Source organism: Lepisma saccharinum, chromosome 4 (assembly GCF_977018435.1).
Source record: "Lepisma saccharinum chromosome 4, izLepSacc3.1, whole genome shotgun sequence".
Classification (NCBI taxonomy): domain Eukaryota; kingdom Metazoa; phylum Arthropoda; class Insecta; order Zygentoma; family Lepismatidae; genus Lepisma; species Lepisma saccharinum.
Window position 1 is genome coordinate 47,857,619 of NC_139232.1, and position 144,179 is coordinate 48,001,797.

General features: G+C 38.2%; 2 protein-coding genes across 2 annotated transcripts; one reads left to right on the forward strand and one right to left on the reverse strand.

Annotated features, from left to right (window-relative positions):
• Window positions 1-13,958: 13,958 nt before the first annotated feature.
• LOC145987145 (ribosome biogenesis protein WDR12 homolog) lies at window positions 13,959-59,240 on the reverse strand. The gene is made up of 9 exons (XM_083121645.1): window positions 59,025-59,240; window positions 49,147-49,232; window positions 40,329-40,542; window positions 37,978-38,118; window positions 37,155-37,330; window positions 26,159-26,235; window positions 25,332-25,578; window positions 23,353-23,485; window positions 13,959-14,211 (listed from the first exon to the last, which is right to left on the reverse strand). The coding sequence occupies exons 1-9, from the start codon at window positions 59,090-59,092 to the stop codon at window positions 14,073-14,075; spliced, it is 1,281 nt and encodes a 426-aa protein (XP_082977771.1). The 5' UTR covers window positions 59,093-59,240; the 3' UTR covers window positions 13,959-14,072.
• A 43,057-nt stretch (window positions 59,241-102,297) lies between these two features.
• LOC145986921 (protein GVQW3-like) lies at window positions 102,298-102,807 on the forward strand. Its single transcript, XM_083121387.1, has one exon. The coding sequence runs from the start codon at window positions 102,298-102,300 to the stop codon at window positions 102,805-102,807; it is 510 nt and encodes a 169-aa protein (XP_082977513.1).
• Window positions 102,808-144,179: the final 41,372 nt, after the last annotated feature.

Below are 144,179 nucleotides of genomic sequence, written 5' to 3' on the forward strand. Positions count from 1 at the left end.
ATCTAAATAAATCAATCTCGTGTCAATTATTCCTTAAAGATGCAAATCTTGCATATTTGTATTAATTTAGGGGTCAAACAGCTAGCTCGTAATTTTTACCGATTTTCTTGGTATTCTGGATCACTGTGCACTGTGCAACATGCCTCAAGTTGCGATCAAATCTGAGACACTTTTGAGAGTTGCCTCAAATTGGGATCAAATCTGAGACACTTTGAGAGAATATGTTTTTGTTTATTCTTCATTCACTTTATTCCTCATCAGTTCAGTTTATGTCAATGGGAGGAACTGTAATAACAGCATACATAATAACTATTCCAGCCCTGGACCCCTATTTTTGCCAAACTATACTCTAATTTCTAGAAAATGGAAGTCAGCTTCGTTTGTTTCAAGTACGATATAGTGTTTATAATAAAATAGTGCAAGTGTATCTTAGAATTATTCTCGGTGAAATTCGCCCCTCCCAGCTGTGACTACAGTAACACTGTGTGTATGAGGCTCCGTCTGCTAAAGGTTAACCATATTCTGTTACTTAAAAAATTAATTAAGAGTAATATACACAACTTTAATAGGTAGCCTGTCCAATGAGGGAAGTGTTTTCTCATATTTCTATCTTTTTTAAAATAAGGTACCCAGCTATCATGTAAGGTAATGTCCAAGATTTGATTATCAGAATACTAGTTGTTCTTTTGAAATAAAAATGTGTTTTTTCAAAATGTTAGCATCTACACCTTGGCCAGCTTGCAGACCAATGCACGGGTCCCCAGAACTACCGTGAAAGTGATATTTTCACGGTTAATCCATTTCACAGTTGTTCCTTTAACGCTTATTCCTTCGTGGTTTATCCATTTGCGATTAATCCATTTCGTGGTTGTTCCTTTTGCTCTTATTCCATTTTGTGCTTATTCCTTCACATTTATTCCATTTTGCGGTTAAACTTTTCGTGCTTGTTCCTTTGCGTTTATTCCGTTTCGCTCTTATTCCTTTCGCGTTCAATCCTGTGTTACGTTTCGTGCTTTCATGCTCAGTCCGTTTCGTGGTTATTCCACCGCCCCCAATGCACACCTGTTGCTTTAGTCTGTCATGTATGCACAAACTGGAGAGATGATGTGTTCCACTTGTGTCTGAAAGCAACCTTAGAGCTCCAAATTACAAGTAACAATTTTTGTATTTACTTTGTGCTTATTTGTCAATTTCATCAACATAAGACATGCATTTTCTCCATATCGGGTATACTGAATCTTGCGTATATGTTACAAATGGTGCTCAAAGTGGAAATTCCTGACTGAGAAGGGGATGCTTGTAGGTATCAACAGGGGTGTCCACGGGCAAGTTTGCGGACGCAGGTTGCATCCACCCAAATTTTGATGGGAGATTTTTTCATTTAATTTTTTGTGATGGAAATTTGACTGAATAAATATTTCAACATTTACGCAGAAGTTGTAACATATAATAATCACTTCGTATACTGCAAATATACTGCTAATGGACAGGTAATAAGTATTATTTGGAGGGGGGAGGACAGTGCCCAGTTCATATTAACTTTTAAATTGTCAGGTGAATTCTTGTGGGGAGATTAAGCATTATTTTTGGGGGGAAACTATGAAACTCTTGACTATCAACGTTAGGTCTTAGACTAGGGGGAGATTGAGCATTACGTTACTCTTGGGGTAGAGGATATCCAGATGAAGATATCAATGTTAGGTGTTAGTTCTTAGATTGGCATATAATTTCCATACTAAGAGTGGGATCGAAGTTTGAGGGGGAGGGGGCAATATTTAGCTATTTGGTATAAAATTCGTATGATGATCATTATTTAGGCTATCATTTTTCTACTCTGGATTATTCGCTAAGCGGGGTGGTGGTGGGTGTCATAACCATCCACCTTTGTTCCTTCACTCCTAAAACTTCACTACTTTTTCATGTATACATTGTTAAGTAAAATATACCAGCGATTACTAAACAAGAAGTCCACGTCGCATTTCTGCCACTTTAGGATAATGAGGATGAGATGGTTAGACACAGCATTAGCTATGGGGGAGGGCAAGAGTACGCCACAAGCGCCAAGGCAAAGGGTGCTGAAGGAGCAAAGAAAAAAAAATTGGAAGGAGCAAAGAAAATATTGACACCTTTTTAAATTGTGTTATTGCCAGTTTCGCAATCGATACCCTAAATTTTGTTTTGCTCGCTTTGTTTGCATTACTGCTCACAGTGCACAATGGTGGATTGAAGGAAGGGGGCATAGATAGAGCATACAGGAAAGTGATCTTTCCTGAAAACCTGTGTGATTTTCATGGTTCACATTTTATATATATAAACGAAAAGGGTGCATCACTAAGAAATGGGATTGAAAAGTGGTACAATATCAAGTAAATGGCAAGACACCACTTTTCCATCCCATTTCTTAGTGATGCACCCTTTTCCTTGTTGGTGCCCATAAGCAAATTGAGAAAAAGTTGGGAAATACTAAATATCATGGCATCCTGTGAGTGTTGTCGCCAAATTAAATTAATATTTTTGTAAATGTGCAAACAAATAGATGTAAAAATTTCCCTGTTCTCCTCACAGTTATCCATTTTTCGCATTTTCATAACAGGATTCTGAAGGATTATATTATAGCTGCATTACGATTTGAGTTGAGTTTTGTTATTTAACGTCGCTTTACTTCCACTTTGGGCTGATCACGACGATGAGAAGAGTGATGATATGATGAAATTGATGAAGGGACACTCGCAAAGGAGACCCATGCTCAGCTTGAAATTCAAACCCATGATCCCTGGCATCGTAGTGTGCTGTGCTAACCACTTGGCCATGAAGGTCGGCTGCTGCATTACTAGACCCGATGAATATTCTTGACGTTGATTAATAACATCATTTTCAAAAATGTAATCCTTAGTGTTTGTATACTACTATTACACGAGGGTTGTTTGAATATTTTAGTAAATTTTCAGGAGATGATGCTGCAGTTCATTAGGTGAATAGATCACTTTATCAACAGCCCAAAAAGTGCTTCTTCAACAGGTAAACAGGCAGTCTCACAAATCGAAAACAGCAATGGCAAAATTACAGGAATTTGCTTCGAATTTATTCCCCAGCTGATAAAGGTGATGAATACCATGATATTAAAGAAATTATCCCCCACCCATTACAGGACTTACTTTTGTGATTTCTTCCTGCAGGTGCAGCATTTTAACAATGTCCATGTTCTATTAGAAATACTACAGTATTTTCTATTCCCTGTGCTGCAATAATTGTACTAAATATACTACATAGCAACATATTGTAAATAACCTGATACCACATGAAAATAAACAATGTAAAATGTGCATTTCTAACTTGTCCTAGGAAGTGAATTTTGCACTTGATATACAGGGTATCTACAAAATAACTCTGGGGTTTTAAACAATCATAGTAGACAAACGGTATTAGATAACTCGGGTTAGTTAATTACTTTGAAATCAGTAGCTCATCAAGTTTTATTCACGCCATTTGGAGTTTATTCCAACAAAGGTTCGCAACGTTGAGCAGCATTGACCTTGAAGTGACCAAGCCGAGCTGAACCCAGTCAGTGCAGTGCAATGGCGATGCCACAACAGAAGGCACAGTGTGTGATGTGGCTTGTAGAAACTGGATCTGTTATTACTGGACAGTGGAACTTTCGACACAATATGATGGTGTTTAGCCTTCAGACAAAACCATTTGTCAATGGCTTAAGGCGTTCAAAAGAAACTGGAAGTGTGGATTTGAAGGAAAGGACCTACAGAAGGTTGTTTGCTTCATATCCGACCATTTTTGACGGGTACTCACCTTAAGAGATACCACACTGCCACCACCGATCATGTTCTATTGGACCCCCAGCATTGTGGACTATCGCCCGGCATCGCAGTTTCCATTGCAGCAAGCTCCGGTGCAGGACAGGCATGGGAATTCTGTCCCACTCCTCCCTGCAAGCTTTCCATAGATCATCCAGGGTGTGCGGGCGGCGATGTTGAAGACGTCGTTTCAACAGTCCAAATGCGCAAAAATCCATTGGACTGGCATCTGGGCTTTTCACAGGAATGTCTTCAAATGGATTGACATGAATTCCTAATTCCTCTGCCATTTCCTGATAAAAACTTGGTGGTATGACTCGAAGCCTTGTCCATATGGATCATCACCTGGTTTGTGTCCATTCACTCTCCGATAGATAGGTGTCAGAAAGGAGTCTTGGAAGTATCTGGCATTCACCTTGTCCACCTTGCGTATCATCAACTTACCCGCATATCTGAATCCAGTCACATCCATAAAGCCACGAGGGAAACTTTCCCTGCACTGACGAACAAAGTTGCTGTGCCCCTTGCCGTCAATGTCACGGTATGTGATCGCCCGAATGTGACCACCAGCAGTGAGATGGACATATGATTTATCCATTGTGACAACATTCTTCCCCATTGTGACAACATTCTTCCATTTGGAACCCACCAGGTACTTTTCACACAGTTTCCTGCAGTTCTTCTTACGTTCGGCAATGTGACACGGTAGAAGGTGGTGTACACGGGCCTTCTGCACACACTTCAACCTGAGGTGCTTGCGAATTGTTTTGTTCACAGTTGACGGTGCGAGGTGAAATCTGTGGGCCATATCACGTTGAGTTGGGGGATTTTCTTGGCACGTCAATCGACGGATCCCCCGTAGCACTACAGGTGACACTTTGCTTGCAGCCCTTCTCCTGGTGGTTTTTGTGGGTGAATGTTTCGCAAGGAGATCCTGTTGTGTGTAACGGGCCACAATAGCTTTCGCAGTAGTCACCCCGAGTGTTAACCCATTTTCCCAACACTGTTTCACAATGCGTACGTATGAAAACTTAGCATGGAAAAGGGCCATTATGTAACCCTCCCAATACCGGTTGATTTTCGGCGCCATTTGATAACATTCACTACCAACACTCACGCACCTACAAGGTCAGACACAACACTGCTCCCGCCAGCAGACCCATAGTTCCAGAATGATATGCCAGGTGGCAGCACTGGATCAACAATGGTCGGATATAAAGTGAACAACCTCTGTATTCCATGGCCTCCAAGAAGTCTGGACCTTACTCCCTTATACTAGAAAATTCAAGATGTCAACCATCTAAGGAAAAAAAATATCGCATCTGCGGCAATCATCACCCCAGACATGCTGGCCAGGATGTGGCAGATTATAGTTTGGTTGTGTGCCGTGCTACAAACGGGGCACACATTGGAATTTACTAGATTGTAAACAAAACTTGATAACATTACCTTCAAAAATATGTATTTACTTTTTCCCGAGTTTCAGTTTTTAATAAAATATTTAGCTTCAAAACCCAGGAGTTCTTTTATAGATACCCTGTACAATCCAGAAAATGTTGACTATGAAATACTCGAAGCATAGGAGGAGAATTTGTTGCAGGAGGCACCAAATTATATTTTCACTGTCTATGAATCAGTCATAGGAACAAACCAGTTTTGGTTAAAACTACTGCAGCATGAATATTTGATGTGGCACACTGATGTACGCGAGGGAGGAGGGAGCTGATGACGTTCTTAAAAGGAAGGTAAAAAAATTATATTTAAGAAATATTTTATACTGTATCCTGCCTCTTCTAAGATTGCAGCCCCCCATCAAAAAAAAAAAAAAAAGGTATGCCAGTGGTGTGCCCAGTTAGATCATCAAGTTGTGGGCTTTTTAACATTTATTCTCCATCCAAAAACACCATTTATTTGATTACATGTATGAGGGGCAGTCAAATGAAAACCGAACACCCACCATAAAACACATTCCTCGCAAAAGTTGGCAACACTGTTGTTACGTATCGATGCTGACATCTGTAGGGTAGGAGAAATGGATAGTGAAAACGCACAGGTCCACACAGTTGCTTCGTCATTGCTCAGGAGGTGAGCGTAGTGAAAAGTGTGTTCATCCAGCATTGGAAATGGAGGCAAGGAAAAGAGCATAGAGGTGTGGTTCGTTTCTTGGTGGCTGAGGGTGCTGGAACACGAGAAATTCATCGTCGCATGTCTGCAGTATATGGCGAACACTGCATGTCCCTGACAAGTGTGCACGAGTGGCAGAAGAGATTCTGCGAAGGACGCACATCACTGCAAGACGATCCGCACCCGGGAAAGGCCCATCGAGCCATTACGCCTGATGTAATTGCAAACATTGATGGTCTGATCCGGGAAGACCGACGAATCGCAGAGGAAGAAATTAGTTTTCAGGTTGACATTAGTCATGGCTCTGTGCATGCCATTATCAAAGATCACCTGCAGTTCCAAAAAAATTGCAGGCAGTGGGTTCCGCATCAACTGACGGAGGGATAAAAGATTGACAGAATGAATGCATGTCTGAGTCATTTGCAGCTGTGCCATGAGGAAAAGTATGCGTTTCTGTCACGTATCGTCACAGGGGACGAAACGTGGTGCCACCATTTTGAGCCCGAGAGCAAACGGCAAAGCCAACAATATGCCGAATTTGCATAAATTTCATATAGTCTGAATCTCTGGTTCATTCCGCATACAACGGTATATCACTCATCTCTCTAGGGCAATAAGTCACCGATCTACACTCATTTAATTGAAACTCTGCATTTTGCTCAAAATAGGCTCGGGACAGAGAGGTTTACATGTGAAAATGGCCTTGGGACTCAAAAGTTTAAGATAAAGGTTAGTAATAGTAGGAAGTAAATATGTGTTAGTGTTTAACATTAATATTATTTATGAACACAGATACAAAATTACATAAGTGTGTAATTTTGTGGGTAATATTTTGTTAGGATAAGTTTTATTGTGTGTCGTGTGCATTAGTGTTGATGAGTGAGATGAGGAATAGACATTAACACGATTCTATGAATGTTAAGCAGGATCTATGTTCTAGTATGTTATGTTTGAGATAGTGAGAATATTGTTGGCTTTGAGATGTAAGTATTAATACTAGGAAGGGATATGAAAGAACGAGTGGTGCTTGATGCAAGGAGACTTGCGGGAGACCAGCAAGAATTGGTCGGACTGGGATGAACATCGGTACGATGGTTGGTACCCGGGACATCATCAGGAAGGAAAGAGGTAGGGAGGGATTTCCTGGGAAGTATCGGGCACTTTAGTACGTTCGGTAGTGGAAATATGGAGAATTGTCAGGAATCAGTGAGAGAAGTTTGCAGTGTGTTTAGTAACGAGAATAAAGAAGGGGGTGGAAGATTACAGTTTAAGAAAGAAACAAAAAAGAAAAATCTGGGTTAAATTCGGTTGGTTCCTGGGTTGAGTCCTTGCAGTGTTATCCTTTGCCTTTCTCCGGGGAGGCGTAACTTTTTTTATTTCTGGCATATCACTGTCTTGTGTATTAGTGTCTCCTTCTTGATGTTCCTGTGGTAGGTTCTGCTTCATTATCCTCTTGGTGATCTTAGTCCGGAGGAGGGATGTCCTGTTGTTGTTTTGAGTTTGTCGAAGGTGGATTCTTGGTGATCTTCTGGGGGGTATATTACATTCCGGAGGTAGGGGTTGAATGGGGAGGTGAGTGATGCCGGATTTGAAGAGGGAAAGTTCCTTTTTTCGACACCAGGTTTGTTAATTCGTTTAGTAATGTAAAGTGCTCGGAATTTCTTATTAACTGGTACGTGTTGAAGTTTGGTAGCTTTTGTCTTAAATCTTCGATTTGTTTGTTCGATGTGTGGCAAAAGAAGGCTTTATGTTCCGGTGTGTCCATATCAGTTTTACATTTCAGGCATTTATCAGTCTGTCTGAGGTTGTGCTTATTTAGGTGTTGACCATAGGGACAATGTCCCATTAGGAAATGTATGAGACCTCTCGTGGGGTGGAAATGGTCCATCGATAGTCGCTTTTTTATGTTTGGAAGGAAGCTGATGAATGGACACTTGCAAACATCCATGCCCATGACAGGATTCGATCCTGGGACCTTTGGCGTCATAGTGTGATGTGTTAAACACTCCACCACAGGGGCCGGCTCACAAGGTTTTGTGATTGTGAAGGTAGATGACGTACGAGACACTATTTTCAGAATTAATGATGTCAAAAATTTTTAAAAAAAAATCATTCCAGGGCTATACAAGTATTAAAAGCATATGCTTCCTTCTTCTCTATGTTGTTCAAGTAAATAAATTGTAGATTCTCATCTCTGAATGTTAAAATAAATATACTTAATCTACTCCATAGAACACTTGCTGCAAAGGCTGGACCCTCCGATGTGTCGTGTTTGTAACGTTGTTTTAAGTGTTCGCCATATTCTTATTGAATGTGCTGACTTTGATACCCTCAGATAGACTTTTAATTTTCCCAGCTGTTTGTCATCCCTGTTGGGTGATGACAGCAGTGTTTTATGAAATGTTTTCAGATTTTTGCGAAGAGCTAGTCTCTTCCACTGTCTGTGAGGAAGCTTTTAATACATTCTGAATTTTTAATGTGTTGTGCAGGTCTTTTTACAATCTTTCACTTTTAATTTTTCTCAAGGGACTTTTTACATCCCCTATTTTAACTTTTTCAGACAGAATTTTAGATAAGGAGATACTTCCCGTACACAGAGAAGGGTGCAAAATGGCCTTAAGTGTTGACGCACCCAAAACTTTTAATTCAATCAATCTATGAATCTCCTGCATAGAAAATCAACGTAAATTGTCGAACAGGGAAATAATGCATACCTTTCTTTGGTGCCATGAGACAGTTTTGTCTTGAGAAATTAACTTTCGTTGTTTTCAAAAGAGGCATGCACATGTTTGACACACTGGTGTCTTTTTGACCGGATATTTGCATGCAAACTTAATAATACGGTGAATAGCATTTGCAGTGCAGGGAGCTGCTATGCTGGTTTGTAGCAGCTGGCAATCAGCATTGTTTTCCAGCTTCTCATCAAGTAGTTTAAACCTTCTACTGCTGGATGGTCAATATTTCGATCATGCCTATATTTCAGTTTGGGACAGATGGTTGATATATTGACCAGCAGCGCACGGCAGCAATTAACGTACCATTTCGTGAAAACTACACATGATATTTCAGTTCTGTCTTTTTGTTCATTAGTATTCCTCTAAAGCAGAAGCTATCTAGGCTCTGCGAAGCCTTGGCTCAGAAGAGGAGAAAAATCGATCGGAAAATGTGCATGAAATTGTTCATTTTAATAAGATGATGATGGCATTTCAGGAGTTGGCACACTTTTTCTTACAAGTTGTTACACTAATTCCTTACGAGTTGGCAATCTTGCCCACTTTCTTTGAATGCGGAAGAAGTCCCGTGAGTTTAGCATGGCAGTCATCTAGCATGAATTCCATCATTGTTGCGAACCCCCCTGTTCCCAGTGTGGAATCTTCACAGGAACGGGGGAATTTAAGAGTGAGGGAAAGGGGTTGCTTGTGACAAGAGAAATTCCCTCTCTGGCCAAGCACACCACTTGCAGACAATTAGAACAAAAGGGAGAGGCAGCTAACCTCATCAAACAACCAGAGTAGATCCGGGGGTGAGGTGAAGTTGGGGAGTTTGTTGGCTGTCCGTTTATGGTTTATGCTTATGACCGCACCTAAAAATAACAGCAATTTACTCGGCTTACATATGAGGATAAGTTTCAAATCGTTGTTGAATTTTATTTTTTAGTCCACTTTGTACACAGAGAGAGGACTGGACCTATAGTTTAATGTAGGATCCGAACCACCTGCCTCCACCGGGTATCGAACCAGAGACACCTTTGTTTCATGGCGATGTTGCCACTATGCCAACGAGGAGGGCCCAAGCTTCAAATCGTGAAGATATGTAGGTCTGACACTCGAAAAGCTATATACAAGGCAAGAAGTTTGTTATATATTTTATTCTCGCGTCTAGTCCTACATAAATATTTCAAAATCCCTAAACCCTCCCTCCCCACAATGAAATTTTTTGTCCATTCGAACATTGTGATATAGTGAGATAGCCCATATTCTGTACCCAGTATATGCCACTGATCTAAAGTATTACAGTACATACTCAAATTACAAAACAATATATCCATTCACATTGTATCTAAAGATATCACTTTGGCGGTTACGCGGAGATAGGTAATTAACACTGATAAACTTACTATTCATTTTTCAGCATAAGTTTTTTCCAGCGATGGATTTCGCCACTCGTCTGGTGGCTTCGTCAGGCGTGGTTCCTTCTTCTTCCGCTTGCGCTTGTGGCGGCGCTAGCCCTTTCACGTCTTGCCATTCTCGTGCGGGTGTAGAGTGGCCGCACCTCGGGCTTTTGGTGCTGCACGAGGCGGTTCCAGATCTTGTCGTCTGCTTTCGCGGAGTGGTGTTTGTTCGTGTGGTGCGCAGGCAGGCTTTTTTGCGAACGTTTGGGGTCTCTACTTGGTTTCTTGTTGCAGGGGAGGAGCAGGTTGGGTGGGTGCTTGCTGCTGGAGAAGAGCAGATTGGGTGGGTGTGCATATTCCTGATGGCGTGAATCCAGTTTTATTGAGGGCCCCGGTATTGGTGTTGAGGTTGGCAGGCATGGTCACTATTGCATACGTTTCTTTTGAAAACCTTTCCAGTGCGGATTTTGCTTGCATGATTATTTTTGAAGAGCCTATGCTGTTGTTTTCATCTATGAGGTGGCAAGAAAGGCCTGTTCTCCTCCTCTTCCTAAGTCTGTGGTCAGCATCATGCTCCTTTCATCAAGCTGGTGCTTTGTCATCCCTACATACTTGCCTCCACATGCGCAGGTGACCATGTAGATGCCACTTCTTCCATTAGGGTCGGTGCAATAACGTTTGGAATGGGTTAGGTGGGAGGCTATGGAAGGAGGGGGGTGGTCTGCTATCTTGAAACTGTGTCTGGAAAGAACTTTTTGGATTTTTTTGGTTAAATCAGGATGTCAGGGGAGGCCGATCCATTTCCTTTCCATCTTTTCTCATTTTTCTTCTTTTGGTAGTGTAAAGGAGTTGGAGGAGTTCCTGTCAGATGTATCCATTGCTGATGCCAATGGAGAGGATATGCTCAAATTCAGTATGTAGGTCTTCGGGTTCCGAGGTGAGGTTGATGGCCCTTTGGAAGAAGTTGATCCAGATGTTGTTTTTTTGTCATGCAGTGACCAGAAAGTTTGTGGATTTATTGCATTCCGGAGTTGGGTTTTCTGAATATATTAGTCTTGAATTTGCCATTTTTCCTGCTTATGGAGAAATCTAGGTAGTTTAGTGTATTGTCTTTTTCTTCCCCTGGTATGAAGTGAATGCTTGGGTGAGCCGAATTAAGCAATCGTACAGCTGCTTGTAATTGCTCAGGGTTTTTGTATAGGAGGATGGAGTCGTCAGCATACTGCCTGTAGCCAATTCCGGAGAGGATGGGTGAGGACAAGACGTTGGATTCTATTGCATTCATTACTATGTTGGAGAGGATAGCGGATAGAGGGTTTCCCATGGCTAGGCCTTCCTCTTCATATAAGAATTGGCCTTCAAACTGAAGGGCAGAGGTTTCCAGGCAAACTTCCAGGAGGGAAATGATTAGTTCAGTTTCATATGGGCTTGGGGTTAGATAATAGCCACTTCCTGGTTTCACTTACAGCAAGACTTCTTGGTATGGACGGGTACATTTCCTGGATATCTACGCTGGCCATTTTTATGCTGTCAGCTCCCACGTATCCAATGACCATTTCCTTTATTTCCTCGCTGTTTCAGACACAGTACTTCAGACGGTGGCTGTGTTCACTGATCTTCCGCTGTAGCCATTTTGCAAGTCTGTTTCCTGGATGTTTGAAGCTGGCGACTATTATATGGAGGGGGGTTCCAGGTTTGTGGGTTTTTGGGATGCCACAGACTGCAGGGATATCTGGGTCCTGAACTTTTAGGTTCTTCCTCTCCTCCTCTGTGAAAAAGGGGGATGAGTCGAGGGCTGTTTTGATTTTTTCGCGTATTTTGTTCAGGGGGGAGGGGTCAAGTGGTCTGTAACCTTCAGAGTTGAGTTTTTCTTTCATTTTCGCTGAGTAAGTTACCTTAGTCATTATTACGTATTGGTTTCCTTTGTCTGTCTGCATGCATGCACCTGAGATTGTTGGAGGAGAGCCATTTTTTGAATTTCCTAAGTTTGCTGCTAAGTTTGGAGTGTAATTGAAGCATCCCACGGGGAGTCGGGGGCACACAGGTGCTCTTTAAGGATGGAAGCACACAATTTTCTTATGTTATGTCCCTCTTCTGGCATTTTTGCAAGGAAGGCGGCTTTTTCCACAGAAGCTATGATGTCCGGCACTGGGAGTTTCTTTTCCTGTAGCGCAAACTTGAAGAAGCCCCCGCCTGGGCACCACACGAACAAACACTGCTCCGCGAAAGCAGACAAGATCTGGAACTGCCTTGTGCAGCGCCAAAACCCCGAGGCGCGGCAACGGAAGGAAGCTCTACATCCGCACGAGAATGGCAAAAAGTGAAAGGGCTGCGTCAACTAGCACTGCCACAAGCGCAAGTGGAAGAAGAAAGAAACTTGCCAGCTGCAGCAAGACAGTTCACGCCTGACGAGTGGCAAAATCGGTCACTGGAAAAAAAACTTACGTGGAAAAATGAATAGTAAGTTCATCAGAGTTAATATATCCATTGTTACTATTATTAAGAAGCGCCATTGGTTTCCCTTTTTTTACTATGGGATAAATTAAAGATAAAGGGCTATAACTTCTCAACTACTGGATCTTTTTTAAAAATTTAAATTCTACGTGTAAGAATGAGTAAAGAACAAAATTTTAAGGAACGTCCAATTAAGGGTCCATGGGGAAAGCGGGGCAAAGGCCCAAAGTTTGAATTTTTTTGTAATTATGCAAAATTTTCCAACACCGTAATTTCCTTTTTTTATTTCGAAAGTTGCGGCATTACATATACTCATAAGAGTGGTTTTTGGTTATGCTTCCCTCCAATTTGTCCATCCAGCTTCCATAGGGCCGATGCTAGAAGCAAAATTCCGAAAATTGTTCTGTAAGCTGGCATCACTGCTGCTTTATACAATGTTATCTTTTTAGCCAAGAAGTATCAGTCTGATTTCAAGTAAACTTTGCTTGGTTGTAGGAATGTACCACTGCTGTGTTTTTCATTCACTTGAATCAGGAGGGCGGCATTTTTTTAAAAGAAACTTCAATTTTCTTCTTTTAACACTAATTATTGGGAAATACAATGTATAAATTTTAACTCTGCTAAAAGCCCAGACTTGAAGAAAGAAAACAAAACCAATTTCATCTCTCTATGACATTAGTTCTCAATCTATGATTTTTTTTTACACTTCCTGACAACAAGTTTGAAAAGTGAGTGCTTGAAAATAATATATCTTTAACGAGAGAACACGTGCACGAGGATCCACCTGATAAAGGTTAAACAATTCCATTTGAGACATCTTTTGAGGTTAGCCATACTTTCTCAAGGCTGATCTCTTCCATAGTGCTAAATTCATATTGTACGCGTAGTAGTATACAAAATCGACATATTTTAATAACTCCCATATTTAGAGTATGTGCATGTAAGGTTTAAGACAATATGGTTAGCAATGCTAACATGAAACATAAACATGTGCTGAATATCCATGTTCAATTTCACTGCTACACACCTTGACTTGCACTAAGGTTTCCATGTTACTTGTTTTCAGATTTCAGTTGGGAAATTTAAAGTTACAAATTTACCTGCTCAGTGATTGTAACAGATTGAGTTTGTAACTGTTATTGCGTTATTTTGTGTATACATTAAAAGTTAGATAATTGATATGTTGCAAGTAGACAAGTTGCAAGTGGAATAAAACCTGCCTGAAGGGAACTATTTCCTATGTGTATGTTCAAGTTTCGACACGTGAAACTTTGCTGCAAACTTAACCAGTCCTGGGGTTTAGTGTTTTATGGGAAGCAAAATTTTGAAGTCTCACCAAACGCAGTGGTAAGAAAAAGATAATTTACACCCAATTATCACCGTAATGTATCTTCAATTATGTTGAAAATCAATGGTTATGAATAAGGGATGCTGGAAGATGAAGAAACAAGACATGGACATTCTTTTCTATTAATTATTGAATTTTATTTTACAACAATGTAATTTTTTTTACATACATATATATATCATGATGGAATGAGATCTTGCATGGAATTCCAAATGAGACTTTTTTATCACTTCATTTCACTCCTGTTTTTAAAGATAAGCAACCTGTTGTCAGCTCCACCTGATAGGATCTGCTCTGGATTGGACCAATCACAACACAGGACTTTGTCGTCGTGTCCTTTCATATCATACAATGAGGCTTTTGGGCTGAAAACAGGAGAAACAAATACCATAGTACATTTCATTTTCTTAAAAGTTATGGTCATGTGATACATGATATGCAATGAGCATTAACATTGCCACATCCCATCTATTCAAAGTATCATGATTGATGACAAACTTGGATCTTCCGCTACTTGCTCTAATGGAAACAATTCCCTTCATAGAAAATTCAATTTAGTACAGTGGAACCATGATGTTGCATTCCCAGATTTTATATTTTCCTGCATTATACATTCATTCTAGACAGTCCCAACACAGCAAACCGTTATAAAATTTTCCTCGATTTTATTTAAGTTTTTTCAGCTTGGTCCCCTGAAATTAACCAGTGTTTTGCTTACATTTTACCTTCTTTCATCACTATGTTCTGAAATAGTTTACTTGAATTTTGTAATGATGATTATTTGTGAATAATCATAGTCTTGAACCATACCCAGCTCTTATGAGCACCAACATAAATAACAAACCGAGCAAATCTAATATCATTAAAACAATTAGCATTAGGACAAGAATCCTAGTAGCTAAAGAGACTTAATTTTTCATTACTACAACCCCATTACTAACTTTCTACTTTAGATCGGGACAATTTTTTTTTAAATTTTTGTGGCAAGGCATTATACGAGGCGCATCCAGAAAGTAAGTTTCCCTATTTTTTTCCCGTGAAAGTAAACAAATGAGCCGTGTAAATTGCTAAGACGTATCAATCATATGCCAGGCGAACAGATCCTGCCCGGTGCCGGTAGCGAGGCAGCAGTGGTCCGAAGTGGAAGCTCATATTCCTTCTCCCGCCGCATGCCAGTAGCGAGGCAGCAGTGGTCCGAAATGGAAGCTCGTATTCCTTCTCCCGCCGCATGCGAGGTTCGGTCGGTGATAAAGTTCCTAAATGCACAAAGCATTGCGCCAATTGACATTCATCGTCAGCTTTGTGAGGTCTATGGGCCGAACATTATGAGTAAGCAGATGGTGCGTCGCTGGTGTCAGCAGTTTTCGGAAGATCGTCAAAGTGTCCATGATGAAGAGCGCAGTGGACGTCCGTCCCTCATCACTGATGATCTGGTTGAGCTGGTGCGGCAGCGCATCGTAGAGAACCGTCGCTTCACGATTACGGAGTTGAGTAGCCTTTTTCCGCAGATATCGCGATCTGTGTTGCATGAGATTGTCACGCAGCGCCTGCTGTTCAAAAAATTGTGTGCCAGGTGGGTGCCGAAAAACCTGACACCCGAACACAAAATGAAACATTCAGGAGCAGCACTGACATTCCTGCAACGGTACCATGACAGGATCGTCACGGGCGATGAGACGTGGATTTCGCACTTCACCCCGGAAACCAAGCAGCAGTCAATGCATTGGCGACATAGTGGATCTCCGGTCAAGAAGAAATTCAAACAGACGCTGTCGGTACAGAAAGTGATGTGCACTGTGTTTTGGGACAGGAAGAGCATTTTGCTCATTGACTTCCTCCCCAGAGGTGAAACAGTGAACGCTGACCATTACTGTGAACACTAAGGAAATTGCGACGTGCCATTCAAAACAAGAGGCGTGGCATGCTTACTGCAGGTGGTGTGCTCCTCCATGACAATGCTCGTCCACATACGGATCGGCGCACAGCAGCAGTTTTGACGGAATTTGGCTGGGAGTTGTTTGATCATCCACCTTACAGTCCTGATCTGGATCCCAGCGATTTTCACGTTTTCTTGCACCTCAAGAAATTCCTCTCCTCCAGTGAGCGTTTTGGCAACGATGAAGAGCTGAAGATGTCTGTCACACGCTGGTTCCATTCACAGGCGGCAGAGTTCTACGACAGTGGGATCCAAAAGTTGATACCACGATACGACAAGTGTCTCAATTCTGGTGGTTGCTATGTTGAAAAATAGTTGAACCTTTGCTGTACCTGTTGCCAATAAATGGTTTCCTGAAACTGTGTTGTTTTTTGTTTTAAAAAATAGGGAAACTTACTTTCTGGATGCGCCTCGTAATTTCATATTGGGTTATATTGTCTTGCTAAGAGTGTCAATTTAACCCTTAGATACCGGGGCCGATTTCCCCAGTTTTGCCTTAATGCCAGGAGCATTTTCAAGAGGAAAATTTGGAATTCGTCAAGATCCGAATAATATTTTTTATCCTGGAAGCTATGATCGCTATTGGTGAGCCCAACTTAAGAGTTCAGTATGGAGCTTATGGCAACAGTGTTGCCACATGGTGCACAGTAGAAGAAAGCTCCAGCGCACATCGAGCGTCTGTTGTAGTACACCCCGCAACAAATGTTAGTGGTCAACGGAGCTGTTCACTGCCAAACTTTTCTGCTAGAGGCGCCAGCCCTGTTGTGTCCCTAAATAATTACGTTCGTCATCTGGTTGCCCTAAGATTTACATTGGAGCACGATAGGATGGCTATTCAAACGTTATTTTCAACGAAGGTAAGAATTTCTCGTGTAAATCGATAACAAAAATGTGTTTAGCAAATCTTTAGGATTATGTAGCAAGTCATAAGTTTCTGAAAATTACATTCTCCTGAACCTAAGAATTAATATATTAAAGCGCAACGACAGGGTAGCTCAGATGGGCTAAATATAGTATATTTATGCACAAAGAGCACTAAACTTGACGTAATTTTGGTCGTCCCTAGCTGTCATGGGTCTATATTTAAAAAAAAAATAAGATTTTTACACTACACTTTTATGTTTCCTCTTGTTGTGACTTGCGAGTATGTGAAATTAAAAGACGGGAGTAGGAATCTGAGAAACTACCCAAATTACAGAGAAAATGTATTAGGTGGAAAAGCACATAATATTTATTATTATACACTATGCTCTATCTGATAACTTAATATTAGCATATGTTTTCTTTGTATTAAGCAGACATTTCACCCTCGTATTTTCGTCCTTTTAAAATTATAATTCCTATAAATAAGAAAGCCCTAGAGGTTGCGAGATATGAAAGAGAATGTAACATATTTTTTGTAATAACTATTCTTTTCGATAAATGTGTATGTATAAAATAGAGACTAACTAACTACAGTCAACTCTCGATTCAACGACCTTTCACAGTTCCCGGGAAAAGGGTCGTTATTTCGAAGGGGTCGTTATTGGAATTTGCACCAATTTTCAGCTTAAAGGGTGCTCAAACGGACACAAAGATGCCTAGGAGATGGTAACAACATTTATCCTGGTAGTTATACAACCTGTTATGCACAGGATGCGTGTTGTGAAAAGGAAAATAGAACATGAAAAAGTTTTCACAAAAGAGAATTTAAATTAATGTTACTTTGTTTCAATTGTGCACAGTCGTTGCTTTCCCAGGAAATTCTTACAATTCTAGTTCATGAGAAACCCGTTTGCACTGAGACCAATGGAAAGGAAAACAATCTCTCGCTTATTGCAAGTGAAACTCGAAGAATCTTGACACCAGTCAGACTGGTGCCAGCAAAAGTCGGGAGATAATCGGGCAGAATGAATGTTGGATTTTATATGGGTCTACTGGAGCATTGTTTGTTACAAGATTAACTGGTAAGATTAGATCTCTCGGGAGAAACAACACAACCTCTCTAGGTACCAGACAAAAAAAAATAAAGGCAGGGCTGTAATTTTCGTTCTGGTTCGGATGTGTAAAATACATCGTAAAAAAAAGTCACTTTTCTTTGCTTCAACCAACTTCATTCACCCTTCCCCCTTCCCCATTCAAGGGAGCAGTCCAAACCCCTTCCTTGACTTGCATTGTAATCCAGCGTGAAAAAGGAAACTCGCAACTTGCGTTCTGTTTTCACCCAATGCGTATTCTATGACACGTCAGTGGCAGTCGATAATCATTTGGGTTTGGAATTGAATTTAACTTTAAACTGTATATTTAGTCCCGATTAGCCCATCAGCATAAAATGAACTGAAAACAAGCTTTATGAAACTGCGCATTTTCACATATCAAAATGGTAGATCGTTATTTACTCTCACGTTAATGGACGATCTAATGTTGTATTTAGGAGTATTCTTGATGTCAAACACCCACCCCTCCAAACCTTTTCCCCTTGAATAATGTCTTTTTAATCGGTCTCAGCGACCATTCCTATATTGAACACTCTTTTTTTTTCCTCCACATGAATGGTTCTGAAGAAAAGTGGATGCAAATTAAATTTACATTTGCTTATCAGAAGGCGCAGAACATAGAGAAAAGTCCCAGCATTTTAAAGATAACGCAACTGTCGAAGACGGAAGTTTTAACAGCACTGTAAAGAAGAAAGAAATGACCCTTGCTTTACGTTTTACCATGCAACAGACAATAATATGGGCAATATTTCCTATGCAGACAACAGCATTAAAAAAATCCATATTGTAATCCAGCGTGAAAAAGGAAACTCGCAACTTGCGTTCTGTTTTCACCCAATGCGTATTCTATGACACGTCAGTGGCAGTCGATAATCATTTGGGTTTGGAATTGAATTTAACTTTAAACTGTATATTTAGTCCTGATTAGCCCATCAGCATAAAATGAACTGAAAACAAGCTTTATGAAACTGCGCATTTTCACATATCAAAATGGTAGATCGTTATTTACTCTCACGTTAATGGACGATCTAATGTTGTATTTAGGAGTATTCTTGATGTCAAACACCCACCCCTCCAAACCTTTTCCCCTTGAATAATGTCTTTTTAATCGGTCTCAGCGACCATTCCTATATTGAACACTCTTTTTTTTTCCTCCACATGAATGGTTCTGAAGAAAAGTGGATGCAAATTAAATTTACATTTGCTTATCAGAAGGCGCAGAACATAGAGAAAAGTCCCAGCATTTTAAAGATAACGCAACTGTCGAAGACGGAAGTTTTAACAGCACTGTAAAGAAGAAAGAAATGACCCTTGCTTTACGTTTTACCATGCAACAGACAATAATATGGGCAATATTTCCTATGCAGACAACAGCATTAAAAAAAAAAAAAATATCAACATTGCCGTGCACACCAGTGGCGGAGAATGAGCTGGGGAAAGGGTCACTTTTTTTTACTTGTTCTATGGTTTTTGTTCGTTTTCAAGAATATATCCAGAACTGGTTGCCCCATTTTAGACTTCAAAGGAAAGGAAGACTTTTCCACCCTCGCCTGTAATCAGCCCGCATCAGCAAAAAAATCGTGGCCGAAACAATCTGCATTCCCCCCCCCCCCCCCTTTACGTTTGCTGACAGGAAAAGAGGGAGAAGTCAGTCAGCCAATGGAACACTTTTTTGGCAGATATTACGACATCGACACAATTAGGAAAACGTATGAAGTGGGAAACGGGAGTTATGATGCACGTAAGATCGAAGTAAACTTTTGTGGAAACCTGGATGACAACGCATTAAGCGGGTTGACGATCTTTAGTTCACCTATGTGGTTTTGATTATCTCTTGACAGTTTCGCTTTTTTATGAAGTGTTGCAGGGAACAAAGAACACGTTTTGAATGAAAGTGGTTACCGGAAGTTGTCGGCTACAAGGCCAAGAGTTGCTCACTCACGGGAACCTGCTGAACTGTAGGTCAGAGCTGGTCAGATGGGCCAGACTTGCAGGTGCCACGGATCTGTATTTTCGAACATTCCTGCGATCTTATCTCTCAAGGTGGTGTATTTGTCGATGAAAGAGCTTGACCTGCCATACACATTGGCAAAGACTGCAAGTCCAGCAGTCATTTCGGGCTGCTCCCACCCTCCCCCGCGAGTTTTCAGCAGCTCTTAGGACAAGGAAACAAGTCAAGTCGATTTAAAATAACATCCAAGCACATTCGATCTTCTCTTCTCGCGTATCCAAGAGCAAGCGTGGCAAAAGAAGCCTGGCGCGTTGAGTAGTGGCAGTCTGGTGCGGGTTAACATTGGTGCACTTGAGGGAGGGGAGGGCAGAGGTCAAGTGCTATTGGATATAACTCAAGCATGGTGTGGTGGTGTCTATTTTTAGTTCAGACCTAATTGTGAGCGGTAGAGCGCTCGTAAAGGGAATGAGTGGAGGAAAAACAACGCATTTTCGGCCGATTTCCTTCAATTTTTCAACTTTTTTTTCCCAAATTTTTCACGGTTCCCGGGAAAAGGGTCGTTACTTCGAGAGGGTCGTTATACCCGGGGTCGTAGAATCGAGAGTTGACTGTAACTCCCTAGCCTTCTTAAGCCCGAAGGTTCATGGCTGCAGCAACACAGGCCTTCCATCTTTCCCTATCTTGAGCAAGTTCTATATACTCTCTTCCATCCCTACCGATTTCCCTTAGGTCTATCTCAACGTTGTCCCCCCATCTTCGTCTTGGCATTCCTACAGGTCTCTTACCATCAGGTTTCCCAACAAGAATCCTGTAAACTCCTCTTTCCTCTCCCATTCGTGCCACATGGCCTGCCCACCTAAGTCTTCTTGATTTAATTATTCTAATAATATCTGGACATGAATACAAATTATGTAGTTCTAAATTATGTAACCTTCTCCACTCATCTGTCTCCTCATCCCTTTTAGGTCCGAAGATTTTCCTAAGGATCTTATTTTCAAATACTCTCAATTTATGTTCCTCTTTCAATGTAAGGGACCAAGTTTCACATCCATATAATACTACAGGCAAAATTACGGTTTTGTATATTTTAACTTTTAGTTTCTTAGATATTAAACGAGAAGACAAAATTTTATGAAGAGAGAAAGTAACCTTCATTTCCTGAATTAAGCCTCCTTTTTATTTCCTCTTTAATATAATTTTCATTTGTTAATATTACTCCTAAGTATTTGAATTTGGAAACTGGTTCAAACGAGTTGTTATCAATAATTAGATTTTGATTATTACCTAACACTTGGTTTCGGCCTGTAAGCATATATTTAGTTTTCTCTTTGTTAAAATAGAGAACCATAGGTATTAATAACAACTAGCTATAAAAAAAAGTACAGTCGTGTGGAAATATTATGTATTATTCTTTACCAGATTCACAAGAATAAAGCACTTAAATTGTGAAATTAAAGTGACGTAAACAAGTGCTGTGCAAATTTTAAGGCTTTTTTTTAGTTCCGATATCTTTTCTGTTGTTGACGCTCATCTTATTAAAATTCTTAGTTTCACAGCACTGATGTTCAGACATAATTTCCGATGTTAAGATGAAATTAAACTTGTAATTTAATGTAATAGCAGCACGTTCAGCATCAAATTCCCCATGTATTTAAATGGGAGAAGAATTGCCCATCAAAAGCATGGGGTCACAACAGGGGTGCTGCCACCTACAATAGTTTGCTTTGACCAAGAACATACAAGAATGCATGACTTGGTGGGAAGCTGTTCATTCTTGCAGCTGTTGGTCCAGAATAATGATGGTCCGTGGAGGAAGATTTGAAAATAACTGTTTCCGAATATACTTTTCATACGTCTTGCTCTCTATTTTATCACATGCGTCGGCAGTGTTTTTCTTTCCTTTATGCACAGAAAGGCAAATCGGGACTGGACCTACAGTTTAAAGTGGGATCTGAACAACTACGTCTCTCCAACGGGTATCAAACCCGGGACCCCTTGATTACGGGGTTACAACATTACCACTGCGCCATTGAGGAGGCCTCTTTCACATTTTTCGGTGCACTGTCTCATTTGAAACGGAACAGTGTTCACTATAATACCGGCATACACCAAAGCAAATCTCCCCCTCCCCCCCGGGTCTTCGCATTTTAATAAAGGGATTAGGGTTCCATACCCAGTGGAGGCACATAGTGGTTCGTATCTCACATAAAACCGTAGGTCCAGTCCCAATTAACATATCTGTGCAGAAAAGTGGATTTAAAACTCAATTAATTAATTACTAGAGGTGTGAAGTAGATGAAGTTCTGTTGTATTTGTGTGAACAATGATTACAGAAAGAAAGAGACAAGACTTTGGAAATATTCAATCTAAAATGCTCTCGCTTTGTGTCCATCAGTTAACGTTATTTGCCTTGCAAGCAACAAGTCCCGGATTAAATTGACTTAGGTATCTCATAAATCTATTCCCTATTTATGCATTTGCATCCAACTTTACTATCTGGAAAAGAACTGCTCGATCATTTTATGTTCTTTTAATATAATGCTATAAATACTTTTTATAATAGTTAGTCATCCTTTGGGTAGATCAAGTGAACCGGGGGTCTTCCTGAAGATCCGCCAATGAATACAATATGCCTCTTTTCAGAGAAAAATTCCCCAAAACTAGAAAGCGCACACACAAATAATAAATTTCTTGACCTGGCCCCAAGATGGAAGCCTATTCACGAACTTTTGCCTGGCCATTCCCCACCCCTTCCCTCTTCCCAACATGTGTTTGCAGCAAATGGCAACAGGGGGAAGGCTGTTATTTTTAACTCCCCAAATCACGGTTAACATAAGAAAGAAAAGGATATTTTTTGAATGTTCTGAATTGTAAAAGAAGGTATAGACCATCAAAACCTTACATTTCCTCTCCTTTTTGCATATTTATTATTTTCTCTTCAAATGTTAACGACTTGTTTCTGACAGAAACACACTTGTTTGGGGGTGGGGATCTCAAAAGTAAAAGCCCATAACAGCCCATACTGAACTCTTTAACTTGGGCTTCTCTATAGAGTCACAGATGATACCTTGTTTTGTTCAGTCAAGATTAGGCTATGAACCTACGGTTCAAAATCCTTTACCAAACAGAAAGTAAATATTTTTTTCTTCTTATGAAATTTGAATTTCATTGAGTCCCCATCTAAGCAACGCCAGGATGTGAGAGTTCAAAAGCATTCCTTCATATTGATATTGCCCGATGTGTGTTCCATTCTCGTGGCAAGAATTGAACACTTGCTGCTGATACTTTCAGAGAAAAAAAATATTCTATTATAAATACAATGTTATTTTTTGTTTGGTGGGAAATTAAAAATTCCATTTTTTTATCGGATACTATGAAAGCTATGTCTAATTTTCTTCACATAGGCAACACCCAGCACGTGATCGTTCAGAATGGTACCTGCAGATTTCCTGATATGTGTTCCATTCTCGTGGCAAGAATTGGGCACTTGCTGCTGGTAGTTTCACAGAAAAAATATATTCTGACAACGTCCGTGCTTGTTTTCGGAAGGAAATTTAAAATTTCCTCCACGTTTAAAAAAAAAATGTTCATATCTCAGAAACTGTGTTTGCTAGTTACAAATTATACCTGTTTAATCTCTTACCTTCTGGTATCCCACAGCTTCACATCTTCATCGTATGAGCCAGAGATAAAAGTATTTCCATTTGTTGTAGACCACTGTACGGTTTGGACCCACTCTTTATGGGATGAAAAACTTGACTTCACCAGGGAACCCTCTGGGAAATAAAAATATACCCGTCTAAGTAATCAATTGTGAATACTTGCCCCCAAAATTAAATTGCACTGCATACAGGTGTAGCTGCTTTCTACCCAACAACAAAAACTCTTGTTCTAAATAAACCAATAAATAACTATAGAAAAATAATAAGCACAAGCAAAAACAAATTTAGAAAATTCTACAATATAGTCCATGAATCAAGTGGAACCTTAAAAATTATTTCAATCCGACATATTGTCACCTTCTTTATAGTATATACACAACAGGTGTTTCAGCAATAATTGAGGAGTTACAAAAATTTATTGAAAGTAAACTGTTGAACTTACGTTAATGAAACCAGTCCAGAACGATCGAGGAATACAAACAGTTTGTGCGTGTATGTTTTGTTAAGCTGAGACTTCACATTCCTGCCACTAGGTGACAGCATCTTTGGTCCCCAAGATCACCGGACCTTACACCGTGCGACTGCTTTTTTGTGGGGTTTTATCAAACACATGGTATTCGTCCCACCGATGCCACGTGATATAGTAGATTTAAGAGAGTGTATAATCGCAGCGATAAGACACTATTGACAGGCCCATGTTGATGCAAATGTGGCAAGAACTAGACTATTGTGTCGATGTGTTGTGTCACCTGTGGTAGCTCAATTGTTAGGGCGTCTGACTACCATGCGAGAGACCCGGGTTCAATCCCCAGCGGGGGAGAACCGGGATTTTTTTCCAACTGTTCAAACGGCTCCGGCACCCAGCCAGCATCTTATAAAGTGGGTACCTGGAGGAATCTCTAGGGGGTAAAGGTGACCAGGGCTGTGGTGCTGATCACATCACCCCCACCTTCGGCCGTGATCAAGAAAGTATGGGGCCCTAACTCCACACTCCCTATATGCCTTCATGGCGTGGGGCAAAGCACAGGGAAGCACTTTACCTTTTTTTTACTACAAAAAATAAACATATCCCTTCTAATAGGAAATTTATATTAAGTTTATTCCTGTATAAATGGGGCAATTTTTTGCTTCTCAAATATTTACAGTAGGATTAATCAATATTCCGTGAATTGCATAACTCTCAGGATAATTCTGACTTCAGAAAGTGTAAATAAACTCTAAATTGTGTGTTTAAGAGTCTATTTTACATTTTGCAGTTCATTTCACATTATTTCGTGACAAAACAGTGTGGGGAAAATGCACCTCATACCTTTCAGAAACAAGAAAAATTAATAGCCCAGTAAATAAAGGGTTGTGAGCTCAAATAATTTATATAAAGCTAAAAATTTCAGGATTTCTTTTTCAAGTTACTTGGAATAACTTACTAAAAGTCGCGGAGAATCGCATGTGTGCGTTATCCTCAAAATGCCGGATAAAGATGGCGGCCAGTCGATATGAGTACAGTTTGGAATTTTGGTCATAGTTCGGAAATGATAAGTCGTAGTTCACTTGTGTAAAATTATTTGAACTCTATAAAAACACCTACTTTAACTATAAGTGTAACAATTTTGGATCCAAACACTTTTAAAGAATTTACATCCATTTAAACCTGAAAAATGTAGGAATTTTGGCTCGACCTTATTTATAGCCCTTTATTTACTGCGCTATAACATTACAATGTGTTATTTCACATTTAGTGTTTTCGTCAAAAACGAAATATGCATGTCTCTAATTATCACTTTATAAGTATTTAGAAGAACAGTAACAAAATGAAACTACTGAAGCACGTTACGCACAATTGAGCAATAAACTAATCTGACAATACTAACCACAACATTTTGGTATCTACTAACTTCTCCTATCCCTAGTAAATGCCAATGCCAACCTACTTGTGCATAATGGAAAGAAAATGCATATTAACCTGCAGAACGAGGATCATAAAGTCTAATGAGTCGATCGGCAGATGCTGTTACAACAGTCCTATTGATGGAAGACCAGGACATATCAAAGAAAGATTTGTTCCCCACAATCTCAGTTTTAATTCCTCCAATATCTCCATCCCAAAGCTTCAAAGTATGATCCCACGAGGACGTTAACAACTCCTTAGGATCAGTCCACGTTACAGCTGATATTGCTTCCTTGTGACCTTTCAAAGTCAAATGGGGAACCTGAAAGAGAGCGATAGTAACATATTTATTTGATACAAACAGGAAGGGCAAATATAAATGAACCGATTCTGGATTTTGTTTTAAATATGGGGCTGTGGTAACAAAGATACTGATTGTACTTTTTTCACGGTCTCCAAAATGTGAAAAAAAACAACAAAAAAACATACAAGGTTACAAAATATATATATTCTTAGAACATATGAATGTGAGAGATTGTTAATTTATTGATAATTGACCCAATCCAATACTTTAATAAGAAGCCTGCAATTTTGGGTAAAATCCTACCTTTTTGTTATTTTTCATAGATATATGGGTCCCAGGTTAGATTCCTGGTGGAGGCACATAGTGGTTTGGATCCCACTTTAAACTGTAGGTCCAGTCCCTATTAGCCTTACTGTGTGTAAAGTGGACTTGAAGCACAGACTCAAAATCAATCATTCATTTTAATAGATATGAAGGTATGAATCATGTACATTAATTAAAAACAATGAGCTATTCATGGAATTCTGCTTTATTAAAATATTGGTTATTGGTACCAGTATAAATAAAAAAAAAAACAACTTATATGTAGCCTACTTACTCGAATTTGAGATTTTCCAAAGGCAGTTTTCAATTTCTTCCCTGTTGATTGTGCATCACCAGTCTCGGAGTCTGTTGCTGTAAATTATATTTCAGATTAATAGATGATGTAGAATAAAACTGGATATCATGTTAAGAAATAAGTACAGTAAAATCATGATTGTATGTTTTTCACGGGTCTGTGGCTAAAGAACTTACAATGTTGAAAAATGTGAAAATGGAGTTTCAGGCAGTCACGGACACTTCTGGGTTGTAAAAGTTCTATTGAAAGTCAATGGTAGTTTTACAACCCAGAACTGTATGTGACTCTACAAGTACGTACATAGGGAATGTTCCATGAAGCTAAAATGAGCACTTTTAAAATAAAAGATGCATAATCCTTGAAACTTTCCTGGCAGCAAATTATAAATAGTTTTTTCGGAATATCAGCCAGGTAATTTACGGATAGGCTTCTAAGAGTTAACGTCACTCTCATCTTCAGGGATTGAAGTTAGCTCTCAAAAGCCCAAGCGGAATTCACCTGGCTGAGATCCGAGGAAACCTCTTTATTATTAAAATATGCATGTTGTTGCCTTCCTGCCAAAATAACAGACAGTACGGATGGGCTCTGTTAGCCAAACCAACTACTATTGTTGAGAAAACTTTCAGCACCTGACCTCTGCACAAACTGGATTCATTTAAATCACTTTAAATAAATAATTTACAGAATAATGTACACTTCGCAACATCTTATTTGACCGCCCCGAAAGAATTCTAAGTCCCGAAATCGTAAACTTAGCAACATTGCACTTCAGCTCCAGGTGAGAGTAGCAAACTTTGAGTAGGTCCTTCCACTAGACGAAAAACTCTGCGGTGATAGGTTTTCAATTTAACACTCTCCATGAACTTAAAAACTATATACCGCTATTATAATACACAATCAAACAGAAATAATAAATTGGAAAAAGAACCTTGAAGGATATTTACGATTCTGCTTGCTCGACTTGAAATTTGGGGGGTTTGAAACACTGAATAGAGTTTTTCTCCACCTGGAGGAAATTGCCATCAAGTTTGTGCAGAAAGAAGCAAATTTGTGAGGAGTCAGGGTAGCTACGATTTTTTGATTATGAAATTCCCTGACTTTTCCAGGTTTTCCAGACCAGAAATGAAATTTTTCCAGACATATTTGTCGTCATGATTTTTGCTTTTGAATCTCATGTTTTTCAATTAAATATGCAGGCACGTTAATTATTATGAAAATGAATATACACAGTTATTAGCTGAAAATTTACGAAGTGATTAATATAATGCTATTCAATGAAAAAATAAATAACTATTGTACTTCCCCATTTTCACTAAGTCATTACAATTAAGGTGGTGTAAAAAATCAATAAAAAATGTGGCATATATCAAAGCTTTACAATGTAACTTGTATACAAGCTCAATTATATCAATACAAATTAGAAACAACAGAAAATTAGGTCATGTACCTTTAGAAAATGTGCAATAAGTTTAATTATTATATTTTTTAATTTATTGAAAATAGTACATATTTCGGAAATTCAGAACGTGAATGGGGCCGGTGACCAACCATACACCTAAAAGAAATATATATGCAGGCCATACTTTGGAATCAAATATCTCCATTATTTGAGTTTTCCACATGCTGGAACCAATTTTATATTACGGGAAAACATCGAAATCTGTCTATTAAAAGGTAACAGTTCCGAATGTTTTTTTTCAAAGTTTCCTAGCAGGAAGACTAATTATCATAGAATTTTGGCAATCATTGTGACACGAAATTTGAACCTTCCTTAAAATAATGAGCACTATTTGGATTCGAAAAAAGTTATTTATGTTGAAAAAGAACAACTTCAAAATGACCTTACGCAATCATACATGTTTCCCATGGAAAAGGTATTCTCCGGTTGACAAGCGACAGTAAATATCGTAAACTAATGGGATTGAATGTAGAAATAAATCGGAACCTTAGTACAGGGTCTTTATTTTAATTCTAAGACAACCAAACCTGACATTCCTAACCTAACCACAAAAGTGTATTTGACAAAATCTTAAGTAATCGCTAAAACTCTGCAGTATGTGTTAACAGACATAAATCAAAATCAAACCATGTAAAAGTTACATTTGTAGCATGATGAAATCGTAATAAAACAAAAGGAACTTGGGCCCATTTTCACCACAATTTCATTCTACAGGCAAAAAATACGTAAAATTACTATCGGCATCAAACCAACATTCCTAACCTAACAACGATGTGTGACCAGCGTACGTTTAATTCCTCTATTTCGCACCAGGTTTTAAAAAATAAATTCGTTCTACATGCACAAAACACGTGCATATTCGAATAATGACGTCACTAATACTGCATAAAATCACTAATTTCTCGGGTGTAACACATCTCTGCAATGTAAAAACTACGACAACGAGCAAATGAACTAGTTGATCAGGTTCTTTCTGAATGGGTCACAAACGAAGGACTCATATTCACAGAACGGGTTCATGGGGGGAACGAAATACTGAGTTAGGGACGGCGCCAGGGGTGAGCACGGGTGGGCAAGCGCCCACCCAAAAATTCCTGTGCCCACTCGATTGCCCACCCAATCAAATTCAATAAGTACATATACTTGGAGATATATGAATAATTCTATAAATAAGAGTATTCTGGTGTTCATAACATGTATATTTTACTTGTGAATATTATCTATGCTAGAAATAGTCGCATATTATCAACCCATAAAAAGCCAATTTTATCATTAAAAAGTGAAAGTAAATACTAGAGCTATTGAAACAAAAACTATAATCAAATGAATACTTCCATGATTAAAAGCAGTTAGTAGGCTTAGGAGGCTCAAAATTATGCAGGGTATTATCAAGATTAGATCAGTATTTAGGTTGAAGTTGAGGAATGCAGCTCCGGGCCTCCACATACGTATATAAATCCCGGCCTGGGTATGGTTAAAATAATCTCTAAATAAACAAATAAAATCATCATCTTAGCGTTACTTCCTCCGGCAACACAATACATTATTTTGACTTTTTAATTATTATTATTATTAGAATAATTTAATCAAGAAGACTTAGATGGGCAGGCCATGTGACATGAATGGCAGAGGAAAAAATAGTTTACAGGATTCTTGTTGGGAAACCTGATGGTAAGAGACCAGTAAGAAGGCCAAGACCAGGATGGAGGGATGACATTGAGATGGACCTAAAAGAAATCGGCAAGGATCGAAAAGATTGGATTGATCTTGCCCCGAATAGGGACAGATGGAAGGCTGTTGCTGAAGCCATAAACCTTCGGGTTTAAGTATGCTCGAGAGTAAAATATAGTTTTAGTTAGCTCGGCATTAAAATTCCAGAAGTATCCCTTTTTTTATTTCATTACAATTTTTTATACTTGTTATCTTCAAATATCAATATATTATGTGAAATATCAACTTTATATTCATTCTACTAATAAGAAGGAATCACAATAATCACTACAATACTGCAGTGAATAAATTTTAATAAACCAGTTATGTATGGAAAAAGCTACAGAATTGTTCAGTTGCTAATGAGTGGCTTATCCTATTTAGAAATCCTCGTTCCACACAAATTTTGCCATATGAATGAGCCGAAAATGTCAACAGAATCTGTAGATGCAGCTGAAGTAAAGAAATAAAAAGTTAGGTCACGAAGTATCCAGAAGACGATTTTCTTAGTTTGTTTTTAAATCCACTTTTATGCTCAGATAGGCTAATTGGGACTAAACCTACAGTTTAACGTGGAACCAATGTGCATTGTGCTTCCACCAGAGGAGGGGGGAGTCGAACACAGGACCTCTTCATTATAATGTGACAGCGTTATGCCTTTGGGGAAAAATATACATAAAGAACTCGCACCAAACGTGGCATTTTATCACCACAGAAGATGTGTCCATTTTAGGAGGGTGATTGCCTGAGACAAATATTTGAGACTTTCGGAAAACAACATCATGGTTCACGGAATTAGCTGCCTTGATCCACTAATGAAACGTTGTGCAATTGAAACTACCATCTCAACTTTCTAAGAGGTATGAACTAATGCAACTCCATTTTTGGAAGAGTAAGTTGTGGTTGATTTGTTATATTTAGTCATTTTTCTGCTAATTTTGATAATGACGATGATAAGGTTCAATGGTGATTATTAGATTTAAAGTTAGGAAGGGGCGAAAACAAACAGAAGCTGACACTCAAAATACAAACCCTCATAAATTATTACTTTGACAGTGGTTCCAAGCGCCAGGGACTCGTTGCCTGAAAGAATCAAGTTTCCAGGGTGTGCTGCACAGGATAGAGTTTGACATTCTAGTGTGTTCGAAATGGTCACGCCATGCAACCCAAATCATTATGAAAAATAGATGAATTATTACTGGCACGGTGATCAACTTCGATGAATTCCATGTGTCCTAAATCATTTTGTTACTTCAAAAAATATGTTCATGTAACCAACCATACGTGTATTGCTTCTCCCGCATTAGTAACATGACAGTTCAGAAAATGAATAGCAACTTAGCTAATAATCTCTTCAATTCTGAATAGATTTTTCGATCTTACTTGTTTGTGACTGATATTCTGTCAAAATAGCCTTTCATTAGCCTAGGAATACTTCATGGGCAATTAACAAAGAATTTGATTTCCGTGTGTGTTTCAAATCATTCCTAATAAGACATTCATTGTAATCATTCAGTGGCGGGTGATTAGGAGGACCGGGAAGTGGAGGATGCAGTTTCCCCGCCACATTTTGCCACTTTTTGCCCTCGTAATACGGCCTCTTTATGCTAAGCTCTTTCTACCAAGAAAAAGTGTATTGTCCTTGCCCCTCAAATGTTGGCACCCAATCGCTGCTACTACAAACATTCAGATAGATTTCTCAGTTGTACAAACCTTGTAACCTAGGAAAGTGACCCCCAAGGAGTAAGAAAACTCTTTCAGTTAAAAACTCATAGGATGAAAATACTATGCTCAGGAACATGCATTTAAATTACGAGAAACTTCACGATTGTCTACCATCGCACTTTCTATCAGTCGCCGAATACATAAAATCAAGTATATGTCTTGTATTTGCAACACAAGCTTACACCTAATTCACATTTATTTCACTGTATTAACATGCATGAAAAAATGTGATTAGAATGTATGGATGGGGTATGGCTGCGCATGGGTAAACTCTTCCTTGAAATAATTGTGTCCATCAGAGACAAAGCGAAAGGTAATGGAACAACATGCGAGAATAGATTAGAAAGAATAAAGAGGAAAACAAGAAAAGGAAAGGGAAAAGAAGTAAGAGGAAAATCAGGAGTGGAAGAGAGAGGGGAATACATACGTCTTACATACACATATATACTATATATGGTCTTACATTTATACTGCCCACCCTAATCCATCAATAAGGAGCTTCTGCCCACCCGGTCGAAAATTTCTGGCGCCGCCCCTGTACTGAGTCCCTTTGTTTTTACTCGGCGTCCGCACCCGTCCAGTGTGACGTCGACCACAGCCACTTTTCCTTAAGAAATTCTGAGGATGGCTGGTGCGTAGGTTTCGTCTTGAGTAGCTTGTTCTCTAAGGAAAAATCTCACGCCTCTCCAAATTCCGGTCTTGAACAGGTTCACAAGAACAAGTCGCAAAATGAATGGATCCAAGATCCGAGAGTGAATAAATATAGAATCGAAATGCGAAGGAAACACAATTTTGTACGTAACAGACTAGAAGTTATAATGACGAGAGGAACAAGTTTCTGAACTGAATCTTTTGGGGGAACTGGAATCACAACAACTGAATTCGGAACTGGAAATGAACCGTTCGTTCATTTTGTAACTGGTTCTCCTGCAACTCCAAAATGCTCGTAAATTCCAGAAAATATGCAAAATTCCCTGACTATTCCCTGACTTTTCCCTGACCAACCAAATTCCCTGACTTTTCCCTGTTTTCCAGGTTTTCCAGTCGCGTAGCAACCCTGGGAGTTTATGCGACATTTTATTTACAATACCTTGCATAATATCGAACAGTTCTCATATATTTTACACGACTTGTTGAGAAAATGTGCTTGAAACACAGGAAGGTGGGAGTCTTCATAAACGTCAACATGTTTTTAAGGGTATTAAGTCATGAATTTAACGTAGAGCAGTTGGTTAGGTGCTGCTGACCTTATTTTTCATCAAGCATGAAAGGTCGCGGGTTCAAATCCCACCCTCTCCTCTTTCTTTCTTTTCTTTTTTTTTGTTTGCTGAATAGATACCGTTGATATTAGAATATTTAAAAAATGAATCCGATGCACACTTGAGGGAAGTCCCTTCTGCGCATATTTCCCCTTAGAAGTTGGAGATTTCCAGTATTTAAAGTTAAAACTTTTCTTTTTAGTTATTGTTCATATGTTGTGTTAACACACACATCATGATTAATTCACAAATCACATATATGTATTCAGGATGCAAAATGTAATGTTATTTAAGTTATGTCGTTTGCTGCGGGACGGCGTAGGTTCGAATCTGTCTCTGCTCGGAATTTATTCGGCCTACGTATAGGACGGTGGCAACCAACCATCGTGAGGAAATTGGGGATCTTCGAATGAGTAAGCGTAATCCGGTCCTGGAAACCTACTATAACGGCTGGGGATACGTCGGACTGACCCCCCGACTATTCCAATACTGGTTGCAGATCTCCATGCTTAGAGGTGACGAAGGAAAGAATGGGAGGGAGACCGGCAGTCGGTAGGTATGCCTAGGCCCTTCAGGGCTGTTGCGCAAAGGATTATTATTATTGTTTGTTCTTCACTGACACTTAAAATATTGATTATTTGATTTTGATATACTAAAAAAGATATACAGTTATGTTAAGTAGTGATGTAGTGCAGTACTGTAATGAATGAGAGCGTTTAATGAGTTCAAATTCCTAAGATTGGTATGTCCGTTCCTTCATAATGACTTTTGTCAATCCCTTCACCACCATCTTACCATGCGTCTAAAACTAATAGTAAATTGCTAATTAACAAAAATAAATTGTTATTGCGACGAAGGCCGATTCGATAAGAAACTACTAATATGTATTTATATAGTGAGTGACAAACAGAAAATTCAAAACCTCATAATGATCGTTAATTCCTCACTGCTTTGTATCTAAAATGTTTGTCTTCTTTGAACAGAAAGTACGAGTATGAGATATAACAAACTTTCCCCACTAACTTTGCAATATTCGAAACCACCATTACATACTTAGCTCTACGTAACTTGATTCTGCGCATTCCACGTGGCACGTGACTTCCTCCTATCATCGAAATAAGTTTCTCTTACTATTTCTTTTCCTCTCGTGAAATACAGAGACCAATGTTAACTTCTTAGCACGGTGGATACACTAAACACCCAACGATATACTCCTGAAAAAATCCTGCCTAGGTAGAGAATCGAACCTACGACCTCTCTTGTAAGAATCAAGCACGCTACCTCTTCTCCAGGTAGCTCATGTTAAAATTTGTTACCAGTTTGAAGAAACCAATTCACACATAATGTCTGATCTATAATTTCCTCATGGAAATTTTCATGAGGAAATGAATTCAGATAAAATCCAGAAACGCTGAAAGGGAAAAATGATGAACATGTCTATTGGCGTATTGTCATATTTTGTAAATTGTGTAAAAATTCCGTGTTTTGAACAAGCAATCGTTTAGTTACGAAGTATTTTGTTGTTTGTTTAAAGTAGGAACAGGAGGGCCAAAAGGAGTCATTTGAACCAGACCCCGTTTGACAAGAAACTTCAGCTTTTTTCCAAAGACTTTATGAAAAGAGAGAGGAACGTATGAAATATAAAATATGTGTGAAATTAAAACAATGGAAACCTTGAAAGATAATACTAACGAACTTCAAACTATGAAAAACATATTTTCGTGGTGGAAAACTCCAAGTCAATTTCGAAATATGAACTTGATGTTTATCTTTATTATGAAGTGGAGATATGGGACAATATGATCCCTCAACAAGAAAATTTTAAGTCAGCTACCTCCAACTTTTTCAATGGTCATAATTACTAATTAGGGTCCGGAAGTTGATGAAAAATCAACTTTTATTCTGACCCTTAAAAACAATGCTAAACCTAATATCAAGACAGTTTCCCTTCAGTTAGAGCCGAAAAACACTTTCTATTTTACATTTTTTTCATTTTTCGGCCATTTTTGGCTTTTAGTTTATTTGTCAGTATTTTAACAGTTTTTGTTGAATTTTTACTTATTTTTGAGGTTTATTTTTCTCCTCCCATGTTGTTTCGTGCATTTTAAATGCATTTACTAGTAAAACTTTCATATTTAGATTTCTTGACATGGTTCTTTTAACAAATTCACCATGAATCGAAAATACGGCAATGGAAAAGCATAATATTAATCTTAACTGAAATGTTTGGCAACGGATTAAAATACTTTGTGTGAAGATCTACTTTGAGGTTCTTTTTCTGGACACTATTAACGCTTTAATCTGTAGTTTTAAAGTAAAATTAGTCACAATATTAAATGCAATTACACTCTGGTATACGCGAAGCAGAACTGTATTTTCGGATGCTGGCCGACTACAGTATCATAGAAGGCCAACTCTGAAAGGAGATGAATTGGTTGATTTGGTGTTTGAAGTCAACTTTATGCATAGTTAGGCTAATCGGGACTGGACCTACAGTTTAAAGCGGCTTTGGACGAGAATGCTTATCTAAGTTTCTTGGATATTTCCGTTGATATTTATGCGATTTATGTCCAGCATTTCTGGATGCAGAAAGTTGACATGTAAGTTCTTAATATGTGTTAACTTATAACAGCTGAATGAAAGGAAAAGTATTTCCTAAAATCCTGCCAATCACTGAAAGATTAAAAACATTAGTAGAAGCATTACTTGAGGCATGCACAGTGGCGACGATTATGGAGTGTGGAAGGGCAGATGACCCAGCACTATGCTAAACATTATCTTCCAAGGGAAAGAAACTGTCCTTGCCCCCCACCCCCCACCTTGCCCCATCAGTTTTGAAACCCAATCGCTGCCACTGAATATGCATCGCATAAATATTTACAGTAATATCATATAATATTATATTACGTTACTAGAACACTTCGTACTTGGTAAATAAAAAGGAAAGAGTGGGATTTGAACCTATGATGTTTCGATCTTGCCGAAAACAGTAAAAACGAAAGTGCTGTCATCTAACCAACTACTCCAGGAGATTGCTAACAGAAAGCTCAGTAAAACATGTTAATCTCAGTTGAAGCAACATTGTGCCGGAGTTTCGAAACATTTTTCGCCAAGAACCAAGGAAAAGACACACTTTGCAGAATTGTTTGGTGTTGTGCAAGGTATCTTTACTAAACATTTTGCATATAATCATCATAAATTTGCCTTCTTGCATTCAAATCTGACAACAATTCTTTCTAGGTGGATGAGAACCTGTTCAGTGTTTCACAATGCACATACATTTTCCTATTTTCAAATTCAGAACGAAGAATCTTGAAATATTTTCAACATTCATATTTCTACTTAACATTTTTTTTTTTCTACTGATATATTTTATTACTGCTTTATGGTATCTTTACTTTATGGAATGTGAAAGAATGAAAAAATATGGCGAGCATTTTCATTCAGGAAGAAGAAATGTTGCAAAGTTGGCTACTCTTAGTTGGCTCTGAAGCGCTATGCTGGCAAATTTCGGAATTCCGGACATTGAAATTTTTCAGGGAGGTCAAATAAGATGTTGCGAAGTGTACATAAGGATTTTGTAGATGTAAGAATCACTTTGTTGAAAGTGCATTAATCTTGAATCATTCAATGGTGTTTATTGGGTTCTAAGAAAGGAAAAGAAAGGAAACAAAATGCACTGATGGGGTGAAGCTGATACGAAAGAAAATGTAATGTTTAAACTGTACACACACTTAAGTTAATCTTCATTTAAAATTCAATAATTTCAATAGCCAAAAATAACAAACATTTTGTGTAGAATAATATACAAAATACTACTGTAATCATGTTAAACTGTAAATTGTGTTATCATCATTAAACTGTAAATAAACATGGCAGCTGTTATTTTGTTCAAAATCCAGCTTCAGTTACACACAACAAACATTTCCATAGTAGGTTCATATACATATTATCAGAGAGAAAAATGTATATTTACATATAATTTTTTATTTGGTTTAATCAAACTGTTCCAATATTTTACTGGGTCATTTACAAGAAAAAGTCTTTCCATAAAAAAAAATATATGTATGGTGTCAAAAACCATACAAGGAATTTTAACAGTTGGTTTCTAAAAGAAATTAAAAAATCGATTGAAATAAAAAATCATCAAAAATATATTTTTTTTAAAAAAAAGCATGATTTTTGTCCACCTACCTCTGCATGTTTCCCCCTTACTGGCACAGTTCAACTCAAAACACAATATAAACGCATCCAACATGGCGTGTTTATGGCGGTCCGTACTGTTGTGTTATTGTTTGTAGTGCATGTAGGAAATTTTCAGCATGGAAGAGCCTTACTTTTGGATGCAAGGTGGATATGTAAAAACAAATAGAAAAAGTGCCGTGGAAAGAGCACCAGAGCATTCTTGCTTGCTTCAGTGGTGAAGCAGATGACAGTGTACCACAGAGTGGTAGGAAGCCAACAAAATTATGCCTATGCATAATTTCCAAATTTTCATCTAACACTGGCATGATTGTAAGTTTTTTTAGGGGGGTTAGGGGGTAAAATTAAGATAATCCAAGTGCAACACAAGAAGAGAAAAGAGAAATAAATAAATTTTCATAACTATTGAGAATTTGGTAAAAACTAAGGATCAACCTGCGACCATGACACCTAGTGCAAATTTTTAAATATTTTCCAGCAATCTAAGATAAGTGATTATGATTCTTGCTTTGCAACTAAAAGCCTATGATTCACAGTTTCTGTACAACACAGTGGCTTTAAATGAATACAAACACTTTACAAATCCAATGAACAAACATGAAAAAAATCAATAACTCACATGATGACCATAACTTGAGCAGAGCATCCCAACCACCTGTAGCCATCATGGATTCTGCAGTGTTCACGCCAACACATTCCAAGCTCCTTTCATGTCCTCTACATATGTGTATACATTCCACCGCATTTGTCCTCTTATTCCACTCCCAAAGCATTGCTGTCTGGTCCTGTGAAACACTGCAGTAAAGATATAAAGAAAAAAAAATCTACATTAATAATATATATCAGGAAATATTATTTGTAGTTTAAGATTGCCTTTCTTCAACTTTTATCTGATCACAATGGAGGTGAATAATAAAACTGAAGGAGAGACTCACATGACAGAAATATTCTGGAGAACAAATCATGATAAACACGAGAATACAATTTTTTGGCGTGACACATTCAACTGAAACTTTAGTGGTTTGTATTATTAATAATAAAAAATCTGCTGAACATTCAGAGAGCTTTAAAAGTCACACTTTATGAAACTTTGTACATTCGTGTTTTTTGGTACTCTTTTATTACTAAATGCCATACATCTCTACATAAAAATAATGACCGCTCACAGTAACAAAAAAAATGTTGACACTCGTTACCTTTTTTCCTTTTTGTACGTGGCTGAGAATGGTGCTAATAGGAAAAGCTAGAAAAGTGTGAATATCCTAGATGGTTATAGACAGCAATCTGATGAATTGTGTGTATAAATTATACTATTTCACTTAAAAGATTAATATTTTTTTGTGATTAATTTCTGTATCAATATTTCAGACTTTGAAGAGGAGACAAGACTTCTTTTATTCATAAAATTAGCAATCCACAATGGGAATAAACTGAAACATTACCTTACAAATGAGGAAATAGGGTCTCCCAATTCAACCCATGCTATGTCCTTTACTGGCCCGGTGTGTCCTGGAATGGTCAAGAGATGATTGCCTTTGTTCGTCCATATGTGGATGGTATTGTCGTAACACCCTGTCAAAATCCTGAAAAACAAATAAACCTACAATTATTACAAGTATGTGTACACACATGAACACAGAACCAAACAAAAGAAAATGCTAACTGACAATATTAAAAATCCAGAACTATTTAAAAAATGTGAACATAAATTTATTTGCTGTGCTTTGTTTATCAATCATATCATAACATTCAGAAATGAAGTATACAATAGTAATAGAAAACCACAAGAAAGAATCAAGAAATATTTCTAAAATACATACCAACTGTGAAAGTTTTATGTAACATGGGCAGTAGACCTCCACATCAACTCCACTGGTTGCATGGAAGTTATCTAAATGATAATCTAGTTCCATCCATGTTTGCTGCAAAATGTCAGGTATTACCTGTTGAAGGACTTCAGCAATGCATGGACAAGGGTCCATTGTTGACACCACCTTTATCTTATATATGGTGTCCTTCATGAAGCCCCCCCCCCAAAAAAAAAAGAAAACACATGGGATAATATCAGGGGAACGGACTGGCCATTCAATCAGAATGCAGCATCCAAACCAATGTCCATGAATATGCTGATTTAAACAAGCTCTAACCTGTTGGTAAATGATGTTGGAAACTTCTGATTCATGGAATTTCAAATTGTTGAAACATGATTAGACATGTTATTCCTGCAAAGGTCTGCCACTGGTCTTACACTTTAACACACTTCGTGTCTTTCTAAACATCTTAACTCACTAACAGATGCTCCCTTGTGTCAGTGGCGGTCTCATGTGTAACCTTCTTTAGTTGCACTTGAGTTAGAAATTTTGCCACTCCAAACCACAAGACACACACTCTGCTTTTTTACTGTGGAGACACCATTTCTGTTAACAGTACAACTAGCACCACCACTTGAGTTTTGAACTAGCGCAATGTTGCCAGTATACAAAGAAACTTCCACAGTTACCAACTATTTTCCCATGAGAGGCAATTTCCTATATATATTGCCACTTTTTATTATTACTAATCCAAAGTTGTATACTTTATTTGTGTACACCCTGTTCAGTGGTCAAGCATGTTGTGACTGACTTTCAATTTTACTACTGAAATTCTCAGGTTTAAATCCTGGCGTGGGGATGGGTGAGCATCCCTTCATCTAACGAACACTCATCTTCATCATTGTCATTTACCAAAAGATGCAGAATACATACAGGGTGTCCGAATTGAAACACTCTAATTTCAACACTCTGTAACTCCACATGTCCTAAAGTTTTTGTGAGCAAAGTGGTAATTAGTACATCTTGAACACTTGGTACATTTTGTAGTATATATATTTATATTTAGTACATTTTTACATGCGCCCCACGAGTCGCACGGAGGATGTCCAGCCAATACTTGATTTCCCACCAGGTTGCCTGTAGCATGTGTGGTTGTCCCATGAAATCCTATCACGAAGCGGTACCAGAGTTGTCACTTTGGTTGAATACACCATGTCCTTGACACGACCCCACAGAATTAAAATCAAGTGGGGTAATGTCAGGTGCATGTAGAAATGTACCAAATGTACTAATTACTACTTTCCTCACAGAAACATTAGGACTAAAGATATTGATTAATGCACAATTCATTTGGATGCATCAAATAAATGTAGAGTTACAGACAGTTAAAATTAGGGCATTTGAATTCAGACACCCTGTATATTGGTGTCTTTTCACCTCAAGCAGCAATGGTAAATGTTGCTGGTTACCTCCTTCAGTAGCCGCTTACACTGCCACTTCACCTACACTCCTTGTTATTACTTCAATCAATAATTTATTCAGGGTTAAAATGCAACATTTTAAAACCATTACAGGTATATTTTGTGAAATGTATTAATATAAAGTACAGTCATCATTGACAGACATGTTCTGGCCTTATGGATATCTATATATGAATGAATATACAAATACTTTTGTTAATACACATGAAAGACTGTAACAAGATTAAATAACTGCAATAGGATAATATGGGCATTTTGTAAATATTTTAAAAGAGTAAATTGATAAACCATTTCTATGATCTTCACAAAAATTGCAGTTATTCTGAGAACAGCAGCGTGGGACAGTTTATTCAATTAATTTCACTGTGTGAGTATGCAGTCGCAATAATAGAAATGCAGAGGCTTCAATACAGTTATATACTCCTTAACAGCTCAGGAAAAATGACAGAAAATGAAAATCTTAAATTTCTGCTCGTGGAAGAAAGGCAATAAGAGACTTACCAAGAACCCTTTGATGCTACTGCAGCCACCCAGTCATCATGCATAAGACAGTTTTCAGGTTCTGGTGATGGATGCTTCTCCACATACTCAATATCAACAACAGTTTCACATGATATTCCCTTTTCTTTCAGGTGTCTTGCGAGTGATACACGGAGGAATTCTCCGGATATCAAGAAATCAAATTCCACTTCCTCCCATTCATCTTGGAAGCTTTCTGTAAATAAAATACAGCACAAAATAATTTTATTTAAAAAACAGCAGAATTTATCAATAATGTGCAATTTCATTCAGGAGCTGTCTATGACTACGAAATAAATTGAAAATCAACCTTGTGCAACCACAATAAGGTAATAAATTCTAATATAAAGACAGAATGCATGCATAATTCCATATTTATCATGATGAAACATTTGAGTGTCAGGTACAAAAGTATTTTTGGTTGTTGTTGTTTCGTTGTTCCTAATAAATTTATATGTTAACATGCATAACCCCAAAAGTTTGTTCCTTCCAAGGAGTATGACCACAAAATGAACAGATTAAATTTGTTTGGACTAAGATAAAGTAACTGGTTCAGACAATAGAAACCTTTAAAATCTGTATATCGTTACATTATAATCCAGCAGATGAGGTGGATACACCCTGTATACCTGCATATACAGGGTGTTTCAGTGAACTTGAATCAAACTGACAGGATGGATTGACCCTGGTCAACAAACATTCCATTAAAAAGTTATAAGTCAAAACTAGTTAACAATGAACTCAGTTGCCATATTCTTGTGAGCCTGCAATGTGTTGGCAGTTTTCAAGGTACACAGACCTGCACCACTCCTTGCATTCCCTCCTGGAAAGAATCCTTTCTGCCAGTGATATCGTCAGAACAACTATGTTAGAGCATGCGACAAAGTTTCTTGGAATGCTGTAATGATTGCATACACTGGGGGCTGCCATTTTGAACACCTACAGTAACGTTTTTATTGTAGAGTGCTATGACAAACTGTAATAATGCCCATATTAAATCTAAAGTCCGCACGTTTATTATGTCCCCATCGGGAACCCTTTCATGAAACTTAACACTGGCAACAATAGCTAACAATAGCCAAACTGCTCCCGATAAGCACGTGCACTCAGACGTTGTTGCCACATTTTCTTTACATCTCTTGTAGTTGCAAGGTGCCTCGTTATTTTTGCGCCATAACCACGTGTGGAGTTGATTTTTTTAACTACTTGTGTTGTGTTATGGTGCTGTTTTGTTGCTTTGTTATAGTGTTGTGCTTTTAGTATTTTTCTTAGACTATGCATAATGCAAGTTATCCTCATGGCTGCTAGTGAAAATCCCAAGTATGAAGACAAAACTGCAGGATATTATTTCCTTCATGGAGAGCAGAGGTGCCCATCCCCCTCAAAGCCAATGGCGCATTCCCCCCCAAATCATATCATGTGCCACCCCCCCCAAAAAAAAATCATCTGCGGCCTCAAACCATATCTTAATCCCCACAAAGTATTTAATTACGGCAGCGTGTCTACTGAAAGTAACTTTTTTCTTAGCTTTACAGAACACTATACTTGACCTGCCCTCCTCTCTAAACAGGGGTGCCCATCACTCAAGACCACCCCTAAAATAGTTCATCAGAATCCCCCCCCCCAAAATAGTTTGGATGAATGTGTAATAGTTGATGTCTATTTGAATGAAATACCATGTTACATTGTCCATATTTTTTGATTGTTCGAAAAACTTAAAGCTAGCACATTGATTGGTTAAATGTAGTAAATTAAAATATGCATATAAATAGTATTTTTGAGTGGGTTTATAAAACTCAATTTGAGTATTTAACACAAATTGTTACACAACTTAAGATAAAGATAGAATAATTCAACCTTGGCAAACCAAATAATATGCTCCAGCCGTATGACAGATTCAATTTGTTTCACGAGACACTACAGAACCCTAGCTAGAAATTCTTAACCTCAGGGCGATAATAATATAACAGGGTTCCCCACCCTCCATTTTCCTGGGGTAAATATAATTATTTTAGTAACAAATCATAATCCATAACAATAATTACTTGGATTTTATCTTCAGGGCAAAATTAAAATTTTCCTGTGACAAGTTAGAAATGCGGATCGATATATTTTTGTCCCAAATGATGCACCTGCTTTAAAATTAAGCAGTATACCAACACTAAGCATTATATTTTAAGAAGTGATGTTATTAATGAATATCGAGAATATTGCTTATGTCTTGTAATGCAGCTATAGAATAAAACTTTACATTCACCTCAGTAAAGCGCCAAACACGCATTCTCGCAACACATGATTGCGAGTGAAGCAAGCAAGAAAATGTTACATCCATTTCTTTGCAGGCTTTCAAGAATATTAATTTAATGGGGTGTCAATACTTTCTTAAGATCCCGAGATATTTAGTCTTTTCCAGCTTCTCTTTTGGCACGTTTGGGGTCGAAAACGTGTAGATACAATATCGCTAAATACAGTCTCCAAAATTTAATGTTCGAACTCTCTCTCCAGTACAGAAATCTCTCGACAATCTAAGATTTAACACTTAATCAAGAGCTTCCTATTTCCTCCTTTAAATGTATACTCAATCCTACCACCAAAATTTCCATGCTAATTTTAGACAGCATTGCCTCCTCCAAAAAATAATTCTCAGTCTCCACACCAGAATTTAGTAATACACAAGAATTAGATACCTCCCTCAATTTAATGTTCAATCCCCCTCTAACTAAAATACCAGCCATAATGTTAAGACTTAGAGTTGGATACTGCTTAACCAACCCACATTTAATTCAGAACCCCCCCCCCCCAACCCTCGGGTCAATTAAGGCCTAATATGTAAGAGTTGGATATTTCTCTCCCCTCCCCCTTCGCCTACCCTTAAACACTTCCTTTTTAATCTTTATCTGTATTTCTTTTCTCTTACCATATTCTTTAATTTTGTTTCTCTTTCTTTTTCTTTACCATTTCCTTCTGCTTTTCCTCTTCTTCAATTTGGCAACATCGCTTTCCTACTCCAGTTTCTTTGCTTCTACTTCAAGAGAAAACCGCCCGCTTGGGTGTTTCTTTTAACAAAGAGTACCGCTCCCTTTGTTAACCGCTGGGGATATAATGAACGCGCGGACTTTACAAGCAGCATCTTTCAGTTGTCTTATTCCAATGCCATAGGAAGCCCCAACAAGTATTGGTGTATAACTTTTTATTTATTTGGAATGATTTTATAGAACATAAGGACAAAAATAATATCATAATACAACAAAAATAATAACATAGAAAAATTACATGTGGTTAAGAGACTTGCATACTTTTAGTTAACTTTCTTCTAAAACGGTCCAGATTTTCAAAAATGTCTATTTGGCTTCCTAGATTATTATATTCACTGGGCAGTCTATGGAACAGAGCGCTGGATGAGGCACAATCTCGGCTTCTGAGAAGCAAAAAGTTGAGTGCTTCTTGTTGAGCGGGCAGGCACACGAAAGTGAATTTCCTGAAGAAGGCGGTCACTTCTGATTCTGCCATTCACTATTTTATGTAGAAATATATGGTCAGCCAGTCTATGTCTCTCAAAGGAGTTTGGATATTTAACATTTGCAGGAGGATGGACTTTTGCAAATTTGAGGGGCATGCCATAGACCAGATCGGAGAACAGTATTCAATTTTAGGTGACACAAAAGATTTGTAAAAGGTGCTGAGGGCAGTCAAGTTGTTTATTTCCGTGAAACGATAGAGAAGACCCAGCATACGCATTGAACCCCTTGTGACTGTAGAGATGTGCTCAGTAAAGGAAAGTTTCTCGTCAAATATGATGCCCAGGTCCTTTTGTGTGGCAACTCTTTGAACACAATTATTTTTTATGAAATATTTAGTATTGTGTGTTTTTTTCTTTAAGAAGAAGGTCATCATGGTACATTTTTGAGGGTCGAGTTTTAAGTTCCATAATTCACACCACTTTATTAGAGAATCTAAATTCTCTTGCAGAAGTATCATGTCACTGAAATTGGAGATTTTACTATATAGTTCGCAATCGTCAGCGAACAAGAGAAGGTTTTTGCATGAATCGGAAAGATATTCTGGAAGATCATCAAGGTACAGGATGAAGAGAAGAGGTCCAAGAACACTGCCTTGAGGTACACCAGAAGATACAGCTTGATAAGAAGAAGACATTCCGGAAAGAACAACTTTTTGTTGTCTGTTTTGGAAGTAGTGCTTGAGCAGAGAAAGTTTCCATGAATATTGAAACGGTGGGATAGTTTATGAAGCAGGAAATTGTGGTTTATAGAGTCAAAAGCTTTCGAAAAATCCAGATATACAGGGAGGTTATTTCAGTCGTTCACCGCCAGAGTGACGGCCGTTCCGCGGACTCTTCATGCAACAGGTCCCGGCAAATTGCGTTCAGGATGTCCGTAACAGAAACCGCTTGTTTTGTAATGTTTCCACTTTTCACAATTACAGTTACAATTACAATTGAAATAAGCACGTACCTTGTCGCACGGATGCAGGAAAAGGTGTCCTCCCAAATACAAATATTTCCGGCACCTTATTTCTGACATCTAATCTTAGATTAGACATCGCTACTTTATCCTCAGTTGACAGAAAGGGAAGACAGCATCCCGGCGCATAAAGCAAACCGAAAGCGTAAAATGATATTTAAAAGTAATAATAATGATGATCACTAACCTCCTGTGTTATAAGAGATGTTGAAAATGACTTCCTTCAACAGCAATACAACACGTTTCTTAGGTTCAAGAGATCCTGTCTATCGTAATCCCTGACCACTTTTCTGCAAGAATTCGTTTTCACGTAATTATCGTACATAAAAACTCTATGTTCAAGACTATATTTGTTTAACGACATAAGTAATGAATGAATAACAATTAACACACAATAAAGCACTGGCCACGAGTAAGCACATTACAATAACACAGTATAAGCAACACGCGTACTGATAAATGAACAGAATTGAACATGAACGAACACTGACGTCTGGTACCCGGCAGTGTTGCTAACCATTTTTCGGCAATGTCCCTACAGACGTAGTCAAAATGTCCCTACAACTGACCAAATGTCCCTACGCCAAGTAAAGTGACTAAAAAAAAAAACACCTCATGAGCATGCAAACAGAAGATAAAATATACACATTTACTTACCAAATCTTTCTGCTCGGTGCTTCCACAATTAATGAAGGAGCGAATTTACAATACAGGACCTCTCCCCGATTTTTTGTAATATTTCGCATACTCACTAATTGAGGCCTCCTAATCACGAATTTGAAGTTAAAATTTGGGGGGTCACGTGTAGAAATTGCAAAATAAGTGACATTGAGTGGTCCGCGATCGGCACGATTGCTTATTATTTACCGGAAGATTTTGTGTTTCCAATACTTAAAAAACGAAATATACATTCCTGATATTACTACGACCCCAAATTTTAACTATGTTTGCCTATCCTAACCTAACCTAACCGTACCTGAATGGTTCGTGGGGCTATCCGTCAATGGTTTGTTGGGCTACCCGTGCATGTTTTTTCGAGCCCAAATTTTAACTATGTTTGCCTAACCTAACTTAACCTAAACTTACCGAGAATGGTCAGTGGGGCTATTCCTGAATGGTTTTGCGGTAATTGTGATTACGAACCGATAAAAAATATTATTTTCGTAGCACTTTAACGGCAAACGTTCATCATCGAAGACGCCATTTTCGTATCCTGCAATTTTATGATTGATGTACTGTTGCCAAATTTACCTGTAATCAAATCAGTTCTTCTACATCGTGATTGTCGCTGTCACATGTAAGCACGTTCTTTGGGCAATATACTGAAATCCATAAGTTTATTAATTAGCCCACAGCCATCCTCCTGCACACTCCACCTAACAATCTGTACAACATTAACAACTTTTTTACTGTTCTCTTCCGCCATTCTTACACGATCCATGCTCTCCAAGTATGAAATCAACAGTGTGGCAACGCTGTAGACAGCGTAACTAATTTTAATTTGTTCATATCAACAAATATGGCTACCATACTTGTATACGGAGAATCATTGCGAGAATTGAAAAGCTTATTTTACAACTTCTACACGTTAATGAACATTTTTTTCCCCCTCACCCCAACATGTTAACTTGAGATAAATAATCACGAATAATTATTTCGTGAGTATAAGACGTAGCATAGAAATTACAGAAGGGTCCGGTATTGTAAATTCTTGCCTTAATGAATAATAGGGGTGTGCTGGACAGAATTTTTTGGGTCGGGACGGGATCGGGACGGTAATTTTTTTAAATCCCGACATTCGGGACTGAAAAATTTGCAATTTCCCGACCAAGTCGGAAAATTTTCTGGACGGGAAATGTTCGAAATTTCCCGAAGCACTGGAAATCTCGAATTTTACAAGTCATTTTCACTTTAAGTGATCGTTTTTGCATTTCTAGAATAAAAACTTACAACTTTCGATAAGTTCCAGAAACTTACAAGGCAGAAAACGTCGAGAATTAACGACTTTTTAAAGTAAAGAATCCAGCACACCCCTAATGAATAACGTTGAGTCGTTTACTGTTGATTATGTTATTTGAAGTCATACATGCTGCTGCTGTGAAGAGATAGATGTTGGTTGGTGATGCTGTATTTCCTGCATTCTTTAACAATTTTGGTCCCATTTTATTTCCCTTTTTTGTTTTTGTATCACTTAACATTGAAAATATTCTTTCCGTTTCCGCGTTAGAATGCGGCAATGTTAGCACTATTTTCGCGAGAGTGGAAATGTTTTCAAAAAGGAACTTGCCTTGAAAGTTTTTGGTAACCGATAACATGTTCCAAAATTCTGATGGAGATCTGTTAGTTAGTTCTTTTTTCTCCTCCTCGCTAAAGTATCCAGATAAACTAATTCATAAAATGTAATTTACCAAGATTGAAAAAAGTACCTACGTTTTCCCTCATTTGGCAAAATCTGTCCCTACGTTCCTACGCGGGCGAAATTTAGTGAAAAGTCCCTATGCGTAGGGACATGTCCCTACGGTTGGCATCACTGCCGACACGTGCTATGAAGCGCCCTCTCGCGGCTGACAACTCACCCAACCCCCGATAAGCTGCAGGCGCTGTCGCGACAACTGAGAATAAAGTAGCGATGACTAATCTAAGATTAGATGTCAGAAATATTTGTATTTGGGAGGACACCTTTTCCTGCATCCGTGCGACAAGGTACGTGCTTATTTCAATTGTAATTGTAACTGTAATTGTGAAAAGTGGAAACATTACAAAACAAGCGGTTTCTGTTACGGACTTCCTGAACGCAATTTGCCGGGACCTGTTGCATGAAGAGTCCGCGGAACGGCCGTCACTCTGGCGGTGAACGACTGAAATAACCTCCCTGTATTACATCCAGTTGAGAGTTTTCAGATATAGAGTTCATAGCGTCCGATAATAAAATGCTTAAGTTGGTTAATCAGGGGTTGCCTGGTAAGAAGCCATGCTGTGCTGTATTTATATATGGAGAGGTAAATTGTAGAGTCGGTCCTTTATTGTCTTTTCACAGGCGATAGAAAGTGGTGAAAGAAGGGAAATAGGCCTATAAGAAGAAACAGCACACTTGTCTCCAGATATATATAATGGTACCACGTTAGCATTTTTCCATGAATATGGAAATGTACCCTCATTGAAGCATCTGTTTAATAAAATAGAGAAGGGAATAGCGAGAGAAGCAGCTTTTTTTTTTAGGAAAATAGAAGGGATTTCATCAGGACCATTGGTGCGATTTTGAGGCATTGAAGATAGGATGTATTGCACTTCTTGAGACGTGGAGAGAGACGTTAGTGTGTGACAGCAAACTCGACGGAGGTTGGGAAGGGATGAAGCCGGTGTATTCGAGGTTGTATTTATGGAGAGAAAAAGAGTTAAAAACATTAGCTTTTTTAATGACATGTTTCCAGACCAGGGTTTCTTATCTCATATTGGTACTTGGGTCAGTCTCCATTCAACCTGCTAGTTTGAGTTTGATTCAAAGTCATGGAAACACCCTGTATATCTGCAGGTGGAACTTTCATGCCACCCATGCTCCTATTTCCTCGTAAGATAATGAAAGCAGAATTAACAGATGGGGTACCCTCCAAAATACTTTTGCTTGCAACTCCAGTGGTTGGATGAGACTTAAGTGTCCAAAACATGGTTTCAACATGTAAAGGCATCAATGGATGACCCAGCATTCTTGATTAAGGTTGGACACCTGATCCATATATATATATATATATATATATATATATATATATATATAAATAATAACCTTTAGCGTTATTGAGACTGTCAGGGAAAATGTTGTTATCATAATGTGTCTACCCCCACACTGTACATACAAGCTCCAACCCCTGGAGTGTCAATCATGTTTAAACTGAGTGCATATTTTATTATGACTTTGCTCTTCAAAAATTGTTGAATAGTTCTTACGATCCTGACATCTTTACTGATGCCAATTTTGTGGTGCAGAAACTAGTTCAAGCTGAAAAGTTACACAAATAAATAAGCCTATAAATCTATCTAATTGCAAGCAGAGTGGTACATTATCTCCTGAAAAGAGGACATAACATAAAAATCACCTCTTGGCTGGAAAACTGTTATCACTCAATACAAAATTCATTAATGCCCAGGAGATAAGAAATTTCTCAATTGCAATAACTTATGATACAAATTAGCTTAGAGCAATAGTATAATAATTAAATACATCTTGAAGCTTTCTTGATGGGTGATGATGAATGATGAACTTGGGCTATTGCCCAGGGAATTCTGGAAAGGTTTTGAAAGTTTGGAAACTTACTATCACCTACCTTTCAACAGCTCATTAACCAACTGATTCAGGTCATTAATAAGAATCCTTGCTGGTACAGAGTATGGGGTTGATGCCACAGCATATCTAGCAAGAAAAATATGAAAATTTTGTTATACAGAAAACTTTGAATCTTGTAAAAATTATGCTTTAAAATATTTTCACTTTAATTGTATTTTCTGGGGTTAAAAAATTTCTGTAGGAACAATATATAAAAATAAGAAAAAGTGTGCAAATACGTATGGAAATCAAACTGAACCTCCATAACTTAGTTACAAAAACTTTTGATCAAAAAAGTAACACCCACTTGCAGAAGAAAGTGTAGAAATAGTAATGACAACAGAATCTGCCTAAACATTTTTGTACAATATTATTTCATACGAAAAAAAAAACACACATGGTCCGAATATGTAAAGCTAAACTGGATAATGGTTCTGAATGTAATGAATGATCTCTGCAATTTTTATTGGGGCATTAGTAACATTGTAGAATTTGGGAAATGATTGCTGGAAGCAAGTTCAAAAACTTCCGATAACAATTACCACAGTTTAAAATTTCACGAAGTAACAGGAGAAAATCTGATTTCAAAAATAGCCTATGCAGGCATCTAAGTTTCGCAGCTAGCATCTATTCCTCTTCTACAGTTGTCTTGAATATGAATTGTTTGATTTTGTTGCTGGAACTGGTATCATGTTGAATGCTTATATAATAAATGAACTAACTAAATAGCTGTGTACACAAGATCATTACATAACACTTAAAACAAACTACATATTCTTCACAAAGATTCATATGGAACCTGCAACAAACTGGATCAGTGTGCTGCCCACAGACCATGATTCAGGTATTCTTCTTTTTTCTCTACCCCTTATGTCATTACAGCATCGGGGATGCCTCCGCCCACTTTTTCCATTCTCCTGTGTTCTTGGCAATCTTCTTATTTCTTGGAATATCTTCCTAATTCTTCTTTCTTTATCGTCATATGTTTTCCTTGGTCTGCCCGTGGGGCTTCTTCCTTCTGGTCATTCCTCCAAGAAATGTTAGGGTTTCCTTCCCTCCTCCATTATGGTTACATGACCAAACCATTTCATCTGTCTTTTGATAAGATGGTTATCATATATGCTTAATCCAGCTCTTTTGTTTCTTACTCTGTCTCGTCTTGTTTTTCCTACTATCTTTGGTAGCATTTCATTTCTATAATTATCTTACTAAGTTCCTTTCCTTTCATTGGTCAGCTTTCACTTCCATACAGTAGTATTGGTTCTATTACTGATTTACATATTTGTAGTTAGGCCCTCGTCCTATTTCTATTTTTCCAAATATTGTCTGGCTCAATTGATATATGAATTATTTGCTTTTCAGACATGATTCGAAACTTCTGGCTCTATTTTCCCATTTTGATGAGGTATTGTTTCAAGGTATTCATAGCTTGGGACCTGTCAAGTTATTTTTCAGTACAGTTAATTTTTAGGTTTCCTACCTTAGTCTTTTCTGTTCGTCGTTTGCCTATTTTTATCACTTCATCCAATCCTGTTGTAAAGAGTAATGGGCTAAAACGGTCCCCTTGTTTTCCCCTATCCATTATAAAGGCTTGTCATGTTTTACCATTCAGTCGAACGACTCCTACTTTCTCATACATTGACTTTACTGCTCTGAATACTCTTAGTGGAACATTCCTCCTTTTTAGTAGTTCCCATATTACCTTCCGTGGTATCATGTCGAAAGCAACTTTCAAATCGAGGAATGACAGGTTTGCTTCTTTTCCTCTGCTCAAAAATCTGTCCAATATGGTCCAAATTGAGTATATGTGGTCTTGTTGTTGGTCTTCCTGGGTGGAATGCCACACGTTCCTCTTCAAAGCCCGAAGTCTTGTTCTAGGCAAACTTGCAATATTTCCAATATACTTGAATATATCTTTATTACTACCGAAGAGAGGCTTATAGCTCTATAGTTTCCACAGTCTGTAATATTTTCCTTTGTCCACATTTTTTGAAATAATGTGGTTAATTCCACCTTCAGCACATTCCTCGATATTTTATATACTCTGGTTACAGGCCCATATCCAGGATTATTTTGATGGAGGAGCCAGATCCGAAAATGTTTTATCGTCCCCTCTCATATATATATATATATATATATATATATATATATATATAAATATGTATTCAACTCACCTCATCCCAACAATCAGCCACCTTACTTATTGTTTACATTCAATTCTCAGAAGTATTCGAATAGTTCTGTGTTTTCTTTTGAACAGCCATGATAATGATAATCCTATGTTCAGAAAATAATATATTCATAAATTAAATTATACACATTAGCAGCGATTGAGTGCCAAAACTGGGCAGTGAGGGGGAGCAAGGGCAAATACTTTCTCTTAGTAGACAAGACTTTGCACAGTGCAGGGGCAAAGTGAAAAAAAAAGTGGTGGGCACAACTGCCCATGCCCCCCTAATCGCTGCTACTGCTAGCAGCCTCGCATCATCGGTTGTAGAACTAAAACTACACAATATTGCAGACTGCAGACTTCTGGAGTGAGCTTGTCTACACCACACATTCATTTAAAATTGAAATTTTACAAATTTGAAAACTTGATGTTATTTTCGTAGCTTTTTATAAGTTCAAATTTAAATATTTAATAGTTCGAAAGGGGGGGGGGGGGCATGTCTGGTCCCCTGGGTACGGACCTGTCTGGGTATATTTCATCCCATCCTGCTGCTTTTCCAATTCTCATTCGTTTAATCAATTCTTTTACTTCTGCTTGTATTATATTTCCTTCCATCTCATCTTCCCCTACATACACTTCACTAACTTGGTTGAATTCTCTTCTTTCATCTTTTCTAAACTTTTGTGCTGCCTCCAAACATCTAGAACCTTTCCTGATTCTGTTTTCAATTCATTATTCTTATTCCGTACACTCCAAATTCCCTTACCATATTAACTTCTAATGTTCGTGATCCCCATCCAGAATTTCTTCTTATCTTGCCGGAAATATTCCTCTACTTCATTTCCAAATTCTGCCCAAGATGCTTCTTTGACAATATGATTAGCTTCATTCCTCTTCTTTTTGTTCATATTTCAGTGGAGTAGATGTTTCCAGGCATTTCTTCTGTTCATTTACTGCATTCTTTACTTTCTCATTACACCATGAAAATTTTGTTTCAAATACTTTAAAAATGATATATACATCCCTGATATTGCTATGACCCCAAATTTTAACTATGCTTGCCTAACCTAATCTTACCATGAATGGTTCGTGGGGCTATCCGTGAATGGTGTGTGCACCCGTGCATGGTTTTACGACCTCAAATTTTAACTATGTTTGCCTAACCTAACCTTACCGGAATGGTCAGTGGTGCTATCTGTCAAAGGTTTTCCGGTAATTGAGACAAGGAACCGATAAGAAATCTTACTTTCGTAGCACTTTAACGGCCAACGTTACTCATCGAAGATGCCATTTTCGTATCCTGCAATTTTACGATCCATGCACTGTTGCCAAACTTACCTGTAATCAAATCAGTTCGCATTCCACATCCTCTTCTACATCGTGATTGTTACTTTCACTTTCGTAGTCTTCCTCCTCGACCCATTTCTCTGTGGGATCATTTTGGGCAAAACACCGAAATCCATAAGTTTCTTAATTAGTCCACTGCCACCTCCTCCACACTCCACCTAATGATCTGTGCAACATTCACAATTTTTTTACTGCTCCCTTCTGCCATTCTAACACGATCCGTGCTCCATTCCACCATTCTAACACGATCCGTGCTCCCCAAGTATGAAATCAACACTGTGGCAATGCTGTAGACATGGTAACTGATTCCGAACGTCAATTGTCCATATCAACAAGTAGTTCCCATACTTCTATACGGAGAATCATTGTGAGAATTGAAGCAGTTTTTTTGCAATTTCTACACGTGACCGTCAAATGTTAACTGCAGATTCGTGATTAGGAGGCCAAAATTAGTGAGTATACAGAATTTCAAACAAATTGGAGATACTTCCGGTATTGTAAATTTATACCAAAAGTTGGCTTTTTGAAGGGGAAAAAAATGGAAATTTTGGATTTTTACTAATTACAGATAACCTATTTCACTTGAAGTATCAGTTAAGAGTTTTAAAGGGTCTTGAAGTCATATTTTGGAACTACCTAAATAATTTTACCTCCAAGAGACACACATTCGCTATTTCTGCTAGTTACTAATTTGTTTTTGCCATATGCGAGTTTGTGTACTACCTAACCAATGGCAAATGATAACGGTTCCGATTGTTTTATGATTTCTCCTAGCACAAAGACTAATTATCGTAGAATTTTGGAAATCATTGTCACCGGAAATTTGAACCTTCCTTAAAGTAATGAGCACTGTTTGGACTCGAAAAAAGTTATGTTGAAAAAAACAACTTAATAATTACCTTACGCACTTCTCATGGACAAGATATTCAAGATGGACAAGCGACAGTAAATATCGTAGAAGCGTGGGAATGAATGTAGAAGTAAATTGGAAGCTTAGTAGAATGCATTTAGGGACTTTATTTTAATGCTAAGGGAACCAAACCTAACCTGCCTAACCTAACCACGAAAGCATATATTGAACAAAACATTAATTTTGATTTGATTTAGTTTATTTTACTTCGCGTTTTGTGCCTCTTGGCTAATTTGCGAAGATGGAGATGAGTGATGAAAGGATGAAATTGATGAATTGACATTCACAAACAACCAAGCCCGAGTGGGATTCGAACCCGGGACCCTTGGCGTTGCAGCACGATGTGCTAACCACTCGGCCACAGGGTCTGGCAAACAACACCTTAAGTAATCGCTAAAACTCTGCAGTATGTGTTAACAGACGTATATCGAAATTGAACCATGTAAAAATTGCATTCGTAGCATGATGAAATCGCAATAAAACAAAAGGAACTTGGGCCAAAAAATGGGAAACAAAGAGAAGATCCAAAATTCTGTAGGGCTGATTGAATTAGGTTATTTTACATCACTTCTCTGCCAAGTCTAATCATGATGGTGTGATGAAATTGATGAAGGACATACACATAAACAACACCCAACCCAGCCTGGGATTTAAATCTGGAACCCCTGGCATCATAGCATGTCTTGCTAACCACTCTGCCATAGTGGTAAATGCTGTTGGAATAGGTACTAGAGTTAAACATGCAATTGTAGAGTTGCAGTATTATGGTCCAACGGGAGAATTTACAATACCGGACCCCTCCCAGATTTCTGTAATATTTCACATATAGGGACATTTTTTCAAGATCTCCGAAAAGAATGGATTATTTGATTGAATATGCTCAAAAAAAAAGATTGGTAGTGTCCCACCTACAAGATGGTATTTTCATCATCTCACAGTCAATACAGTTTATGAACAAAAATATAATTTGCTGAAATTTTGAACATTTTAAGAGACATCGAAATAAGAGCGAAAAAATCCTCTGTGGAAGCTACTGGGTTTGTGCGAACACTGAAAGATCCTCAGTTCATTTACTGGGTTACGTTCTACACAAAATCATGCTATATGTTGCAACATTTTTTTTCATTCTATTCAAAAGAGACATCGATGCTGTTAAAATGAGTGAGTTTGCCTAATGTTTTGTTAGTGCGATAGGCAATGTGTGAAAACTGTACGAAAATAATGAAACCTCTTCAAATGGGCCCCTGAAGAAATGAAAGTGCTTTGAACATGACAACAATAGGTTGGCAGCTCTGGTAGTTTCTGATACAATTGTGGGTATGAAATTACAATACTGGAAGTACCTAGAATTGCTTTAAAATTTGGCATACTCACTAATTTTGCCCTCGCAGTCACAAATCTGCAGTTAAAAATTGGCGGTCAGGTCTAGAAATTGCAAAATAACCTTCCCAATTACCGCTATGAATCTCAATACACTAACATGGAAACCATGTTTTCTGATATGAAGACGTCTTCCTTTTCGCATAATGTTGCTCAAGTGTTGTGCAATAAGTGAGACCCTTTTCATGGAGCGTTGATTTGCATGTGAGAAAATGGCATCTTGCGTAAATTTGGAAAACACGTTTACCCCACGAACCATTCACAGTAAGGTTAGGTTAGGCAAGCATAATTAAAATTAAGGTTCATCATAAACATAGTTTTGAAACGCTAATCATTGCAAAAAAATTGTTGTTTTCTTCATAAATCAAGGGTGTTTACTCTGTTCATGGATCCACTTTTTTCGACTTATTTTGCAATTTCTAGACGTCACCGCCAAATTTTAACTGCAGATTCGTGATTACGAGGTCAAAATTAGTGAGTATGCCAAATTTGAAAGCAATTGAAGGTACTTCCAGTATTGCAAATTCGCTCCCAATTATGCACAGTATTAAAGGTTTGAGTTTTCCAGAAATTTGTGTGCATCGAAGCTATTTTCTGTTAATAAGTTCCCTCAATACTGCAATGAATTTGCAGAGAGCGAATTTCAGACGACTCTTAAATCGTATCACAAAATAAATGGTCCAAAGTTGGAAGTATTGTACAGTTGTGAAGATTTGTGTTGTGCTTCCGGTGCATTATCCTTTTTATAAGTCTTCTATGACAATAACATGTTGCCAACATTCTCAGAGTGTGTGATAGTGTTGAAAATAATAGTGACCATTCCAATGACGAGTGGAGACCGAAAGATCCTTCTCAACCATGAACAGAATAAAGACATTCTTATGGAACGTCATGGGGAATGAGAGGCTGAATGCACTGACGACTATCAATAGAGAAAGGTATGGTGCCGCCCATTCCAGACTTCAACAAGCACATGATTGAGGCGGTTCCAGTTTCGTATAGACACAACACCTTTTACTTGTTTATTTCGTAATTTTCAACATTCATACTTATGTATTCTGCATTGTGAAACATTCTTCAAGGTGGTATGTTGATTTTTTCACAAAAATAATTTTTAAATTTCTCACATTACGAGTAATTACTGTTCTTCCTTTTTTCGCTTCCGTAACACACAATATGATAGCCACAGCTTGGCTAGCGTTGTGGAACTCAGTGTTTCCAACCTTCTTAACCACACAATGCCCCACGAACCATTCCCGCATAGCCCAAGAAACCATTCATGGTAAGGTTAGGTTAGGCAAACAGTTCAAATTTGGTGTTGTAGTTTGCTTTTTGATCTTCTTGCAAAACAACGGCATGGTTGGAAACACTGACAGGGGGTTAGGTCATGTCATCAAACGTAAGCGCATCCGGTTCACATAGAGGAAGCAAATGGAAGCAACGGCAAATGTGCATCGCAGATATTTTTCTTGAAAAACACATGAATTACCGGTCAAATAGATTCCACGATGAACGAAAACACCACCACGAACTTTCAACATTCTACAGAAACTCATTTCCGTAAGTAGTTTCTTCTGAAAAAATTACGAAATACGTTGTGCCCATACGAAATTGTTACCATAGCCTACATTTAGAATGTGCGGTAACAGTATGGTATAGTGAAAACATATTTCTTCAAATTTACAGGAGAAACTACTTGCGGAACTAAGTTTCTGTAGACTTTTGGAAGCTCGTGGAAGTGTTTTCTCTCTTTGTTCAACTTATTCGGCCGGTAAATCATGTATTTTTCGACATAAATGTATCTCCAATGCACGATTGCTCTTGAAACCATTACCGTCAACTACGTGAAGCAAATGTTCCGTGCATTCAATTATGTAACCCCCTGTTAGTGTAGCAACCATGCGGTAGTTCTACAAGGTGACGTGTGAAGGTTGCATTGTGAAATATTTTTTTTCCAATTTAATTTTCTGTTTGCCTAACCTAACCTTCCGTGAATAGTTTGTGGATCAATTTTCGCTTAAAAATCTTCTGTGAATAGCTGGAGCGGCATTTTTCGGTTAATAAGTGAAGGTTGCATTGTGATTTTTTTTCCAATGTAATTTTCTGTTTGCCTAACCTAACATTCCGTGAATGGTTTGTGGATCAATTTTCGCTTAAAAACTTTCTGCAGCATTTTTCGGTTAATAAGTTTGGAAACACTGCATATCAGCTGACAATAGACAACGTGAGTCAAGATTTGCCCGCCATATTGTGTGTAACGAAAGCAAATTCGCAACGAACAATAAATACTTGTAATGTGAAAAATTACGAAAATCCCACATTCAAAAATGTTCCGCTATGCATAACAGGTAAGAACGAATGTAAATAATTAGGAAATAAACGAGTGAACTGTGTTTTCAATATACCATACACTTACTAGATGGGCCCTACTCCTTGCAAACCCCACGAATCAGCACTGGTTTGGAGCCCAGTTTAAACTGTAGGTCCAGTCCCGATGATCCTATCTGTGCATAAAGTGGACTTAACAAACAAGTCAAACATTGAAAAAAATGGTAAAAATGTCATATGTGGGAAATGGATTTCTTCAAATTTACAGGAGAAAGTACTTACGGAATTGAGTTTCTGTGTAATTTCCGAAGTTCGTAGAAGTGTTTTCTCGCATTTTTCAAACTATTTTGTCGCTAAATCATGTATTTTTCTATAATAATGTCAGTCCGATGCACGAAAGCTGTTGCTTGCATTTCCATCCATGTACTTGAACTGGATGTTGCGAGCACCTGATGACGTCGTAATCCCCGGTAAGTGTTTCCAAACATACAGTTTTTTCACTATATTGCCCAACCTAACCTAACCTTACTGTGATGGTGTGTGGGGCTTTCGTGAATGGTTTTTGGGGCTATGCGTGATTGGTTTTCGGGGCTATGTGGGAATTTTTCTGTTAAGAAGGTTGAAACACGCTTCGCCGTTTGAAACAACGCTAGTCAAGATTTGCCCGACATTTTGAGTGTTCAGGAAGCGAGAAAAGAACGCACAATGGTACTAGTTTACTATCCTTCTGACAGATTTCTTCATTTCTACAGAAGAAACTACGGTAAATATGCGATATCGCCCCGACGGATTTCTTCAAATTTACAGGAGAAAGTACTTACTGAAATGAGTTTCTTTAGCATCCTGGACGTTCTTGGAGGTATTTTCTTTCACAGAAAGTAAAAACTTCGCAGTTTAATGCTGCCGAACAAGAATTAATCACTTTTTACATAAGAAATTGGCATTGCCTGCCACATTATGCCGTTGTTTCCATTGTGTGCGTGCAGATGGCGAGAGTGTTGAAAGTCACGCGATCTCTGCAGTGTTTCCAAACGTGTCTTCTTTTTACGAAAATTTCTATTTTTAACTCTGTTCGCTGCGCTTTCTTTTTTCGATGAATTTAGGGGTGAAATGGAACCTAACCTAACCTTGTGTGAATGGTTTGTGGGGCTATCCGTGGATGGTTTATGGGGCTAACGTCAATGGTTTGTGGGGCTACCCATGGATGTATTTTGGGGCTAACATCAATGGTTTGTGGGGCTACCCGTGGATGGTTTTTGGGGCTAACGTGCATGGTTTGTGGAGATAAACATGAAAAAAAAATCGAAATAGTACGTAATTTTCTGTCATGAAGGTTTGAAACACTGCTTGCGCACTGAAAATCGACAAAACACAAGCTGGCACGTCATGACGTGCGATGATCCATTACGAGTGCACGCCATATTGTCTATTACAGAAGCGGAACAAGTAAGACAAATAATCAATTGTAATATGAAAAGTTGACAGTATTTTATGGAAAAAGGCAGAACTTCACCTTAAAGAATGTTCCGCAAGGCAAAATAGGTAAGTACCAGTGGTAAAATTAAGGAAATAAATGAGTGAAAGGTGTCCGGGCGTTATCGCAAATTTCCCACCGATTCCGGGATGGATAGCCCCAAAAACCATTCACGGAATAGGTAAGTACGAATGTCAAAAATTGACGAAACTAAGAAGTTATAGGTGTCCGAAGGATAGTAAACGGTTAGTGAATATATAATTAACTTACTTCTCCTGCTTAGTGAAGAGACGAATTTGTAACTGAGGTTCTTTCTTTTGTTCCAACGAGGTAGCCATACATCAACGTTTGTCTTCAAGCAGAACACTGAAAAATACCCTTAATATTTTTATTTATTTTGCACTGTTATAATTATGCAATCACAACTAGAAACTCGTGGTTCTACGAGAAAAAAGCGAAAATAGTTGACCACTGTACAGCGCTGTACCGAACTAGTGATGGGTCGTTCGTGAACGAGTCGTTCAAAAGTAACGACTCTCTCTTGTGAGCGGTGAACGACTCGTTCACCAGAATTGAACGACACGTTCAAAGAGTCGTATGTGTGCCACGACTCCTCCGCCCGCCAAGCAACTATTATTCCATTATTCCCTCTCCTTTCCACGAATTTTGCGAGGAAGGCGCATGCGCAAGTGTATACTCGCCTGGCGGCCGGAATTTTTGAAAGAAAGCAAGTCGATTCTGCGGGCAGCAAATGGGGACTGGAGAGGAGAGGGAGGGGGGTCCTCTCTGTTCCTTTTCCCTACCCCTAGTTGAGTAAAGCTGGCTGAAACGTGCCGTGTACGATGAGAGGGGAAGGAGCATGCTCGCGAGTCGACTCTTTCCTTCGTTCAAAGAGTCGTGGCACACTTTAGCGACTCTTTGAACGAAGGAAAGAGTCGACCATAGACATACTACTACAAGATGTTACAGCTGCGGGTTAAAAATGGTTGACAGTATGGCGGCACTGGAAGGTCGTTTCCTCGCGACCACCGACGGCAGCACCGTCGGGGAAAAAAACAGAAGACGAACGCTATGCGCAAGGACTCGCGGATTGCTCGAAACGACAAAACACTATCGTGTTCCGTACCATTCGCGTTCCGATACTTTCTAACCGCGTTCAGCCGATTTGCGCGTATAATAAATTATACGCGCAAATTGACTAAACGTAGTTAGAAGTGGCGGAAATTAATTATATGCAATGATTTCGTTTAATTACAAACTTTTTGCATTAAAATTGATTTCTATCAAACAAAAATAAAAGTATACGAAAATTATATGGAAAACGTACTATTACCAAAACTTTCTGAAATTGCATTATTACTTTGAACGGAAATATATAATTTCCTCTAAAAGCATTTTTTTAAAAAATCTTCATCATACGAAAATAACAGTCTTAAAATAGGTGACTTTTTTTTTCTTGGGTGGAGAAATGGAATGAAATAAGTATACAAGAATTCAGAATGATTTATGTCATGCTAATCCATATTTGCAAAAATATTTTTTCCCTGATTGATCCTTCGGCTATACAGGTTTGTATTGCAAGATTTTACACAGATCAATAAAAAATATTTTCTTTGCCACACATTAAAACGGAAAAAAATGACTGTGTACAGCAACTACGCTCCATTCGATAATAAACATTTCAATACTGTCAGGGATCAGATCCAGTGGCGTGACCAAGGGGGGTTGGTGGGGGTTATAACCCCCCCCCTTTGGCCCAGTATTCCCTAAAAAAAAGAACATCAAATGCAGGTAAAGATGGCAAAATGAGTGCTGACTACTAAAAAATGTATACATAACCCCCTCCTTTCGAAAATCCTGGACATGCCACTGATCAGATCACATACCTTAAGGCACTGATTAGAAATAGGTTAGTCTGTACAGAAAAAAATATAATAATTACTAAGAGAATTCTCGGAAGTTTTCTCAAAAATCAAATAAATAAGAAGTACTAGGTTGAATGCTACGAAAAGGTTCAGCCTTTAACACAAATTTACCGTCATGACAATGACCACTAAGTTGAAGTGAAATTTCATACCTTATTGTAGCAAGTGCAGCAGCACCTACTATACATACTATATGCTTGAAAGAAAAGTATGAAAACATTTTGGAAAATTAATTGTTGTTCCTTGTAGACTTCTTTCAACATTTAAAGCAATTGAAAGAATGAAAACCGGTAATATTGAAAATTAATATTTCTACTATAAAAATACACAGAAAATATTAACAAAAATAATATCTACATATACATACATATATAAAATAATATCTACAATATCTCTTACATAAAACAGCTTATTTAAAAAGCAAATACTCATCATTTACTAAATAGCTGAACATGAATGAAGAAATGTTGATTTATTTCCCTCCACGATGAACTTTCTGCCAGCTGATACGAGACTTAAACAGAGAAGTGCCATATTTATTACACTTCCCACGTCCAAGTCCCATACCGGACTTTGCATTTGTATCTCTTCTATCTTGATGTGTGCATAAAACATGCGCACAGGTGGATAATTCCTAGAAATTAAATAAATGCTCTACAGTGCTGTACAGTGGGATTAATTTTCTTGCGTTTTCATGTTCAAATACTATTAAAAAAATATGTACTGGGAACTGCCCAATGGGTAACATAGTTTCCCTGGTGACACTAATATTTCAGTAGCCAACATGCTAGAGTGCTCACCACATAAATGAGAGTGCACTTTGCAAAAATAAAGTCGACCGAAGCTATGGCAAACAAAAATAATGTACTCACTTTAAGAAATGCATGACTTCATTATCAACTTTGGCTGCTTTATCCTAAGGACATACGAGCACCATTGCCAAAATCAAAAATTAATATTGGACCTTGCTACTCCATACCTCCTTTCTGTAGTTATTACGCATAGTTTTATAACATGAGCAACTAGTATTTAATGAAGTACAGCATAAATAGTGTGCAGCAGAGACTACTTACTTTCATACATCTCACTGGACTTGATTAATCTGTTATATCAGTAACTACTGTACTGTGTGTATCATGATACTTGAATGATACTGAACACAAAAATGTTCATCTTAAAATAGATAAATTGTGGAAATGATCACACTCTGAAGTGTTTTTTTTTTTTCCACAGAAAGGTTTCTCTGAACTGCAAAGTTATTCCCACAGTTGTTTGCAGTACTGAAAGCACCTTTTCATTCTCTTGTATAGCTTCTAAAAAAAAAAAAACTTCATACAATGGGAACCATGATTTTCAGTAATTATTCTCAAAATAAAAAAAAATGTGCAACTACACTCATGAGGTGTTGGGACGAGCAGAACAAGTTATTTTCAGCAGTTTTTTTTTATTATTATGGTAACAGTTTCATACATCGGAGACAAATTTCTTCACTTTTACAGAGGAAACTACTTACGGAAATGAGTTTTTCTAAGGTTTCCAACGTTAGTCAAGGTATTTTCTTCATAGTGGTATCTATTTGACCGGGAAATCATGTCATTGTTTCCAACCTCCCCCTTTTTTAACTATGCTTGCCTAACCTAACCTTATCGGAATGGTTCGTGGGGCTATCCGTCAGCAATGTACAATTTGCACATGTGACGAACACGATAGTAGGTATTTTTCGGTGAAGAAGGTTGGAAAACACTGATATTGGAAAACAAAAGAAGCGATATCATTCACCAAGTAAGCGATATCGCACCGTTACGTGCATTCGATAGCACTTAGATAAATGCGTAGAAAAAGTGTTTGTTTTTGTGTAAAATGCACAATGGCACCTTGAACTATGTTCCGCAATACGCAATTGGTAGGTACGAACCATGCAAAACACAAAATATCTGATTTTAATGTGTCTCCGATCTATGAAACTGGTACCTTTATTATTAAGTACAGATGCTATTATATTTCACACATTGTCAATTTTTGCAAATTAAAAATGCTGATTATTGATTATTATTACCACTTTTTAGAGAGAGCAGTGATATCACATGGTATAGATGATTATTTTTTGAGACATAGAACCTAACAAGCAACGCAAAACAAAATCTTACAAGAGAACGTGAATGTTTTATAAAATAATTCCCACATTATGAGGAATCATGAATTTAGGTGAAAATAGCACAAAAATGAGGTTGACCACTTGGTGAAAATAGTAACTGAAAATATGCTGCTTTCAATACAAAGTTGCATTTACCTCAAATGATCCTCAAGGATTAGCTACATACAAATAAAAAAGGCTGCGACTATTTTCACCAGGTGGTGAGAATAGCATGTAGGGTTATTTTCACTAGCAAAATAATTACCGGAATCATAACATAAGTAGGTTAGGATCATTATGTTTAATTATCTGATTATTTCCGCGCGTGTGTATAATTATAAAAGTAAGAGAACCAAACCTGGTCCACCTAAACCACTCAAGCAAGCAAGCAAATACGAGAGGAATTTAAAAAATAAGTTATTGCAGAAGCATAACATCACAAATTAAGTTATACACATGGAACTTGGTCCTTACAGAACAGTATATAATATTTTTACCATTTCATTAATATTCCTGAGTTTTTATTTTACACAACAAATGATACACAATTACAATCAGAAAGTTCGATTTCGATACTGAATGCAAGCCTGTAGTGATGTATGAAATGAACGGAATTTGGTTCGCGTTTGGGGATACTTCTTTATCACTTTTGAAAAAAAAGCTTTGATAAGTATTACGCAGTGATTTCATACAATGTTAAATTACGATTTCATTAACTACATTAGGCAACACTTACCGCATCCCCAAAATAATATTCTAATGACAAGAATCAGACGACATAATTTCAAAATTTAAGCAGACTGGTCGGCCGGATGAAGCTACTTATCCAAATTAAAAACTAAATAGTGTGTAGATGAAAGAGTTGTAGAATACGTACATTGCTGGTGCTATTTTTAAATATTACACGTATTCTACTCACATTCTCGCAATAAAATTTAGTACAAGAAAAGGTTCGTGAATATGGACACGAATTTGACTTCAGCCGGTTCGCGAGGAACAGTAGAAACACAGAATACTAACTACGGTCAACCAATCTCCCATAAGACTGAAACAGCCCTGGAGTCGACTCCCGAGTGTTGTTTGCAGAGAGAGAGCGCGCAACCTCAGCCCATGACGGCAGCGAAGAACAGCCAACAAATTTGTCCTGTAGTTTCAAGTTAGGCCAAACCATTAGCGCTAAAATTACAAGAAATTAAATGTTAGTAAAAATATTAGGGGAGTCTTGTAAAAATTTTGGGAAGGTGTTAGGCACAGACCTCTTGATTACAATATTCCGATTAGCCTATTTTGAGTTGTTATTGTTTAAGTCCACTTTATGTGCAGATAGGATAGTCTGGACTGGACCTACAGTTTAAAGTGGGATCCGAACCTCCACTTTGTATTGAACACGGTACCCCTTGATTACCGGCGACGTTATCACTACGCCATCGGGGAGACCCGATTAGCCTATTGGAGCATAAAAGTGGACTTATAACAATTTTTGCCAAGCAGACCATTTTAATACATGACAGCGTTAACCACTATGCTATTAGGGTGAATCAGAAAAGGGGGGCAGTAATTTATAATTTGCAACACAAAATACTTAGTGTGGAAAGCGATTGTTACTTTTAATTATTTTCTAAAGCGCCGGCCTCCATGGTGGAGTGGTTAGTACACTTCATTACTCATCCTGATCTTCGCGATTACCCAAAAAAGTGACAGAAAAGCGAAGTAAAATAAACCAAATAAATCAACCAATCATTATTTTCTAAAGCAAGATCAAAGACAATAAACACCTTTTGTTTTCTGTTACTCCAAATCCAAAAATGACGTAATACAAGCAGCAAGCACAAGTTCAAATGATAAACCTTTAGTGAAAATAACAAACATGTATTAAAACAAAAATTATAACTTACAATTTTTTATATTCAGTTAAGAATTACGTAATAGAACAAACCACATGATAATGAATTAATTAATTATAAGTGGACTCGTGAAATGAAGGTCTTTTTATATTTGAATACTACATTATGTTCTGTTTTTCTGATTTTTTTAATAAAGAACCTGAGAGACAAACACACGCTCACACACGCAGTTATACACAATTTCTTATAATCCGATCTATAATGGATATTCAATTTGTTATAACATTAATTTAATATATTTTGTGTAATACAAGGAACAAATTTGAAATTATGCGGGGAACGGTGGGGATTTCCCCTCTAACGATCATATCATGCAATTTCCCAATACAATCGCTCTCTCTTTCTCTCTGTATGCATGTGTACATACATATACTTACATATTATACACGTGAGATTAGAAGATTAAAATTTAAATCACATTGGAATGATAACGTTATTAGAGACGAATCACAAATTTACACCAATAGAAACACAGCATTATATACAAAATAAAAGTAAAACACAAATGAAAAGCAAAGATAAATATGAAAATTCAGTGCGCAAAATCATTGCAAAACAAAAATGCAATCAATAAAATTAATATTGACAAAACTAACTCAAGTATTCTATAATCTATGCCGGCGTGGTTAGCACATCAAGGGTCTCGAGAAATATAGTTTAAGGGATGTAAGGGATGATCCTTCCACGTAGTACACCCAATTGTCAACCTCACTTCCACATAGTACACCCTGGACTGCATTTTGCAGACTAACGAGGCTCTGGCGTCTATACCTACGGCCAGTATAATTTTCGTAGGAATGTGTGTGTGTGTTGTCCTGTGTTTTGTCCTTATGTGTGCTGAGTGCCTTTACAGCTTCAGCTTTTAACCGGTCAGATTATTTTAATATTTTAGTTACTACAGGACATTACAGTTACGTTATTTTAGTTCTGGTAAGGGGCTGGATCCCGTATAAAGTGAAGGGTGCAAAATAGCCTAAGTGACGCACACAAAATTTTAAATTCATATTCAATCATAGCCTTTAGTATAAAACAGAGATGTGATGGGGAGGGCCGGCCCCCGTGGCGGAGTGGTTAGCACATCGCAGCACGAGGGCAGGGAGTCCTGAGGCCGATATTCGGTGGAAACACATAGCGGCTCGGGATACCACTTTTGCCCAGGCTTTGCTCTTCTGCCACTTTGGCTAATCGCGAACATGAAAATCAGTGATGATATAATGAAATTGATGAAGTCACACTCAATTCCGAGATTCCTCTTAGCGCATTGTTCTAACCACTCCTCCACAGAGGCGACTGAAATTGTTGGAAGTGAATCAGTTTCACAAGTAGCAGGACATTACAAAATCGCAATGAAAACAGGGCCAACCCTTCCAAAGTTGGTGAGATGATGAGAGACACTCTGTGTAAAATGTACTCTCCGAGAATCTCGTCTCATTGGAATAACGATACCGATTTATGCTTTGAAATCGATAAGCGAACAAGACCAGACAGGTGTTTTTAACTTGAAATCAAATCGCGAACAAGATATGCATTCTCATTCACGAGTTGAAACGATGTGCCAAGTCATCTTGTCTCACCACGATACTCGATCGAGTTGCTCTTCCGCTTCGTGCACATGTAAACCTTTTAATTTACACGTTCAATTTTATTTATCCAAGAAAACAAATCTGTTAACATGAGAATGAACAGAAGAAATAAGCTACTAGTTATTTTCCCATTAAGGAAGAAACAAATTTTAAAATGCTATAATTTCTTATAAATTAGCATGGAGTAATTATATTTTATAATTTATTAATTCAATTTTAATATTTTAACTGCCTAACACGCTTTGTTGTATTTTATGCATCTTTTATACCTAATTACTTAGTATTGACAGCGAGGATGACTTAATTTTACGTACAGATAAGCTAATCGGGACTGGATCTACAGTTTAAAGTGGGATCCACCAGGTATCGTTACAAGGCAACGACGGAGGATGGATGGTGATTAGAGTAATTGACAAGAGGTTAAATACAGATTACCACTCATCTCTGGGCTGGGGTTCGAACCCGGAACTTTCGGTGTCAATAGGCTTACTTTGAGGAGGGCGACACCACTTATCTGTCACTCCAAGATTATTTCAAGCTGGCCAACATAGAAACCAAGAAACAAAGAACATGCACCATGGAGTATGTTTTATTTATGTTATTCAGCCATCCTTTCATTCCTTGTTAAATCCTGGTAAGGAAATCGCTTCCTGTCTCGGATTCGATCCTCGGTGGAGGCACCTTGCCCAGTGATTTAGACCCCAGTTTAAAATGTAGCTTGAATCCCGATTAGACTATCTGAGCATAAAGTGAACTTTAAACATTGTCTGACAAAATCGTTTTCATGTGACGTGAAATATTTCATTAACATTAACGTGTAAATATTTTACTAATGAAAACAGCATTAAAGAATAAATATAGAAGTTTAATCATAAATCTCATCGTACATGATACTGCAAAAAAGCTTTTATTGAATGACTGCAGAATTAGGAACAACTACGTAAGATGGACATGGGTCATGTTCACGAGTGATATAAACAGCTGTTGGCCATCTGCGGTGAGCCTACGTGTTAAGGTGTTTTACTAGTAAATAGCAACATTAAAAAAAATACATACGTATAATTTGGCCCGCTTTATAGAAATTCGATCATACATTATGATATTGGCAGAAACTTATATTGAATGACTGTAGAACAACAAAAAGCTATGGACATGGATAATGTTCAAGAGCGATATATATTTCTTAAACACAGCTGTTAGCCATCCGCGGAGAGCGAGCGGGTGGATCCTACTTTAAACTGTAGATGCCAGTCTGCTGGCGAGACTGCCGCACCCGCGCCTTGTGTAAGAGAGCTCGCGACTCGCGAGCGAACGATGAGTGAGGAGAAGAGTCGCTAAGGCGAGCGAGACGTTAAGGTGCTTAATGACTCTTCGTGCCGACTCGCGAGTCGTGAACGATGAGGGAGGAGAAGAGTCGCTAAGGCGAGCGAGTCGTTAAGGTGCTTAATGACTCTTCGTGCCGACTCGCGAGTCGTGAACGAATGATGGGGAAAGAGTCGTGGGACTGTGCTGTGACTCTTCGTGCTGTTTCAAGAGTCGTGAACGAGCGATGCTCGTGGAAATGCAAGCATGTGTCGCAGCGCAGATCTGGAGTACATTTTGTTGCGATATTAAAACCAGTGATCGAATGCAAGAAAGGAAGAATATGTAATGCACGTTATTACTAATAAAAGGTTGATATAATTATATAGCATTTCTGTGTATGCTATCGTACTGCATAATTTGCATTATCCGCAGTATGAAATGTAAACTGAAACAAGATACAAATATAGAAAATCTCACTCATGAGACAGAGTAATGAAAACAAGTATGTGCAATAAATTTTGTTTGTGTGTGTGTGTGTTTACTGTTTACACATATATGTATATCCACACACATACAGAATCGTATTTGTATTTTTCTTATTTTATGCCGCTTTTCTTCAAATTTTAAGTAATCGCGACGATGAGGATGATGCGTGATGATATAGATGAAGGGACACTCGTAAAGAATATCCTTGCCCAGACCGTGACTAGAACCCGGGAACTTCTGTGGCAAGATCAAATGTCGATCACTTCAGAATCTTGGCCATCTAGTCGGCTACACGCACACACACATACACAAAAATGCAATACAATTTATTAATCTTGAAGGACGTACGTTGCGTTCGTTTACTTAAATACAATCATCTGCTTCAACACCTCCTACCCCCTTCCCCCTCTTCAGGCATGTGTTTCGAGAAAAAGAAGCTTGGCGACTCTTTTGAACGACTCATTTGAACGACTCTTCTCAGTGAGCGAGCGCTCATGAGTCGACTCGCACAAATGAACGGCTTGAACCCATCACTATACCGAACAAATGTTGTGAACACGCGTGTTTCTGCTTCTTCTTCCTTTTTTCTGGCCCACACCAAGGTACATCGAGTTTAGGTAAAGCCATCCGAAGATTGCCGATCTTGCACGAACGCGTGACGTCACCGGAGAAGCAGTGAGCTCGGCTGAAGCAGACGGACCCTTGCATTTATATGGGAGATTCAGGGAGCGAAAGTATATTATTACTTTTAGGAGAGGGAAAATAATAATTGTCATCCTCCAAGATGGTATTGAGGCATCCTTTTAATGATTAGTTACATAATTTAAAACGCGCTACTTATAAAAGGGGGCAAAGTACATGTGAAAAAAATGTATTTTGAAAATCCATATTCCTGAATCTTTCTGACTGATGCACTACAAAGAAAGTTGCGTGTTCTCCTTTAGAATTTCGTCATTTTACAAATCGTAATATAATTTTAACAAAAACGTGGTATGCTAATGAAGAATTAAAGCGTTTAAAAAAATAATTGATTAATAGACTTAGTTTATTTTACTTCGCTTATCTGTCACTTATGGCTAATCGCAAAGATGAGGATGCGTGATGATATGATGAAATTGAAGAAAGGAAAGTAGACCCATGCCCGGGCGGGGATTCGAACCTGGGGCCCTTGGCATCGTATAACGTTGTGCTAAAAATTTCGCCACGGAGGTCAGCATTGCAAGGAAATAAACAGAAAATGGCATATATGTTTTAATATGCGAGAAACATTTGCGAGGAGGTTATTGAAGTAACAAATAATTATTACAAGACGTTGTGATGAAAAATATTAATATATCTGAAATATCGAGAGTTGACCTTACAGTCTCTAAATGTACTTTTAGGGTTACGCAAAACCATTACTCAAAATTGTTTGTGTAAATTTATAAGCTATTAAAATTTAAAACTTATTCCTGTTCGAAAAAAAATACTGCCAAGTCAAATTAATATTTCATAGAAATACATATATTTTTCTTCATGAGGCCAAGAGAGTATTTGCAGGGGACGGTGGCTTGGGAAGGCTTTAAGCCCGGATCTCGATCTGCAAAGGGGCTTCCAGTGGGTACACATTGCTATGAAATAGTGCTGAAGAAGGGGCGAAATGATTTTTTTTAAATGGCTCAAGAATACAAAGATATAAGTGGACATTTGACAAGCTTAGTGTAAAACTTACAACTGAAATCGTACGTGTGTGTGTGTGGAGGGGGGGGGGCTACGTATGGTAACACAGTGTAATATGATTCACAATACTAAAATTAAAATAAATATGTGGGAACAATAGAAATCAAAATATGTTGTAGCTAGTGACGGCGAAATGGTAAAGATGGAGGGGTAAATCATATTTTCCCGGGGCAATCATGTTTATTATTCCGTTACATACGACACAAAAATGCATATTTTGGCTAAAAGAGCATTCATTTATTTATTTTTGTCGTTTTACTGGGGGCAGGTAAGAGAGAGAGAGATTGAAATTGTCAAACGAGAATAAGGGGGCGTTCCTGCCCCCTTTGTAGTGTGGTCACTGCCTATAGCTATGCTGGAGAAAAATGCACCAGTTAATACGCTATTAAATGAAACAGATACTTTTAAAACTTTTAATCAAATTATTTGTGATCTATGATTTAAATTTAGAGAGAGCACATACCTGTTTAATTTAATTTGGATGAGTTAACTTCTGAATCCTGCCATTTCCGAGCCTTCTTCCGGTGTAAAAGCACTGCCCTTTGAGCCCTAGCTGCTGCGTTCAAGTGGCGGAACGAGCATAATACTAATTAAAACAAATATGTGACATATATAAATAATAAAAAAAAAAACAACGTGTTGAAGCTATTGATGGCGCCAAAGAAAAGATAGAAGAGAAACGTGGAGAGTGCAGTGATATTATACGGCAAGCAGTCACGTTTATTACACCCTTACATTTACATACAATATTAAAAAGTTCTGCTTTTAAATCTCGCACAATATAAATGGGCAATCCCGCATTTTTTATATCAATCAAGCTGTGATATTTTAGATTTCTTCCGTTAGTTTTCTGATAATAGTTTTCACTGCTTTCCATACCATTTAGGCATGATTTCAGTTGACAAGAACAAAATAATCTTATTTCAAAACATAGAGCAAAAAGAAATCCAACGCTTAAGTTAAAACTCCCTTACATTGGAAGCCTGGAGAGAACAAAACAGGGGTTCCTTCGTAACACGATTTCTTGAAAACCATTTTGCACATTTGAATCAACTTTGTGATAAATTGATTAGAAAGGATGAATCTTAACAGTAAAAGTTGTAACTTTTCCCCTGCTACTATATTTTAGTAGATATTCTTTGTCAAATATCTCAATATTTGCATAAGAAACCAGCCTTTTCCGTGTCGAGCGTTTCGAATATGACGTAATGCATCCACGGACAACTGCGAATATGATAACAAGCACCCCCTCAGGGGTTGTTCGCTCGGCGGCGCAGATCGTATGCCCAGTTGTCTGTGGATGCATGACGTCATCGTCGAAACGCTCGGCACGGAAAAGGCTGGTTTCTTATGCAAATATTGAGATATTTGACAAAGAATATCTACTAAAATATAGTAGCAGGGGAAAAGTTACAACTTTTACTGTTAAGATTCATCCTTTCTAATCAATTTATCACAAAGTTGATTCAAATGTGCAAAATGGTTTTCAAGAAATCGTGTTACGAAGGAACCCCTGTTTTGTTCTCTCCAGGCTTCCAATGTAAGGGAGTTTTAACTTAAGCGCGTTAGATTTATTTTTGCTTTATGTTTTGAAATAAGATTATTTTGTTCTGGTCAACTGAAATCATGCCTAAATGGTATGGAAAGCTGTGAAAACTATTTTCAGAAAACTAACGGAAGAAATCTAAAATATCACAGCTTGATTGATATAAAAAATGCGGGATTGCCCATTGTTGTGAAAAAGGCATTGTGCGAGATCTAAAAGCAGAACTTTTTAATATTGTATGTAAATGTAGGTGTAATAAACGTGACTGCTTGCCGTAAAATATCACTGCACTCTCCACGTCTCTCTTCTGTCTTTTCTTTGGCGCCGTCAATAGCTTCAACACGTTGTTTTATATATATATATATATATATATATATATATATATATATATATATATATATATTTGTCACATATTTGTTTTAATTAGTATTATGCTCGTTCCGCCATCTGAACGCAGCAGTTAGGGCTCAAAGGGCAGTGCTTTTACACCGGAAGAAGGCTCGGAAATGGCAGGATTCAGAAGTTAACTCATCCAAATTAAATTAAACAGGTATATGCTCTCTCTAAATTTAAATCATAGTTCACAAATAATTTGATTAAAAGTTTTAAAAGTATCTGTTTTATTTAATAGCGTATTAATTGGTGCATTCTTCTCCAGCATAGCTATAGGCAGTGACCACACTACAAGGGGGGGGGAAGGAACGCCCCCTATTCTCGTTCGACAATTTCTCTCTCTCTCTCTTATCTGCCCCCAGTAAAACGACAAAAATAAATAAATGAATGAATGCTCTTTTAGCCAAAATATGCATTTTTGTGTCGTATGTAACGGAATAATAAACATTATTGCCCCGAGAAAATATGATTTACCCTCCATCTTTACTATTGCGCCGTCACTAGCTACAACATATTTTGATTTCTATTGTTCCCACATATTTATTTTAATTTTAGTATTGTGAACCATATTCCACTGTGTTACCGAAGGTAGCCCCCCCCCCCCACACGTACGATTTCAGTTGTAAGTTTTACACTAAGCTTGTCAAATGTCCACTTATATCTTTGTATTCTTGAGCCATTTAAAAAAAATCATTTCGCCCCTTCTTCAGCACTACTTCATAGCAATGTTTTCCCACTGGAAGCCCCTTTGCAGATCGATTGATTTAGTTTATTTTACTTCGCGTTTTGTGCCTCTTGGCTAATTTGCGAAGATGGGGATGAGTGATGAAATTGATGAATGGACATTCACAAACAACCAAGCCTGACCGGGATTCGAACCCGGGACCCTTGGCGTCGCAGCGCGAAGTGCTAACCACTCGGCCTCAGGGTCGGGCTTTGCAGATCGAGATCCGGGGCTATAACCTTCCCAAGCCACCATCCCCTCCAAATACTCTCTTGGCCTCATGAAAGAAAAATATATCTATTTCTATGAAATATTAATTTGACTTGGCAGTCTCTTTTTTTTCGATCAGGAATAAGTTTTAAATTTTAATTGCTTATAAATTTTAACTAGCTATTTTGAGTAAAGGTTTTGCGTAACCCTAAAAGTACATTTAGAGTCTGCAAGGTCAACTCTCGATATTTCAGATATATTAATAATTTTCATCACAACGTCTTGTAATAATTATTTGTTACTTCAATAACCTCCTCGCAAATGTTTCTCGCATATTAAAATATAGATGCCATTTTCTGTTTATTTCCTTGTAATGCTGACCTCCGTGGCGAAGTTGTTAGCACAACGCTATACGATTAGTGTTGCCCACGAGACGAGACGAGACGAGACTTTGGTCTGTCCCGTCCCGTCTCGTGAAAATGCTGTCTCGTCTCGTGTCTCGTCTCGAAAATATTCGTTTGTCCCGTCTCGTGTCCCGTCTCGAAGGGTTCTGTCCCGTCTCGTCTCGTCCCGTCTCGTTTTGTCTCGTCTCGTCTCGTAAAAGTGATCCGGGATATCATGCCAACAAAAGTCAAAAGTAGCAGAAACACGAAATATTTTTCCGGAAAGTGGGATAAAGCTCCAAATATTTTACCCATTGCGTGGTGAGAATAAATAAGGTTCGTTAATCATGAGGACATTAATATTAAAAATGCAGTTTGTTGGTTACTGATTGCTAGGTATCTTATGAAATCTACCTTGTGTTTTTTCTGGCTTCCATACAAGAGTGCTCTTTTCATTACTGCTATACCTTTTGGAAGTTTTGAAATGTTTTCCACTAGACCTTCTTTCTTTCTTTCTGAATGTCGAACTTCCGTGCACTATGAAAATGTATATTTCTTCTTTAAATTCTAAGCTTGGCGCTCGGGAGCAACAAAAAAGTTTTTAAATGTGTAGTACGAACACAAAAGACTATTTAAAATTTCAATACTTAATATATTACAAATAGAAAGCATTTACTGTTTTTAATATTGTTAAACATCTTCTATGACATAAGTTTCAAAAAGTGTTTCTTTGTGATATTGTGCTGTTTCTTATGCTCAGCTTATGACGCACATACTCCTTTGTTTTCTCTTTAGCCTTTAAGTCAGATACCACCACCGCTTGATCTAATTTATCCTTCGGCAGGCACGCATCTAGAAATATATGTCGGGGGAGGGTGTCCGAGCCAAGTGTTTCAGAAAAAAATGATAATAAGAACATTAACGACAACAATTAAGCAAATGTTTAAATTAAAACATTAATATAATTCATAGGTCTATTCACTTGAATATGTAAATTAATCAATCCTATTATTGTTATTACATGAAATGTTACAAAGATTGTAGAAGAATAGTAATATAACAGCACGAATATTAGCTAATATCTAGCTTACGTGTAGTTAAGATCGCCTAAATTTGCATAAAAACAACTGTCCTGGCAAGAAGTTTAATGTCAAAAAAGGTGATGAATTAAATATTTGCTAAATAACAAAAAAGGATGTTAAGTCCGCTTGACGAAAAATAAAATTCCTGATTAATATTTTATTCTCATTATTATAAGTAGTAGTGTACATAAATCTTCATCTGTCATTCAAAGCCGTATGATCGCAATAAAATCCTTGTTCGGCATAAAAAAGTAACCCTCGATTATGCTAAAGAAATATATTTTTGTTTAGCTAGAGCAAGGCCCCAGGAGGATGCAAGAAGCCGTTCCTGCAAAAGTGTATGTTGTACGAAGCGAAGAAACGTGACAAAACCACCACGTATGGAAGGCAAACCTGCATTTATTTTATATCGCACATTTACAGAGCCGTGCCTCCTGAAGTTATAAAAATCCCAACTTCAATGATCCTTTTAGATATGCTATAGTTGAAAAAAATATGTTTAGATGCACCAAAAGTGCATCATTATCAGATTATACATATAACGTGTTATTGGAATCAACATATTTGTGTAAATTGGGTGCCTCCCTGATTACGTAGTAATAACGTCGAGGTCTTGTAATCAAGGGTCCCCGCGTTCGATACCCAATGGAGGCGCAAAGTGGATCGGATCGCACTTTAAACTGTAGGTCGGTTCGCGATTTAGCCTATTTGTGAATCAAGTGGACTTAAAACCCAATATTAACCTTAAGAATATTAGAACCCACTAATTCACCCGCAGCTAAGTCAAATTTCACATATCCCTCTTCATCCTCGCTCATAGACTTTCTGCAATACTCTTGTGCATGTGGGTTGCATCCCACCAGGTGCGAGAAATGTGAAGAGTTATTCTTTCCCTGTACTGCGTTATTTCTTTTCATAAGAGTAAGGCTAAATTCTCGTTTTATCTGAACTTTTAAAAAATGTGCAAAATACGTCTCTATCTTTAAACAACCACCCTTTCTCATGTATGTGTAAAATAATCCCACTCTGTTTCAGAAAACCTCTTCCTACGATCAAATGAAGGAAACAACTCTCAAGTCTCAACAATTATAATTTTTTGCTTAAATTTCCTATAATTTATACAAACAGTAGCGCACATCACGTCCTTTGGTGCAACACTGTCAACAGCTAATGTTACTTTCCTCGTCCTAATAAATTTACTTCCAACCAGTGACGGCGCCAGGGAAATGTGACTGGGGGCGGGGGGCGGAAGGCTGGCAACAAAATATTGTAAGGGGGCAGTCCCATTAAAACGCCCGAAAACACTACACATATATATACATATATAATAATTCTTATAATAATAATAATAATAATAATTATTATTATTATATTCATGTATGGTGTTTTGTGTTTGTCTTTTATTTAGAGTGGACGTTTACTGCCTAAATTTACTTCTTGATTACGAGTTTATCTCCACATGATTCGTTTTAATAAAGGCATTAATTCTTTTTTATTGATAAGTTGCGTTGTCTCTAGTGGCCTATTTCAGTATTGGAAGACATTCATAATTTTATAATTCATCGTCTTTCTTGAGATGAAACTACTGATATAAATATTTTAGTTATAAGATAATAATATAAATGATGAAAATAATGCTTCGAAGAGTTTAATTTTCTTGCAAAATAAACGTGACGTTGGAAGAAATGAATCTTCTTAAGTATTAGAAACAATGTGAGGCACTTAGTGAAGTGCAATTCTCCTGTAGGAGAATTCTGCTCTATGTGCTTTGGAGAACACATTGCCCACCTTTGGTACGTTCAGGACTTGACATTTCTTCTCAATGGGAAGAACAGCCAAATGAGGCAGTTTGCATCCAGCATCCTGTTTCGAGCAAGCCTTTTCAAAGATTTTAAGGACAACCATCTTCGTAATGCTGAAGAGTTTTGGGCAAAATTTGTGTTTCACCTTTCAGGGAAATGTTATCACAGGATAATAAAATCAGACAAAGGTTACAGTTATCTCATAATTCAAGAAATATTCTGACCCTGGCAATACTTACTCTTACTCTACCACTCCAACGTATGTCTGTGCTACACAATTACAGGCACCTATGGGGTTCATGGGAAGAAGTTCTTCGATTTTGATATGTACGAGAAACAGCGAACCTGCATCCAATGATTGAAGAGTGGCAAATCCTAATAAGCATTCTTTTACCTGCCCGCGATATGTTTTGAATCGAATTTTAAGTGTAATTTGCATTTTAAGGTTCACGTTCAATACATTTCCAAATAATATCCCCTCATTAACTTCAAGAGTATCGAAGAAATTCCCTTTGTTAAGGTTTCCTCAGACTCATCATCTCGAAATTCAAGTCCGTGAATAGTAAGAAACCGCGATGAATCCACAACAATTGACATGTAGTGTCGGGTTTTCTTCGATCACCTTTGGTCCTGGGTTAGATACCCAGTGGAGGCACTTTAAACTATTAGTCCAATCCCGATTGGCTTTTCTGTACATAAAGTGGACTTAAAACATCAAATCAGCCAACCAACCAAATCTTGAATCAACTTTGAATGTCTTTTAATAATTAGCGTTGTCACTAACGACCACGATTAGAATAATTTGCCCGTACTACAGATGATGTCTTGTGGTCCTGAAAATATTCGTGATGTTTTAAAACCATCCACATTCAACACTTTTTCCCAGTTCTTAAGACTGGTTAAAACTTAGGTTAATCTCGGCTATTACAGGACATAAATGAATGAGAAATCACCTATGCCCAGGACGGCGCTCGAATCTTGAACGAAAGTCACATACACATAGCTATATATATACTAAACAAATTAATATTTGTTAATCAAGTTGGTATTATAAGCAGGAAAGTGATATCATGCAGAATACACCACTTTGAAAAGGTGAAAATCGTCATACTCTTATAAATGAACTCTCTTATTATTTGATATTTAATTAACTTCAGTTGGAGGGCCCGGGGGGGGGGGGGGTGGCGAAGTGTCTGACATGGGGCGTCCCCCTGCCTCCTCTGGCGTCGTCACTGCTTCCAACCCTCTAATATCTTCGCTGTTGATAGCCTCACCTTCGAAATGGAAGCTTGTGTGTCGACGAATAATACAAAGCACTTGTGTTCACTGTCCCTCTTTCATTCAAAGTCTGCCGTTTTCCTTTTCAGCTTTTCCTGCAAAACTTCCTGTCAGCAAACAAAGCAAATTACAGAATTTTTATTGCCCCTCCCTTGCATCAAACTTCATTCCTACTTTAGGCCTGGATTTATGGCACTTACCCGCTACTGCAGGTCAACCTCGCCCCTATGTTTGGTGTTTACCCCCTGAAGCAGCGGTGTCCATTGTTCAAAGCGAAACCTCTGTCAGTGAGGAACGGCGAAAAATAGTCTCGGAATACACCCTGGCCGTAAACAGGCTCCCGCCACCCTGACATTGGTGTCAGCTTCCCTCTGAAGTTTGATAAAACTACTTCGTGAAATTTGTTTAGTAACGATTGAAAATGTAGACAGTAGATACTACATGTATTTTGCTCATAAACTTGAAGGCTAAATTCACAGAATAAAAATAACAGCTACACATTCCTTCATCTGATTTACAGAAAGGCTAATCGGGACTGGACCCACACTTTAAAGTGGGATTCAAATCACTATGTTCCTTCACCGGGTATCGAACCCGGCACCCCTTGATTACAAGGTGACGACGCTACCACTGTACCATCGGGGAGTCCCCATAGAACAACGTTTCCTTCTACGACGATTATACAGAACTTAGTGCACTTCCTTCATTTGAAATCTATTCTATATCAGGCTCAGTATTTCGTTATTACAATCCAAGGAATAGTATTCTCCTTAAATAAGAAATAAATAAATAAATAAAAAAGCATTGGAAATAATCTTCAAACGGACGTAAAAAAATCGAATCCAACCACCTGTAGAATGCCTGAGGGAAACAACAAGAATTTTCTCAACAAAGACATTTCCGAAATTTCCGAAATTTCCATAACATTCTAAAAATTTCGCAACCCGTACAAATAATCACGTGGTAAAATTTTGTCATAGTTCCCTGTAAACACTAAAATCACCAAATTACTTCTTTCTATAATACCCGTATTTTCTCCTCCTCTTTAGCTCTCAGCTGTTCGGAGTGGGATAATGCAAGATTATTTGTCCCTAATTATCTCTTTCTCTTAGTCTTGCTAATATCTTGGACTCCTTAATAACTTTCCCAACAACTCCTTATCAATTTGTACTGCCATGTTTCCCACAATGTTTTTCCTACTTCCTAATAACATTCACTTCTGTACACCCTTTGATGTAAAAATTAAATAATAATAATAAACCCTATCCGTCGGTCCGTTTATCTTTCCAACCTATAGAGCTGAGACTATGTTTACAAGATAAATCTCAGACTCAGATACTCCACGATCTTTTGGCCCCTCCTTCCACCTTCTCTACCTGCCCTTTTACTTGATGTTATTCAGAATTGTATTAGTATCTGGAGTACTATCGTAACATAAAATTATTAACCTGGAATGAATTGAAAAATAAAAATGGGGAGTAACCCTGTGTTTCGAGAGAGTATAGAAAATAAGTTTAGGTATTCATTCATTCATTCCTCTCTCTAGAATAGTCTTCTTTTGACTTAACACGCGCTTATCAACGTTTCTAATTGAATACCTTTTTCCAAGCAAACGAGTATTTGCAACTGATTAAATATTTTGCTTTTATTTTTTCGAGACATTCGAGACGAGACGAGACGTTTCAAAAGCCGTCCCGTCCCGTCTCGTGTCTCGTCTCGAAAACGAGACGAGAAAGGCATTCCGTCTCGTCCCGTCTCGAATTTCAAAAGGCTTGTCCCGTCTCGTGTCTCGTCTCGAAAACGAGACGAGACACGAGACGAGACGGGACATGTCCCGTCCCGTGAGCAACACTATATACGATGCCAAGAGCCCCCAGGTTCGAATCCCCGCCCTGGCATGGGTCTACTTTCCTTTCTTCAATTTCATCATATCATCACGCATCCTCATCTTTGCGATTAGCCATATGTGACAGATAAGCGAAGTAAAATAAACTAAGTCTATTAATCAATTATTTTTTTAAACGCTTTAATTCTTCTTTAGCATGCCTCGTTTTTGTTAAAATTATATTACGATTTGTAAAATGACGAAATTCTAAAGGAGAACACGCGACTTTCTTTGTAGCGCATCAGTCAGAAAGATTCAGGAATATGGATTTTCAAAATACATTTTTTCACATGTACTTTGCCCCCTTTTAAAAGTAGCGCGTTTTAAATTATGTAACTAATCATTAAAAGGATGTCTCAATACCATCTTGGAGGATGACAATTATTATTTTCCCTCTCCTAAAAGTAATAATATACTTTCGCTCTCTGAATCTCCCATACAAATGCTAGGGTCCGTCTGCTTCAGCCGAGCTCACTGCTTCTCCGGTGACTTCACGCGTTCGTGCAAGATCGGCAAATTTCGGATGGATTTACCTAATCTCTATATACCTTGGGCGAGTGCAATTACGAGTTGCCGTAACCATTACCTTCTCTATATGAAAGCCTAATGGCTTGCTCCGGTCACGTGACTAAGCGTCATCAACTGGAGGCGAGATTGCTTCTTCGGAATCAATGTTGGATCTTTTTAGTGATTATGGAATTGTAATGCAAATTTAAGAACTGTAATCGAGTTTACATGACGTGTAAATATGCTTAAATGTGCAAGAGGTCTGGTGTATAAGTGTTGTGTGCTCAATTGCAGAGAGCGTTCACATTTCTTCAAGATGGTGTTGAAAATGCGTTTCGGTCCATGCGAAAAGATACAAGTTAAGTAACAAAGATTTTATACTCATAAATAAATAAGAGTAATAGTTTATGATGTAAACATTGGATGTGTCCGGAATCTAATATACTCTTAAATGTGGTCATGTTTTATCTCGTCAACAATTTTCTTTACAAATAACAAATAATTTACCCTGAATTACAAACGTTGGTTAACGTTAAGATGCGTTGTTGTTTATGATTGCAAATTAATTTGTTTCAAGATTTAGTCAACGTTTAAAATATTACGTTAGTGTCTACCAGCAGTTCGTCAGTGTAAATTTTATGCAAGTATTCGATAACATATTCATATGACTTCCACAAATTTTTAGTTTCAAAATATACTTAATGAAAGAAAGCTATACAACTGGACAAAGTTGATAACATGTGTACATTTACATTTTTATTTTACCCCGCTTTATGCTTCTTTAGGCTAATCGGAGGCTAATGGAAGCCGTGTTGTGCATTCAAATACAAGGGTACGATGTGTAGCAAGAACTTCGATGAAATATTCGTGTGTAAAATTATCCAAGAATATACACAAATGTTTTCACACAGAAAGCATTTTGTTACCTAGCTATGTTAATATGAACTAAAAAATGTATTAAATGTTATAAAACTGTTTCATATGAACTGCTTTTTATTTTTTGTCTTTGTGAAGCTTCGATGTTCGTAACGGATTATTAAATCAGTGATAATGTTTATTGTTTCATAATTTATTAATACTCTTCACGATTTTATTAACAGAGTGTAAAAACAACAGTGTAAGGAAATATTTCAAATGTTTATTTCTCAAGTGATCGCTAAAATCACAATATTAATCTGCTTTTTCCTTTCAATGAAAATGTTAGAAACTCTAGTTATTGTCACAGATCTTACTAACGACAATGAAAAGATTAAATTTGTGTATTATCTTTTGTTCAAAAAAGTCAATAGGGTCGAACTTACAATGTGACAAATGATTTAGGTTTAGACCTTATACACAGAAATGTAACATTGCCCTTGTACCAATTTATTTTTGCTGCAAGGATATATAAATTAAGTTATTGTATTAAGATTGTATAGCTACACAGAATACCTGCATTATCTGGTTGATTAATTTTGGGTAAAGCTAAAGCAATTTAATTGATTAGGTAACTTGGAAAGTTTGCGGTCAACCTAACATGCGGGGCTTTGATTTAATCAATTAATTTTTACATACAAAAGCGGTTACGAATTTAACTGTAGCTGACAAATATTCCAAATAATATTTTTCAAAGATGTGCAATATTTAAATTTTTCCGCCAGGAAGTTTCTAACGGTTTTCAACCCGTTTTTTGTGCTATGGTAGGATTTCTTGTGGTGGCCGTAGTGACTTCCTGAAATAATATTTTGGTGTAAATATTCAATATTCTACTTTTTTCTTCTAATTATATTCGTCGGGAGGGTAAATGTCAAAATTTAACTTCATAAAAGAAATAAATATACCTTAATTCTGTGATAAAAATACTACAAGGGGTTTACAGCGTTAAGACGATCGCCTCCAGATGATGACGTCTTGACTGAGCGCTGTGGCCTGAACCTCAAGATGGTCTTGCCGTAACCCGCTGGGACATCGTCCATCAGGTGACGCTGTTACGTCATACACATGCTAAGTAGCTTAGTGCTGCGATCTCGTATCATTTCAACGAACTACGTGGTGCATATACACAAACAAGGGAGCAATCAGGCGACAAGCGTCTGCGGGAAACTTGTAACGAAATTTACGTAATAATAAATGCGGAAATAAGTTACAACTGTCAGACAATCTGGAAAGATGAGATTCTCTGTGATCGGTGCCCGAGTTCTTTCGGTGTTCTTTATAGAAGTCTGATTGTAAGTATCAAACAGACACAGATTCTTGGACTCCTATTTTCTTCCGCAAAGCAATGGAAGAGGCTGATAGATCTCACCAAAGTTCGACTCCTCTTCTTTTGCTCTCTGAATAAGAGCCATACCATCAATCGCCGTGAATGAATTTCCAGACATTTCCTCAGGAAGGATAACATTTCTCTGGAAGTAGGTCTCTAATGACCATGATAATGGTTCTAAGAGAAAGCCCATTTGAAGATTCCGATTCTGTGCTGTCAGGCACGTATCCAGGAATTCCTTTCGGGGGGGGGGGCTCAACATAATTTTTTTAAGGGGTATAGTAAGAACCTCACAATTGTATATTCAAGACCAGTGGTGGCAATTGGGTTCCAAACCGGGGGGTGCGGAGGGCGTTGCAAGGAAAGTTTACTTTCTCTTGGTAGACAAGGCTTAACATTAAGAGGCCATAATGTTGAGGCAAGAAAATAAAAAATGGGCAGCAACTATCCCTTAAATCGTCGCCACTGTAAGGCTGTCATTTTAATCAGAACGTGAAATCGGAACATTTTTTACCACTCGACTCCTCTGTTTCCATGCATTAACATTGTGTGCCGGAACCATCAGTATGTGTGTTTGTCCATTTCTTCTCATCAGACAAAAAAACATCCATGGTGTCTTTGAGTGTTTTTACGAAGCTGTTACACATGCACGGGATGGAAAATCCACTCGACAAGGTGAGATTCAAACTGTGGGCTGCGAACTGGACGCAGACAGCTCTCTGATTCGAGCCTGAAAACCACTAATGTGTCTTGTCCTCCAATGTTTGCAGCTCTTATAAAAGCCGAAACCCACCAAATTGTTCCGATTCAGACCTTAGCACTCACAAGTGTTCAAAAATGCCTGTCACAGCTTCCGCTGTCTTGTCATATATCGGCACGAATCAAAGGAAGTCTATTCGAATACAGGTGGATTACGAAACAATTAATGCACAGTGAAAACCCTTCCGTTCCCAACACATCTAATGTTTCGTCTCCCAGTATGATCAAATGCTTACTCATTTATCTCCAGTGACGTGCCCAAGGGAGGGTTGGTGAGGTCATAACCTTATTTGACCCAGTATTCCTTTTTTTTTTTAAAAAAAAAAAAGAGGAACGTCAAAGACAGGAAAAAAATAGCAAAATCAGGAATGACCACCAAAAATAATATGCGTAACCCCTCTCCCTTCCGAAAATCCTGGGCACACCTCTCTTTATCTCGGACACATTTTTTAAAAATCAACTCACCAGAAGTTTTTATTATTCCATATTGGAGATTGAAGAAAGATGCGTTCTTCCTGCAGGTTTGGATATGATCCTTTAGGGTGCTGTCGTCTGCCTGCCTTCCCACTTAACCTTAACAAGGCCCTAATTTTCCATCCTTGTGACTTGGATTTTCAAGACTTAGGAAGGTTTCAGACCGAAGGGACACGCGATACATGTCGATTGGAATGGGCCAATCAACAGCAACGTTTAACACCGTAGCGACACAAAAGGCCGCACAAACCTAATTTCGACTTGTGAAATCCTCAGGCGACACGGTGTGAAATCTCCCTTATTAGACCACTGTCATTGTCACCTCGAAGTAGTAGCTCTTGTTGACCACAGAAGACAAAAAATTCTAAAACGTTCCGCAGATAAAATGATTCGTTAATATTGCCAGTAGTTGACTCCTTCTCTCATCCAAGAACGTACCCTCTCCCGCCTTCCAGAGATTAGAAATTACAACGAATCGCCCTACGTGTGGCGCTACCTTTGTTGTGCAGCTTCCAAATGCTGACAAGTCTCTACATAGTGCTCAGTGCACTGCGACAACACCGAAAGCGCAAGAAAAGTTTACGTGCAATATAATCAACAACAGGGTTATAGAACATTCTCCGTCTTGCCTCGATAATTGTCTATCTCCGTAAATCATCGTCACATTATTCAAAAAGCCATAAACCTAATTTTATCTAGTGTAAAATAAAAAAAAAATCCTGCGGGGGGGGGGGCTCGAGCCACCTCAACCCCACGTAAACAGAAAACATTCCTGAAGGGGGGCTCGAGCCTCCTGATTCCACCTTGGATATGTGCTATTGACAATAATAAGGTTATAGAACACTCTCCGTCTTGTCTCGATAATTATTTCTATCAGATTTATAAATTTATTATCTTCACATTATTCAAGACGCCAAAAATCTAATTTTATCTAGTGTAAATTGAAATTTCCTGAGGAGGGAGGGGGGCTCGAGCAACCTCAGCCCCACCTAAGATACGTGCTATTAACAATAACAGAGGTATAAAACATGCTCCATCTTGTCTCGATAGTTATTCCACTCCTTACATTATTTTCACATTATTCAAGATGCCAAAAACCTAATTTTATCTAACGTAAACTGAAAAATTTCCTGGGTAGAGGGTCGAGCTCCCTGTGCCCCATCTTGGATACGTGCTATTATCAATAACAGGATTACAGAACATTCTCCGTCTTGCCTCGATAATTATTTCTCTCCTTAAATTATTGTCACATTATTTTATTTCACACCACAAAAAACCAAAAACCTCATTTTATCTAGTGTAAACCTAAAACTTTCGGGGGGGGCTCGAGCCCCCTAAGCCCCCCCTCTGGATACGTGCCTGTGTGCTGTCACATTAATTCGATCAAATAGTGCCTATCTGATAATTGACCTGCCATTACCATCCACTGCCTTCTTCTTGGATCAAGAGAGGAACAGATATAACCAGACGAAAATCATGTACAGCCGATGATTATACAACTGAAAGAACATTCAGAGAGGTAATACTTTAGAGTATGGATTAGTACAGGTAACAGAAATACCTTTGCAGTCGCTTGAACCAATGCTCACATGATGTGCGTCACTGTAGAGCAATGTGTGTATCAATAGAACAGCTCAGAAAGCAACATGGTCACAGAAGTAACTCGTCCCTAGTATGGTGTGTGATCTCGAACGGTCAACACCGCTGCACATCTGTGTGGCATGGACTCGATGAGGTGATCGATGAGAGGTTTGGTATTCCTCGCCACTCTTCACGTTGGGCAATTTCAGCTCTGGAAGAGTTGAGTAAGGTGCCAACCTACCTACAACGCGTCCGCCATGCGTATCCCAGACAATATCTACGGGATTTTAGTCCAGTAATCACGCTGGCCACTCAATACTCTCGATTCCCTCGTCCTCTGGCATGTTCTGCACTAACACAACTCTGTGAGGAGTTGCATCTATTGCATCTGCGCACGGCATGGCAAGAGGTCTGAGATTCTCGTCCCCATATCTAAGGGCCGTCAAACTGACATTTTGGATGACGTGCAGGTCCGTACATTCATACGAATGTCCAACAATTTTGATTCCAAACCGCACAATTAGTCCACCACTTCCATTTTAGAATGTTTCTTGCATAAAAGCAGGGTTATCACGTGTTGCACATTCCCTCCAGATTAGACACATCTATTGTAAGGCTGGAGTCTGAACCGCGTTGTGGCCGCAACCAAGTTTTTACAGACTGAAAGCTGTAAGGTGATGGAAAACCAGGGACGTCGTTATGGGGGGCTGGGGGGCTTTGGCCCCGGCAGTTGTAACTCTGGCCCCCGCAAACAAAATTTTGATCGATTAAAAATTATCCTAAATTAATACTACATATTATTTTCTGGTAAATTTGTAGCAGAGTTGGAAACGCTGTTCCGAAGAAAATCTTCGGAAGCAAATGTAGGACAGCAAAATTCCACCCTTTCCTTGCTTACCAGATTATAACCAAGGTCATAAAATCTGCCTGCTTAGAGGTTATTACCCTTGCCCTAAGTTCCTGGAAACCAGAGATCCGACCCTTTTGTTGCAAATGACCCTTCCAATACAGATGGAATCAAAGACTCCGCCGTGGCCGAGCGGTCAACAGTAGGTGGTCGAGCGACGTAGGCTATGGAGAGAGTTCTCCAGTACTGACATTGTTCTGAGATTTAAAATTGCTCTATGCTTCAGCTTCAGAGCCACAGATTAGCTTTGTGTTCTTGCTTGCGAGGAAGGTCTGCTATCGGGTTCCTACGGTCACTGTGTATTTGTTCGTGTGTGGGAAGAGTTCTAGCGTTGTTGTGCATTTCCATCTTGAATGGATACATTTATCAAAACCGGATATTTAAAAACTATCTCAAAACATGTGGAAGATGACGGCAATGAAGAGGGTGTTGGTCCAAGTTCTGACGTTCCAAAGTTAGACAAGACAAGTGAATGTACTAATGTGAAAACAATTACTGATCTTGTGGTAGATAATCCTAGGCAACAACTTTTGCAAAACTATCCAAATACTACGTTCGGAAAGCGAAAGCGGTCATTTCAAAAACACTGGTTTGCAGCTGCGCCGTGGCTAAAATATAGTGTGGAACTTGACGCATGCTTTTGTTTTCCATGCCGTAAATTTGGCACAGATTCAGGATATGCAGAACCAAATTTCAGGAAAATAAGGATGCGCAACTGGAAGAAAGCATGTGAAAAAATCAAGGAACACAAAGGAACGTCATACCATCTAAAATGCATGGAACTGTGGGCGAATTACAAAGTGAGTACCAATTACTTTTGTAAAACAATTATATATATATATGTGTGTGTGTGTGTGTGTGTATGTTCGTAGATTAAATTTAAAAAATGAAATATGTGTATGTCTGTATCCAGTGTTCAAATTGAAAAAAATGCTGAGGGAAAAAATTCACAGCTTCCCTATTCTAATTTTGAGAATTGTACCTGACAGAAAGCCAACTGCGTTGGGCAGAAATTTCTCTAGGGGAGGGGTTTCAAGAATCCCGTATCTAAAACATACGGACTGATTTATATAAATTTCTTGAGTTCAAAGTAAATAACACAAATTTTCCAATTAGTGTACAAGGTTTCAGTAATCACTGATCTCGTCTCAGTGGACTTTTATTTAATATCAGAATTATTTTTCTTAGAGGAAGGCAAATTAATCAGGAAATATTTTCTCATTAAATATATATTGTAATTTGCAAACCAACAACAGTATTAATTTTAATGTAAAATTTAGTTCAGAAACTGACAATATATATGTTGATATTAATGTAACATTTACTTGAAATTGAAAGAAATGATTGCGTCAAATTCTGAGCAATGGCAAAATATGATCTAGAATATACTTATGAGGGTAAATTCTTTACATGGTCAGGAGTTAAATTAAAAACTCCCCCCCCCCATTTTAATTCGAACACTGGATGTACTTTGATTTTCGTCAAAGATATGCAACGGTGATACAAGAAATTAATGAATGGACAGTAACAAAAGACACGCCTGCCTGTCCAGGGGAGGACATCGCGTAGTGGTAATGTCGTCACCATATAATTCCATATATATCCTTGGTTCGATATCTAGTGGACGCACATAGTGGTTCTGATCAAACTTTAAACTGTACGTCCAGTCCCGATTGGCCTCCTATTTGTGCATGAAGAGGACATAGAACATTTGGGGACAAAATCGTAATTCGGGAGCTAACGTGCTCAGCCACTGAGGCGGCTAAAATTCAATAGGTTTCCATTTTGGCTATTTTACCTTTTTTCCTACCTCGTAGGTTAATTTTTACGACAAGTCGATGTGGATTGATGAATGATGGACGGATGGAAAAGTGATGGGAGCATAGACAAACAGAATGAGTCACCAATGGCTGGTGGAGGTTTGAACATGGGATCTCTGATTTCGTAGCCCTTTACGCTTACCACTCCGCCACGAACACTGGAATAAATTAAATAAGTAATGCCATGGTTTAGAATGAATGTCGGAGAGAGTGGAAGCCGAGATAATAACATGTACACTAATGCATTGTTGGCATTGCTAGCAGATGTTAACGGTCTACCGATACCTCGCAGAACGGAGAAATAATTTTTACCTATATTTGCATTGTTTTAAAAAAATATATACAGCACTGACGAACGAAGGAACAAAGCTAATCTCCACTGCCTAGAGCAGGGGTTCCCAAACATTTTCGTTTCACGGCGCCCTTCGTGTTTCAAGATTTTTCCACAGCGCCTACGTCATGAATGTAGGCCTATCTAGTACTTGCTTTGATTGACTGAATTGATGTTTTAAGTCCATGCATAGTAAGGCTAATTGGGACTGGACCTACAGTTTAAAGTGGGATCCGAACCACTATGTGACTCCACCGGGTAACGAACCCGGGACCCCTTAATTACAAGGTGGCGAACTCTAATACTACGCCACCGGGGAGGCATTCAGAAGACAGACCACTTCAATGCATCTTATGGAGAGCATCACGTGACGAACCAATCCATGTTTACAGTTTGAACACAGTCACTTATGGATTAACTTCAAGTTCATTCTTGGCCACAAGATGCCTCAAACAGTTGGCAGAAGATGAATCATCAAATTTCACAGTAGCCACTCATGTCTTGACACATGACTTCTACGTTCACGATTTTCTGGGAGGAAATCATTGCATTGAAGGTGCAATAAAGCTGCGTGAAAGTCTCACAGAATTACTCCAGAAGGGAGGATTCAATCTACGTAAATGGTGCTCCAATAGCAAGGCAGTGTTAGAATCTATTCCAGAAGAATTGAAGGCAGTACAGGACCTAGTGCAATTCGACACAGAAGGCACAAAAGCATTGGGAATTTCATGGCGCCCATCTACGGACGAATTTCTCATGGACAGCAAGGTCGCCACAGCAGTGGATGTAGGCTCGTTGAAGATCTTCTCAAAGCGCCAAGTTGCCAGCATAATTGCACAAGTGTTCGATCCAATCGGACTAATATCGCCAGTGGTGATTACATACAAGTCATTCCTGCAGCAGTTATGGCTCCACAATGTAGGATGGGATGATCCGCTTCCTATAGATTTGCAGAAAACATGGCGTCGTCTTCATTCGCAGCTCACATGTATTAACGAAGTAAAAGTACCACGGTTCGTTTTGGCTCCAGGAGACATACGTAAAGTTCAAATTCACGGTTTCTCTGATGCATCAGAGAGAAACTATGGCAGCGTTCTCTTCGTAAGATCAATTGATTCAGAGGGCCACATAAGTTTGAACTTATTGTGTTCAAAGTCCAGGGTGGCTCCGGTGAAGAGAACCACTCTTCCACGTTTGGAATTATGTGCGGCAGTTCTACTAGCCAAACTCGTACACAAAGCATTGTCCATACTTCGTCTATGTATAGACACCATTCACCTATGGACCGACTCAAAAATTGTCCTAGCTTGGCTGGCGTCACCAGCCAGTAAATGGAAACCTTTTGTTGCCAACCGAGTGGCAATTGTACAGGAATTCACACAAGTCAGTGATTGGAAGCACGTTCCGTCAAAAGACAATCCTGCAGATCTGATCTCACGAGGAGTCGATGCAAAAACTATCAGATCACTTCAGCTTTGGTGGCACGGACCCACCTGGCTCCAAGAAGATGAGACACAGTGGCCATCATCCAGTTTAGCATTCCGTCCAGACGACAACACTATTCCAGAGCAGCGTAAGGTAGCAGCTACCACATTGGTCACTCATGTAACAACTGAAGAAGAAATCATATCTAGATATTCAAGTTTATCCAAGCTACTGAGAGTAATGTCACTCTGCAAAAGGTTCATCAGCAATTGCAGAAACTCAAGAGAGAAAAGGAGTGAAGACCTTACCACCTTTGAAATTCAAGGCGCCACACTTGCTTGCATCAAGATAACACAACGTGCATTCTTCTCTCAGGAAATCAAAGATTTGTCTGACAAGCAGCAAGTACACAACAAAAGCATTTTGAGGAACCTTCATCCATTTCTCGACAATTAAAAAGTAATTCGTGTCGGAGGAAGATTGGAAAACAGTGAATTGGAGTTTCAAAGCAAGCATCAAATTATTCTTCATCCGAAGAGTCATTTCGCGAAAATTCTGATAGCATCAGAACACAAAAGACTTATGCATGCTGGTCCACAGCTTCTCATATCATCACTTCGTGAGAAATACTGGATACCTCGCATACGACAGGTGGTCAAACAGATCATTCATCAGTGCAACATATGCTATCGTTTGAAGGCTTCAGCCGCCCAGCAGCTGATGGGGCAGTTACCCTCCAGTAGAGTGAGACCCAGCAAGGCATTCCATCACGTAGGCGTTGATTACGCAGGGCCATACCACATCAAGACCGGAGCCGCAAGAAGCAGATCCACAAGAAAATGCTACATTGCAGTTTTCACTTGTCTTGCCACAAGGGCAATTCATCTAGAGATTGTCTCAGACTTGACATCACAAGCCTTCATCGCAGCCCTACTACGCTTCACCGCGAGAAGAGGAAAGTGTGCAAGTATTTTTAGCGACAATGCTACCACGTTCCATGGTGCTAAAAATGAATTGCAGGAATTACGTAAACTCTTTCAATCACAAGAGTTCAACAAGGACATCAACAGATTTTCAGCAGAAGAGAATTTCCAATGGAAGTATTCTCCACCACGCAGTCCATCATTCGGCGGGATTTTTGAAAGTGCAGTGACGTCTATGAAATACCATCTTCGCAGAGTAGCAGGAAACGCCGTGCTAACATACGAAGAACTAGTAACTCTACTATGCCAAATAGAGGCCTGCCTCAACTCCCGTCCTCTTTCCACACTCCCTGATTCTCATGATGAATTCAGCTACATTACCCCTGGTCATTTTCTTATTGGAGGTCCTCTAACCTCATTTCCTGAACCAAACATTACAGATCTGTCTGCCAACAGATTATCCAGATGGCAGCGCATACAGCAGTTCCAGCAGCGAGTGTGGAGGAAGTGGTCTCAGGACTATCTGCATAGTCTGCAGCAGCGACAAAAATGGACAGCCGTTCAGTCGAATTTGAAGCCTGGCACACCAGTGCTATTGAAGGAGGACAATCTTCCACCACTCTCGTGGAGAGTCGGCGTCATCCAAGAAGTGTTTCCGGGAAGGGATAACCTAGTGCGCGTAGTCACCGTTCGTACTAGAGACGGAGTCTACAAGAGAGCATTAAGCAAAATTGTGCCTTTACCACATTGGGAAGAACACGCTCCATGAAGCTAAAGTATTGACAATATATCCCCTAGTGTTAGGTTGGATGTGAACATTCCAACGGGGGGGAGTATGTTGGAGAATTATCTCTAGAAACTAACCACGACATATCTTTTTATATTCTTGTATTCGCAAATAACAGAACTTTTCTCTTGCTCATTTTGCTAATGCATTTGTTTCTATATAACCAATTGCTTATTTTGTGTATATCCAGTGCTTTAAGAAACCTGCACTCCCATTGGTCAGTTCATATCGGGTGCGGTGCCTAGTTGCCGCCATCTTTGCGCGGAAGCTTACTTTCGCCAGTGTTCGTGCAGAAGTCACTCCGGCAACAGCCGAGTTACCGCGTTGCGGATATTCATCAAATACGTAAGCCTAACGTGGCTACGTTTCATTCAGCATATCAGTGAAGTGCAGTGATATGTAGTTCAGTTTCACAGGAACATTACAGTGCTGATATCATTCAGTGAAGAACTAGTGACGTGTTATTGTAACACCGGCTTCCAATTTCACATAAACAGTTTACTGAGGCAGGAGTGCAGGACAGTGTAATTACGTGTCATGTGTACATATTTATTATTAATATAACGTTATAGTTTTATTAAGTGCCTTCATTTTCTTTACACCTTAAGAAGATCGCGGTGAACTCAGCTCTATAGTAATACAATCCATTCCAGGGAGACAATCAGGTTCCTACCGGGCAGCAAACGCAAACACTGGTGGTAGGAGGGAAAATGCCATAAGTAAACAATAATAGCTGCAGAAAACAGATCGAGGTTGAGAAAAAGGATTTCTGATGTTTTACAGTCTTGCAAGAGCCGAAGTGGTCTATTTTGTCTACCCCCGTCGCGAACCTGTGAATGCAGCGCGCTGTGACGCCAGAGTCCCGGGTTCAAATCCCAGTTCGGACATGGATGTTTGTCCTCAATGAACAAGTCGAGATTTCACATCAATTGAGATGAGTTTTGTGTGAGGAAAGCTGCCCCTTAGGGGCTTCACTTTAATAAAAATAAAATAAAAAGGATCTGACTGCCATGCGAAAGACCCGGGTTTGATTTCCGGGTAGGTGATCTAAGGTTGGAGTTTTTCCGGCCTTGTACCCGTATAAAGCGGCTCTGGGGCTGCGCCAGCCTCAAATCAATGGGTACCTGGGGGGGGGGGTAAAAGCTGCAGTAGTATGGGGCTGATCACCACCTCCAAAATGGTCCAGTTCGAGAATGTGTGGGGCCCTATCCCCACATCCTCTAAATGTGCCTTCATGCCACAGTGGTACGCACAGGTAACTTTATCTTTTTATAGTGTTTGGGATGGAATTGAAATATTAAAATATTATACTGGCATAAATAGGATACTTGTATTTTGTGCATGAAATGTTTCATTGCATTAGTGATAAGAGCTTTCGAAATGATTGATTTAATAGTTAATTGGTTCTAATGTAGCCATTATGTAAAATTCATACATCCACAACCCGAAATCCGGACAGTCGGGCCGACCTGCGTGCGAAGTGATTAGCATAGCGTGCTAAAACGCCGGGTGTCCTGGGTTCGAATCCCGGCCACGACGTAGAAGTTTTTTTTGTGAGTTGCCGTTCAACAATTTCATCTAATACGCATTCTTCATTTGTTGCAAATATCCAAGTATCAGAAAGCGACGAATAATAACAAAATTAATCAGTCAATCAACGGACACTCGGTTCTAGGATCAGATCCAGGTACCCGGTTCCGGTTAATCCGAACTTTTTATTGTTTGCCATCTCTAGCATATACGTATGTAATCATGTATTATTTATACGCGGATCTTCCCGATGCCGTAGTGGTTACGTCCTCGTCTTGTAATCAAGGAATCCCGAGGTCGATACCAGGTGCAGGCACATTGTGGTTCGGACTCCACTTTAAACTGTAGGTCCAGCCCTAGCTAGCCTTTCTGTGCATAAAACAAATTTAAAAACAAACTCTACATTTATTTATGCATATATAGTATGGTCTGTTATCTACATTTATAATGGAAGAATAGTGTGTTTTACAATAATAAAAATAATGTAGTAACCAGCCCTGTTACGGAAACGCCACTGCTTTAGAAACATATTTGTCTCTCAGACTCAAACTCTCGGACCAAATTCCAATTTCATATTTTTCTTGGTCCGGAACACACTTCACCAATTTCATGCCACCACTTCCAGTCCATAATTTAAAAGCTACCCAGTTAAAAGCCAAAAGACATGTTGCTTTCTTTTCATCTTCTAAACCTGTTGTGTGTTGGGGCGAAACCACCCGCCGTGTTCCAAACCCTCTTTCTACAAGGTCATTAGCCGACCGCGAGCAGCTGCAGTGAACCTGCCGGCCGGCAACAGGGTTGCCCTGTCAAGAAAAGTGAAAAAAGTCTGATATTTCACAAATAAAATGAATTAATTAATTATGGGGACGTTGATGCAGAAAATGAAAATATCGATCAGTGGTTCTCTAGAAACATCCTTTCTCAGCGTTCAGTTAAAATTTGAAAATTATCTGTCTACTGGTTCTCGAGATAATCGTGACTAAAGTTACGCCCATAAGCTTACATGGAAAATTGCTCAAACCTTCGCCGGGGTAGGAGATCGCCTTAAGTTAAAAAAATAAACATATTTAAAATTCAGAAACATTTTTTATGTAACAAGTACGAAATAAGAACATGTATTTGGAACAATCATATCGATGACTGAATTTCATTGAAAATATTGGAACATCACGCCGGGGCCCCGTAAGCCTACCAGAGCGCCGCGGCGCACACTTTGGGAACCACTGGTCTAGAGATTACAATTTCTGTAAAACTGAGTCCTAGGTTTGAATCCTGAAGGAGATATTATTTTCTTTCATTATTACAATAACTTGTCATCGTAATCAAAAATAGTTTAAAGTCCATTTTATGCTCAAATATATTAGAGTTGACGAGCTGTATCTTGGCGGGTGGCCTTGGCTATTCCGCGCAGAGTGTGAGAGAGGTACGTTTATGTAGTTGCCACCTACTCGCCCTTTGGGTGGTCAACAGCAAGGACAGAAAGGAAGGTACTGACGCGCAGCTGTAGCTCCTCCCCCAGGTTACTGCGCAGCCGGGCTTGGGCATTGTTCACCCGCTTAGATACAGCTCGTCAACTCTAATTGGAACTGGATTTATAATGTCAATTGGACTCCGACCCATTGTGTAATGTGCCTCCACCGGGACTTGAACCTGGCACTCTTTGGTTATAAGGGAACGTGGTAAACCACACCTGGGAGGCCCGCCGTGGTGAACGTGTCGTTATAAGAAATATACAATATAAAGCAAAAATGTGAATTTGTTCTTGAGAATGTTAAAAAACAACAAGAAAAACCAGAATATTTGAGTCGCTAATAATATTCTGCATATTACATATAATTGTGATGGCCGTTTGCGAGTTTTCCTTCATTAATTGCCATTTATAATCGTCAACATTGCGATTAACTAAAAGTAACAAAAAAGCGGTACAAAATTTGAAAAATAAAATATACATAGAATAAAAGTAATTGGCAATTAATGAAGGAAAACTTACAAATGAACTGAAAAGAAAGGTAATAACAAGTTGATATTTACTACCTACTTTTGGGCTTTTTGAAGTTGTCATTTTTGGCTCCAATTTACCTGTCTATTTAGCATGGTTTGTGGCTATTATAAACGCGCTCCCTGCTGATAACACGAACTGAGACAGAAATAAACAAAGTGTGAAAATACCTAAGTCAGTGTCTTAATGACACTTGTACAAACCACCAACGTCGTTTTGCGATAATGCAGGGTGCAAGTTTAGAGGTGCACAATTTTCGAAAGAAAAGTGGCACGCGTCCTATTTTTCCTATTACATCTCGAGGCATTGGTGTACACATGGGGGAGCTGATGAGGCTACAACTCTCCCGAAACTTTGAGAAGAACAAAATTTTGAAATTAAATCTGTAAAGAACTCGGGGAAAAAAACAAATTGGTAAGTGCAACTCCACACCCCCTAAAATGACCCTAGATACCATTTCTCTCTTTGAACAACTTTAAAAAGGAATCCCAAAAGTGGTAATTACCAAATATTTTATATTGTCTCTCTCCACCTCCCCTCCGAAAGAAAATCCTGCGTACGTTTGTGTCTGGAGGAGAGTTACAAATCACTCGCGTAATGTAAAGTGCTGCTTGCGATGGAATACTGCTAGAATTTAAATTTGAAAATAATTTCAATGTTAAAGGCGTCATCATTATTACTATTATTAATATGATTTTGTAACGTCCTATTATTGTTATCATTACGTCCCTGCCTAAATTCGCAGCCAGAAATACGATTGATTCATTGAGTTATTGTTTTAAGTCCACTTTATGCACAGTAAGGCTAATGGGGACTGGACCTACAGTTTAAAGTGGGGTCCGAACCACTATGTACCTCCACCGGGTATCGAACCTGGGACCCCTTAATTACAAGGCAACGACGCTACCACTTTTTTTTCACACTTTTTCTCACTTTTACATTTTTCATTTGTTACAGTTTCTCAGTTTCTTATCATCTGGACAAACACAAATACCCATGTCTAACCCGGGACTCGAACCCGGAACCCCTGGCGTTGTAGCGCGCTATGCTAACCACACCGCCACGGAGGTCGACGACCACTGCGCCATCGAGGAGGCCCAGAAATACGAATAAAACGCGATCTTCTATCTTCAGGAAAGCAACGTCTTGACAAGGCACAAGGCGGTCCTAAGACCAGCACAAAGCTTGAATGGAGACAATACAACAAGCTTGTTCATCAAATGTTGGCGCGAAGGTTGCGGACAACCAAAGGCGGCACTGCGTCCCAAATACTTTCTGAACTGCCTGTCATAAAATATTCCTGCGAGAGGACAGTCGTCACCTGTCGAACCTGACAAATTGCAAGGAGCGGTCTTTCTTGCTTTAAGGGAACAAGGGAAAGATGGAGAAGATAAAGGGAAGGAAATGACAATCAAATGGTAGAGAAGACTTATCCCTGGGTTGTACCCCTGCTGTTTGAGAGCACAGTTTCTGAAAGGCAATACGCAAATACGATAGGTCACACTAAAAGTTTTTAGACACGCGCAAGTAAAACACTGGAGATCAAAAGTATGAATGCTATAATTTTTCAAAGTATTCTCCATGACAGTTGATACACTTGTTCATCCGCTCAAACCAAGTGTGAAAGCACTGGGACCACACATCTGCAGGCACCTCTTGAATGCACTGAACGAAGGCGGTGACTGCCTCCTCGGGAGTAGGAAATGAAGAACCTCGTAATGTATCCTTGATTTTAGGGAACAGGAAGAAATCACAAGGGGCGAGGTCGGGACTGTAAGGAGGATGAGTCATTTCTTCGATGTTGGAGGCTTTGAAGAATTCAATTGTTCGTACTGCTGTATGGCTGCGCGCATTGTCTTGATGCACAATAATGCGACTTCGTGGGCGTTTTTCACGAACTTTCCGTACGATCTCCGGTAAACAAACCGTAGTGTACCATTCAGCATTAACGGTCCGACGTCCCTGTAGCGGCACTGTTGCAATATGGCCCGTCCGACTGAAGAAAGTGGCAACCATTTGTTTGCCAACACTTCGTCCCTTCCTGACTTTTGTTGGTGGGTCTTCATCCGGGAAGATCCACTGCGTCGACTGTCGTTTGCTCTCGGGTTCATAACAGTACACCCAAGTTTCGTCACCTGTTACGATGTCATACACTGCATTTGATTGTCCTTGGTTAAATTTGTCCAGCATTTTCATGCAACATGTGACCCGTGCCTGCTTTTGCTACTGAGTAAGATGGTGTGGGATCCATCTGGCACAGAGCTTCCTGACACCAAGGCGGTCATGCAGGATCGTTTGAACCTGACTCATACCAATACCCAGTGTTGGACTAATAACTGCATATGTCACCCGGTTATCCTCCTCTATCATGCGACGCACTCTGTCGACGTTTTTTGAGAAGTTGCTGTCACAGGACGACCATCACGTAATTCATCACTGAGTTTCTGACGTCCACGTCGAAATTCTAAAAACCAATTAAACACAGTCGCACGGCATGGGGCTTCCTCCTGAAATGCATTTCGGAGCCTTTCATAACATTGCTGCTGCGTTAAACCTGCTCGAAAATCGTAAAAAATCATTGCTCTGAAGTGCTCCCGTGTTAAATCCATTTTACTGTACACACACGACAATAATTGCCTAATTTCTGGCACACAACAATTAACAACTATAAATTCTGCAGCATTATCACTTCACAGACTACTAACTTCAACATATCCTAGAGACAATGTATTGCTGCAATCAGTGTTGCCGCATCTAAAAACTTTTAGTGTCACCCACGCATGGTTAAATTTTCCCTTCCCCAGTAAATCTTTGTTTCCGATTCATTTTGTTCATTCTGCTAGATTTTGCTTCTATCCAGGGTGCCAAGTACCAGAACGGTCCAATGACCTCGGTGCCCTCGAGCAAGGAATAACTTGAGTGAGGGGGCAGGAGGGCTTTGGGGGAGGGAGGCGGGGCAGATGCAAGAGGACGAAGAAAATGTAGCAGTTTACTTACATGATGACTCGTGAAAGTAAAATTGTTATTGCTTGCTTGAAAGAATGAAAGATATGAAATTAGTAATATTTTTCTAGTTTGCTTCGCTCTCAATACAAGCGTTTCTAATAAGTAACAAATTATAATTGTTATCCCAAAAAACTGTGTATGTGTGTGTGCGTGTATGTAATATGTTTTGTTAATGATGACACACTGGATACCAAATAATGTAAAAAGTAAAGTGCTCCCCTGTGCTTTTCACCACGCCATGTAGGCGTATAGAGAGTGTGGAGTTTGGGCTCCATACTTTCTTGATCACGGCCGAAGGTGGCCGCCTTTACCCGCCAGAGTTCCCTCCATGTACCCACTTTATACGACGCTGGGTGAGCGCCCGTGCCGCTTGAACAGATGGGAAAAAATCCCGGTTCACCTCCGCCGGGGATCGAACCCGGGTCTTTCTCATGGTAGTCAGACGCCCGAACGATTGAGTTCTAGGACACCAAATAATGACTAAAACTATATGCGGGAGTGCTCTGAAAATACTAAATAGTTAAAATCTGAAAATGTGTTGTGCTTATTGATACACAGAAATTATTCTCAGTTGTAATTAATAATGGTAATTATGAAAATATTTCGTTGTGGAATTGTATTACAATTAAAGAACAGGTATAACAGTTTTTTCAGTGATTTTATAGTAAAAACAGTATGCTATTTAGCGCAGCTTTGTGTGAATTCACTGAAAACCGCAAGCCTTCGCACAGAAGTTTGATATCAAATATAACCAACATGAGATTGAGGTACTACAAAACTATGTTCGTAATATAAAACAAACAACCACACTAAACAGCATTTCTGACCTGCATTCAGCTTTGCCGGAAACAATTTTTCCAATTACAGCAGAGCTGTTACAAGTAGCATTAACGTTACCAGTATCATCTTGTGCGTGTGAACGATCTTTTAGCGTGCACAAGAGATTAAAATCTTACCTCAGAAACAAATCAAACCAAGAAAGAACATCTGCTTTGGCAACCATAAACATAGAACAAGAAATTTCAACGTCATTAAATGTTGATCGTGTCATAGACTCGTTTGCATTACAAACGAAACGACGTCATTCTTTGATAGTTCCAAGAATGTAACTTACGGTAATGGCCTCGGTCTCAAGATTAGCAATTGCTACGTAAGTAAGCACGAACACAAATGTGTCAACAGTCCACAGCTGCGACTCCTGTATATAGTTTAAAACTGTGTTTACAAGCTTCGTTGTACTGATTTTTGCATGTCTCAGCAGAGAGGAATTTTCAAAAACATCTCTCCTCTGAAAGTGCTAAGCAGATTTCGTAAATTTTGAAAAATGAATATGTGTAAGATTTCATCTGTAGGTTTGTTTGTTTGATTTGTTGTCTTCACTTTATGCACAGAAAGGCTAATCAGAACTGGACCTACAGTTTAAAGTGGGATCCGAACCACTGTGCCATTATCTCCACCGGATATCGAACCCGGGACCCCTTGATTACAAGGCGACGACCTTACCACTACACCATCGGCGAGGCCCTTTCACCTGTAGGTTTGGAAGAATCCTCATGATGGTTGCATTTGTAGCTGTGTTGAAAATAAATGTAGTAGTTTTGTCTTTCCGGAAACTTAATATCAAATATCTTGACAGACAATAATGCAATCCACAGGAGGATTCTCCAGAATAGCTAAATAGGAAAAATCCTGCACAGAATAATTTATCAGATGTCAAGAAATCAGCTTAGCACTTCCACAGTAGTTTCGATAAAAAAGAAGAAGTTGTCATTGAGACAGGCAGAAAGTAAAATACATTAAGAAAACTGTAAAGTAATAGTTTAATAGTAGTACTTTCATAAATTGATTTGCTTCCTGAAAATTCTTGAACTCTAATGTTTATTTGACCTCCAGTATTCACATATATATTAGGTGCATTCAAATGAAAAGGTCCATTTCCTTGCAGAAACTTTATTACAGTAGTTGGCTACACCTATTCACCGTATGAGGTAAGACACTGGTTCCACTTTGAAACAAGGTTATGAATTCCTTGGTAGAAGAAGTCCTTGTGCTGGGAATGAAACAATTCCCTGACAGCTTCCTGCAGCTCAGGACTCGAGGCAAAGCGTCGTCCTCTGAGGTGTTTTTTCATAGGTCCGAAAATGTGATAATCACATGGACTCAAGTCAGGACTGTAGGCAGGGTGGTCTAGCACTTCCCAATGGAATGATTGCAACATATCCTGTGTCTGTCTGGCTGTATGGGGACGAGCATTGTCCTGGAGTAAAATGATGCCTTTGCTGAGCTTTCCTCGAAGTTTATTCCTGATTGATGGCCGTAGACGATGCAGTGTTTCACAGTACGTGTTTGCGTTAATTGTGTGTCCCTCCGGAAGGAACTCCACTAGCAGTGGCCCTTGGTCATCGAAAAATACTGTCATCATAAGTTTGCCGACTTTAGGTAGTGACTTGCTTTTCTTTGGTTTTGGTGATCCTGTATGCTTCCATTCCATGCTGTCCCTCTTTGATTCTGGCTGGTAATACGGGCAGATGGATTCATCTGCAGCAATGATTTTTGCTGATAAAGTCCTCACCTTCATTCCTGTATCGCATCAGATGAGCCAATAACATTCCCATTCTGCACATTTTTTGTTCCTCTGACAAACCCTTTGGCACCCATTGTGCGCACACTTTCCTGTAAGCCAGTCTGTGCCTCACAATGTCATGCACACTTCCCAATGACACGTTCACTTGTTCGCCAATGGCTGCCAGGGATATTCGTCTGTCTTCTTGAATAAGGTTGTCAATAGCATCCACTGTCCAATCAGGAATGCGATTTTTCAACTGTCCCGGCCGAGCATCGTCCTTCAATGTGTTTCGTCCACCACGAAAACGCCTACATCATTTTCTCAGTTTTGTCCGATACACAACTTTCATTCTCCTATGAATGTCCGCTGGATGTACTCCTTCGACATGAAGAAACCGAATGACACCCCACTGTTCTTCCTTGGACACGTCCCTTAATGTCAGCTCCATTGTTCAGCACAGCGTTCCACCTGGGGGGAAGAAAGTGAAGGTGATTAGATAACGGACACGTTCTACCTGGACACACTTGCGCATGCGCTGATGCCTCATTACTAAGACGTCATATATACCTGTGGGTATACAAAACACATGAAATTACTGTCTCGTATAAAACGCTTTTTCAGAAAAAATAAAATGGACCTTTTCATTTGAATGAACTAAGTATTATATACATTTCGTAGTAGTTTTATATACCAATGCACTATATATGTAGCAATATTATAATGTAATATAATGTACATATAAAACATATATATATATATATATATATATATATATATATGTGTGTGTGTGTGTGTGTGTGTGTGTGTGTGTGTGTGTGTGTGTGGGTGTGTGTGTGTGTGCATCACACAGAGTTGTTTAACTTTACTGTCTGGTAATATTTGCATAGGAACAAATTTTAGATTTGGCCCCCCCGAACTGATCAACCTAGCTACGTCCCTGTGGAAAACACACCGTGAGCCTATATGCCTAGATGCCATCTTTAAGAAGGCGATTGCAGACAGTTTGGGATGACTCCTGCGCCCTATTGTTGTGAGAATGGCATGTTGTAGTTTCGTTGCATTCTGTCATCTATTCCAATTGGTTGTTAACAAGAGGCGCCCCTTGCCTCTTGCTGTTGTTGCTCTCGGACGGCCTTGACCTTGCTTTCGTCGCACATTTCCCGTAGTTGGAACAAAATCTACAGACGAGAAATGGCACTTCGATACACTCCAAGGGCTACAGATACCTCTCGCTGTCTGTCCAGCTTCCATCCTTCCTATGGATCTCCACGCCACTGATTCAGGTAAATCGCACTTCAGAGGTATTGTATCACTTGCCCACGTTCGTCAATGAACTCTTACATTGTCCTTGGACAGCTACTGTCATTCTCACAGCTGCGCACGTTAGTTGTCAATTCAGATATATCGGCATTAATGATGGGCAACTTGTAATTAACGCAACTGGAGGGTATAAAAAAAGGTCGTAAACTTCCGTTTGTTTATCGTCACTTCGGACTTTGTCAGTTGTTCAGAAGAAATTGACCCAACTCTTTCGGTCACACCTTCACATATAGTTATTGCGAGAAATATGGAATATATGTTGAGAAATGTTCTGAAATATGGAAATAATGTGTAAAAATAACTAAAATATGAGCCAAAATATTAACTGAATTTTTCGAGTCTATATGCATTAATAATAATAATAATAATAATCCGTTGCGCAACAGCCCATGAAGGGCCTAGGCATACCTACCGACTGCCGATCTCCCTCCCACGCTTTCCTTCGTTACCTCTAAGCGTGGAGATCTTCAACCAGTATTATAGTCGGGGGGTCAGCCCGACGTATCCCCAGCCGTTATAGTAGGTCTTCTCGACCGGATTACGCTCACTCACTCGGAGCTCCCCAATTTCCTCACGATGGTGGGTTGCCACCGGCCCTATACGCAGGCCGAATAAATTCCGACCAGAGCCGGATTCGAACCTACGCCGTCCCGCAGCAAACGATCTCAAGACGAGTGAACGCCTTAACCCGCTCGACTACGGAGGAGAACCTATATGCATTAATGCGCAAAGATAATAGAAAATATCACTGATTTCATCATACGAGGGGGTATCCAAAAGTTTTAATTATAATAAAGAAGTTATAGAGATATTTACATGAAACTTTTTGTGCATAATCAGTGTCATTGCCATGCATACTTGTGCAAATATCAAATCTTTGTCTAACGTAGTTTTCTTTCCGAAGGCTGTAGAAGACATCAACCTGCATGATGAACAAAATTGAAGCCCGAAGTGTCATAAAGTTTCTCCGTTTGAAGGGCAACAACGCACGCCAAATCCACGACGAAATGAAAGCTGTGTATGGGGATGCAAGCCCATCATATGACACGGTTGTGAGGTGGAAGAGGAACTTTCAAAGTGGTCACATGTCCCTGGCAGACGAGCCACGAGCGGGTAGACCCTCAATCAAGGATGATCTTGCCATGGTGAAGAAAGTGGAGGCCGTTATCCTCGACGACAGAAGAGCGACCATGGAAAGAGTGATGGCGGAGACTGGACTAAGTTACGGAAGTGTGTGGAGGATTATTCATGAGGAACTGCACATGAATAAGGTGTCTGCACGCTGGGTACCTCGCTTGTTGACACCTCTTCAAGAGCAAACTCGCCACGACTTTTCCCAGCAGAATTTGACTCTGTTGGAGCGGAATGAAGATGATTTTTTTGCTTGTCTCGTCACTATGGACGAGTGCTGGGTATACCTCTACGATCCGGAGACGAAAGAAATGAGCAAGGAGTGGAAACATCCATCCTCCCCCCTCCCAAGAAGGCGAAGGTCCAGAAATCTGCCGGGAAGGTGATGCTGTCCGTTTTTTGGGATAACCGCGGGGTAATCTTAACAAATTACCTTCCGAAGGGCGAGACCGTCAACAGCGATTACTACTGCAACCTTCGGAGAAACTGCATAATGCATTGAAACAAAAACGACGTGGCATGATCAGCAAAGGCGTCCGTCTCCTGGCCGACAATGCACGCGTCCATACGGCCCAAGCATCCGTTGTCACCGCCCACCGGTTAGGCTATGAACTTTTGCAGCATCCACCTTATTCACCTGATCTTGCACCAAGCGACTTCTTCCTCTTTCCCGGGATGAAGAAACCACTTCGTGGTCGGCGATTTGACGACAGAGAGGATGTCATTTTCGAAGTGGAACAGTGGTTTTCGAGCAAAGCGGAGGACTTTTACAAAGAGGGCTTGAAACAGGTGAAGAAACGCTGGCAAAAATGTGTGACTCTGCAGGGAGACTACGTGGAGAAGAACTAACTTTGACCACTGCAAGTGACTATTGTATGTTTTTTATTTCATGGTGATAATTAAAACTTTTGGATACCCCCTCGTATTTACATATAAGTCCGTTCCATGATTATTATTAATTAATTTTTGTGTACATCAGTAATTCCATTTCTTTTCTATTTTGTAATTCACTACAAATAAATACAATATTATTTCTTCATTCGCCAACGCGAGCCTTAACATGGCTTACGACAATGTAACAGTCCAACAATGCTCACGTGATAATCGTTTCCGTAGACCATATCTTACAAATATGGATATACAAAAAGAAAAAAAATGTCCCTGTAAAGCAGATTTAGAATTGATTGGCTTCTTACAATTTTCCAAAGCCTAAATTTGGCCAACAGGATCAAGAGGTAAGTGTTGTTTATGTATGTAAAAATCAAATGTGAACTGTGCTCTCGTTCAAACTTTTAACAGTTCGCAATTGAGGACCTCCACGAAAAATGGGCCCAAGTTCACTTTTATCTGAAGTTAATTTTTTAGGGTTAAAGTACTCTTTATGTGCCGAGGCAAAAAAGGTCCTTCCACAGAGGTGCTAGGTGTTGTTGTTAATGTAGTAGGTTGTTGTTACTGATATAAAAACGTGTTTACAACCTGTGGTGACCAGAATAAAACATTACCTTATTTTCTGTCCACCACAGCTTCACTCGCCATTAGTGAGTGAGAATAGCGCCACCAGTATGTATTTCAAAATTGTTGCTGATTACATTTACGTGTGCAAGTTGGTTTCCCGATAGGTGGCTATCGAATCGAGAACAAACTTTTGCGCACGCGCATTTTCATTCTGTAATGCAAACGTCCTTCGCAAAAACTGAAAATCAGTGTGTGTGTGTACCAGTGTTTCCTCCCCTTCAACATTCGTCTTCGCCAGCACCTTACGTGAGAAGGAAAGAACATAGAGTGCCACACACGTAAATTTGCCGTTGCGTAGAAACGTATTTTCGTTTCGTCTCCCTCTCTCTTAGCATCACGTGTTCTACCCTGCTCGAAAACCTTCGCTATTGTTGCCATATTGTCATTCCATTCCTGGACACACTCGCGCAAACTTCATTGAAAACAATTGAACAGCGCTCCAGCTCGCGGTTCCCACCGGTCAGCAGGGACGGCAATGTGGCAATATAGCACGGCGTAGTCGTTGCTTCTTTTATGCAGTGCATGTTCATTGGCTAGCTAGTAACTAGTGTTGCCAACTGTAATAATGAAGCACTATTTCTGTCACGGAAGGGGAAAGCAGGTAAAGTGGCGGTGAGTTTTGTTGGATTGGAAGCACCATATTTTTATTTTATACTAAGTATTTGACCGGTTTGACGTTGTGTGCGTGTATTGCGTGTGTTTATGTAAAAGTGTGTGTTTGCTAATGAACGTTAAATTCCATAATGCCTCCAGTTCTGTCGAAGTTGAAATCAAAAACCTTGCATAGCCAAGCTCGGGAAATTCTAAGCAACGTGCACGAGTTCATGAAGGAGGAAGCCAGTCATGGTGTTAGCATCCCAATAAAGCATTTTGGCAAGAGAGCAGCAAACAGCAGCAACAAATTGTTCATATTTCATAATTTTGGAATTATTCAAAATAAATAAATTATGTGGCTCCAACATCATTTCAACTCTGGCTCCGGCACGTGTTCTTGTAGAAATTGCATAGAGGAGGCTGTCATTTTTGCTGCTTAATGCGATACATATTGTTCTCTGTGTTAAAATTGCCATGCTTTGATGGGTGACCAAGTTCATAGCAGGGCCGGCGGAAGGGGAGGGCGAACCGTCCCATCGCCCAGAGCGGCAAAATTTGAAGAGAAGAAAAAAATAAGCCTATTGAAAACTGTGATCGAGCGAGATATTCTTTTGCGCTGAATAGTATTGAAATAGCATAAGAAGTCTCATTATTTATTTTATATTTTGATGTTTTAGTTAGGAATATATTGATTTTCAATTTTCCGTTGCTGCGTAATGACCGGGGGGGTCGAAATAGAGCGGCATCTGCCGCCACCTCCCAGGGAGGCAAAATGACTAGCGCCGGCCCTGGTTCATAACAAAAGAAAAAGCCGCGCAGCTTATCGTCTAGTGGCAGTATATGTACTTGTTATTGTTGTGGAAGCCGGCATCCTTTGTAAATGTACAACAAAGGCAACCGACTGTCGCCGATCTCAGAGAGGAAATAATAATACTGCTTCAGGAGGAGTGTTATGGTGCAATTGTAGCGGTTTAACACGTTGGCATGTTATTATCTGCCGTTGCAGTTCCATACCAGTGTATACGGGTTTTGGGAGTGAAAAGTTAGAACGCCACAAGTGCATTAATGCAATGAAAAATAATATATATATTTTTTTATTTTGTTTGAAATCACTCAAATAAGGAATCGTATGAAGAAGTCTTCTTTGCAGCATTTTTGGTAATTTTACTTATGTGTTAGTTCATATTTTGCGAATTTTTAGTCCATATGTATGTAGCTACATACATAGTCACTTGTTAGTACATATTAATCCTAGTCCTGGTATAATGCATGACGTTTAAAACTCAACGTTAGATAGACCTGAATTCTCTAATTTTATTGTTGTACGTAACAGCTGTGCATCGGCGCACCGCAGCGATTTTTCTATCTGCTCCATTAGCAACACTGCTTCTTTAGTTCTGTCGCGCATTGCACGGCAGAATTATCTGCGCTGGACTCTACTTGCCACTCGAACCGGCAGAGATCGTGCCTTTGCTAAAGCCAGTCTCACACGGCAGTTATATACGTCCTCACTTCGCGATTGACTTCTATCTTCCTTATTTAACGATCGTGTGATAGCTTTCTCTTATTCAGTTCCCCACAGAATTAGAAACCGTCTCTAAATCCATCGTTAATACCATAGAACTACCAATCACACACTGGCTAGCTGAAGTAGGAAGTAGAAGAAGAAAAAGGGAGACAATAGATGTTCGAATGTTTATTCAACGCAACTTAAAGATGAAAAAGATTCGATCAATTCACCTATACAAATATAAATGATTGGGGCGAATATTTTATTTCTTGATTGAGGTGAATAGTCTACTAATTATTGCTGTTTTAAATAAATACTTGTAATTCGTATGTCTAAATTTCCTACTGTGATACTGTTATGCATAGGCGTAGCTACGGGGTGTGCCGGGTGTGCCTAGGCACACCCTAATGGGCTGCTTTATCAAAGAGAATTAAAGACAGATATTTCAATAAGAGAGAAAATAAGCGGCAGTTTGTAAGAAGTTGAAAATGTCATTACTTAGTACAAATGTGTGCATTATCGCTGATGAAACGAGTGTCTATAGTTTTTCGATTTTTTGATGTCATTGGAGAAAGAAGATTTTTACTGCATTCTACTCTGTACTGCAGCGCTTTTCTTCTATACCTGTCCCAAGCTGCACGTGAGAGAGCTTTCTCCAAGCTGACCCAAGTTAAAACTAAATTAAGAGCAACTCAGATGCAGGATAGATTGGAAGCCCTGATTTTGCTATTCGTGCAACAGAAAAAAGCTTCGTCTATTGATGTAAATGAAGTTATTGATGAGTTTAAGAACATTGTACCTTTTGAGAGACGTCTCTTGTTATAGATGACGTGTATTTTGCTGTATTTGTTTGTAACATTTATGAACATTTTGTGTGTGTGTAATTTCTATGCAATTTGATTTTTTTCTACTACATATATTCAGAAATTTTCAACACTGCCATTTAGTGAATTTATATTCCTTTACAAACATCAGTGCAGTTAAAGAGCCAAGTGATTGCGTTGCAAAATATGCTATTATAAAGGTACAAGACCTCATTTTTTTTCTTTGTGCACACCCAAATATAAAGTTCTAGCTACGCCTATGCTGTTATGATACTGTTATTTTATTTTCACAACCGACGCGACTACTATTTTGAAAACAACAGTAAACACTGAACAGCCACACATGTACATTCACTGCCGAGCTACATGTGCTGCATTTTTCAACAGTGCCAATGTTATTCTCTTATTCTTTTAATAGAAAACATTATTTTCCGTTATCTTCAGCAGTTATTATTAGCATCTAAACTTGGGAAGTGATATATCGTGTTTGTCCAGTCGTCATTTTTTTAAAATGCTATTTTAAGGATCGTGTGACACCACTTTTGCTGCCTTCGCTTACTGAAGACGTAAAAATCTTATGGTAGTTTCGAGTCGGATTTGGGTCGGGCAGTGAGGAACTACTTAACTACCGTGTGAGACTGGCTTAAGTGATTCACGCCGAAGCAATTCGCGATTAAAATTATCTGACATGATATCTGGTGGGATTTTGCGGAACTACTCTATGTAGGATACTATCTTGTGTTGAAGCCGTTCAAAGCATGGGAAATGTTCGAAAGAGTAACGTTTAGTCTTTTACTGTTCAGTTCTTTTGCAATCGTTTTGAAGGTCTGGACAAGTGAAAAGTTTACATGTATTTCCACCCGTGGAATCAACAAAATGAAATATGTAAATAAATCAGGGTAAAACGAATTGATTGACGGAAGATTGGCATGGAGGATAACATGGAAATGTTATGAAGGAAATTGCGAAGGATGCGCGAGTTTGTTCACTTTATTTTCTGAGAGACGATTCTATTACCATGAAAGTAAAGTTCTAATTGTACTTTATGAATAAAACTTTTTTTTCGAAAAGTCATGAAGCGTCTTGCCCAATGCATCCAGATAAACAAAGTATAATGTATGAAATTTGGAACAGGTGCAAGTCGATAAGTGCGAAGATGAAAATAGTTTGAGAATTAATTAATTGTTGTACAGTTTACTTTTGAATTAGATTCTTCCGTTATCAAAATAGTTCAGTTAAAAGTACTACGAGAATGAAATAGTTGAATTATGCCTTTATTTTAGTAACGTCGATCTATTCAGAACCTAGGTAAATCGCAACGACGTACAGAAAAAGGATGTCAATATACACTGGTGGCTCAAATGGAGATAATAATATAAATCACGAAAAAAATGTTTGGAAGAGTATAATTTTCTTGCAAAATAAACATTACTGTCTATAGATTCCTTCCAGGTAACACCATGAAACAAACTAGCACTTCTGGGGATGATGCCATATTGAAAACCTTACCACAGGGCTGGAACAACGGATACAGCAACAAATTTGTATATCATACAGGTCTTTTAATTCACTTGGCATTATACAGTAATTAAATACGTTTGCACACTGATAAAATACATAAAAGCCCACATCCGATAGGCTAGCTGAAAATGTCCTTCCCGCTGCAGCGAGCCTAAATGCACCATGCCGCTGTGTTAGAATATCACGATCCCAGAATTCCGCGTTCTTGCAAGAAGCTCCCAGCGGGAGTAAAATAAAAACAAATGAGGAGCGGAAAGCAATACTATATACAACCTTCAACATTCTACCCCCCCCCCCCTCCGTTGGAATGCGCAGCATCCAAACTAAATCATGAAAGTTCAATTGATCTTCCCATCTGGAAGAGGCACAATCTTACTGAGAGCCCTTCGGTACACTCCATCCTTGGTGCGAACCACGGCTACACGAACTAAATTGTCTTTCCCTGGAAACACTTCTATAATGCCCATTTTCCCGGATAATGGGGGTAGGTTGTCTTCTTTCAGAAGCACAATTAGTCCTGGTTGCAGGTTGGGCTGCGTGGTTGTCCACTTCTGTCGCTGTTGCATACCATGAAGATAATCTCGGGACCAGTTTCTCCAAATCCTTTGTTGAAACTGTTGAACTCGTTGCCACCTGGAAAGTCTATTTTCCTTGAGATCAGTTAAGTCTGGTTGAGGAAATGAAGTTAGCGGACCACCAATAAGAAAATGGCCTGGAGTAAGGTAATTAAATTCTTGCTGAGAGTCAGCTAAGGATATAAGAGGTCGAGAGTTTAAGCAAGCTTCGATTTGGCACAAGAGAGTTGACAGCTCTTCGTATGTCAGTACAGCATTCTTGGCGACTCTGCGAATATGGTACTTCATGGATTTTATGGCGCTTTCCCAGACACCACCGAATGATGGGCTACGTGGAGGTGAATTTTCCCACTGAAAGTTTTCTTGTGCTGCATACCTTTGAATGTCTTCACTGAATCCTTGCGATTGAAATAGCAATTGAAGTTTCTGAAGTTCGTTCTTCGCCCCATGAAATGTTGTAGCATTATCGCTGATTATGGTGGAACATGTGCCTCGCCTTGCTGTAAAGCGTCGCAATGCCTCTATGCGAGCTTCAGATGTAAGATCTGTAACTAGCTCAAGATACATATATTGCTCTCGTGGCTAGGCACGTAAAAAGAGCGATGTAGCATTTCTTTTGATTTTACTCCTGATTGACCCTAGTTTGATGACGTATGTTCCGGCATAGTCTATGCCCACATGATTAAATGCCTTGCTAGGTGTAACTCTGATCGATGGAAACTGTCCCATTAGCTGTTGTGCTGCGGATGCCTTTAAGCGATAATAATGATGAATGATTTGCTTAATGACTTGTCGTATTCTAGGTATCAAGTACCTTTCTCGAATGGATGAGATTAACAATTGAGGTGCTGCGTGCATCAATCGCTCATGCTCTGATGCAATTAGTAGACGGGCGAAGTCACTCTTTGGATGCAAAATTATTTGATGCTTGCTGCTGAATTCCAAGTTGCTATTTTCTAGCCTACCTCCGACACGAAGAATTCCCTGCTTATCCAGAAAGGGGTGTAAGTCCTTGAGGATACTTTTGTTGGATACTTGCCCTTTGGTGAGATCATTTATCTCTTGATGAAAGAACAAAATTTGTGTCATAACGACGCACGTTTGAGTGGCATCTTCAATGTCAATTGATGTAAGTGGATCGCATTGTTTGTTACTTGCATTTTTACAATTGCGAATGAATCTTTTACAGAGGGCTACAATCCTTAACAATTTGAAAAATGTAGAAAAATTGTTTATTATTGCCTCTGATTGCAGACGAGACACCAGTGTGGTTACAGGAAGCTTTCGTTGTTCAGGAACATATTTGTTGTTAAGACTCGGGTCAGATGATGATGATGGCCAGCACGTTTCATTTTCTTGCAACCAAGCTGGACCATGAAACCATAGTGAATGAAGATGAAGATCTTGAGGTTTAACTCCACGGGAGATTAAATCCGCTGAATTATTCTTGGACGAAACATGTCTCCATTGATAAGTTAGTAAATTCTTGAATTTATGCTACTCTGTTGGATACAAAAGGCTTCCATCTGCTTGCTGGCGATCTGAGCCATGCCAGAACTATTTGTGAATCTGTCCACAAATAAACATTGTCAATATTAAGTCTCAAAATTGGCAGAGGCTTGTTGAGTAATTTGGCCAATAAGATTGAAGCGCACAGTTCCAATCTAGGAAGAGTGGTTTTCTTGATCGGGGCCACCCGTGACTTCGAGCACAGTAAGTGCACTTCGGTGTAACCTCCTTCGTTCGTTGAACGAACATACAAGCAACTGCCATAATTTTTCTCCGAAGCATCGGAAAAGCCATGGTTTGTATATTCTTGACACAACCAGGTGTTAGGATGAAACGTGGTATTTGCATTTCACTGATGACTGGTAGCTGCGAATGAAGATGAACTCATTCAACTTGCAGGCTTTGTGGAAGTGGATCATCCCAGTTTATGTTGTGAAGCCACAACTGTTGTAAAAAATACTTATACATTACAGTTACTGGTGAAAGTAGTCCAATTGGATCACAAATCTGGGCAATACACTGGCTACTTGACGTTTGGTTGGTTTGTGTGACATCATGTTAACAGACGTGGCTCCAATGTTAATCATGAAAGTGTCTGCCGAGAGATTCCATGAAACTCCTAGAGTTTTAACACCCTCGGTATGAAAATGAATAAGATTTTGAGTCTCTGTCAGTGATTCTGGAATAGCGTTGAATACTTCAGTGCCGTTGAAGCACCACTTTCGGAAGATGAATCCTCCTCTTTTCAGAAGTTCTGATAGATCTTGATAAAGTGGTAACGCACCTTGCACGCTACTGCTTCCCACAACGTAATCATCAACATAAAAATCAAGCTGTAACACTTGAGATGCGTGTGGGAAGTTAACTGCTTCAGACATCTGGTTGCTAAAAAGACACTTGATGTAAGCCCATACGAGACCGCATTCAATTGAAATATTGTTATGAATTCCTGAGGAGAGCTTCTCCACAGAATGCATTGCAGTGGCCTGTCATCTGGATGTATGTGCATCATTCTATACATTTTTGTTACATCAGAAACCAATGCCACCTTGCGAGTTCGAAATCTCAGAACAATGGAAAACAAATCTTCCTGTATGGTAGGTCCAACCATTTGTATGCTATTTATTGATTAACCGCTTGTTGATGGCGAACTCCCATCAAAAACAACACGTATTTTCGTTGTACTGGAATCCTTGAAAACACAATGATGCGGAATGAAAAATTTTGTGCTGTCATTTCTTTGTACATTATTTTAATTTCCTATGGGTTCCATGTGTTCCAACTGGTAATATTCTTGCATAAATTCTGTATAATTTTGGTTGACGCTGAGGCCTCGTTTCTAATTGGTTAAAGCGAGTTAATGCTGAGTGCGAGGAGTCACCTAATACTAAACGATCCTTACATAATGGCAGCCTGACCGTATAGCGGCCACTTTCATCTCGTGTTACATTTCGCTGAAAATGTTGCTCGCAAGCAATTTCTTCTGGTGATTGCAGTTTCGTGTGGATCTCCTCTATGATCCAGAACTTTTGCAGTTGCGAGCTGAGAGAATCTTCCTTTCTCGTGAAAAATGACCTAGTAATACTGTTGCTAGAAGATGTTGCTGGACTCTTCCCTGCAATAATCAATCCAAACTCTGTGTCTTGAAGAATGGGGAAATTTGCTGGTTTTGTTCTGTTTTCAGGCTTCATGACGGTAAAGAAAATCTCTGCATCAAGCAGAACCTGTATTTTGCCCGGCGAACAAAAGTTTGGGTCTGCTAAACGAATATCTGTTGGAATGTTCCATTCAGAGGCATCAACCTTTTCAGAAGGCATTAGCCCTGTGATGGTTGGCAACACTGAGCACGAAATACTTGTCGTAAAATTGCTATTATTAGATCTCAGACGGATCTCTACTGAATGACTCGATTCAGCTGACGAATTGTTGATTCCCTGAATGGGAACTCGATGCTTTACCTTTCGAAGACGATGACTTTGAACAACATCTCCAACAATGAAATTATTCTGACTCGCTGCGTCCAAGAGAGCACGATAATTGACCCAATTGCCCGCTATATCTTGCACTTGAAAAATTGCCGTAGCAAGTAACACCTGTGACGTGCTTTTCTGCTTAATTGCACAATAAGAAACTTGAGGTGGTTGATCTGAATGCTGTGAAGATTCGCTTGCATTATTTACCATTGATGGGTTCACGTGACCTTCAGATGAAGCCTCACGACGAATGTGGTTTACATTGGATATACCTTCATCTACATGAAGCAAAGTACTATGCTTCTGTTTACATCGCTTGCACACTCCATATTTACACTGTGCCGAAAAGTGATTGGTGCTGCTAAGACAGTTAAAACATACACGATTCTCACGTAAAAATTTATACTTTTGTGAAACAGAAGCTTTCTTAAAGGCTTCACACGAAAATAAGCCTTGTTTGTTTGCTTTACAAAACATGCACAATGAAGAATCTGTTGTAACATATGACTTCGAAGATTGTTGACATTTAGCACTGTACTGTTTGTGCATATTTGTAGATGATTTTGTTGCTGCCTTGTTACCTTCACTCGTAACTGGATTAATCTTTTCAAGACCCTGGCATCTGTGCTCTAGAAAACTAAAGAGCTGATATAATGTGCTAGATTTAGTATCATTACGTTCTACTTCAAATGCTCTTCTCGTTGCAGGATCGAGATTTGAAACAAAATGCTGAAATAAAATTATATCAGTTAACGACGTGTCATCAGCTATCATTTTGAGCGCTGAAATAGATCTAACTGCAGTGTTTGTAAATGCACGAAGTTCCTGACAATTCTGCTTTACAACTGGATTGATATGTTAAATATCATTTACATGTGAGACTGCAATCAACCTTTTATTGTCGTATCGCTCATTGAGTTGCTCCCAAGCAATAGCGTAATTTGCTTCTGTCATTGGCAAATTCTGAATTAGATGTAAGGCTTCGCCTTTCGACGATACGACCAAATACTGAAACTTCTGAACATTTGAAATATCTACATTGTTGTGTATCAGCGACACGAACGTGTCCTTGAAAGATACCCACTGCGTGTAATTACCGCTAAAATGTGATAATGCAATTAACGGAAGTTTCACCTGCGTACTTCCTTGTGATGCAGATTGTGTAGTTTCAGAGGAAACTGGCTTTGTGACATGCTTGTCAATCAAAATTTGCATCCTTGTTTCAAATCAAAGTACACGCGTTCAATTTCTTATCTTGCCGCGTCATGTTCACCTTCGACTGATTGTAGTTGAAGGCTGTCTTGAACATCATCTGATTTTAGCCAAACCTCGTTTAAATGCTCCAAGCGAGTCTTGATTCTTAGAATGTTGCTTGATGCTTCATCGTAAGTATCAACATACGAAGCTATACGTTTGAGTTTGCGCTTGCATTTCTTTCTTTGATAAGACGCTGAATGTCGGCCATGGTTGCAAGGCAAGGAAAATATAAGGAAGGAAATGTAAAATGAACCAGACTTACTCACCGATTTGCTTCTTTGATTCTCGCGTAGAAAGTCAATCTCTCCTCCCACGACGGTGGTGAAGAAACAGAGAATGCATCATTGTACGACGAAACAAGAGTTCCTGAAACAGCTGATTCCACCGTACCGTGACGATTGATGCTACTGTAATCGCAACCGAGTTCAAGGTCACTGCAAAATGTGTTAAAACAATGTTCGTTACGAAAGCGCGGAAAACATGTATGCGTGTAAACCAAAAACACTGTTTGTTCTGTAACACTATCACAATTAGCATTGTCACAACTGATGATCACTGACCTGCACGAAACAAACTGTTACTATATCCGGAATGCGGAGGACCATAATGTCTGTAGATTCTTTCCACCTCTGGGTATGACGCCATATTGAATACCTTACCACAGGGCTGGAACAACGGATACAGCAACAAATTTGTATATCATACAGGTCCTTTAATTCACTTGGCATTATACAGTAATTAAATACGTTTGCACACTGATAAAATACACAAAAGCCCACATCCGATAGGCTAGCTGAAAAATGTCAGTAGAAGGGGAATGAGCTAGTGGATGTTGCTATTTAATATTCGCAATTAATTCGCATGTACTTATAACTAATTTGCACAGGTTTTAATTAATTTGCACGTACTTAGAATTCATTTGCATGTACTTAGAATACTTTACATTTATGTATTTGCATGTTTATAACTTTATATGAATATATATTTATTTATTTTATGAAAAATATGTATATAGAAGGTAATTAGAGGTACTAAATGCTATGCATATGATTTCATATTCATTACTGCAAAGTATGTAATGTATAAAATGTTAATGTTTATAATATTGAAAATAAGTTTTCTATGGTTTATGAACCGCTATGAACGGTGGTAATGGTACGAAAGAACACGGTCCCGGTACTCGAACCCGCGATATGCAACGGTAATATTTATTGTGTACTATGTAATAATGTTATATGGCATGTAATATATTGAGCGGAGACGAACTATGTATAACGTGTGAGCTGAGTCGGATGCCAGACAGACAAGGGTGAACTCCGCGCAGGTAGAGGAGAAAGGAATTTGGGGGAAGTGCGCTCAAGGTCAAATGACGTCACAACGTCAGAACAAAGAAGGAACCTGATTCACCAATCAGAGATCGCGTCGATAGGTTTTCAGAACCGGTTTTTTCAAGGTTAACCAGTACGCAAGAACAGGAGAAAGGTATGCAATGCCGTAGGGCAGTGGAGGGATTCAACCAGACAACAAAGGATGTCTGAGAATGCGCAGCAAGGGTCAAATCTCTGAAGCTATGCGTCGCTTGTAGAACTGGTTTCCGCCGCCAATTAATATTCCGCTCAGGGTTGCCCCAAGGCACAGGCCGCTTTAGCGCAGGGTTTTTTTATCTGTACTATGAAGAAGGGAGAGCTATCAAGGACGGGGCCTACAGTTTTCACCATTTGTTTTTATCAGGGGGTAACGAACCTAGGACCCTTTGATTATTGATTTAGGTAGTAAATGTATGTTACTGTGTGCTATTTAACTTAATTTTGAGTTTATTTTTTACCAAACTTTGACTTTATGTCAAACATTCTCACAGCTTAACCTTATTTTTATTCAAATAACACAATTTAAACGATTCTAGCAAGAGTTTTTTATTATATTTTCAACACACAAACTGCATTCTTCTATTTTTAATTGTTTATTTTTCAAGTTTTGGACACACAAAGACATTTTTTTCAACTTTTAACTTATTATTTTACAACTTTATGTTAATTTTTACCAAAATAACACTATTTATACTATTCAGGCAACATTTTTTCATTAATTTTGGATTCACAAAGACATTTTTTTCAACTTTTAACTTATTATTTTACAACTTTATGTTAATTTTTTATCAAAATAACACTATTTATACTATTCAGGAAAGACTTTTACTTACATTTTCGACACACAAAGTGTGTGTTCTCAACTTTTATCTGTTTATTTCACAAGTTTAGCCTAATATTTACTCAAATAACACGATTTGAATGTGTTTTTTATTACATTTTGGACACACACGCACTCACACACACACACATCCACACATACACACACACACAGAGAGAGAGAGAGAGAGAGAGAGAGAGATTTTTTCCAAGTTTACAGGATTATTCTCTAGTTTACACAAATAACACAATTTAGATGTGGTTTGAATTAAATTTTGTACACATGAAGTGTGTTTCGTCAAGTTTTACCCTTTTATTTTACAAGTTTAGGCTTAATATTACTCAAATAACACAATTTAATCCAGTCAGGAAGGATTTGTTATTATATTTTGGATGCACAAAGAGATGTTTTCAACTTTTTTACTGATTTTTTGCAGGGTATGTATTAATTTTTATTTATTTTGTTTTGTATCATATATATATTTACAAATTTTTAACTTAGAGTTTAGTATTTATTTAAATTTTTTCAAAAACACTAAAGAAAAAGTACTTTTAGCTAAAATGTAAGCCACACAATATATTATTATTATTATTATTATTATTATTATTATTATTAGGGTTTACTGATTTCCACTATGCTATTTTTGGTTCTGTATTTCTATATGTATTTATTTAGGTCAGGTTACGCCTGCTACGTAGGAAAGTTTGTTTATTTTAGAGTTTGCTGAGTATTTTGTTACTCTTATACTAGGAAAAGTTTCCTAAATGTATCAGGTGGGGCTCCATCCATATACTTTTGTTTTTGCTGTTTGGAGATGATGCGATCAGCATCACTCTGCATCTGCTTTTTATTTTATGTACCCAATATTATTTTGAGGCTTAGTGAATTCTAGAGCCTATTTATGCAGGAGAGAGGGCTTGAAAATTTTGATTTCAGATAACCCACAACTATTTGTCAGAGTATTTTAAAGGATATTTTATATTTATTATGTGCCACTAGAATATTAAAGCTTGCTTAATTTTTATGTCTGTAACGCTGTTATTGTATTTCTAGCTAAGGCTTACTGGATAAAGTACACGAAATGTTTATCATTTCGACTATTTACCTTTATACGAGGCCAAATTTTTTAGTGTAACGAAAATTATTGTATGTCTATAAAGACTGAATCCCTTTACCGATGGGTCCATAACTGCACGCTTACCAACATTGTTTTTTTAAAAAAAAAAATATAACCATTTATCAATATATTGACAATTCACAGGACAAGACGAAGTTCACAGACGACTGACTATATGAACTATAGGCCCACTTGCTAAACTTTATTTCTATGCTAGAAGAATAATTTAGCCTTATAGCCTTTTTCAAGGTATTTTTGAAGTATTACTGGTTTTTTTGGGTGCATCAACACTTGGGTTATTTCCACTTGGTTTATTATACGAGGCTACAATCACTATCTGAACACTGAAATTCTCTGATTGAAACTAAAAGCTTAGGCTGTAACTTAGTATGTATATCGACAATTTATAGGACAACACGAACTTTACAAAGGATTATAGGTGACGTAGGCCCACACGCCAGAGCCCTGTTAATGTGCAAGAAGCATTTACAGCTAATATTACGAGGAAATGAGGTTGATTTTTTACTGTTTCACAAGAATGCTACCTTTTATGCACCCAATATTTGCCTTTTCAAGTAACTACATGTACCAGAAGCACTTACAGGTCAACTCTAACTGGACTTCGACTTATTCTACATCAGGTGCTAAATTTATAAAGAACTATGATTGTGTATATTTCTGAGGAAGTACGCAAAAGCAGATTACCCGATTAAAGTATCTGAAAACAGATTTTTCTATGTAAGTATATTTTTATTGACTGGATTATTTAACAGATCAAACAGGAAGACTGCAAAATTCATTAAATGTAGTTCTATAGTATAGGTGGTTTCAGAGATATAAAAAGAACAAATATAAGATTTCGCTTTTTTTGCTTCTGAGGCTAATCGCGACGCTAAGGGTAAATGGCGAGGAAATGTAACGGAGGAGAAACAGTCACAAAAGTTATGGGCTGCATGTAAGTTAATACCACAGAGATATTACAGTAGGTGTAGGTTCTACCACAAGAACTTTTCTATCATAATAATACTGGTTATGCTGTACTGTTAGCTAAAGATGCTGATATTTGAGAAACTTAAAAGCTTATTTGCAAAATTTTAGATAAATAATAATCTGTTAGACTGTAAACATATTTTATATCCATTCTGCAAAAGATCCGATGACAAAATTTAAAAATTGTTATCGCCCAGACAGGGACTCGAACCCTGGACAAATAGGTTAAAAGCCTAACGCTATACCAACTAAGCTATCTGGGCACAAGGTATTCTTTTTTTGAAAAGTTAGTTATGTTAAGAAATATATTGAAACATTTGAGAACACTTTTGGTCTGGTTCGACAGAGACGGAGACAACATTTCCAAATTTTTACAGACTGGGTGTATTTTTCCACTGTAGAGGCCTTCACTATATGTAATTCGAAACGCTAAAGTTCAGCTAGCTTCCAAATTGAGGTAAAGATTGTGTTTGGCGAGATTAACAAGTTACAATTACATCCAGTTACGGACAAATAAAGCTAAAACTCTCAGATTTACTGTACTAGCCAAGTTTTAGTAACATTTTCTTCACTTTACTACAAGTACCAAAGAAATAGGTATATTTTATTTATAATTTGACAAAATGTACTAGTATTTAATTCACAAAGTTAGGTAAAAAACAGTATTTAAATATTGTTACTGCCTTCAAATTTTATGTTATTTAGCCACTAACAACTGGTTTACACTGTTTGGCATTCTTTAAATAGGAAAAGAAGGAATTATTTGTTTAGTATTTTTACTATTTTATATTTATTTAAGAAAACAATTCTACAGTTTAACTTAATTTTAACAAATTGTTACTAATTTATATATCAGAGTTATGTTATTTAGAGTGTATGAAGGCGTATAAAGTTAATATTTGTACTTATCAGTTCAACTAACTATTATATTTTACACACAAAAGATAATGTTTACAGTTAAATTACTTGAATCAGAGAATAATATTTTACAGTAATTGATTCATTCAGCACTAGTCAGTACTTTTATGCATCAGAAAGTTTTCTTAATTTTCTATTACGCATGCTATTTTGGGCTATTCTTAAAATGTATTTCTAGGGCAAACTGGTTTAATTTTCTGCTTATAATGCAAAGTTGACAGTTTTCGCACAATGCATTGTACATTTGTTATATTCTCTACTTACAATCCAAATATTATGCTTATTTAATGTATAACTAACTAACTCTCTAGCCTTCTTAAACCCGAATGTTCATGGCTGCAGCAACATATGCCTTTCATCTGTCCCTGTCCTGAGCAAGATCTATATACTCCTTTCCTTCCCTACCAGTTTCCTTTAGGTCCATCTCTACATTATCCCTCCATCTTTGTTTTGGTCTTCCTATTCGTCTTTTACCATCAGGTTTCCCAACAAGAATCCTGTATACTCTTCTTTCCTCTCCCATTCGTACCACATGATCTACACACCTAAGTTTTCTTGATTTAATCATTCTAATAATATCTGGATATGAATACAAATTATGTACTTCTAAATTATGTAACCTTCTCCACTCATCTGTCTCCTCATCTGTTTTAGGCCCAAATATTTTCCTAAGGATCTTATTTTCAAATACTCTCAATTTAAGTTCCTTTTTCAATGTAATGGACCAGGTTTATTTACTGTATTTAACTTTTATTTTTGTAATTAACAAAACTTAAAAGCTTATACTGTAGTTATTATATCTTTTTTCTATCAGCTTATTTTGAAATTAATATTATTAGGTATAGTCTTTGATTTATAACTATATTGCTTTTTTTATCAATTTATCTAAGAGTACACGCAGACAAACACATGTGTACACACTTTTATGTAAATAGATATGCCTTTTTTCAATATTTTAGTATGAAGATTGCACTTTAGCTATTTAAGCAAGGGCAGGAAAGGTAGGATTTCTGAGAATTTGTTGCAGGATTTTGTTGTCCAAGTATAGATGAGAACTGAGCTGGGAGACTGTTTTGAACCTTTTCATGAGAGTTTGCATGTGAACTGTATGCAAATTGAGCACTATTGACTGTGCATGCTTCTAAGTTTTGCTGTTATTTCACATCAACTCTGTGAGACTGTAGACAGTTTTCCCATTTCAATTAGTTTTTATTGATTGTATTTGTATATGTTTTGGGGACTTAGCAGTTTTATGTTATGAGGCAGTTTGTTGTAGAATATTTTTACCGGATTGTTTTGAGATATTGAGTGTCTGCTGTTTTACTTGTAATTATTTTCCTTCTTGTGTTGTGTATTTGACTATATTTTGTCCAAGTTCGTAGTATTTAGAATAATTGTTATTGACTTGTAGATGTAGGGAGTAATAATCCTTTGCAAGATGCCCTATACTTTAGTCTGAACATTATTCTTAGTGTTCACTTTTGAAGCCTTAGTATTCTGGTAGTATTATTAATGTAGAGGTAAATTAGGCTGAAACGTAGGCATTTTCTGATAAATTATACTCACTTAGTTGTTTCAGCAGGTAGACGTTGCATGATGGTTTACAGCTGATGATGTTAATTTGCTCTTCTTATGTACTACGTATGATGTAGCTTACTTGAGTAATTGAAATTTTCTACTGAAAAAAGGATTGCTTGGCTATTTTAGTCCTATGTTGTTGAGTTTGTCCATAAGCAAGCCATGTTTTTACTCTATCCTATGCCTTGGAAGAATCTAGATATATTGTGCTTGCAGTTTTATGTTTCTCTAAGGTTTCAGCTATGTAGTTTTTTAAACTGTGCTATGGGTGTGACTATTGATTTCTCTTTCTGCATGCTATGTTGGTTTCTGTGTATTCCTCTTGCTGCTTGAATCTGACTTAGGTTGTTTGCTTTTCTTCTTAGATCTTTATTTCTTTATGTTCAGTATTTTATATTTTTTAATATTTTTTACATAAAACATTCAAAGTACATTGTTAAAGTCAAAGTGCGTTAAAATTCAATTTTTCAAAGTTAAAGTTTTAAAAATACAATTTTCTACAATTAAAAGTTATAATAGTATATTTTTATTAGTAGAAGTTTTTATACTAGGGCAAATTATTTTGTTGTTAATGTAAAATGTGTTAGTTAATGTAAAATTAAAGTAATTGAAAATCAATTTTTAAAGTTAAAGTTTTAAAAATACAATTTTCTAAAATTAAAAGTTATAATAGTACATTTTTGTTAGTAGAAGTTTTTATACTAGAGTAAATTCTTTTGTTGTTAAAATAAAATGTTAGTTAATGTAAAATTAAAGTAATTAAAATTCAAAGAAATAAAAAATACTGAACATAAAGAAATAAAGATCTAAGAAGAAAAGCAAACAACCTAAGTCAGATTCAAGCAGCAAGAGGAATACACAGAAACCAACATAGCATGCAGAAAGAGAAATCAATAGTCACACCCATAGCACAGTTTAAAAAACTACATAGCTGAAACCTTAGAGAAACATAAAACTGCAAGCACAATATATCTAGATTCTTCCAAGGCATAGGATAGAGTAAAAACATGGCTTGCTTATGGACAAACTCAACAACATAGGACTAAAATAGCCAAGCAATCCTTTTTTCAGTAGAAAATTTCAATTACTCAAGTAAGCTACATCATACGTAGTACATAAGAAGAGCAAATTAACATCATCAGCTGTAAACCATCATGCAACGTCTACCTGCTGAAACAACTAAGTGAGTATAATTTATCAGAAAATGCCTACGTTTCAGCCTAATTTACCTCTACATTAATAATACTACCAGAATACTAAGGCTTCAAAAGTGAACACTAAGAATAATGTTCAGACTAAAGTATAGGGCATCTTGCAAAGGATTATTACTCCCTACATCTACAAGTCAATAACAATTATTCTAAATACTACGAACTTGGACAAAATATAGTCAAATACACAACACAAGAAGGAAAATAATTACAAGTAAAACAGCAGACACTCAATATCTCAAAACAATCCGGTAAAAATATTCTACAACAAACTGCCTCATAACATAAAACTGCTAAGTCCCCAAAACATATACAAATACAATCAATAAAAACTAATTGAAATGGGAAAACTGTCTACAGTCTCACAGAGTTGATGTGAAATAACAGCAAAACTTAGAAGCATGCACAGTCAATAGTGCTCAATTTGCATACAGTTCACATGCAAACTCTCATGAAAAGGTTCAAAACAGTCTCCCAGCTCAGTTCTCATCTATACTTGGACAACAAAATCCTGCAACAAATTCTCAGAAATCCTACCTTTCCTGCCCTTGCTTAAATAGCTAAAGTGCAATCTTCATACTAAAATATTGAAAAAAGGCATATCTATTTACATAAAAGTGTGTACACATGTGTTTGTCTGCGTGTACTCTTAGATAAATTGATAAAAAAAGCAATATAGTTATAAATCAAAGACTATACCTAATAATATTAATTTCAAAATAAGCTGATAGAAAAAAGATATAATAACTACAGTATAAGCTTTTAAGTTTTGTTAATTACAAAAATAAAAGTTAAATACAGTAAATAAACCTGGTCCATTACATTGAAAAAGGAACTTAAATTGAGAGTATTTGAAAATAAGATCCTTAGGAAAATATTTGGGCCTAAAACAGATGAGGAGACAGATGAGTGGAGAAGGTTACATAATTTAGAAGTACATAATTTGTATTCATATCCAGATATTATTAGAATGATTAAATCAAGAAAACTTAGGTGTGTAGATCATGTGGTACGAATGGGAGAGGAAAGAAGAGTATACAGGATTCTTGTTGGGAAACCTGATGGTAAAAGACGAATAGGAAGACCAAAACAAAGATGGAGGGATAATGTAGAGATGGACCTAAAGGAAACTGGTAGGGAAGGAAAGGAGTATATAGATCTTGCTCAGGACAGGGACAGATGAAAGGCATATGTTGCTGCAGCCATGAACATTCGGGTTTAAGAAGGCTAGAGAGTTAGTTAGTTATACATTAAATAAGCATAATATTTGGATTGTAAGTAGAGAATATAACAAATGTACAATGCATTGTGCGAAAACTGTCAACTTTGCATTATAAGCAGAAAATTAAACCAGTTTGCCCTAGAAATACATTTTAAGAATAGCCCAAAATAGCATGCGTAATAGAAAATTAAGAAAACTTTCTGATGCATAAAAGTACTGACTAGTGCTGAATGAATCAATTACTGTAAAATATTATTCTCTGATTCAAGTAATTTAACTGTAAACATTATCTTTTGTGTGTAAAATATAATAGTTAGTTGAACTGATAAGTACAAATATTAACTTTATACGCCTTCATACACTCTAAATAACATAACTCTGATATATAAATTAGTAACAATTTGTTAAAATTAAGTTAAACTGTAGAATTGTTTTCTTAAATAAATATAAAATAGTAAAAATACTAAACAAATAATTCCTTCTTTTCCTATTTAAAGAATGCCAAACAGTGTAAACCAGTTGTTAGTGGCTAAATAACATAAAATTTGAAGGCAGTAACAATATTTAAATACTGTTTTTTACCTAACTTTGTGAATTAAATACTAGTACATTTTGTCAAATTATAAATAAAATATACCTATTTCTTTGGTACTTGTAGTAAAGTGAAGAAAATGTTACTAAAACTTGGCTAGTACAGTAAATCTGAGAGTTTTAGCTTTATTTGTCCGTAACTGGATGTAATTGTAACTTGTTAATCTCGCCAAACACAATCTTTACCTCAATTTGGAAGCTAGCTGAACTTTAGCGTTTCGAATTACATATAGTGAAGGCCTCTACAGTGGAAAAATACACCCAGTCTGTAAAAATTTGGAAATGTTGTCTCCGTCTCTGTCGAACCAGACCAAAAGTGTTCTCAAATGTTTCAATATATTTCTTAACATAACTAACTTTTCAAAAAAAGAATACCTTGTGCCCAGATAGCTTAGTTGGTATAGCGTTAGGCTTTTAACCTATTTGTCCAGGGTTCGAGTCCCTGTCTGGGCGATAACAATTTTTAAATTTTGTCATCGGATCTTTTGCAGAATGGATATAAAATATGTTTACAGTCTAACAGATTATTATTTATCTAAAATTTTGCAAATAAGCTTTTAAGTTTCTCAAATATCAGCATCTTTAGCTAACAGTACAGCATAACCAGTATTATTATGATAGAAAAGTTCTTGTGGTAGAACCTACACCTACTGTAATATCTCTGTGGTATTAACTTACATGCAGCCCATAACTTTTGTGACTGTTTCTCCTCCGTTACATTTCCTCGCCATTTACCCTTAGCGTCGCGATTAGCCTCAGAAGCAAAAAAAGCGAAATCTTATATTTGTTCTTTTTATATCTCTGAAACCACCTATACTATAGAACTACATTTAATGAATTTTGCAGTCTTCCTGTTTGATCTGTTAAATAATCCAGTCAATAAAAATATACTTACATAGAAAAATCTGTTTTCAGATACTTTAATCGGGTAATCTGCTTTTGCGTACTTCCTCAGAAATATACACAATCATAGTTCTTTATAAATTTAGCACCTGATGTAGAATAAGTCGAAGTCCAGTTAGAGTTGACCTGTAAGTGCTTCTGGTACATGTAGTTACTTGAAAAGGCAAATATTGGGTGCATAAAAGGTAGCATTCTTGTGAAACAGTAAAAAATCAACCTCATTTCCTCGTAATATTAGCTGTAAATGCTTCTTGCACATTAACAGGGCTCTGGCGTGTGGGCCTACGTCACCTATAATCCTTTGTAAAGTTCGTGTTGTCCTATAAATTGTCGATATACATACTAAGTTACAGCCTAAGCTTTTAGTTTCAATCAGAGAATTTCAGTGTTCAGATAGTGATTGTAGCCTCGTATAATAAACCAAGTGGAAATAACCCAAGTGTTGATGCACCCAAAAAAACCAGTAATACTTCAAAAATACCTTGAAAAAGGCTATAAGGCTAAATTATTCTTCTAGCATAGAAATAAAGTTTAGCAAGTGGGCCTATAGTTCATATAGTCAGTCGTCTGTGAACTTCGTCTTGTCCTGTGAATTGTCAATATATTGATAAATGGTTATATTTTTTTTTTTAAAAAAACAATGTTGGTAAGCGTGCAGTTATGGACCCATCGGTAAAGGGATTCAGTCTTTATAGACATACAATAATTTTCGTTACACTAAAAAATTTGGCCTCGTATAAAGGTAAATAGTCGAAATGATAAACATTTCGTGTACTTTATCCAGTAAGCCTTAGCTAGAAATACAATAACAGCGTTACAGACATAAAAATTAAGCAAGCTTTAATATTCTAGTGGCACATAATAAATATAAAATATCCTTTAAAATACTCTGACAAATAGTTGTGGGTTATCTGAAATCAAAATTTTCAAGCCCTCTCTCCTGCATAAATAGGCTCTAGAATTCACTAAGCCTCAAAATAATATTGGGTACATAAAATAAAAAGCAGATGCAGAGTGATGCTGATCGCATCATCTCCAAACAGCAAAAACAAAAGTATATGGATGGAGCCCCACCTGATACATTTAGGAAACTTTTCCTAGTATAAGAGTAACAAAATACTCAGCAAACTCTAAAATAAACAAACTTTCCTACGTAGCAGGCGTAACCTGACCTAAATAAATACATATAGAAATACAGAACCAAAAATAGCATAGTGGAAATCAGTAAACCCTAATAATAATAATAATAATAATAATAATAATAATATATTGTGTGGCTTACATTTTAGCTAAAAGTACTTTTTCTTTAGTGTTTTTGAAAAAATTTAAATAAATACTAAACTCTAAGTTAAAAATTTGTAAATATATATATGATACAAAACAAAATAAATAAAAATTAATACATACCCTGCAAAAAATCAGTAAAAAAGTTGAAAACATCTCTTTGTGCATCCAAAATATAATAACAAATCCTTCCTGACTGGATTAAATTGTGTTATTTGAGTAATATTAAGCCTAAACTTGTAAAATAAAAGGGTAAAACTTGACGAAACACACTTCATGTGTACAAAATTTAATTCAAACCACATCTAAATTGTGTTATTTGTGTAAACTAGAGAATAATCCTGTAAACTTGGAAAAAATCTCTCTCTCTCTCTCTCTCTCTCTCTCTCTGTGTGTGTGTATGTGTGGATGTGTGTGTGTGTGAGTGCGTGTGTGTCCAAAATGTAATAAAAAACACATTCAAATCGTGTTATTTGAGTAAATATTAGGCTAAACTTGTGAAATAAACAGATAAAAGTTGAGAACACACACTTTGTGTGTCGAAAATGTAAGTAAAAGTCTTTCCTGAATAGTATAAATAGTGTTATTTTGATAAAAAATTAACATAAAGTTGTAAAATAATAAGTTAAAAGTTGAAAAAAATGTCTTTGTGAATCCAAAATTAATGAAAAAATGTTGCCTGAATAGTATAAATAGTGTTATTTTGGTAAAAATTAACATAAAGTTGTAAAATAATAAGTTAAAAGTTGAAAAAAATGTCTTTGTGTGTCCAAAACTTGAAAAATAAACAATTAAAAATAGAAGAATGCAGTTTGTGTGTTGAAAATATAATAAAAAACTCTTGCTAGAATCGTTTAAATTGTGTTATTTGAATAAAAATAAGGTTAAGCTGTGAGAATGTTTGACATAAAGTCAAAGTTTGGTAAAAAATAAACTCAAAATTAAGTTAAATAGCACACAGTAACATACATTTACTACCTAAATCAATAATCAAAGGGTCCTAGGTTCGTTACCCCCTGATAAAAACAAATGGTGAAAACTGTAGGCCCCGTCCTTGATAGCTCTCCCTTCTTCATAGTACAGATAAAAAAAACCTGCGCTAAAGCGGCCTGTGCCTTGGGGCAACCCTGAGCGGAATATTAATTGGCGGCGGAAACCAGTTCTACAAGCGACGCATAGCTTCAGAGATTTGACCCTTGCTGCGCATTCTCAGACATCCTTTGTTGTCTGGTTGAATCCCTCCACTGCCCTACGGCATTGCATACCTTTCTCCTGTTCTTGCGTACTGGTTAACCTTGAAAAAACCGGTTCTGAAAACCTATCGACGCGATCTCTGATTGGTGAATCAGGTTCCTTCTTTGTTCTGACGTTGTGACGTCATTTGACCTTGAGCGCACTTCCCCCAAATTCCTTTCTCCTCTACCTGCGCGGAGTTCACCCTTGTCTGTCTGGCATCCGACTCAGCTCACACGTTATACATAGTTCGTCTCCGCTCAATATATTACATGCCATATAACATTATTACATAGTACACAATAAATATTACCGTTGCATATCGCGGGTTCGAGTACCGGGACCGTGTTCTTTCGTACCATTACCACCGTTCATAGCGGTTCATAAACCATAGAAAACTTATTTTCAATATTATAAACATTAATATTAACATTTTATACATTACATACTTTGCAGTAATGAATATGAAATCATATGCATAGCATTTAGTACCTCTAATTACCTTCTATATACATATTTTTCATAAAATAAATAAATATATATTCATATAAAGTTATAAACATGCAAATACATAAATGTAAAGTATTCTAAGTACATGCAAATGAATTCTAAGTACGTGCAAATTAATTAAAACCTGTGCAAATTAGTTATAAGTACATGCGAATTAATTGCGAATATTAAATAGCAACATCCACTAGCTCATTCCCCTTCTACTAATGTCCTTCCCACTGCCGCACATACACCATGCCGCTGTGTTAGAATATCACGATCCCAGAATTCCGCGTTCTTGCAAGAAGCTCCCAGCGGGAGTAAAATAAAAACAAATGAGGAGCGGAAAGCTACAGCGCAGAAGAAATAGCTTGGCAGTGACGTCATCTCCCACCTTCACCTCTCCTTCCAGAAGCGAAGGCTCATTCGCTAGAGCGGACGACAAGGTGGCGTGCAAACCAATCGAAATCATTCCGAGAGGGGTGATGCAGGCGTGCAAACCCCCACACTGCTAATTAGTCTAACAAACCGCAGCTACGAGCGAGGGATTGCAGGCTATTTTGTTTCTTTGTTAGGGAGGGTTTTTTGGTTGGTTTTGTCATTGTTGTACAATGAACAGTGGAGTAAAGAAAGGTAAGCCCTTGCACAGCGATACAAGAGAAATAGTTTTCAATGTGTATAAGTACTTTGATTGCGATGAAAACAAAACCACAGCTGTTCACAGAACGCCCGTGGCGACAGGTGTCAGTGAAAGATCTGTGTGGAGAATTTTGAAGAAGAAACACAAAAGTGTTGCGATTGCGAGCGGGAAATCTTTTTCAACGGCGGGCAAAAACCGACCGAACGCCCAGCAACGTGTCACAAATCTGGATTCTTTTGATGAAGCAGTCGTGCGCCAAACAATCCATTGTTTAATACACGAAAGGCATTGTTGTCACCATACATAAACTGATGAAGGAACTGCAAGAAAATGTTAATTTTAAGGTTTCGCGTTGGTCGTTGCGTATGATCATAAGAAAATTAGGATTCAGATTTAAAAAAGCACAGCGTAAACAGCAGGAAGCTACTCCTTGAACGAAACAGCATCGTTGCGTTGCGGCCATCATTTTTGCGTGAAGTTAAAGAACTGCGCACAGAGCAAACCGCCGGTCTTTCATTTATATGGATGAAAGTTTCGTGAACACACACCACACTGTCCCCAAAGTTTGGCTGGATTCCAAAGATTCGGGGGGGGGGGGGGGGTTAAAAGTGCCAACAGGAAAGGGTCCCAGGTTTATTATTGTGCATGCCGGTGGTGAAAGTGGATTTGTGGAGGGGCGAAGTTAGTGTTCCTTTCAAAAACAACTTCTGGTGACTATCATGGGGAGATGAACGCTAACCATTTTATGTTGTGGTTCGAAGAACAGCTTCTTTCCAATCTGCCCCCAAACTTGTTATTGTGTGTGACAATCCTCCATACCACAACAAGTTACTGAAAAAAATCCCAACATCAAACAGCAGAAGGATGAAATGAAGTCGTGGCTATCATCTCACAATATTCCGCATGCAGAAGGTTTGCTGAAAGCCGAATTATATGAAATAATTAAAATAAACAAACATAAAATAAACATCTAGCAGTGCTAACATTAAATTGAAGATTGGTAGTTTGCACCGCGATTCTTGCTGCTCGTACTCTTACTCGTGCTATGGTTCCTTTCATAGTAGTTGGCAACGCTGACTTAGCAGGGAGTGACGTTACTGCCAGGTTATTTCTTCCCGGCTGTATACTATATACAATCTTCAACAATGACGTTAGAAAAAATTAATCTTCTAAAGTATTAGAAATAACGAAAGTCACTTAGTGAAGTGCAATTCTTCTGTAGGAAAGTTCTGCTACAGGTACTTTGGAGAACACATTGCCCACCTTCGGTACGTCCAAGACTTGATATATTTTTCTCAATAGCAAGGACAGCCAAATAAGACAGCTGGCATCTAGCACCCTGTTTCGAGTAAGGCTTTTCAAAGGTTTCAAAGACGAAGAGGTTCCTTCACACGCTACATTGGACACTGGAAAAGTTACGGAGAATACAACTAGAGTGTGAACCTTGTGAAATACCAATTTATACTTTCCTAGGATTTCGAAGAAATCTAAATCCATTAAGTGGAGTACTTTCGTTCCATCTTCGTAACGTTGAAGAGTTTAGCCCAAAATCTACGTTTCACCTTTCAGGGAAATGTTATCACAGGAATAAAAAATCTGATGTAGGTTACAGTTATCTCATAATTCAAGAAATATTTTGAGCCTGATGCACCTCTTACAGTACCACTCCAACGTATGTTTGTGCTACACAATTACAGGCACCTATGGAGTTCTTGGGAGGAAGATCTTTGTGTACGAGAAAGAGCGAACCTGCATCTAATGGTTGAAGAGTGGTAACTGCTAAAAAGCGTTCTTTTACCTGCCCGATATCTATCCTGGCCCTTTCTCACAATGTATTTTTTGTTCCATGTGACATCAGTGCGAATACTTTCGCCTCTTCCACTTCCTGGCTTATTTCGCTGAGAATAATTACGCAGATTAATTGGTTTTGAATCGAATTTTGAGTATAATTTGCATTTTAAGGTTCAAATTCAATACATTTCCGAATAATATCCCTTCACTTTGAATTTAACTTCAAGAGTATCGATAAAATTCCCTTTGTTAAGGTTAGCATGAGACTCATCATCTCGAAAATCAAATCCCTGAATAGTAAGAAACAACTGACACGTAGTCATTTTCTTGAATCACCTTTGTTCCCAGGTTCGAAACCCGGTGGAGGCACTTTAAACTATAGGTCCAGTCCCGATTAACCTTACTGTGCATACTACCAAATATTGAATCACTTTTGACTGTCTTTTATTAATGATCGTTGTCATTAACATCCCACGATTAGAATAATTTGTTCGTACTACAGATGATGTTTTGTGGTCCTCAGAATTTTTGTGATGTTTTAAAATCATTCACATTCAACTTTTTCTTTCAGTTCTTAAAACTAGTTAAAACTTAGGTTAATCGCGACGATCACAAGACATAAATGAATGAGAAGTCGACTATACCCAGGCCGGCGCTCGAATCTTGAACGAAAGTCACACACACATATACGAGACTAAAACAAATTAATATTTGTTAGTGAAGTTGGTATTATAAGCCGGAAAAGTGATATCATGCAGAATACACCACTTAGGAAAGGTGAAAATTCGCATAATCTTATAAATGAATTCTCTTACTATTCGATATTTAATTAACTTCAGTTGGGGGGTCGAAGTGTCTGACTGAGGGCGCCTGCCCCCCTGTCACGCCTGCCCCCTCACTGCGTAGTGGTAACGTCGTCGTATTGTAATCAAAAGGTTCGATATCCGATGGAGGAACATTGCACAGTCGTTAAGAACCCATTTCAAACCGTAGGCCCAGTCACGATTACCCTATACGCGCATAAAGTGAACTAAAAAATTCAAACAAGTGCAACTCAATGTTTGCATTGCGCAAATTTGGTTCTTGAGCCATATTTTAGTTTTCTATTGTGCACGAACTACACCGCACAAGAGCAGACAACTTTTCTTACGTCTAACTAATATTCTCTTTCTTCTTCTAGCACAATCTCACATAACGTGGTTATGTTTTCAACGCTGGGCGTATAAATACACCATCCGTAGTCCAATATAATCAAAGTAAACGCAAGCGTATAAAAACGCAGTCCACACTCAAGGGTTTAAAAATTGCAATTGTATAAACCTTTGTCATATAAAAAATAGGGACTTAACTTTATTTATTAAATTTTCAAACACTTACTCACCTTAATATAGCACACTGTGTTACAATGTTTCAACTGTAAATTCGCCAAAAAAATCCTCTCAATCCAGAGTTTTGCAGCTTTTATGTATATTTACAACAGCATAGCGATTAATTATTTTCTGGACCCTTATTAAACGAAGGCCATAATACGTAGCTTTAGCTGAAAAAGATTCGTTAGTCAAGTATAGTCGACGCGCTAGCTACGTTAACTACCGGCTGGCTTTGAAGTCCACGGAGCGCGCCCACCAGCTGCAACAATCACATTCAACGCACAGTGTTGCCACACATCGAATCTCCACATCTACTCTACGCCACCTTGTCCCTCCGCGCACCAGCACCTTCCCACGGTCTCCACATTGAAGTTGCAAAGTACGGTAACAGCGTATCCGCAGTCATGTGACTGAGACTCCACGTGGAGTAGACGAGCAGAACGACAGCTGCGCCCATTGGCTGAAGGTTGAGTGTGATTGGACGAAAACAACTCACCCGCTATTTATCTCCACCCACGTTCGTTGCGGCGGTTTCCTTCAGTTCTTCGACGTTAACGAAGTAAGCGCGTGGACTATAGTTGTCCGTAATATGGCAGACACTGAAGAGAAAGCATGTGCTTCAGAGATTTCAATAATAATAATAGGCAAAGTATTGACTGGACTCGAGCTCCACGTGCCCATGTTAAATTCGCTCCAACAGCGAATATTCTAGCATGAAATTTCTGATCCCTGATTTTAAAAAAAATTAGCAATATTCATTGTTGGGCCAACAATGCTTGCATGTTAACAGTTACCATGGAGCATTTCTTCAAAAGAAATTAAAATAAGATAACCCTTGACTCAACGTGACAGAATGGCTTTTGAAACTATAGCTCTAATCTAAGTAAGTAAACTTCATGTGTTACACTAACCTAACCTAACGAAACATTTTCCTCTTTAAAGACTGCATATATATTCTTCACGCATCAAAGAGGTTGAGTTGTTATTAATGTCAATGCTGGAAATGAAAATTCCTAGCTAACGAGACCTGTAGGCAATTTATCTTAGCTAGGAGATGCTTTACACAAATTTTCTTATCTGGAAGGAGGTGGGACTGGCTTCCCCCACGTTTCCCCCATGTTGAACGCTGGCTGAGGCTATATTCTTTAAAAACAATGGATTATTAAATATCCAGAAATTTGTTAAAGTTCTTTTGTATTGAAATCTAATGTTGCCTAAAAATAACAAATGCAGATAAAACAGCTCTTATGCTGTAATGGATTCCCATTCACATTTTAAAAGTGTCATACTCAGAATTTTCTTCAATCCACACTTGTTGTTAGCTGCGAAAAAATTCTGAAAAATAGACTTACGAAATTCACATCCCCTTACATAAACATTGCACAATTCGGGTCTCTCCCAAATTCTTCATGCCTTACCAATATGTCTACAATGTAATACTATATAACTATATAATCAGATTAATTTTTATCACAAACTTACAACAAAAAAGTAGGTAAGTAAGTATATTCTGAAACTGAGTTCTGTTTAATCTTTGTACTGTTTATATATATATATATATATATATATATATATATATATATATATATATATAAATACTAGCCTATTATTATTTCTCTCCTGTACTCGAAATGACATAAATAAAATAAATAAATACTTTCAAAACTCAATTAGTTTAAATACACCTAATGTAAACTCTCGAAAATTAACAAATTTTCAACGACATTTTTTATCATATATATAAGCTACGATTCCTAAATCTGAAAAGTATTCCAGTGTTAGTATTCTGAAAATATTCCACACAAACTAATCAATGGAAAGGTAGATGAGATTATTATGAGATCCGTTAATGTGGATCTACATTCCAATTCTGAAATCCTATTCAGAAAGTGTTCACAGCTGTTTTGTTGTAAGAACTGTGCGATCATTTTGTAAAATTAATAACTGCTTTATTTTACTTTTAAACTTGTTAAACATTTACATATGTCCTGTAGATGTGGCAAAATAGTAACAATATACATTTTTTTCACAGAAAGATTTGTTGCATGGCCTGAATACGAGTATTCGAAAAGAAGAGGTTTTTCCTCTGGAGAGAAGCCTCAGCACTCTTCGAGGTTTCGACAAGGCTGCCTGAGGAAACACAGACAATACTACACTGGACTTCACGGCGTTTCCTAAGAAGCCAATGAAATGGAAGAAGTGTGGTGTTTATGGTCCTGATTAACATCGCACAGATGGAACTGCACGCTACAGCACCTGGCAAGAGGAGTACTGTCACCTTTCAGAAGCAATGCAGTGATCCAGGGACAGAATGAAAACGCTGCACGTCCGAAAAGGAACAGTCGTAGACGATTGGTGAGTAATATTTCTTAAATTTATTTATAATCGCTGAAACTTCAGCCAAAATTAAATATACCCTTAATGAATTTGGATATCGATTTTTGACTAGCTACTTCTACTTGTTGTTTTTGCAGTAAAACTTACAACGGCTAAACTTAATTAGTATCAAAATTGTAATTGCCTGGTAAAGTGCAACAGATTTAAAGGTGATTTGAGAACTTCAGCATAAAATTTTTTTCTTTGTTGTGGTGGTTTTATTTTCAGGTCAATAGCTTAGCTACATTTAATTTTTTTTAAATAACAGCGTTTTTTGAATCTACAGGGTGTGCCATGAATTAAGGATGTACCTTTTGATCATCAATTACGTTTAACAATGTGAACATATTTATAATATTGGCAACTTTTTATTATCTGAAGCTAGTAGTTTAGACATCACAATGACAATTTTATCTGTTTTTCTCACAATTATCAATTTGAGCTCCATTGAAATCAATGCAAGCTTTAGACATACTTGCTTTCCTTCCATCTGTTCGTGGCTTTCCAGATTTTTCAAGTCTGAAACACTTCCTGTTGCATCAAATAACTTGTTTATTATTGAGATAGTGCTTGCTACTTTTAAGTGCTAGAGGTCCACATTCCTGCAGCATTCGACGGTGAACTTCAGCTACACGTTATTGGTAATGGAAAATATAGGTATACATTCGACAGGCGCTGCTCAATACTTAACTACTTGCTGCCATTCTAAACAACTTCCGCTTCATCCGCTATGTCAGTTACATTTTACATAGGCCTACGTGTAAAGAAAGATGAAAATGGAAAGTACTAGCTCAGTTAATACAAAAGTTACTGACAAAAGGTGCCTCCTTAATTCATGGCCACCCGGTATAAGCAATAGAAAAGCTTAATTCACTATTTTATATACTTTTTTCCTTTTCACTGAACACATGATTGACGTCACAATTTTACATTTTACGATTGGCTTCAATAGTGGCGTGCACAGGACCCTTGGTGGGGTTTTTACAGCCTTCCTTGTATCAACGTTTCACAAACTGACGTAAGATATGAAATAGTAAAATATTCCCGTGTCTACTAACAAAAAAGGTACATAAATTCTCCAAAATGCCTTGCACGCTTACTGACTGTTTCTGTGTAATGTATCAGATGAAATGTACAGTCACAGACACGTCTGGGTTGTAATGATTCCATTGAATTTTAATGGGAGTGTTACAACACAGAAGTGTCCATGACTGTACAGATACGTTATGTCCTATAGTGCGTCCATTTCCTTGAGAGGCCGAGGAAACGGGAGAAGTGTGGCGGGCGGCGCTAGAGGACATGCCGACATTTTCGACCAGTAACGTCCAGCTTATTTTTATGAACATATCTCTAGCATGCAGATATTTATATTAATATTGCAAAACGAGCACTAACCTGTGTTATAAGAGTTGTTCAAAGTGATGTCCACCTACTTTCACACATTCCTGGCATCATTTGATGAAATTTTCATTCACACGCAAAAGTTCTTCTTCAGTTCTAAAATTTAACGATCCAGCTTCTCGTAATGTAAGGACAAGACGTCTAATCGCCTCTCTACCTGGAGGTGAAGCGCCAGGGAATTTCCGTGCAAATTGCCTACATGCGTCTCGACACCAGTCTGTTTTCATGCAAGTGTCATACATACGGTTTTGTCTGCAACGTAATCTTGATACACTGCTGCACATTCGAAACCTCCAAACGATTCTGAGCGAAGCAAAACGCCTTCGTCCATAAAAATAAGCGGGACGTTACTGGTCGAAATTGTCGGCATCTCCTCTAGCGTCGCCCGCCACACTTCTTCCGATCTCTCGGCCTCGCAAGGAAATGGACGCACGGTATAATTGCACAAATACACGACATCAAATGTACACATTACATGTAAGATCAGTTGCCTTCCACTTTTTGTCAGCTTTCACCTACCTACTATGGCCACAGCCTTGTCTGCAAGAGAAAATAAACTCTCCTTGCTCCTATAATTTTGGCAGTACTGCGTAAGATGTCAGGGAAATGTCATGAAACGGAAAATGGTTTCAATGCAACATATGTAACAAAGAAAATGCAATTCTTCTCCTGTTAAGTTTCGGCTTTGACTTTAGAATGGATTAGCCTTAACTTCATCGAAAGGGGCGGGGTCTTCCAGGCCCGCCATTTCTCTCTTTTTGATTATTCAACTCTGAATATATTTATATAAATTGAAAATAAATTACATTGTTTGGGCCTTTAAGCCCCTCCCCCTTTCCTTTGGAGTGTGTTCCGGCATGAATGAATGATTTACTTTACTACCTGTTTCTGCCACTTTTGGCTAATTGCGAAGATGAGGATGATGAATCTAGGGACAATCAGAGACAGATATGGACTCAAGTCCTATCGTAGCGTTCCTCTGGACGCGGGGATCTTAAATAGGGATGTACTATTAGTACTAGTTGATGGTAGAGACAGCCCTGAACGGGCAGGTACAAATATCTAACTATTCATTAAAATAGACTCATGATTCGTTTCTAGACTGAAGTGAGCAATGCAAATGGCAGAATGGGTGTAGACTAGCTTACCCTGTTCGGTTTAGAAATAAGACCAGTAGCTCCTGCTTCTCCGATGATTCCAGATTAAAAGACCTCGTGTCGCTCTCATGCGCACCTATTTAAACCCTCGCTTGGCCTCTCGTCACCTCTTGCCAAAGGCCAGTGTTCTTACCATTTCCTGTAGAAAGCTTATCCATCACATTTCTGAACAGGAGCTGACAAGGTCTGCCAGGGTCAATATTTCTTAATCGAACAGGGTATGGTACGACACTCCCTCTTGCGAGACAATTTCCCAAAATTGAAATTGTAATCATTAAAAGTTTAAATTGAACCTTCTGCCATTCACCAAAATTTAAAAGGTTTTTGTTTATTACATGAAAAAAAAGGTTACATGAAATAAAATAATAAAAAAAATGTCGGAGACCCTTCACCGAAAATTAAATGGAACAGAATTAAGCTCAAGCTTGAATGCTGAAAGAAGGTCTTTTGTTTTCATTAGCCACACGCTGGAAGAGTCTTTCGTAATCAACAATGCTGACGGTTGGTCAACATGCGATATAAAGTGTTGTTCGCAGGTCCGTGGAGTCAGCGGAAAGTTCAACACACTGCATCGTAACGCATGGCCGTAGGCAGGAAAAAATTTCGGGAGGGGTTCATTCATAATTGTTCTCATGGGTGTTGCCAGAAATTTGAATAATAGAAATAATAACAGTTATATAATAATAATTAAAATTTAATAATAAAACAATTATTTTCCATAATAATAATACCAATAATAATAATTATTATTATTGTTATATCCTCGAGGGGGCTTACTCAATGCAGCAGATGAGTGATCCAGCACAAGGCTTTTTTTTTTACGTTTCGTAGAGTGTGTACTGAAATGCACAATTATTATACTTTGTTATTAAATTTTAGATACCTTTTAAAAGCTTTAAAAGTTAGATAGAAATTTTAGTCAAAGTTTTTGTTGTTTGACCTTAAAACTTAATTTTTGGAATTTTGAAAAGTGTGGAACCAATTATTCTTTTTAAAAACTTAGCCTGGTGCATGGATTGTATAACTTCAGTCTCGAATGTAATGCGCTACGAAAGTGGAGATCCTACGTTTGAACTCCTATCAAGGGGGATTTTCGACTTTATCGGACAGGGAATTTAAAAGTTGGAAAGGGAATTTTGGGACAATCGTGAGGAAATTTTCAGTCTATATTCCTTGTGACGCAGGAACACTGGAAAGAGGACAGCACAAGTGAAAATGGAGGAGTCGCCGGTGGGCTGCGATTTCGAGAATAAATCCTGTTTCACTCAAATTTCAGAATTCCAAATGTATGAAAATTCTAGATGGATCGTTTCAACATTGTCTCCTTGTATTTTTGAGATGCTTCATAAAAAATTTTGAAAATGAGTTACAGATTTTGGTTTATGAACTTCCATTAATCCAACATGTCAGAAGTTTCGGGGGGGGTTTGAACCCTAGAAACCCCCCCTCTAAATACGGCCATGTCGTAACGCGATACATGCGAATGGCTTCTGAACAAGTGCTAACTAAGCACAGAACGCAATCCGTGAGAAACCTTAAGGCCGCATGCTCGCAATCTTCCGCCTCATCAGGATGACAGTTCGAGGCGAGAGCAAAAAGACCGTGGTAAACACCAAGTTCCACTGGACTGCGCACAACCACACGAAGATTAAAAAAATAGTTGAAGATTATGTTTTCACTGACGTTCGTAGCACACTATGTGTGCACACTATGACCTGAGAAATCAAAAGGCAGGGCAATCCAAATACACTCAAACCCCGGAGTCCTGGGGTACGAAGCACTGTTCCCGGACATACACGGTCCTTGACCGATCACAATTGCACTGGGGGACCGGATTCGAATCCCGGTGTGGAAAGTTCTGGAATACTGTCCAGCAAAGGTCAGATGAAAAGACGTTGGCCGTGGGGCGGGCGAACACAGGGTAGTCCATGGGAAGCCACTCCAAGTAGCGTTTCCAAGCCCCAAAATATGCGTTGTCCAATGGCGAACACTGGGGGGTATTTATGATAGGCCCCCGAAAGTTCACAGCAGACGCCATTGCATATTTCCGGCACACATCGAATGGCGACACATTTCGTACGCTGGTTGCATGTGAAAACGGAAGGTGTACCGTGCTGCGAACACTCCAAGAAGGGAAACAGTAAATATGGCCACTGATAGGATGAAACTGTTCACAGGTGGCCTGGCAGATTGCTGATCCACAGGGGTGGGTCTCAACACATTTGGGTCGTTGACTGTACCCGGAAAGTTCCAATATGTGGTGAAATACACTGCCTGGCCTTACAGAGCAAAAGGGGACGATGTGCATGAAAGATGTTCATGCTTCTTCTTAAGGGGGTTAGAGTCGTGGTGGGGGGGGTTGCTCTGTAAGATGACATTTCTTCTGATGTTTCTGACGCTGTTCCGATCCTGGGATGTCACTTGGAATAGGATTTTCGGTGCTGCTACGTGACATACACCGCTGAAAACCAAAGGAGGCTGGTGAGCTCCAAAGCCTTCAGGAATGCGTTCTTCTTCCGGCCTCAAAAAAAATCGCTGGACTACTTTCGAAATTCCTTGAACTCGTGGAATTCCCGAACAGGGGAGGAAACAGGTTGGACATGGGAAAAACTACATTGCTCTCAGTCATTCAATATTGAAAATATATAAAAAATGTGTAAAGCAATCGTCTTCTATAGGCAAGTGAAAATCATGAGTAAAGATAAGTAAACTAAAATAAAATAAACTGCCCAATAAGTGATATAAATTATAAAACAAAGTTTGAATGAAGGCTAAATAAAATAAAAGGCGGAAAATGTCATTTGACGCCTTAACACTGGAACACCATTAAAATGAAAATCTGACTTCATCAAAAGTAATATATGTATATATTGACTAAATTATATATATATATAGAGCCCCTGGCTTCTCCCAAATATAAAATAATGTGCAATATAAAACTAAAGTTATGACATGGCACTATAAATTAAACGAAAATATGTAGGATTAAATATTGATAAATATATAAAAGTAATATGTAGATGGTATAAAATATATCCCCTGGTATCAGAAAATTAACCCGACGAAATCCATTAATATCATGTCAGAAATGTCAAAGCATTGTAAAAAATGAGGAACTGACGAAAAAAATAATTAAACCAAAATTTGGTAACGTCACAGCTGTTAAAACGGACCTAGCCACAAGTAAATTCGGGATCACTAAGATATAATAAAAGAGTAAATGACATGGCTCCAATGACGTTAAGATCATTAATTACGAAAGATACATAAAAATGGATGAATAAATCAAGGCGACATAGTGACGCACTGTTAACGCTCACTAGTCAAGGTTGGTTTGCGCTTGCATACGCCTGACGTATAGCACAAATTAACAGTTAAAATGAAGTTCCAAATTAGTAATAGGATAACAGTAACGATTTCCTCATCCCTACAAATAACCTGGGAATCACGTTCCTCTCGTATGATATTACTTCAACTAAAGTCTATGACGTGTGGGAGATTAAAATATAAGCACAATTACTCGCTATTACCTACTTTACGAAGATTAACATGAAATTAATCTGTAAGAAGTAATTAAATTTCATTCGGGAAACTTTGAAAATTCTGAAGGAACGAGAAAAGCGCATAAATAAGCGCCCTTGAAGAGACTCTTATTCTCACCTCGTTGGGAGGCTAGGAATTTCAGTGTCGACGCCAGCTGAGTGTAAAGTTCATCTACAACAAAGAAAGGTGTCATCAAATTCTCTCTCTCCGAGACTGAAATAAGATATGTTTCTTCCGCTAACTCGAATGTGAAAATTTCCGCACGGAAATCTGGCGACTTACATGGAAGGAAAATCTTTGACTTGAGTCTTGCGACTGCACATATCCTGAGTTCGAAGGAACGAAAGGAAAACAACGAATGAATCGTGCTTTCGGTGCAGAGATTAAACTTGCTTGTTTAAACCTATCGTAAGCTGACGGAATGTAAACGTGATTATACCTAAGGGGAGGGCTTGATTGATTACACTATTCGCAATACTTCATCGTTATTTAATAAAAAAAATGACAACCAGTTTTGCCTTAATTTAAACAACCTTTTTAACTTTTACCGCTATTTAGTGATTTAGTGATTTGCGATGCGATTAAATAACCACACGAAATCTGTTGAATAATGCTGAAGAGTGTTTATTTAAACATTAAGGAATGCCGTAACTTGAAATATAAATATCATAATATAAATACACATTAAATTTAAGGTATTTAAAATTCAAAGCTAGAAAACGCAAAAGGAGGAATATTAAGCTATCCTTTATTAAATAGCTGAAGGAGACAATAAATATATGGATAATAACAAAAAAAATCTCGTTAATATGTGAAATACTCCACGCCTTGAATACCGCTTACGTCTCGTTCTACTTTTCATTACAAGTTGGCTTACGCCTAACTATGGTGTTTTAACAAACTAAAAGTCATGCAGACTAAGTCATTCTTATGTCATTGCGCTACAATGACAGTGTCATTCCTCTTGCTACGGGTACCTCTGTGTACACAATTAATTCGTAGGGGAAGACATAATTAACCTTAAAACTAATGGAAGGGAGCGTCACACTTACTACCTTTAGTAGCGGACATCATTGCTCCTCTATTCCTTAAAACATATATATAAACACTTGCGCACTCTTTTATATTTCACTACCGGTATTTCTGCGCGTACAACTAAAACACCTATTATTAATCCTTAGCTAGAACATTGAATCAACGAGCGGGTTATACTCTAACCGAATGGTAGCGTCACTCTTACTACTTACGCCAGCGTATAGTAGCGGACATATAATTGCTCCTCTATTCCTAGAAATATAATTAGCGTTTCGTTTTTTCACATATTAACTTTACTTTAGTAAAAACATTCCTTAAATAAGGGAAAAATAAAAAAATGCACTGCGACTGACTCATGTATTCTCTCGACTATCTCCTTATCAATTTGCACTACAATTATTAGTACCAAGGCTCCCATCTTGGGGGCGAGGAGATTTCAGTCATTTTAAATTAGGAGTGAGTCGACCACTGATCCTTGTGCATTTCAAAAGTATACGTGATAAAATTAAATATCCTCCTTGCGATAATCTTTAACAGTTTAACTTAAAACACATAAACACAAGCGGCGTTACTTTTCGGATCATTAACAAGTTACGGGCTGTTTTAAAAAGGACTTTAATTAATTAAAAACACAATTAACTTCAGCAATACTCTCTGCTGTGACCCACTAAGTACACACACCATGGTGTGATTGAGTCGTATCTTTTATAGCCTAAATATCATAAGTTACGCACCAAATTTACGTTAAAAAAAAATACCAAATTGTTCAAGAGACTACTGCAAAAACAAGGGTCATCAAAATCAAGTGCCACTTTCAAAATTTAGATAAAATCCTGGGAATTGATGAAAATTTCCCAGGTGGTAGTTTTGTCATAGCCATCAGGGCCTGACCGAAGGTACCGGGTTCGAGTGAACCACGGCGTTACTAGGAGCGGAATGACAAGGGATCGTCGGTAGGGCTGGCCAAATTCTGGGCGGAATATGACACTCGAATGTCCGACATCGAACCTTCCGGCGCGCGGAATGACGGACGTACCTTATGCCACATCGCATCGACGCGGAAAACCGCGACGAAGCAAGAGCGCAGTGCTGTTGCCTCATTGCCCGTGGCTACCAAAGGAAACATTCTATTTTCGTTTCCTCCGCATTGTAATGTGCTTTAATGCAGCGGGTGATTAGCCTATTGGGTGGGTGTGGTGGGTAAGGACTGAATTAAAGCTGATTATCGACATTAACCATCATTAACATTAAAACTGCGTGCTACGCAGCTTTCCCCAAAAATAAAGATTCGCGGAGAAAAAAACAATTCTGACATGTCACTATTTAACAAATTTCAATTTTCATTTATTTCAGAGTGAAATAAATGAAAAAAATTCCGCAGCCTACCCTTTCAATTTTCATGTCTGTTTAGGAAAACAAGGCATGACGCTTTCATTTCCAAAAGAACCACGTTGCTCTAATTTTTCATCACATTTCCGTAAAAATGGATGAAAAACCCACGCATCTCAAACCACGTAGCGTTCCTCTGGACGCGGGGATCTTAAATAGGGATGTACTATTAGTACTAGTTGATGGTAGAGACAGCCCTGAACGGGCAGGTACAAATATCTAACTATTCATTAAAATAGACTCATGATTCGTTTCTAGACTGAAGTGAGCAATGCAAATGGCAGAATGGGTGTAGACTAGCTTACCCTGTTCGGTTTAGAAATAAGACCAGTAGCTCCTGCTTCTCCGATGATTCCAGATTAAAAGACCTCGTGTCGCTCTCATGCGCACCTATTTAAACCCTCGCTTGGCCTCTCGTCACCTCTTGCCAAAGGCCAGTGTTCTTACCATTTCCTGTAGAAAGCTTATCCATCACATTTCTGAACAGGAGCTGACAAGGTCTGCCAGGGTCAATATTTCTTAATCGAACAGGGTATGGTACGCTATAAACGATTATACTGGCCATGGGTACAGACGCCAGAGCCCTGTTAGTCTGCAAAATGCAGTCCAGGGTGTACTTCGTGGAAGTGAGGGTGTCATTTGGGTGTCTTAAGAAAGGGCCATCCCATGCCTGTAATGATGGTAATTTTCGTGATTATATTATAATTAATACATAAAACTGCAAGTAAATAAACAATAAAAACATTGGTGCAACAATAATGTTTTGTTTTAGGTTTAGTGAATGACAAAATATGTGTAACGGTTATTCTACAATTGGTTCTTACTTTTTTATTTATGATGATAATTTCTGTAATTATTACTATGTAACTGCACCTATGTAAACAACAAGGAATAATTCAATGGCAAAATTGTTTCCTGAATTTTAGTGATAAAATCATGTGTAGCAACCACCCTTCCTCCATCTGAGGTAAGTTACTTTCTTGTACAGCACGAGTAGATCATCTCGAACAACATGATTAAGTCGACGTTCTTTCTTTCAGATTCCGGATTAAAAAAACAAACAAAAAAAACAACTTAATTTGCGGAAACAGATCTATGCTCTTAGATCAAACAATTCCCCCTTCGATTTAACGCCTGTTTTAGGCCAGGAGAAAGACTGGGGTCCATTCTCTAAGGGTTGCTTCAACTGTAAAGGAAAGGGGTTGGGCGGGGGATTACAGAGGGGGATAAACAGCACTGCGGAGGGGTGACTGGTCAGTGGGGGATGTAACACAGGCCGGGAGGGATGTAAGCACCAGCGGGTTGCTGAAAAAGCAGTCGTTGGTGAAAACTCCATACTTCCACCCTTTGACGAGCCAGGTGCAAATGGCTCCCACGGAGCACCTGGGTGTCATTGAGGTGGTAAACAGTTCTCCTCTGTTGGCGTTCGTGAGAGGCGGGGAGGCCACCCCCTCTCCCTTCTTAGTTGCCTTAGGAAATAAGCTGTAAGAGAAGGGTTGCAGGGAATGTAGTGGTTGCATGGAAACTCGCACGACTCTCTCGTCTACACTTCACACTGCTCGGTCCTCTGTTGCCTGGAAGCAGTTCGATCTCCTTTTCATTTCTCCAGCGGTTCCAGCGATTCCTCCAGTGACTCGTGGTCCACAATCAGATCAGCCAGTTGAAAATACGAAACACTCTATTTTAGGCTATTTAACGTCTCTATTCTACCTGCCTACGTTAGAACAAGCACGAATAAAAAAGCAAATGCTGAGTCAAGGCATTCAGGCCCTACTTGCTCAAGTCTAAAATCTAAATCACCTGACTTCGCATCGCGTTAAGTTATCCACTACGCCATTGCAGTCACGGGAACGAGGAACATTCAAAGAATTAATTTATTCATCATCTTATAACATAGGCTGAAAGGAGGTTTTCGGGGTAAGATTAACACTTGTTTTCATGTGTGTGGGATATGAGAATGTTGGGAGTGACCCAAGGTTCGATTCCCGGTGGGAGCTCAAAATGTCTCTGTGTTGACCAAACATCGTGGGGACAATAGGGGAGTTACTTGAATAG

Coding starts and splice junctions, on each gene's coding strand:
- LOC145987145 (XM_083121645.1), bottom strand. CDS start 59,092: ATGGCTACCTCGTTGGAACAAAAGAAAGAACCTCAGTTACAAATTCGT. Junction 25,579..26,158: donor TTGGAAAATCTCAAATTCGA/GTAAGTAGGCTA, acceptor GCTCTCTTTCAG/GTTCCCCATTTGACTTTGAA. Junction 14,212..23,352: donor AAGCTGTGGGATACCAGAAG/GTAAGAGATTAA, acceptor TCCTGTTTTCAG/CCCAAAAGCCTCATTGTATG.
- LOC145986921 (XM_083121387.1), top strand. CDS start 102,298: ATGAAAGCTGTGTATGGGGATGCAAGCCCATCATATGACACGGTTGTG.